Below are 144,179 nucleotides of genomic sequence, written 5' to 3' on the forward strand. Positions count from 1 at the left end.
TGGAAATAGTAGTAGTGTTTTTGTATCATTGTTGTATACCATTTGGTTGGTGTTATATCACAGCATATGTGTAAGTCTCTGTGGGTATCTGTGTTTTCATGTTCTGTCTTGGCGACATCATATCGATGGTGACATTTGCGTTTTCCTCCTACTCACCACCACATGGGGAGCAAGCAAACAAATGCATGCAGAAGTGTGAAAGTGATATCTGCAGTTACACATACGGTAAACTAACTAAACAGGCAGAAAAAAAAAAAAAAAAAAAACTGAGCATTTTCTACATCAAATAGGATGAGTGGCAAACAAGCTGCTCATGTGATCTCTCCATCTCTTTCTGTAGGGCCTTTGTTGAATTTAAAAGTAGATGTTTCAACAACAATAAATACACCATAGTAAATTAAATTCATATATCGCTACTGCTAAAAGTGGTAAAGTAGGTTTGTTAGGTTTTTTTCCAAAATTAAAGTGGTATGTTGTGCAAAACATGAATTGAAAATGAAAAACTCCAAAAAAAAAAAAAAAAAAAAAATCAATAAAAATACTGGTTAAACAATGCCCAAAGTTATTATCATCAACCTTTGACATGACGAGTTCAATGTAAATCGAAAGTTATACAGTTCTATACAGTTATTTTAATAAAAATGTTTAATTTCTCAGTTTTTACCACTTTGCATCTCTTACATTCCTGTAAATCATAAAATTAAACCAGGTTTTTAATTGAGAATTACACTTTAATTGTACAGTCCAGGATACACAGGCAGAAATGATTGACAGACAGTAGCTCAGCTCACTAGCAAGATGGAAAGCAAGATTCAAAAAGCACCTACGCCACAGACCGATCTTTGAGGTGAAAGACTTCTCCCCTTCTGAATCTCCTCAGCTATACATGAACAAGGTAGTCCTGAACCATATCAGTCTGAACCGTTAGCGCTGTCACGCTGACCTGTCAGCAGCTCCAGCAGCTCTGGAAAACTGTGGAGACTCACAGCAGGTTGTGGCAGCTGCAGGAAGTGCTGCTGGAAGTTGCTGCTGCTATGATTTGAGCTGCTGTTTGTCACCAGATGAGGATCAGCAGGTAAAGAAGAAAGTCCATTGTTACTTTTACATCCCTCAAAAGCACAAATCTGTTCCAACTGCCGGAATATTTAATCAGAAACTGTGAGAAAATAGAAGTCTGAGACTAGCAAATCTACACCATATAAGTTCACATCATTATGCGTTGGTGGGTGTGGTTTTCTATGCCTGCAAGGTGAAGACCTGCCTATTTGCATCTGGAGGGAGGGACTGTGTGGGTTTTAAAATTTTCTCATGATGTAGAGAAGCACCAAGTGTGGTCCTATATCACAAAAATCAAAACCTGGTTTTACCCTGTAGGGAGTGTTATGAGTAATTTCTTTTTACCCACAAAATTCTGTTCTTTAAAAAAATGAAAAAAAAAATGCCAATTTTATTAACAGTATATGTGGTTTTCATCACAAGTAAGTAAGACTGTGTTGTTTACAGCTCAAAAACCACATTTTTGGGTGCACTACCCCTTTAATGATTTCAGTGGAAGTATGATTGTTTTGGTGCTTTTCCAGGGACATGATCTTACATGACAGGGGGATTATAAATTAGATGGTTGGTGTTTGGAGAGCCCAGAATTGAGGGACAGTTACACACTTACATACATTCACTCACTGTGGCATATGCAGCATCCTGTGTGAGTTGTTCACAAGGATTATGAATGTAGTGACGATGCTCCCATGGCTACAGCACCTTAAAATTCATTGCTTAAGTCCCAAGACTGAATCATACTTAGATCATTTAGCATTTATTCATGAGGCTGAACAGAGAACCTTAGGTTTTATTTTGAATTGCAGGAATGTGTTAACATCCTTTTGAATCCTAAGCCTCTCTGAAAGATGGAGTAACAAACCAGTACAATGTGTCCACAGTAAAGTAATTAAAGCTCAAGCAAAGTGGTGGTGAGTGCAATTAAAAACAACCAGGCTCAATCACATCCCTAGGTGGTTCCTGTCAGGAAAAAAAAAAACAACAATAAACTCCCTCAGCCTCTAGCTACCATCAGGATTTTAAACAGAATGATGCAGAGGCTGCTTCACGTTCTCTGTAGGTTTCCATCAGCTCTGTTCACTGACAGCTTGTGCTTAGAAGATCACTGGGCTTCTTATCCTTGGCCTGACTGTGTGCTCTGATTCCACAACAACAGTGTCAGAAATCAATGGCATGGCTTATACTCTGCATGCAAAGGTGTGTTCAACTCAAAAGCTAGAAGCTTTGTGCATGTAGATCATGGTGTAGAATGTTGTTGTATTAAAATCCTCAGCAAAAGTGTTAATTAAACCAAACCTAAAGTTAACATTGGATTTAAAGACCCTCACATACCAGACTGATGTCAAGAATCAGTGATGTCATGAGACATGACAGAAAACAATTCCCCTGTGCTTAAACACAGGACAAAGACCTCATTCAACTGCCAGCCACAGCTTTGCATGCACAAGAGGAACTTTTTAGCTCAGAATGGCTTGGTACACTATACACTTTATTCAATAAAGAAAACCTGAAAATCACAAAGATAAAAAGTGTAAACAAATCTGTTTTCTTGTTATCACACTTTTGTCACTCACTCACCACAGAAGCTTGTGAGTAAATCAACAACATGGCTGCTGATAACCTGGTTGCTGCATTGCCTTGACATCTTTTAGTCTATTGGTTATGAAAGAAGAAAAGAAAACCAGATACAAAAAAATGTCTTGTACAGTTTATAAGGTTCACTGTGGCTTTTAAAAAGAAAAAACATCTCATTTATTGTCCACCATTGTAATTTACATTGCATTGTCATCATGTAAGATAGTAAGCAACTCCAGTCAGTGCATATTACCAGTGACTACCAGTAACAGTCTGGTTGACAACCAAGTACAGACTGGTGACAGCTGGAGACAGCAGACAGCTCGGAAAAAACAGCACTGAGGCAGTGAGGGTTGGCATCCCAAGCTAAATCTTCTGAGAGGAAGAAACCCATAACAAACTACAGATCAACCTTTGGGAGCTATACCCCTGGGGATTCCTGAGATTGGGGGTGGAAGAGAATCCCACCAAACAAATCAAAGAATGACGACACATGGAAATGGAAATTCAATGATGACTATTGAATGCATATGTGGCAAGATATGCAAGAACCAACATGGCCTGCAGATCCACTGGGCCAAGATGAAGAGTGCACAGAAGGTTCTAGAGTCACAGCATGCAGGAACTATGCCTGGTGAGACACAGGAGGAACCTGGCCCGGAGTCACCCCACAGTGCCTGGAGCCTCCAGGTGACAGCACCAGATGCACACAGGACATCACAACACCGTTAGGTGTTAATAAGGGGAAGGAGTGGCTCCAGTTTGATGAAGATGCCAATAGCATTCTGGAACCAACCACCAACGGGGAAGCTGATCACTGCCTCAAGACGATGACCATGATTATCATCAGCCTAGCTGCAGAGAGGTTTGGGTTGGAGGAGACGGGTACAATAAAGCCACCCTACACCAAAAACAACAGAGCTAGTAAAATTCATCAGCTCCAATAGGAGCTGAAGAGCTTGAGGCAGCAGTTCAAGGTGGGGAGTGAAGAGGAAAGGGGACCTCTGGCAGAGCTATGCACCATAATCCGCCAGAGGCTGATGATCCCGAGGAGGGTTGAGTGGCACAGGAGGAGGAGGAAGGAGAGGTCCAGGAAGCAGGCTGCCTTCCTAGCAAATTCATTTGGGTTCACAAAACAGCTGCTAGGACAGAAGCACAGTGGTCAGCTCACCTGCTCCAAAGCTGAGGTCAATCAGCACCTCAGAAAGACCTACAGCAGCAAACATAGAGAGCAAGAACTGGGCCCCTGTCTGCAGCAGCGAATATAGAGAGCAAGAACTGGGCCCCTGTAGGTCCATGATTGATCTACCTGCACCAATGCTGGATTTCGACGCAAAGGAGCCCTGTTGGAGAGAGCTCCAGGAGGTAGTCAAGAGGGCAAGAGCAAGCTCCGCTCCTGGGCCTAGTGGAGTACCTTACAAGGTATATAAGAACTGCCCCAGGCTACTTCATAGGCTTTTGAAAATTCTGAAGGCGATCTGGAGAAGGGGCAAGGTAGCAGACCCGTGGAGACAGGCAGAGGGTGTGTGGATCCCAACAGAGGAAAGGTCTCAGAACATCAGTCAGTTCCAAACCATCTCATTGCTGAGTGTTGAAGGCAAGATCTTCTTCAGCATTGTCACCAGGCCACTGACAGACTACCTCTTGAAAAACTCCTACATCGAGACCTCGGCCCAGAAAGGAGAGATTCTAAAGGTCTCTGGCTGTTTGGAGTACACAGGCGTGGTCACTCAGCTTATCAGGGAAGCCAGGGAGAACAAAGGTGACCTGGCTGGGCTGTGGTTGGACCTTGCCAACACCTATGGATCCATGCCCCACAAGCTGGTCGAAGAGGCACTGAACTGACATCACATCCCAAAGAAGTTCAGAGACCTCATCCTGGACTACTATGCCAAGAGCCTGAGAGTCTCTTCTGGATCAACAACTTCCGACCTGCACAAACTTTGCAAAAGGAATTTTCACCGGATGTACAATCTCGATCATCCTCTTTGCAATCGTCATGAACATGCTGGTGAAGTCTGCAGAAGTCCAGTGCAGGGGAGCCCTCACCAAGTCTGGAGTCTGACAGCCACCCATTCGAGCCTTCATGGAGGGCCTAACAGTGACAACCACATCTGATCTGGGCTGCAGGTGGATCCTAAGTGGACTCTAGGAGTTGATTTCCTGGGTTCATATGAGGTACAAACCAGGTAAATCGAGGTCTCTTACACTGAAGAAAGGGAAGGTGACAGGTAAGTTCTGTTTCTCACTCGGCACCACCAAGACACCATCACTCACAGGGGAACTGGTGAAGAGCCTTGGAAAGGTGTTTAACTGCAGCCTGAGAGATGCAGCCTCCACACAAGCAACCAACCAAGAGCTGGAGACTTGGCTAGCTGTGGTGGACAAGTATAGCCTCCTTGGCAAGTTCAAAACTTGGATTTACCAGCACAGTTTCCTTCCTCAGATCCTTTGGCCCCTCTTGGTCTACAAAGTCCCTGTTTCAACAGTGAAAGTTTTCAACATGAGGGTCAGCAAGTTTCTCCGCAGATGGCTGGGGCTGCCACGAAGCCTGAGCAGCATCGCCCTGTACATGTAGACCAACAAGCTAAAATTCCCTATCAGCAGCCTGAGCGAGGAGTTCATGGTTGAGGGTGCTGCTTCAACACCTGGAGTCCAGTGATCCAAAGATCACCCAGGCTGGGATCGAGGTTAGGACGGGACGTAAGTGGAGAGCTGCAGAGGCTGTGGGTGTTGCAGAGTCAAGGCTATGGCAGAGGGTGCTGGTGGGCACAGTGGAACAGGGAAGAGCTGGTTTGGGTAGCAGTAGAACACCTCGCTATGGTAGGGTACAGGCGAAAGATAGGAGGTCACTGATCCTTGAGGAGGTGAGAACTGGAGTAGAGGAGAAGCGGGACAGCCAGATGGTACGAATGAGGCAGCAGGAGGTCTGGACAAGATGGGAGCAAGCTGTGGAGTGCAAGGTCACATGGACCGAGCTGTGGAAAGCTGAACCCTATTGCAAAAAATTCTTGATCCAGGCAGTCTACGACGGGCTGCCTAGTCCTAGTTCATCTAACCTCTTTACCTGGGGGAGGGTGGAGACACCAGCTTCCCCCTCTGCCAGAAAAGAGGAACCCTGGAGCACATCCTCAGCTGCTGTCCGAGAGCCCTGGGTGAAGGGCGCTACTGGTGAAGACCATAGCAGATGCTATTTGCAGTGGAATCAGCCACAGCAAGAGCCTTCACCCAGTTAGGAACACCATCACTTTCATCAGAGCTGGGGAGAAGCCTGCAGCGGCTCCCCGAAATACCTCTCCTGGCCTGTTGGAAACGGCGTGTGATTGGGAGCTGAAAGTTGACCTGGGGAGCAGCTGAAGTTCCCAGAAGTGGTCGCCAAGACAACATCAGGGCCAGACATTGTCCACCCCTCAGCAGCAACCAAGCAGATGATTCTCCTGGAGCTCACTATGCCGTGGGAGGACCAGGTAGAGGAGGCCCATGAGAGAAAGAGGGCAAAGTACTCTGGGCTAGTGGAGGAGTGCCGGAACAATGGTTGGTAGGCACAATGCCAACTTATCAAAGTGGGATGCCGAGGATTTGTGGGTCAATCTTTCTGCAGGGCCCACAGATGCTGGGCATCACAGGAGCCAGTCAGCAAAGGGCTGTTAAGTTGCAGCAGAAGTGGCGTCACGGTGGTTGTGGATCAGGAGGGGAGAGGTGGGAGGGGGAGGGGGTCTGATTACTGAAAGACCTGAAACCTGAAATCCCAGGTTACATCACTGATGATGTGTACAGGGGCACCATAAGGTGTATCTAAGAACCTGAATAAATAGAGATAGCTCAGAGAGGGCTTTCTTGTTTCCAGTCTTATACTGGGCATGGATTTAATGGTAAATGGACTTGTACTTATATAGCGCGTTTCCAGTCAGTTTGACCACTCAAAGCACTTTACACTGCTTATCACATTCACCCATTCACACACACATTCACACCCCGATAGGTACATCGGGTGGCAATGTGGGGTTAAGTGTCTTGCCCAAAGACAGTGGAAGCCTGGAATCGATCCACATACCTTCCAGTCGAAAGAGGACTGCTCTTCCTCCTGAGCTACAGCCACCACCAGTCAGTGAAAAGAAGGACAACATCCATTGGATATGGAACAAAAAATGTTTGCTAATGTTGTGTTCAGTTTTTCTCGTTTTGTAAGTTTCAAGTGTTTCTATCCATACAGTGACACCAAGACATTATACCAAGAAAGTTTAGCTACAGGTCGTCATTTAATTGCCTTTGACATACATTTGTCTGTCTGCCTGTCTGTCAGCAACATAACTCAAAAAGGTATGGATGGATTTTGATTAAAGTTCAGGAAATCTTCTAGGGCCAATTGTTCAAACATAATCCCATTGAATTTTGGTTATCGGATAGGATAAAATCTTGAAAATGGGTTGTTCAAAAGGGAAATCTGGATTCTGAAATCAGCTTGGATCACATAATCCAATTCTGGTTGTTATCCAGATAAAACCCTTTGTTTGGGTTGTTCAAAACTTTGGAGTAGAATCCAGATAACTTTGATCCAAAAAAACAGGATTATCTTGATCCCAACAGAGGGTAGATTTGCAAGGTAGATTTCAGGAAGAAACTGCGGTACAACCTAACATCAAATAATATAACTTTTTATTGTAGAACCATGCATTTAGTGCAGCCATGTCCAAAACATTATAAAAATGTTATAAGGCACCGCAACAGGCTATCTTCTAGTTGCAGCTAGAGATAAAAACTGCCTCAACGTCTTGTCAAGGATGTCTACTTCTAACTTGGTCCTATTGTAGTAAGAGGGGCTGATCATTTCTCCCAAAAAATACAAGCAGAGGGGTAGCATCCAATATAAGTAGTTTAGTTGAACAGAAATCTGTTTTTAATCCTGAGAAAACATTAACTAGCCCTGGAAGCTCTGCTCACACTCATCGGTTCAGCCGTCCCCCAAAAGCTGTTGTCAACGGCCTTGAGCTTTCTGTGCCTCTGCCACCAGCCGGTGCGGTGGAGCTGCCATTTTGGCAAACCCATCCACAAAACATCTATAGTAGCTGGCAAAGCCTAGGAAGAACTGCAACTCAGAGACATTGTTTGGACATGGCCAGTTAGCCACAGCAGATATTTTCTCTGGGTCAGTGGCTACCTGTAGCATAGCCAAAGCTTATTCTGCATTCATTCTTCTTCTGTTCATCTTTTTTTTTTTTTTTTTTAATGTTTTTGGCAGGGTGGGTCTGCCTGTCGGTCTTCTAGCAACATATATCAAAAAGTTATGGATGGATTTTAAAAAAAATTTCAGGAAATGCCAGAAATGTAATAAATTTATTTTGTTTAATTTTATTTATTTATTTATTTTATTATTTGGAGTTTTTCTCAGATGAGTGACCCTTTTGCTTGGTGGGGGTCTGCGCTCTCTGAGTGCTTCTAGTAAAGTATGAGATTTACCAAAAAAAACTGCTTTACTTAATAAACATAAACCTGTGCCTCAATCGCTCATTGATACTTTTAAGCAACTATAAGTTTTGAAGATTTGGATCCTTAGTGTTGTATGTTCTTTTTCAGTTACTGTTTCACAGGATGTCAAAGCTGTTGATGGGCTTATGACAGGCTTTCATTTCATTTCATCACTGTCTGAACATTAAAGATCAATAAGACAGAAACAGCAGTAAGGTGCTATTTTCCAACCACACCCAAATCCTGAGCTGCAACACTGCATTGCCTTTTGATGTGGAAATTAAACTGCTAATTTGGATGTACAATTTACTCCTGAGAAATTACAGGCAACCATCCAATGGTCATGTCAAACACATGAATTATTTAGAAAACATTGACATTTCTGCCATCCAGCCCTTTGATCTCTTTTGAAATGCCAAAGGCAAGACTGAAAGGATGCTCTTTTTATTACTAGTATTTGTGTAAACTATATTTGGACGTTAGTGACGTAGGAGGACTTGATCCTTGTCTTGCACTTATAAATGAGAGAAAGTATCTAAAATAAAAATAAACAAACTGACTTTGTGATGAGTCAAGAGGTATCCAACAAAGTCCTGCTACAAAGAGAAATGAGTCACTTCTGACCTTGTGCCTACAGTGATACAGTTTTACACTCTTCTTTTACGCTCAGCATCCTCATTGTGACATTAATTAGAGAGTTTCCATTTATGGGTAGTAGGTATTTGCAGTTTGTTTGCTTATTTTGGGTCAACAGAATATTGAGGCAACATAAAAGCATTTTCAAATTTCCTGTTTGTAATAAAAGCATCTGTGCACCATGTGTTGTTTGTCTTTGTGTCTATAAAAACTCAATGAAAGTAGTTTGCTTATTTGGTCAGCTAGATGAGCATACAAGTTTTATCAGTGGTGGCAGTAAGTACATTTGCTCATATGTAGAACTTAAAGCAACTCCATATTGTATTTTGATGTTATAACAGAGTTTAAGTGGTTCATTTCTTGTTTTATTGTACTTTTTATTTATTCATTCATTTATATTTAGCACTTTTCATTTAATTTTTGCAGTTTAAGTCTCACTTTTTGCATCCAGTTCTTAGACAATTAATTCTCATCAATTCAACAAAAATATGAAGATGCTACTAGCTTGTCAATATTCTGTAAATGAAGAGTTGGACATTTCTTATAAGTTTCAGCCAAATCAGATCAAATGAAAGAGTAAAAGCTGGACTTGATTAACTTGGACCTAATTGTTACCTGAACAATTTTACTGAATAAATTGATCTCCAGTTTTTAAAGTGCCAGTCCTGGTATAGGAGCTTTTGAAGGAGGATGAGATGGACCTGAATCCAGATGAGTTGAAGAGAAAACCTCTAAGTTGTAGGCCAGGAACATGATGGAGAGGAAAGAGAGGAAAGAAGTTTGAACCATTTCTTCTTGATCATCGTAGCAAACAGGAAATCAAAATTAGTACTTTTTGATATGTTTAATCCTGGACATGTTGCTGGAAAGGAGTAGTAATACACCCCAGATATTGAACCATAAGATGTGAGTTTTTGTCCATCAGTTTATTTAGTTTTTAATTAAAGTTCACCAATCTATCACTATCACTGATGCTGAATATGACAAGAGTTGCTCAGTTGCTTCCACCCTACAAACACAACACCCCCATTAATTCATAGGGATCTCAACCACACCACTCTCTGCTAAACTTTAACAACAGCTTAACATATATTTTTTATTCTTTTTTTCTACCAATTTAATTATCTCACCTAGATACGTCTGTAAATAAATATTTTCCCTTCAAAGATGAATAAACAATCATTCAGTAGACATATTAATAGAATATTAAATATTAAATCTTTGCATTTCAGGCCCCTGATTTTTTTTTACAATGGTTAATCCAGTGATTCCCAACACTGGTCCTCAAGGCCCACTATTCTGCAGGTTGTAGATGTTGCCCTGCTGCAACACACCCGATTCAAATTAATGGCTCATTAGCAGACTTATGCAGAACTTGTCAGAGAACCATTTAATTTGAATCGGATGTGTTGCAGCAAGTAAAACCTGCAGTATAGCGTGCCTTGGGGCCCAGGGTTGGGAATCACTGGATTAATAACATAAAACACAACAATTAAATCATAGCATGCTACTTTTTGACATTTTGTTTCTAAAGTGTTAATAACGTTAAATTACTTAAACTTCCCTACAACACAAGATATTAGAGTTTGTAGCTCAGGATAATAGGAAGTTCATCCCATCATGGCAAAGCTAACAGTTGGATACTCAAATGACAGGAAGTAACAAGGTGATGGACCCTAATTGCTTTATTAATTAACAAAAATAAGGGCAGCATCAAAACAATTTGACAAGAAACTAAGCCCTTAACAAACAAGAAACCAGCCAAGGAGAAAAAAAAATAGGCTGACTGACAAGAAAGGAGACCACAACAGTAAACCAAGATAGCAATGATGAGGATCTGGCACTGAACAAAGGAAATCAGGGAGCATTTAAACAGAGGGAGCTAATGACTAGCATGTGATAGGAGGTGTCAGGGCATACTGGGGAATCAGAAAACAAGACTAAAACAATTCAAAGATCAAACTGAAGTAATACAAAACACAACATAAAACCCAAATGCAAACCTAAAATTCAACATGTAAAACTAAATCATCCACTTTGAATCAGGTTGCTAAAGACACTATCATTTTGAGTTTGTTGAAATGTTATAGGATATAACACTGTTAGATAACTGAAACACTGTTGTTGATTTACTGGGGTTTGATGGTGCCTTTTGTTCACTACACAGAGTGCCGAGCCTGTTGCATGTTACTAAGATTAACGCTGTTCATGTTTGGCTTGGCTGACAGACAATTTTGTTGGTTGATTGCACTCTATTGGTGAACTCATCCCACTGACTCACAGCAAACAATTCTACCATTTATTGTAAGTGTGGATCGGTTTTTATTTATGCTACTAAAAAAATAGACTATTCTAATTATTGTTCCACCCAGTCAGGGAGAGCAGGTAAATGCTGCTTAGAAAGATATCAGTAATGATACTACAACTATCCAGTCTTCATAATAAATACTTTCCTCTTACTTGAGTCAATACATTATTTAAAAATCTCATTCTACTAGTTTACATTGTGGTGCTAATGGCTCTGAATATGTCTCCCAGTAGACGGTTGTTTGGCTGCATAAGAAATGTGATGACTGTAAATAATCAATGAATTTGCCTTTATGCTGTCTTTTTCTAACCACTGTGGTTGGATTGTGGTCACTGCACCAATCTGCTTATGGACTTGTGAATGTCATTAGTTGTGTGAGTGCTCCCTCACTGCACGCAATGAGCTAATCCATTATTTATTTATTTATTTATTATAGGTAAAAAAAAAGAGGCTTATTCTGAGCCTATCTGCAATATCAAATAGGCTACTCAGGGACCATTGTTTTTTCCAATTAGCCAAGCTGTAGGTGTTGGATGAGGCTGATAACTGGGTGAATATGTGACCACTGCGCTGTCATGCCCCACAACTATACAGCTGTCTATGTCTCTCTCAGGGATTAAGAGTATTAGTATTAAGAGTAAAGAGTAGAGCCATAAATGTCTATTGTTATTTCCCAAATATTGTTGAGATATATTTTAATATTTCTTAATTTTGCATATATATATATATATATGTAACCCAAACCTAAAGTTGGAGATTACAATTTAATTTAGATTTTTGAAAGGCGATGCTAAGAACAACAATGTCCTTGTCAAGCTTATATGTTAATGCAAGGTTCTTAAGTTGTTTTGGGTTGTGAGAGTCTCATTTGCTTTTGTTTAAACAAGCATTTAATCTCCGTATCGTATCGTATGCAGGGTGGAGCACGTAATTCTGGGTGACAGCTGAAGCGGACAGAGTGGTGTCGGTGACTTTGACGTGGGGAAATATCGTGCCTCCGCTGAGATTAAACAGCAGCTGAATCAATAGGGAGCTTGCCTTATGAATCATGTATAAGGGGCGTTCTCCAGACAACTTTCTTCAAAGCCTTCAAAGACGAGGCACAAACAAAATATAAAATACTTGGTGGAGGGTCAGTTTTTTGGCCTTTGGTCATGGGAAACAGAGGAAGTAATCAGAACAGGGATTTGTATGAGAGCATTAAGATTTGCATGCTGGAGCAGAGCATGAAGGCACCCAGCTTTACTCTTTAAGTATTGTATTTTGGAATAAATAAGAAAAAGCAGAGGCCCTTTACACAACTGGCATCTAAAAAATGACTGCGGAAACAATTAAACTGCTGTTAAAGGGGACAGGAAAGGAACAAAAAGCCTACTTCATGGAAGTGAAAGAAAATTTCCACAGCTTTTGATTTAATCTGTAAATGGTCCATATTTATATAGCCCTTTACTGTGTCTTGCCTAAAGGCACCTCAACAAGAACTAGAGTTGGCCGAGGATCAAACTGGCAACTCTCGGGTTACAAGATGACCGCTCTACCTTGCTGAGCCATGCCGCCCCTGTAGACAGTCAGGTTCATCCCCTGACAACAGCCAACAGTCACCTAAATTCAGCAATCGATGAAGTAAACCTACCTCAAATTTTAGTTATATTGTACTTTAATACTGTTTTACAATATTAGCAGTTTGGGTTCTGTTAAACATTAGATTATTATTTTCTACCTTTCCATCATTTTTTTCCCTTTTTCAGTAATATTTGACCAAGTAACTACAGATCTGCTTGGTTCTGCCTTGACTAGGTTTGTCAGAAAAAAAAAAAAAAAGAAAAAAGATTGCTAGAAATTAGTCAAAACTAAAATTTTGGTCTAATGAGATATTCTTTTACAGCTGCATCAATGCTAATATCACCATCATTGCAGAGGTCATGTGGTTGGCACACAGGGTCTGTGTACTGTAAGGCTGTTGGAGACAAACAAAATCAAAAAATGAAAAAAAAAATGTTGTTTTTCTAATTTTTCTTTCCTAAACCAAATTGAAAAATCCAGTATTTCCTAAAAATTTATGTAGGTTACATGTGGAAACAAAGAACATCTATATCACACTAAAATTATTTATCATTTTCATCATTCACACGTGAAACAAAATAAGTATATAATGGATTCTGTATCTATTCAACATGATGATGAAATAGTTCGAATCAGCTTGAATCAATGTGGATAAGTTGTGGAATTAGCAGATAATTACCAACATCAGAGATCGCTTCCCTACATGGTATGGTCATGCAGTTTATCAGGTCAATATGTTGAAAAGAGATAAATGGTGTGTATTCTATGTAGGAGAAAACTTGTTTGGTGACTACAACAACAATCTTTATAAATGAGACACTGGCACAGTGCTGATGGACAGCAGCTGGTTTGTCTGGTGCATTTTAAAAGGCGGGAATCAACTCATGAGTATGAAGAAGCCACTAAAATGGCAGTAAGATTTATTACATCCAATGCTGTTGTAAAGACCTCTCTGCCATCCACTGCATTCAATTTTAATCAGCCGAAAAACAGTTAAAGTGAAAATTGACTGTCAGACAGTATGAATTCAGCTCACTGGAAGTGACACTGGTGTGTCAACAAAGAACCTCAGTAAACAAATCAACTCAACTCATTAATGTCAATTTTATATTATTATCACCATTGATAAGTTTTACTAATGAAAAGACAAAAGTACTAAACTACTGGTTTAATTTTAAAGGAAAGCATCAATATTAAATGTCTTATTTGTTTGTTCTCTTTGTTTATATTTTTTTTCTACACTGCTTTACACTGGCATATTTTATTTAAAATAGAACAGGAATTTCAATATCCATGCAAAAATATTAAAATGTGAAAGATTTATGTGGTATTCCTAAATTTAAATCTAATCTGAATTAGTGTAGAGTGGTGTTAATTAAAAGTATATTGTGCCTCCCAAAATTAAACTTTTTTTTCCACTGTAAAATCAAAAATATTATTGACAACTGTGTTTGAAAGCACCACAGCAGCAAAACATTTATTTTTTGTCAGCTCTAGTCTTATAACTTTAATGGCTTCTGTCGTAGTGTATTGTTTGGCAAATAAATCATTTGACAAACTCAACATACATTTACATCAGAAAGATGTGTTTTGTCACACACACACAAAAAGAACTTGATTTCATTAAATGTGTATGTCATAAGTTGTTATGTCCAGTGTGAAGCTGTAACAGCCGCACCAGGCTCTGCCACAGACACACCTACTCCTTCCCTGCATTCCCACATTCAGTCCTCTGAGTATTGATTATCATCAGCTGTGATCATTTAACCCAATCAGCCATATATTCACCAGCTCCACAGTCATTCCTTGTCAGACCTCGTTCTAGCACAGACAAACTCTCCTTCTCTCCCCTTTCCGGTCCCGACTCACCTGATTGCAGCAAAAACTCCAGAGCTTCTGTCTTCAATCCGTAAGAAGTTTTGTGTGAGATCTATTCATTATTAAAACTCGTAAGTCCAATCTATTTGTGTGTGGTTCTTCATAACAGTAGCCTTTTTTGATGTCATAGTCTTAAAAGGCTTTTAAATGCATGACTTTCATCCAGCAGATGAGGGTTATGTCACATGTAGTGGCTGTTACTTTATGACTTTTGTTTGTTCCTTAGACACCACTTCACTTTGGGCTACGAAAGTGCTCTATAAGATTTAGGAAACAAAATCATGAAAATCCATAGGAAGGTTAAATCACCATGGTGTCGCTCTGTGATTTATGATGTGGCATTTTAAATCCTCAGCATTTGGCTGCCACCATTTTTTTAATTTATGTTTTTTGACACAGCAAGTAGCCATGTTTGAACAATAAGTTACATCTGGAGAATTTTTTGTTTGTTTGTTTTGCTTTTTTTTTTTTTTTTTTTTTTTTTTGTTTTGTTTTTAGCCAGTCCTCAGTATCTAACGGTTGGATTGTACTTCCTTATTGCATCTATGTTGAAAGTAAAATGGTACATCCATCTTTTATATGGAGTCAGTGATTAAAATAAACCCCTCCACAATGATAAACATAAGAAAAGCCTCTGGGCAAATTTAAGATGAGATTCCCTGGATAATCTGATATTCAGATTATTATAATGGATAAACACTCTCTGGCTTAGTAGATGGTAAATGTGAAATAATAATAATAGGAGTGATGATAACTGATATTCAGAATGGTTTCAAAGTCAGTGATAGTTATAGATTCATCCAGGCAATACACACTTTTTTTTTAAATTTTTTTTTTAGAAATTACCACCTAGAAGCTTTAGACCATTGCTTGCCAAACTTTTTCTGCAGGACCCCCTTTTAATCTACAACAATAGTGTCAGTTATTATTAATTTTTGATTGTTGAAATTTTCCATTGTTTGCACATTGGTACTTTCACATGTTTTGCTAGCAGTGCAAAAACTATACGTCTTATTTATCCTAGCTCACTCACAAACTGCATCTTGTTCATCTAGAATAACATCACTGCCTTTGATCTCTTGGCCTGATGATACCACGGAGGTATTCATCTGTGGTGCAGGAGGCATCAAAGCCTACAGAGCGCAGCAGTACTTTAGAGAGTCACCTGTGCATGTCTAAGGTCGTTTCTTACTGCAGGGACACCTGCTCAGTAAAACCTGCTTGTATAATTCATTCCTTCTTTCAACTGTTGGGAGCCGCACTTCTGAATACTGAGGTATATATACGTAAATAGACATTTTCTTTTCATCAACAAAAGGCTAACCTTGATCTGCTGTTGTTTTGCTCTGAATCCTGTTCAGTTTGTTCTATGTGATTTCCATACAGTTCTGTTTGATGCTTCCTTTTGATAATGATATTGGTATTAAACATACATGTCATTATCAGTGTTTACTCTGTTCTAAATATGTCTGGAGTGTTGTATTGCATGTTCAAGGTGATTTTTAGTTGTTTGTATTTTCACTCTTTTCATTTAGGCTAATTATAAGAACTCTCCCACAGCAAAATAAACCTGGCAGGTAGATGCGCTCTTCTGTTGATCAGATTCCAGCGCCATCAAATTTGAGAAACAAGATAGCACGGGGATTCACTGCAGCTCTGGGCCTTGATCAGTGAGCTCAGCTGATCCTTCTAATAACTGTCAAAAACACCTGAGGTCCAATACAGTGATGTTCCAGGTTCACTGAACAGGTTTGTTTCTAATCACCTCCCTCCCGCCTGCTCACAGTAATTACATCCAAAAGTGTGTCTACATTATTTGTTTTCCTGCATGGGATTTCAAGTCGAGAATCAACCAAATATAAATCATCTTTAGCATTTTATTGAGTTTGTGTTGTTAATTTATGTCTATCAGCATGTCACATTCAGTGTCTTTATGGAAAGTGTCCTTGAAAAATAGATGCTAGTTTGCACATCCAAGAGGGGTACTGGTGCACAATAGTTACATACATAATAGTTTTTAGTTACATAACAAAGTTTTGTTTAGAAAGGGTAATGGGTCTTTTTTTTTTCATTCCAAATCATGATGTTAAGCTAAAGAGAAATGTGGGACTCCTGTGCTTGTGACCACCCTCTCAGGTCCTTATTGTTTCCATGCAAAACCCCAAATTTTTCCCTTTGCGTTTTTTGAGCTGTTTTGTTAGACAACAGCAGATTGAAAACTACCTCCAGCCACACTGGACATGCAAATATGACTGGAAATAATGTAGTGTGCATTCTAGGCTAGTAGTGGGTGGTGAAACTTTGCAACAACACACCCCACATGTACACTACATCCTCATCAGACCTAAAGACATAAAAACCTATTTTTATAAAGGTGTATAGATTATTTCCATCCATCCATTCTCTATACCCCTTATTCCCTATCCCAGTAATTCACAGGTGAGAGGCAGTGTACACCCTGAACAGGTCACAAGTCCAGCGCAGGTATTGGATATGTAGCATATATAATCTATGTGTTTTTTTCTGACAGCATAAATGTTACACTAAAAAGCAGGTTTTGCTTTAAGAGGCCAAAATAGCATTATAAGATTCAGCAGCACAAACAGAACACAGAGGTCCACCATTGTTGTTGTTGCCATGCTGTTTGTGGGTGTAAACAGGGTCTGAGTGTGCAAAGATGACATGACAAATGTTATCATTGCCAAAATATTTCAGTTCATGTTTACACAGACAGGATTTGCTTTGCATTTTAAGAAAATTTCCCTCTGCAGCCTACTCTCAAACCTTTACAGTTTTGTCAGGTGGCTGTGGAGGCATCCACTCCTATTATCTGGAGCTTCTTGTTGGGTGAAATGTGTAAAACACAGTAAGGAGGAACATGATCACCACAGTGCTTTCTGCTTTACCCAAATGGGAGTGGGTTCACTGAAGCAGCTGGATAATGACACCGTCAACCCCTGCCCTGGGATAATAATGACATCGCAATAGATCATGAGAACTGCTTCTTTTTTTCTTTTTCTTTTTTTTTTTTTTTTTGCTTACTTAAGTGGGCCACTAATAAATGGATCTTCATGATGTGTGATGTTAGGGCAATTGGTCTTAAGGCAGGTTGTCTTCCACTGCATTCGGACTGATTTAGGAAGAGATGTTGGATTTAAGTCCATATCTATGGATTTGTTTATTAGACATTCTGAGAAATTTAGTTAAAATCATAACTGTATTATAGTGCTGAATTCTCAATAAAGATGTTGTCATTCGCATGTTTTTCTGGACATCTTTAAGCATAAAAACAACTGTGAGTGAAAAAGAGCAAACTCACACCTCATGTAAATTTATGGTACCTTAAGTATTTTAGACTGTAACAAAAAAATCAGGATTTTATTAAGGCTGGCTAACTACAGCGTTATCTGACAACGTTACATTCAAGGAACTTGAAGGCAATGTCTGTGCAGTGAATTTAGCTGTTTAACTTAAGATTATCTCCCACTAAGAAATTTCGAAGCATGCTGTAGGTGCATGGAGTATGGGCTGTATAGCTGGGAGTTAACAGCCTGATAAGCTATTTACCTTTATTAATTTTCACTCAGTTTTCTCAGTATTTATTTCTTTCTGCAGTTTATAACTGCAATACATCGTTTTGGCAGAGATGAATGGAAGTGAATAGGAGCATTGTGATGCACAACATTCTTTAGTGGTCAGATCAATAGAGAGTGTTGGGCCTTGACTGAATGGATAGGCGTGTGTGGGTTTAGTGGATTGATGCTGTTATTACATCAGTGAATGCATGTGAATCGACTGTGCTGCATCTTCTTTTCTTTTAAAGCCTTGATGAAATGATTGCTGTCTAGTCCTTAACTGGATGCTTCTAATGTTTTCTTTGAGAGGCATAAATTCTTCAGACCACTGGTTGAGTCTGACAAAAAATAAAAGATTAGCCTGGAAGAAGACAGGTGTAGTAATATTGGTTCTTTAGTATGTATGCAAGAAGATCTTACCTTCAAACTCTAGAGAGTTGTACTTTAAAAGAAAAATATATAATTTTGCCTAAATAATCTGAGATACCAAACAGCTGCACTGTATGGGTTATTACCATATGTCACACTGCAGGTTTAAAATGGAAAGGATGAACCTATATGCTACTTGGTATTCAGATGTAAGCAACAACATCTCCTCTGCAGAGCCCAACTGGTCACCTATTTTCCCGTGAGGCTATCATGTTACACTTACTGCAAGGCTAAGTAGCTGCCTGAAGTAAAAAGCTGCTAATGAGCTGAAAAAATGTGGCAGGTGGACACAGCTTAATGAAACTAAATACATGGCCAAGAAAGCATTAACAACCACAAGAGAACTACTTCTGATACACTGTAATGAAACTGATTAGAAAAATCTTTCTTTTTATATGCTCCTTCAGAAGTCTTTTGTATGACCTCCATCTTTGTCCTTAATAAAAAAAAAAACTCACCAGTTATAAAAAGTGATTTACTAAATGAAATTTTCTTGGCCAGATGGTGATCTATAAGCATGTACACGATAAAGTCCATGCTGATTTTGATGTCGTGAGAACAAATGAATTTTTGGCTACATTTTCTAAAAAGAATAATAGAGATACATATTCCATAGTAGAAGTATATTTACTCTATATTAGAAGCATTATTCATCCTTTATGTTACTTAAAATGTTATGGTTATCATTAACCTATGGCATTTATTTGTTTATCTGCAGGAGTCCAAAAGGTTTACCAGATTAGGTTTTCCAGGAAGTTCTACAGCAGCGTGATTTGAATTTATTTCCAGGGTTTTAGTGCCACTATCCAAATAACAAGATCCATTAATTAAAGATAGTGACATTTGAACTTTTGAGAGAACAGACTGACATCCAGTCTAACTTCTATCGCCCTCTTCATACATAATGAGGCACAATGCCTCTTCCAGCACATCCTTTTTAAACCTCAGTGAAACATATTGGTCACTATGGAACGTTATGAATTATCAAGATAAATAACAGCATCATAAGATGCTGTTATAAGGGCATTTTTTACTGAAGAATGAAAATGAACTGAAACTACATCAGGTGTTTTGTCAGCAAAAAGAAAAGCAAAAGATGGCTGTCCATGTCATCATCTTCATAAATAAGTTCCTACTTTACTTAACAACCTTTTCTGATAGAGATTGAATTTGAAGCAAAAAAATGTTTTATGAAAAGCCTAAAAGATGTTTTACAAAGTTACATCATCAGTAGAGCTATTGGCAATCTCTGTGATGGAATAAAGCAACATTAGAGAAAATAGTGAGTGGAGGGTATTAGGGTTTGCAGTGTGATAAGATTTTAAGACTTTTGAGTCAATACTTTTTGCTAAGTTAACTCAGTTTTTCAAGCCATGGGCAGGAAAAACAAGCACTTCCCCATTTTTTCATGCAAACAGTAGATTAAAAACATTATTTCTTTGTGAACATAAGGTGTTACAGGCTACACATTATGTGCATATTGCACTCTGTGCTGAAATCTATTTAGAAGAGTAAATAATTTTGTTTTGCTATAATATCCCCAGCTGCCACTAGCAGTCTGAGCAGAAGATAATTTAGAGTTAGATCTCAGAGTTTTAAGAATGTGTGATACTACCTATTTTCATCATTTGATATGAATCAGATAGTTTGCCCCTACACAACTTTAAGATTGATACCTGGTCTTTGCCTCTGTGTGCTGCCTGGAGTTACCATGCTTTTAATGATCCCACTCACACTGAGCTGATTGAAGTTGACAGGCTCTGTGGAAACTGGTGACAACGAGAGAAACTACAGTCCACACATACACACATGACTCAGTGAGATCCTTGTTGCCCAGTAGGAGGGCTGCAGGGAGAGCTGATCTGCTCCACTCTGCCTCCAGAAATGCCAGCAGGTCAAAGCCAAACAGCTCTGAAATCCCATGAGCGCTATGTGTGCTGTGAAAGAATGTGCTCTATTTACAACCTTTGCCTCTGCTGCTTTATGTAGTGACTGTATTTTTATGTTATTTTATTTTTTAAGGCTATTGCTGATTTTGCTTTCAGCATGTGTTTAGTTAGGTTTGAACAAAAATGTCTTTCTTAGGTTTAGACACTCAAATGTATTTGGTTAGACTTAGAAATACATGTGGATTGGGAAGCCCACCTGGAAAATAATGAGACAACTCTATTTCTGCTTTCTTCTGAGTTCCTGTGCCCCATAGTAAATGCGACAACCTTATTGTTTTCCACTTTCTCAGCACATACTTTCAACACAAGGTGTTAAGAATTGACTTTTTCAGTCCCATCATATCACACACTGATGCTAGTTCAGAAGCTTGTTGCATCTGTGTTGAGCATGGGGGGTCCCAGCATAGTCTCATGTTTGAAAGTGCAGGGTTTTCCAAGCTGGTATTGTAACAATTGTGAGATGTGGTACCATTTCAAAAGTGGAAAAATGTTAGCAAAGTTTTCAACAGTTAAATTCTATGTTTTTATCTTGTTTTTTTCCCCCATATTTGTCTATTGTGTTTTTTTTTTATCATTTATTTATTTTTATCTAGATCTAATTTTTTATTTATTGTTATCTTTTTACTTATCCTTGCTGCTGCTCTATTGGTTAATGGTGAAACACTAAGCACTTCTTTGTTCTTTTGTTTTTGTCTTGTCACTCAAATGAAATACCTGTCTGTTAGGTTTAATGTGTGTTTTGTTATGGAATACCAAATGCTATCATTGTTTCTGCAAAACAAATCTAACCACAGATATTAAAATGTAACCTTGAACCTTAAATTAGTTTACTGCATATTCCAACACCTAATGATGATGTTTTTCTAACCTCAAACAAGTATTTTTAATGAGTAATGTACTAAAACTTTTAAAAGATTGAAGGAAACCAGAATAAATGCTGAAGACAAAACAAAAATAATAAAAAAGTAAATAAAAAAAAAAAAACATTTCACGGTTTTATATCTATTCTGCTCAGACCTTCTTACATTAATTGTGTAACTTGACAAACACTAATAAATTATGTTTTTTATTTCCCCATTTGCTGTTGTTGCAGGTTATGCATCATAGAGCTGTAGCAGAATAACCCCACTGATCCACCAATGTGCAAGCGCCACGGAAGAGTTGTAGAAGCATCAAGGCAAATTTCCACCGGGTGCATGTGTACCACAGCCTCCGGAGCAATGGTTTGGTTCACACTGGGCATGTGTGTGTCAGAAGCAACCCAGAAGCTTCATGACACTCCACTTCGCTAAAAATAATTGCAGCTAATCTATTTTTGCCTCTTTAAAACCATGTCAATCTAGAGCAGAGTGGATTGTTCAGACAGGAAGTCAGACAAAGAAAAGCAAAATGGATCCTGTCGATTGTAAAAAAAAAACATTATGTACAAAGTTTGGTCGTGTTTTACTCTGAAACATCAACATTACATCATAACTGGAGGCACGGACAACAGGTCGTCAGGTGAGAGAGGGACTCGCGTGATACTTGACAACATAGACAACGAGACGTTTATCTTGGAGGTGGAAAATCACAACCTTTTATTTACAGCATCACACATCCCTATTATAACAAATTAAAGAACAAGCACGTGAGACCCAGTTGGTCTGGCCAAATACCCTTTTGATGGTTTATTGTTCTCTTTAAATGCCCTTATGCTGCAGTCCCCACCTGATTGAACGAACTGGAAAATCCACCTGGGAACAAAACGTTCTGTTCTGAAATGCTCTGTGTGACAGGGTGCCAGGCAGAAATCTCAGGGTAGCCGTAAGCAGCCCTTCTGCAATGCTTCCACATTTGGTGGTAAGAGTAAGCAGCTTTATTGCAGTTCCACATGATGGTCATGGCAGTGCAAGGCAACATCTTCAACAGTTTTGAAAAAAGGGGGTGATAGTTTTTCAATAAACAGTGCTGACCTCAGCGGAGGCCCTTGCAAATAGGGCATAGCAACTTTCCTGATTAGATTTTTCAAGCATGCTGTAAGGAAAAATATTATTAGTGTATAAATGCAGACTAAAAGTCCTAGACCAAGAATGTTAAACTAAGAAAGGGAATGATAATCTACTAAATAAAATAAAGAGAAAAAGATTTTGTATTACAAGTCTATCAACCTTTGGGAGGATTGTGAGGTACTCTAGTTTTTCAGTAAAATTTTACAAAAATCTATTTTATCAAGAGAAGAAAAAATATTGAAGAAAGTAAGGTTTTAAAGAGAAGATGCAATTTAAAAAGGTCATATAATGTGTTTGTTCTCATATAATGCACTGGTAGGAAACTATAAAATAATCCTATCCTCATGCTGTCCTGTTTTCTATATGCAAAGCTACACGTCAAAACACATGGGGATGTGTATCTGTTTGCTTCAACTGACAATGTGCTAAATGCCAAAGACCAATTAGCCTCCTGTGGCCACCACTGCTGGGTCCTCCAGCAGAGCCTTAATTCCAATCAAGCTCTCTGTCTGACATCCTGCTTGGATTCAAGGCCATCAGAAACAAGGAGCACAATTGCATCGAGTGTGTGGGGTGTGGGAAATGTTGAAAAGCATGTGGTTGATCAATTATTTATTGTATATTCTTGTTTTCAAAGAAGGCAATGCCTTGACATTGGTCAAAGCCACTGGAGACACTGGTGTTCATATAATTGCTTGTTACTAGCTGTGCAAATGTTGATATTCTTTCACTCAAGTTGTGTTTCTGTTACTTTCTGTCAAGACTGGGACATGCAAACAGCAAATAAGTTCAAGAAAATCTTCCCCATAGGGACAATAAAGTACAACTGGGCATATCATATTGTACGTCTACCCAACCGTGATCACTCATCCCTGTAGGTTTTGCACATGATTAAGAGGTTACCTCTTATCTGTTTTCTGCAAGGCACTCAGCAAAACTGTGAGTTCTTTAATATTCTAAAAGTGTCCATCAAACAGTAGGAAGGCAATGAAATTAATCTTTTTTTTTATATAACATCCTTGTTGCCTTATTTGGTGGATTTCCTGCTAAAGAGGTGTGATGGGGACAATTATAACACCACAAATGTATTAAACAAAAGTGTAAATCAGTTAGGCAGAGGAAGTTACATTTTATGTTAGATGGCTTTAATTCCTTCAATGTGGAGCTTTTCAACCAATATAAGTTCCTCAGATGCCTTATTGTTAGCATTTTTCTTTTTAATGTCCATTATTTGGTCATATGGGCGCTCTCTGATTCATGAACGAAAATCTGATTGGAGGAGGGTGAGTAATTATCCGTCTGATCATTGCCATGACTGACAGAGTAAATCAGACAGTGGGCACAAGTCTGCCCCTCAAACTTTAATGAAGGTAATGAATGAACATGAGCAAATTACCCTGCCCCTCTTGCTGTCATGGCCCTCCTCTTTCTTCATCAGGGAAAATTCACTGTTGTCTGAGCAGCCGATCCATAAGTCACAGCAAGGCGTCGCCTGGGGATACAATGAACACATCATGTACAGATATCCTGCAAATTAAAACTGATTTTCAGTACACAATAGACCTACTTCTTACAATTACTTTATCATGTAACTTATACTTTAATGACAAAAAAATTGAATAAAAAGCTTTTGACTTGTTACAGTTTCCAGGCTAAGGAGGACAACAACAATGAAGCTGGATCTTTGCCCAATCAGTTGCATTTGCAATTAAGACTCTTGAAAATCAGAAGAAGACTTCTTTAACACAATTTAGGTTAATTACACCTTTACAATAGTGAGAACAACACTGCATCGTAATTTGATGTCACCTTTTAAAAGTAGAAAATCTCCTGTTTTCCTGTTCTTTGACTTCAGATTCAACCATTTTTAAGAGCCTTTGAACATTTAACCACTAGAGCCAAACTAATGAGCTGAAATTAGTGTTTTCTCTGGAAACTGAATGTGTGTCACGGCAAGTGCCGGCTGCCTGTGGTTAGGTTAGCAAAAACAACTTTCACAGCACAAAACTGATAATCACAGCCATGAAATGAGCTCTACATGCATGCAGTCAGGAAGTCTCTGACATGGCAGGAATGCTTTGTTTTTGTTTGCAAGAGGAATTATGTTAAACTCTATAAATTTAACAGAACACAAGGTGATAACACAAAGTGATACAGCATCCAACACTACTTTATAGTTCCAAACAAGAGTAATAACATATACATTTCTAAAAATCACAACCCCAAGTCCTTACCCTTTGTGAAACTGAAATGCTGCAAGGTCATATCATGAGTGAATTTCACTGAGAGGAGCCTGCAAAATCATTATACACATAGAAGGGCGAATGTCATCGGAATAGGGTTCAATCATTTATGACATTTTTATTCAAATCCTACGGCTGAGCTAAAAATTTGTGAGGCATGTATAACCAGGACACTGCTAGCAGACAGTGAAGGACTCTGATCTCAGCCAAGGCCATCAATTTACCATAAGGGCTGTTTCTTTTGTGGCCTGCAGCCAGGTAGGCTACAGATTTCTGTCCTTCTTAAGGTGGCAATACAAGGGCTAACAATAGGTTATTTATTTTTTTTTTTTTTTGTGTCAAGTTACCCCTTAAATGTATGTTCTGCTTCTCTTTCAGCAAACTGCATTTTGAAAAGGTCTGAATAGTGTTAACTGTTGAGCCATAAACAAAATAAGTTAATATAAATAGACTAATTTTTGTTTTATATATCTGTGTACACAAACAAAAGACAAAATAAATTCTTTACAACGAACATTAAAAATATGGCATGCTGATGTTTCTGGACAGCTATCAACTTTTTTTTTTTTTTTTTTTTACCCTGTCCAGCATCCTAACATACAGCTATCAACTTTTTTTTTTTTTTTTTTTTTACCCTGTCCAGCATCCTAACATACAGCTATCTACGTTTAAAATGCATGCTCTTCATAGCAAAACAGAATTCCTACAAACTGGACTGCAGGATTTTTCCTGAAGTTAACATATGGAAAAACCCTGCAGCCAAGAGTTCACCAGAAGCTTGGATGTGAATTTGAGGAGATTTTGGGATAATTTTTTATGCTAGCTTTTTTTAAGATTATGTATTTTTGTAGTTTTATAAATTTTAACTTTTTTTTTCTAATTATGTTGTCAAAAATTGATTAATTAATTAGTCAGTTGGCTATTTCTTCCCCCTGGTTAGATTCAGCCAGGAAAAAACTGTCTCTGGCAAAAAAACAAAACAATATACTTGTTTAAATCTGAGAACACAGATACAGCTCACAGGGGGGGATCACTAGTGGCTCGACCACACACTTATTTATTACTTATAAATCACAATTATCACTTATTTTTTTTAAAGGAGAAATTCCATCCTGCAATATATCAGTCAAATGCACGTCATAAGTCAATAACCAAGAACAGACACATGAACAAAAGACACAGGTGTGGAGCAACAGAGCATAGACCCTAAAAAATATTAACATAAAATGTCAGTTCCTTCTATTTTCAGTCTTTTTGCTGAGCTGTGAAATTATTTTATAGAGGGAATAAATACAACTTTATTTATTTAAACCTGCCCTACAGCTGATAATAATTATAGGCAGGTTTAAATTAATCAAAATTGTATTTATTCACTCTATAAAGTTTTTCTTTTCTGAGCAACTTTGAAAATACTCAAAAAGCAAGAAACTTGGGAACCTCACAACAAGGAAAAACCCCAGGGAAACAGGGTGGAAGAAGTGACAAAGGACAACTGCAACCAAGGAGTATAAATACACAGAGGACCTGACTAAAAAACAGGTGAGGAGAATGAACAATCAGACCAGGTGAACTAACGAGTAGAAACCAAGCGCAACACAGAACTAAACATGACCATGAACACAAAGGCAAACCAACAACATAAACCAGAAACGTGACACAAACCATGATCATGACAGCTGATGGTAAAATAAAGGTGAATGGATTTATTCCAGGCTTCTAAGAGCATGTTATTAAAATCTTATGTAGTGATAATATTTTGTACTTTCTAATTAAAAAGATGAGAAATCCTTTTCTCAAAGATCTTAATTTTGTTTTCAGATATAAACTTCTGTAATAAACTCTTACGGTGATTAATGATAACCTCCCGGATAAGAAGAACTTCACCCAGGACTTCAGCAAATATTAAACTTTCCACTTTAATACAAATGGCAAGCCTCACATCAGCTCATCAATATACTGTGAGCTTATTCAAGCAGGCTCTCTGGGGGGAAAGCGATGCAGTTCCATAATATTAAAATGTCTGCACACCTGTCTTATGCATAGTGCTACAAGCTTGTCTCTTGAACTCATTGTGTGGCTGTTTTAATGAGACTGGCAAATAATTCCCTTGTCACTGTTTATCATCAAGAGGCTGTGTTGTGATTTAAAAGTTGGCTTTATGAAGATAATCTTGCCAGGAGTTAACTTTTGAATCTGGGTTTTTGTAGAGATAATATCATGACAGAATGCCTTCAAGCAAGCAGCAAAACCTCACGACATCAAATATTTACAGTTTCTCTGCATTCTCATATGCTTGCAAGAATTCCCATCCAATTTGTGAATTTTCCAAAATGATATTTAGCTTTAAACAAGACACAACCACAAATTGGAATAAATGAGAGTTCGAGCCCTGTGGATTGAAGATCATTGTCCCCTTAGCTGCATGAGCTCTACACTTACGTGGCCCATAACAGTGGAAAGCCAGACAGGAGCAATTATTCACCATAAAGCAATGTGGCGCTGGCTGGGAGTAAATTACTGAAAAAGCCTCTGCCAATTACTTCTCTTAATGGTGAGACAAATCTCATTTGACACTAAAACACCCTGTATTGAAAGGATCAATAATGAACAAAGTCTTCATTCATACAAGAAAGAAGAAGGAAACACATCATTGGCAATGCATCCTCTCAATTAAACACTGCACGAGTAAAAGTTTTTGACATAATTCAACTAAATTCACTGCTATTTTTCCATTACTTTTGATTAACCATTGTGGTGAAGCGTAATTCCCACTACAGGTCAGTTTGACAGCCGTTGGTAAAATGTTAGCCAATAGACTCTTTTGTCCCCACCAGGCAGATTTTTATTTGACCGAATACCCTTGGGGTATATGAGCTGATGAAATGCAGGGTGAGTTCAGGCCTCCATGCCCCCTGGCTGTCATTAGAGAAGCACCACTGTGCACAAATGAAAATGTCTCCCCAAGAACACACAAGCTCTAATGAGCACTATTAACACATCCACCTCTCGGTTCATGAGACCTGGGGGTCACATTCTGGTATTAACTTTAACTTGAAGTATGAAAATTACAACACAGCTGCAGCTGAAGTTGGACTATATATAATTGCTGTGCTTACTGCTGTCACTTAACCTTCCCCTTTTTAAGAACAGTGTCATTTTTCACAGTTTTCTAGGTGTCATAGAAAGAAATACACTTCTCCTGACTGTGTCTTAGATTTGGCAGATTTGTCTTTTTTGCTTCTCGGTATCGTTGAATTTAAATAATACATTTAAAAAGTTGTTGCAGACTATAAACTATTTATTTTTTAATACATTTCAATCAGCAACTAGGTAGGAAGTGCTAAGTGATGAACACTAATCATTATTCTAGAATTGCACCTGACCACAGGTCTTGCAGGATGTTCCCAGTTTGGAATGATTACTACCTATCCATCTGTACAAGTTATGTTGTTTCACAAAGCAATAGAAAGCAGTGTTACAATACAACATTCATTCATTTATTTTACCAGAAAGTACTGCTATTACTATAGGTGACTACCTAAGCCAAAAATTTGTACATCATATATTTTACTGTATTGTTAATATTTTATGAAAGAAATATTGGTAACCATGTTGAAAGCCTGAACTCTTGGTTTCACTCTTGGAGTTGCTCTAATCAATTTGAAGTGCTACACAAATAAAGCTGATTTGACATGAAAGTCATGAAATAAACAAAAAAAATCTGTTTTCTGAATTAAAAAATGTTACCAATGTATTTTTTTTCAGTAGAGCTAATACTGTATATGTGACTAATGTGAAATGTGGGTAGACATGGACTATGACGGTAGTGGTGTTTGAAGGTTGTTAAAAACAGAGCCACATTTCAACCAGTAGATTCCAGCCGCTATAAAACAAGGATTGTTTCACTTTAACTGGTTGATCACTAGTTTTTCTGTGTTTACACTGGAATATACGACAACACAAGTTTGTGTGATAAAGCACTTTGTGTTTGTGATACCAATTAGTTTATGTTTTTTCTTTAAAGTTCCTATCTCATACTGTATAATATTCCTTAGTAATCCAGTAACATTCAGTTTTGCGATATTTAAAATATTTTTGAAGCCATTAGAAATTATATAAATAATCCTGTAAACAGAGTTTTGTTGTTGACAAAGGAAAGGGCTCAAAGCTGTTATTTCATTTCCAGATACCAAAGAACCCTTGTTTTTCACACATTGATTCTAACCAAAGTTAGCAATGATCCTGATGGTTATTGAAGTTATTGATTGGCCACCCCACACGTATGAGTTATTTTGGTCATCCCATAAAAACTTCCTGGATACGCCACTAGTCATGAGGGCAAAAGAGAAATGTAATTGAAATTTTAAGACTAAATATACTAGAGGAATGTTCCTAATCAGTATGGCTATGTGAAGACAGAGGCTGCTGGCAGATTTGGCTTGTTTACCTATATATCATAAAAGGCAAAAAAATATTTTTCATTTTAATTTGGGTTGAATTATATAAAAAAAATGTACTGTAGCACCCATTTCTCCTTAGTTGTTAGTGGAAATCTAAATGAAACTATGTCACTGAAATTTCCTGAGGGCTTTTCCACAATGTGAATAAAAGCAATGAGCACATTCAGGTAATTGATAGTTAAATATATCTGAAGAGTAAAGCACCTTTCACCAAAGCGCACGTTTGCAATAGTGCTCACAACAGGCTGTAAAATAAGCATGCTACATGTGTTGGTTTGCAAAGGACATACACCAGTTTTTACATTTCAAACAAAGTCAATTAGGATTTCATTCACCATTTCATTCAGATGATTCTGAGGAAACCACAGCTCCTGCATGGACAAGTCGTCGTGCATTAGAAGGTAAAAAATCAGCAACTGTTAAACATGTTATTTCATGAAAACTTGGAGGAAGTTCTTACACTTTCTATTGCTTTCTTAGTGACAACAAAAAGGAACTTAAGCTCAGGCTTATAGTCAGAAAATTGGTTTTAAATTTAACATTTAAGACATTTTATTTATAATAGTCTTTATGATGAATTATTCAGCAATTAGTTATTAATCGTTAATGAGAGAATTTTTTTCTTCCATTTTTTTTTATTTATTTACTTATTTTTTATTTGCCTTCTTAATTTAGTAGTTTTGTGGTTCCAAACTATATAGGTAGGGAAATGACAGCTGATGGAAAAATAAAGGTGAATGGATTAATTTTTTTTTTTACAATGTAAAATAAAATAAATATAGTTATTACTGATATGTCCTGAGACGAGCCTGTAGCCCAGTGGGTGTTTACTTTTATATTGTAGAAGGAAAGATCATCATTTTTTTAAGTAACAGTGTGGTTAGGCCTAAAAGAAGCACTACTCAACTTTGGCAGATTTTCACAGCGGGGCACCCCGTAAAAAGGATAATTCAACATCCATCTTGCATGCTACTTGTTCTCCAAGCTCTCTCCAGGAAGTACGTTTTTCACTCCTGTCTGATCTCTTATTCTGTCCTTTTCTGCTTTTCTTTTTCCCCTTCCTTCTACAATATCTTCTTGCATTTCTTTAACAAATCCACCACAGTGTGTGTTGCGGGTAAAGCGAAACTCATGTAACTCTCTAGAAGCAAAAGTCGGGAAATGTGGTTTCTCGGCCTCGGGATGTTGCTGAGAAGAAATGTACATAATGCATGTCGCAGTGGCATCAAAACAAATCAGAAACACAGGTGTTTACAGTCAGAAAGTTACATAGTGCTACTTTAAGGTCCAGAGAAACTTTTGCTTTTGGCTTCTCACAGTTCCACAGGTTGTGTTTTTGTGTTTTGCTGCCATTTTGAAGCAGTAATCAGAAATATATGGAAGAATTCGAGTCTTAGACTGCTTCTGGTGATGTTGGTGCTTAAGCTTTGTTCTGCCATAGAAAATATAATGAACTGAACTAAAATCCACTTGGAGTCAAACAAAGTGTTACGTAATTAAGACTGTCTGATTGTCTGAGCTTTTGATCTGTGTTGACATCTCCTGGCTGGAGACTTTCAGCAGCATTAAGTATTCCACCAACATATAGTGTTAGTCCCTGAGGGCTATATGTGGTTAGATTTCTGAAGTACTGCATGTTTATCTACATTGATAAAATGGCTGTCTGAAGGGCTTATTAGCAAAACAGACAGGTTCTTTGTGGAGTTATAAATAGCACTTTTGGAATCAGCCACAAACACCAACAAAAAATATCATGACTCTCCTCTACATAGAGCCTGAAGGGAAACTATGGCTGCCCTTCTGCAAAAAACACACATAAAAAAACCTTCTCCCATGAAACCCAAACTTGTGCGATGTATCACAAAAAATGGGGATGAATTTAGTCTACTACCACAATACAATGACTTTTATTTAGTGTTTTCAAACAATGCCGGAGTGGTAAATATTAAGAGGTTTGGGAGGATTCCCGGTGGGCCGCATAACTGTTGGGCTGGTGTACCCCTGTCATTTCAACATACTTATCAGAGTAGCATACATTGCGTTGATGCACATGTGTTAATATGCGCATTGTAAAATAATTCCACCATGTGAATAAATGTTGTCAGTTCAGCAGACTACAAACCATGTTTATTTTAAGGTAAGAAAATAGTTGTTTTTGGTAGTAAGTGCAGGGCTTTGCAGTGCATTTACACAGTTTGTCCAAGGTGGACTGAATGTTCTACACACTGCTGGAGTCTTCAAATGCAAGAATTGTCTCCTAAATTCAGTTTTATAGGTAGTCAAATGTATAGTCTGAATTCTCAGCTGCTTTAAATGATGTTAATAAGTTAACTTAGGTTTGGGAGCAGGGCCACCCCTCAGCCACACATCTAATCACCGCAATCCTTCTTATACTTCCTCAACTGTTTGTCTTGTTCACTCGACCCACCCTTTCCTGTTCCCCTTTCTCATCGTCTTCCAGTCTGCCTTCACTATCGCTTCCATTTGCTGTCTTGTAGTCCAGCCGTTCATTCTCCCACTGGCCTCTCTCTTTATCTCTCCATTCTTCCTCACCGTCCCTTCCCCCACTTTCCTCTTTCTATCTACCTTTGCCCCCCTTTCTTCTCTATTTCTCCTCTTTCTTTCTTTCCTCTGCTGCCTCCATACCTCTCCCATTCATCTCGGACTCGGTCCTACCCTTTCTCCCACTTGTTTTTATTCTTTTCCCTCTCTTGTCTCTTTCAGGTACCATCTAGAAGGGTTCTCTGCAACGGTCCATAGAAGATCCAAGGCTGAAGGCATGGATGGAGCCCCACTCTGAGTCTTCCTCAACAGTTTACCACATCACAACCCCAGGTGTCCTCTTTCCACATCCTCCTTTCACCAACGTCATTTTAATCACTTAAGCCTATATTGATGTGGTTCGGTCTTTGCTCATGAAGTTGAGGTTAAAAACTCTTTTTGTTTTGTTTTTTTTTTGCCGCTGCCATTTATCAAAGCAGCTTTTCATTCCTCACACTATAACTTTCATGTCTTGCATTTTATCTTTTTTTACTTTAGCTTTTTGTCTTTATTTCATTTCATTTATTTCTTTTTAAAGTTTGTCTGCTCCTACTTTAATGCTTTTAATGTTTTATGTAAAGCATTTTAAATGGTCTTGTACATGAAATGTGCTATACAAACAAACTTGCATTGCCGTTTATGTTCTTTTATGTCAACTATGTATTGTGTTTTTAAAGGCAGTTTTGCAATAAAGGCTGTTATTTGTGACTAGGTTAATTTTCAGATTTTGGGTTTGATTTTCCTGATGCATGAGCTCTCTAAGGGGAATACCACTTGGACGATGGTGTGAAATTAATTTTTGAAATATATGAAAGGCTGCAAGAAATTTTGATGCTGCACACAAAAATCTTTGTAAATTCACAAGGCTGTTCTAGAGCTGATATAAATAGTGTATGTTGATCTGGCTTGTAAACTGACAAACCAGGCTGTTACACAGCTGATAGAAAGTAGGTGTGTGCAAATCTGACAGTTAAATTCACAAGTAAGGGGGTTATACAGTTAATAAAACAAAGTGTATACCGATCTGATTACGTATGCTGACTCATCAGAACACCCGGTAAAAAAAGAAATGAATAAGTGGATAAGTAAAAGGAACCACGCTTTGATCTAAATGGTTATCTTAGATGATTAATTATTAGTAAAGTGTGGATCAGTACTGAAATATCTATTCCTACTTTATACCAACATTTATATCACTAAGCTTTCAGGATGGGTAGGAACTACTACCTCCTCCTATCATAGGCATATATGAAACAAGCATTGCAGCCTCGCATCGCAGCCTCGCATCGCAGCCTCGCATCACAGCCTCGCATCACAGCATCATGGTTTTAAATATAAAACTCCTGGGCTTAAAATTGGTTCCACTCTGGCCCTGTTTTTTAAACGTGTTGCCATGAGACCAGATTATTCTCACACAACTCTCAGTTCTATCCATTAGACCCAGGTTTCTCTGCAGTTATGGATAACTTTTTTAGGACTCATCTAGTTTTGTTTTGACACTTTATTCCACCCCCTCATGCTTTTCGGTGAGGTTTATGTTACTTGGTTAGGCATAGGAAAACACTGCACTCATAACATCGACCACAAATTATACGGCTTGCTTTTCAAGGTTATAAGGGTTGTGACTGAAAAAAGGTGCCTACAGGAAGGCAAAATTGTTATGCAATCCAAGTGTTTCAAAAAAATAATTTCACTGCTACATGACAAAAAGTGATTGCAGATATCTTCTCTTCTTAATGTTTTGTAAATCTCAAAGTCCAAACATCTTTTTAACAAACAGCTACTTCGGGAGTTACTGTTTCCAATTATTATAATTCCAATTGCTTTTTGGAGAAATAATCTGTTCAAAGGGAGCACCAGGAAACAAGAAAAGAGCTAAACTTACACTGGATGACATCCAGGAGCTTTGCCCCTCAACATGTTCCCAAACACCATGAAAAAGGCTTGCCAAATGATTCTGTGCTGTCAGCAGATACAGCATGCTCAGTCTTTTTTAATGAGCTCTGAGTTTAACTGTATGGTTCACTGTTAGACAGGAATGACGTTACCTCTGACAAATGGAAGTCTTTGCTGCCCAGCACAGATTTTTCACTTTTTTCAAGAGACAATAAACAAGCAACATCATGTCAGGACTTTAAATTTGTAGCAAATCAAGGCTTTTATTTAAATATCACATTTTTGTCTCCTACGCACATTGTAAATGTTCCAGTAGCTGTGTTTAGTTTATCATGTTTGTCTGCCCATGTTAGATACTACTTTAGAAGTATTTATCAACTACAAAACTATGATGTCACTGCTATTTACCTGCTAAAAATGTTTGTCATATGCTGCCTGCTGCTTCGTCAACACTTTTACAAGAATCTGAGAAGACAGAGACTTTTTTCAGAAGCAATCACTGTCTGCTAAGATGAACTGTGAACAGCTAAAGATAGAGACTCTATTTTAGTCCCTGGCTGGAGATATTAAAGATACATATGAAACGGGCAGCAGAGAAGAGAAGAATGATATCACACTCATTCAGATAGTGACTATGAATCAACTTTAATTAAACATCCAGATGTTATATCAGTGTCATTATCCATGTTTTTTGACAAAGGTTACTGAGTTCCTGATTAGTGACCAGGTGCAAATTTGTTCAACATGTGTATTTGGTTGTTAACACGCCGACATATTGTGTAAATGCATAAAAGATTTATACACGACATGAAACCTTACATCCATGCTAGTAGCAGCTATATCATCTCTATTATTGAGTGGTATTGCTAAGTGCATGACTAAACTGCAAAGGAATGTTAATGATGTGTAAAATCCCAAAGAGGGATAAGTGACTCATTTGCTTAACCATGACCAGGATAACATTCAGAACATGCTGTCTAATCATGGATGACAGGAAATTAATTTCTTCCACAAAGCAGATTGTAATGGTCATGCAGTCATTGCTCAGCTAATTGAGAAATATGTTTTGGCTTGAGTCAAATCTAATTACCTGCTCTATTCATCAGCAGTTTATGTGTCACTGTGATGGTGGCCACTTAAGGGGGTTAAAAGAATCCATGAAATGTTATTAAGCTGCCACTCACTCTGCCAAACAGGAAGAGTGATGGAGGAAATCTCCAATAATGATGAGTAACAGCAGCTTATAGAAATGCCATCCCAGAGTGTTTGCTGCACTGACTCTGAGGGGAATAAATGAATGGATCATATAAAAAAATATTTTTTTTACTACCAAATGTCATTTTAGAAAATACATAGCATGTTCTAGATTTTTTTAAATCAATAAATTGCCAGTAGATGTTAAAAATTGTAGCTTTAATAATGGTGCCAGGCTGATCTCATACAAAGGGTGTTACAAATTTAGTGATTTTAAGTTTAGTGATCTTTCAGTGACACTGGCATGGTTTGCTTTGAGGACTACAGATGGACATCCATCATTGTTTTAATGCAATGTTTTAGGTTTTACTGTCAAAAATAATTATGGCAAAAAAAATGTACACTATCCAGTTGTTTTTTGCAGTTTAAAATAAAAGAAGTGGTACATACAGATTGATAGAAACACCTAATGCCAATCAATTACAATTCCCTAAACATGTAATTTGCCCTGCTGATCATTTGTTCAGTTGTTAACTTTAACCTCATCTGTGAAAATGCTACTCAGTAAAGATGATGCCAATTAGCCTGCAAGTATTTTCTAAGAAAATACCTTTCTCCTTACAATTTCTTGAAATTCAATTTACTGCAGGTAGAATCCCAGCCAGGACACAGGAAGCAAATGCTGCCTTATTAATAGACAACTAAATCAACTTTTGCTGCCTTTTAGTGGCAAGGCTTTTTAATAAAAGAAGCATGAAGTCATCTTTTGGCTTTGATCATTGTTGTTTAGTTAAACACCTCATGGCTCATGTGTGTTGTGAGCACCATGATAAACCACTTTTTTGTCTTCCACTACACCAATGGTTTAATTCAGCATCAGTACTTCTTAACATAATGGAAATAAATTGAACAAGCTCATAATTAGTTAAAATTACTTCCATTAATACCACAAAAACTGATGAGGAACTCCTCCACTGGTTACCAGGGCAACAAGTCAGGCTATGGTGAGGGCACCATCTCCTCTGTGAAAAGGCTGGTTAATGATTTAGTCAGAGGAAAGTAGAAAATGTGTTTGCTGTCATTTTCTTAAGAATGTTAGACAGCCTAGGTTATATATTTTCCTAAACTTAACCAAGCCTTTTTTCATAAACATAACAAAATAGACTTAGAGTGAAACAAAAAACTATGAGCCAAAACCCAACCAAGTAGTGATTGCAAAACAAAATAAAAATACATTAATTGCTGCAATGCAGCTGTTACACAGTTTTGTTGTTGTTGTTTTTGTGTGTGTGTGTGTGTGTGTGTGTGTGTGTGTGTGTGTGTGTGTGTGTGTGTGTGTGTGTGTGTGTGTGTGTGTGTGTGTGTGTGTGTGTGTGTGTGTGTTTTTTTTATTCTCCCTCACACAGTTTATTTCACACTGGGATTGGCCAGATGCCAGTTTGAAATACAGACTACCACAGGCTTTCAAAGAGAAGTTCCAGGCAAAAAACTGCTAGGTGAACTTTTTTGTTTTTCATTTATTTTTCTTTTGTTTTCTTTTTGAATTGTATTTTTGTCTGCCAAAGAAAAGAACTGTATAAGGCAGACCAAAAAATGACAATATGCCAGATGCATTCTTTTGTCTCTGCTTGATGCTTCATTAAATATTATTGTTGATTATTTAGTTTTACATAAAATTAATTTCAGTGTAATGAACCATAAACCAAGCTAGAAAAGTGTGTGCGTAACAATTTGGTGCTGTTTCTTAAGAGTTTACTCTATTCTTGCAGTAAATGATTTATGTCTTCTTGCTGTGTACCTCCTGCAGCAACAGAAGACAGGCGCATCCACGTCAGCACAAGTTAGATAAATTAGCTCAACTTCTAGGTTTAGCAGGATTTAGATCAAACAGCTGAACTGATTTATTGCTACCATCTCGTTGGTGTCAGGTGAATGATGGGCATCTAGATCTGAAAACTTCTACAACACAACACTTTATAGTATTGTTTTGTCCATGGATGTCCTACACTGCATGTGCAGGAGCAAACTGTGATGTGCAGAAAAAAGTGTTATTTTTACTGTGTGCATATCTGCCAAACCTCCCAAAGTGTCTGTGACCTTCTTTGTCCCATATGCTTGCAAAGTTACAACCACTGTCCTTCTCATTGATGATTTCATGTGGTAATAGGGTCTGCTAATGGACAGATCGATAGTGTGACGACAGTAGATGCATATTAATGGCCCTGATGTGAGGGTTATGAGCCCAGTTAGGTTTTGAGAACTATAGCATCTCGAAGGATGTGGTAAGAAATTACATCAGGGGTCACCTGACAAGCTCAGTAATGAGTACAGCATTCAGTCCAAATCCAGGAACATGCTCCCTGACCTCTGGCCTCTCAACCCAGACTGCCATGACGTCTGTCGCTGGAGAATGTTAATTGGGCTCTGATGTACAGCACATGTCCACAGAGGGAAAAACACCATGGAAAGGTGGAGGAGAAACTTGATAAATGAGGCTGTGTGTGAAATGCATCAGGTTCAAAAAGAATATGGATGTAGAATATTGTGAATTCATGATTTAGAGATGGATCTTTGATCTGCTGGGTTTTCAGGGCAGTTAATAACGACAACACCAAAAGAACTACATGCCTTCAGCTCTTAATGCTTTAAATACAAAGGTGGGATGAAAGCAGATATTCCAACTACTTAACAAGATGTGCAATGACATGGTCTCTGTACTCCTTATACTCAACAGCAAAACACACACACACATACAAAAAATACTTTATGCAGATATGCATGCACCGGGTAACTGAGACTCCTTACTTAAATCAGTTGTAGATGCTGTTTTGTAAGAAGACTGAGGTTATAGATTTGATAGTCGGAAGATAATAATCATTATGTAAAGTGAATACAAGCAATGTAGTGTGAATCAACCCCTTAGAAGATGTGAAAACATAGAGGCAAGATGATTTTGAGATAGGTGAGGACAGACTAAGTTTAACAATGGTATGGCTGTTTCAGGATGTGAGTCTCTGATAATTAATGCACGAATGCACAAATTACTATATGAATCTTATACGTAATTCGATCGGATTTTGTTTATTGGGCAGGATCAAATCTTGAAAATGGGTTGTTCAAAGGGGAAATTCGGATTTTGAAATCAGTTTGAAATCAGCTTTATCACATAATCTAATCCTGGTTGTTATCCGAAAGAAACCCTCAGTTTGGGTTGTTCAAAACTTTTGAGTAGGATCCGGATAACAGAGGGTAGGATTACAGGAAGATTTCAGGAAGAACATACAGTACAACTTAACAGTTGATGATCAAATAACAGAATTTTTTATTCAGTGCATTATACATATATTTGTATTTTGTGCCTGACTTGTTTAACTGTTTCAGTGGTAAAGTGGTTAAAATGGGCACAGGCTACCTATTAAGCCTTTCAGCAAAGTAAAGCAAGAATAAAACATAACATCATCATTTCCCCATGGAAATAAACCCCCAAACAAATTCTATAACAAACACACATACAATAATCAATCTTCCTGTCAGTCATCACTGCATAATCAGAAAAGAACCTGCCAAAAATAGTGTCTAACGACTGCATCCCTCACTACACATCCCATTCATCCCTCATTCTGACAGAATGCCAGAGGTTGGTCCAGTACCTCAACACAGGGCTCAGTTGCATCAGTAACATTGTCACAGAGAAGGACATTGCCCTTTTTTTATTTAAGACGTTCCTGAAATATCCACAATATAGCTGTTAACACATTAGTTTTCTATTTGTTGTGGCTCCAGTAAGAAGTCATAAAATTATACATAGAAGTAGATGTTCATGGTTTTCCATGTGTTGCTGCAAAAGGAAAATGACCCTATACAGTCACTTCTACCTATTGTTGTTCAGCTAGCCGGAAGTCCGCATTAATTTACATGCTGGAAATCCGGATTTGGTGATCCTGAAAAACAGAATCCTGGATGAGGGTGATCCAATTCAGTATAATGCATATGCAGCAGCAAGCTGTTTTCACCTTCGCCAAGAACACGACACTTAAAAAGCAGAGTGACCAGACGATACAGAAAAGGAGGATCAACATCAGTCTAGCCTTCCCCACGTGAAAGGAGCTCAAGAAGGAAAAAAATTTTAAAAGGGATGCTGAAGTTGTCAGCTTTCTCCTCCACAAGTAAGTTAACGGTACTGCCTAAATTAGCTTAAAGCTAACTTTTTTTCATTTGTTTTTTTAAGACAGTGTTAACCATTACCATAGGAAGTATAACAGTAGCTTCTGCTAAAATTCACCAGCCTCATTGGTACAGAAGTGTATATATGTTGTTTCAGTGCTTTCAGTAAATACTGGCTTTCAGTTGCAGTAAAGCCGGACTAAATGCAGGTGGGAAGGCTTTATAAGTTGGCTTTTACTGTCACAAAAAGCCGATTCTGTGTCGAGGCCGGTTATCCGGATCAAGATGAGTCCCACTATATCTAGCTGGAACCTCTCGACCTCACACACCTGCTCAGGTTTTTCCCCACCAGAGAGGTGACTTTCTATATAGTTCTATAGTTTCTGCAGCTGAGAATCGATGCTCCAACATGCCCAATTCAAGTTACATGGATCTTCTCCACAGCCTGTCCTCATGGTCTGCACAAGCCTGTTAATGGCCCTGTAATTTGAAACAGGTGAGTATAAATTAAAAAAAACCGTAGTGGCCCCTAAAATCCATGTTCAAGAACCATGTTTTAAGGACAAAAGCACACTTATTTATCCCTCTGACCTTTTTTACATCTCTAAATATTTCTTTTAAATTATTATTATCTTTTTAGATTTCTTTTTTTTTTTTTTATTGTGGCATTCGCATACTGTACTTTTTCTGCAAACACTACTTAATAAAGGAGTAAATGTGTGTCAAAACATGTCTACTGTAAAAGAGTGACTTGCTCTTAATAATCAACAAGTCATCCAAAAGTTTTGTGAAGTCAGTAACACAGCAAATCCTTTTTTTTTTTAACTGGTAATATTTGAATAATAGGTTGAGTTGATTAGGAGAACATTGCTTTGGAAATTTGCTTTCTTGCTGTTTAGATATTTTCAGATACGTTTGTTTCTATTGGCTTTTTTATCAATTTGCAGTAATCTCAGATTTTCTTTTTTTGTTGTGCCTGTCCAATTTTTTATTTTTAATGGCTACTTCAGTGTTTAGTGTTGAAATGTCTTGTCCTGTCTTCACCGCGGGACAGTGGGAAACGTAATCTCAATTTCTTTGTATGTCTTGTACATGTGAAAAAATTGACAATAAAGCTGACTTTGACTTTGACTTTGAAGTCAATTTGCTGCTGATTCAACTGAAGCCTCTGTGTATTGAATAGACCAAGGTTCCCTTTTGTTGCTGAAAAATCTAATTTGCAAAAGGAGAAATGTTTTTCTGTTTTTTGAATGAAGTGTTACATTGAAGAAACCCAGAAAAAAATCTCTGCTTGTTTGGTCTGAAGGCTGTGTCAGATGCTTTCTCACTTACATCACAAATTAATATGATGTTGTTGATAGAGACAAATGGAAGAAAATGGAAGATTTCAGCAAATGGTGGTGCCTGGAACTAAAAATAAGATAAGGAATAAGATTAGTCAAATGATTTGTGGCCTAAGGTCACCTTTATGTTTTCTTATATTCTGTAAGTTATTTTGTAAAGAAATGATAAGACTGATATTTCACAGTATCGGTAGAGTCACGAAACAGGTCAAACTCAAGGATGATTTTTTTGGATAATCTCTCCAAATACATAAAAACAAACAAAGAAAAAACTGCATGCATCTATAAAGATAACAGATTAAAAACTCAAAGTCCAATTCTCTCCACTTACATACACAATACACATGATCATATTTCATCAATGTAAGCACAACAGTATAGTTCCATAGTGGCTGAACTTTTCCATGGTGATGCAGTCACACAGGAGGATTCTCTTTGTAGAAAACTTTCACTCACCAGCCCAAAGATGCCTCCTCTCCACTACCTGAGGGTCAGGAAGAAGGTGTCCTGATGCTTGGATGTGGTAGGAGCTGAACATTTGGGAGAAACAGTCTTAGTATTTCAGACTCAAGTTTGCCAACAGCCAACTTTAATCTGATCTGAATATGGTGGATTGTGCAATAGAAATAAAAAAATTCTCTTGATAAAAAAAAGTTGATCTTGAACCAGGGGTGCAACCTTCCCAAAGACGTTAATCTGTTGATTGCACAGACCTCATCAGTTGAAGTAGTTTTCTAATGAGTTTAATGACGTGCACATGTTGGTCAATCAACAAATTTGAACTATTTCAACAACAGTTGGACAAGGGTGTACATGTTAACGTCAGGCTGATTGCATGCTGTGAGGTAAACTATTTTTATAATAAACTATATGTTATCTTAATTGCAAATATATGATAATCAACATACATCTGCATTAGTTCTGAGTCAAAAAATGAAAACGTCATACAGCAAAGCAGCCACAAAGGCTGACAGACTTTTCTTCTCATTTGATAACAAGTATGAGTAATTACTGATAATTATTATTCATCATTTCTTTGTAAATATAAAGGGATAAAAATTTAAAATAGTCAAGTTAAAATCAATTTAATCTAATCTAAATAACTATTTTGTATTGTGTTAACCCTTAACTTTCCTCGCCTGCTTACTTCTGTTAATTCCTCACTGGAACTTTATTTTGTGCTTTTTATCTATTTTATTTAGGTCTTTTTTCTTTTTTTCTGATTTTATTTTATTTATTTTATTTATTTAAAAGTCTGTTTTTATTGCACTTGTTATTGCTTCTTGCACCCCGCTGTAATGCTTTTAAAATTTTATATAAAGCACTTTGAATTGCCTTGTCTTGCCTTGTCTTGCCTTGGATGACTGACATGCAGGGGTTTCCTCAAATGATTAATCATTCTTATAGACATTTTAGAAACTAATTTTGCTGGGGGTTTTTTTTTTTTTATATTATTTTGTTTTGTTTTTGTCTACATGTTTTTCTATGTGATTCATTTGTGAAAGCATTAGTTATGCTGTGTGTGCCTGTCTGTGAATCACACTACATTACTCAACCTCTTTTTTGTCCTGTATGAGATCCTGTTTTTTCGTCCCTCTCTGCAACTTGCCATTCAGCCTGTGGAATACAACACAGCTGAGACTGAAGCCATTTGAGTGAAATATGTCCACTGTGATCTTTTGGTACTTGCGAAGGCCACTGGCACCCCACCCACTCCCAACGCATCCTCTTGGGACGGGTTGCTTGGCAACACTGGCTGATTGGGTTAGCAGGGTTAAGAAAGGGTCTGGCACGGGCCGAAGGAATCAGATCACTCCCATTGATCATTCTCTGCTCGCTCTGCTGAGAGCTCAGGCCGCAGCCACAAAATCAAAGCTCTGCCTTCATGTCTGAGAGGGGGTTATTACGCACACTGGGGAGAAAGAGAGAGGCTTTGTGTGGTTGCACAGCCAAACATCCCATAACACACATTGTGGCATGCTGCAGCAACTACTCAGCTGCACGTGATGTGATTGAAATGGGAGCCCTTAAAGAGATTTGAGAAAACATAGAAAGCGGGTGGGGACAGGCAAGCTATTAATTTTCTACTAAAGGTCCTGCTATCTGTTGACCTGTCATCAGATAATATAAAACATTAATGTCTGTAATTAAGAATGACACAACAATGTAAAAAGGTAGTGAAAGAGAAGCAGGTGGAGGACCACAGAATGGGTGGTGATACTCTAAATGTCACCTGCTGCTCCCACAGAGTGGGCGTCTCAACATGAGGCAGACACACACACACACAGGTAGAAATTTTAGTTCTATGTTGAGCAGAACAATAGACAAAGCAAATGTTGAGTGGACCCTGCTGCAGTGTCATTGTTATCCTGTCCCTTCTGCTATCAAAGTCTCAGGCTTTCTCTATGAGACCTTCACCCCACTCACCAAATTTAAATAATGTGTCTCCAACTTGGAATATATTTGAAGTGTTTTCTATACTCTGAGCTCATTAACACACTATTCAGAAGTGCTACTCTCTCTTTTAAAGTGAATGGGATCTATAGTTCATAACTGATAAAAGTTCGCCCATCAAATGATTTCATTTTATAATCCCTTTTCTGGGATTGTTTCTCTGAGCCCAGCTCTACCCTGTGTTGCTTTCTCGTAATAACACCATTTATAGAAAACATTTCGATCAGCTTGTTGCTTTATAATGAAGATTTATCAGATTCTCTTTAATTTGAATAAGAACATTCAACTTATTTGGCATTTTTACACTGAACAAAATGGTCAGATATTTTTCTTTTCTCTGCTATTTCAGACAGACAAATACTCATTAAATTTCTTTTATTTTTAAGTCATTGTGTAAAAGCCTAAAACAAAATATATTAACTTGAAGTTTGCCATCTCTGCTTTAGAATTTATATGAAAATACAGAAATAATATGTGATTAGAGCAAAGAAACTGCTTACATCTTGAATATCTGTTTAGATTATATAAATAGTCTGTCAGAGAATAATTAGAATTGTCTACAAAAGACAAAATTTTTCATATGTATAACTTGTGCGTTCATCCTCCTCATCAAATTTGTAAATGACATGACTGTGGTGGGTCTTATCAGCCATGACAAGGAGACAGACTACAGGAGCGAGGTGAACCACCTGGCCTTGTGATGAGAATTCAACAATCTCTCTCTCTCTGTATGTGGAGAAGATGAAGGAGATTTTTTGTGGACTTCAGGAGAACGAATGCATCTCTGACCATCAATGATGCTATGGTAGAGGGTTTGAGCATCACCAAATTCCTGGGTGTTCATGTCATAGAGGACCTCTCCTGGATAGTCAACACCGCATCACTGGCCAAGAAAGCCATCTAGCACCTCTACTTCCTACACAAACTGAGGTAGGTAGAGCCCCGGCCCCCATCATGTGCACCTTCTACAGAGGCACCATTGATAGCGTCATGACCAGCAGCATCACTGTGTGGTATGGCACCTGCTCCGTGTCCTGCAGGAAGACCATCCAATGCATCGGGAGAGCAGCTGAGAAGATCGTTGGTGCCTCTTTCCCCTCTCTGAAAAACATCTTCACCTCTCGCCTCACCCAAGAAGCCCTCTGCATCATGAGAGACCCCACCCACCTGTCACACACCTTCTTCAGCCTTCAGGAAGGAGACTGCAGAGTCTGCAGGCCGGGACCAGCAGACTGAGGGACAGCTTCGTCCACCAGGGTGTCAGGATGCTGAACTCTATCCCTGCACTGCCCCCCTTCCACACATACACATCCTGGACTCTGACACCCCCATCACACTTGAACTTTTTACACCCTCAGGCTGACAACCTTAGGAAAAAGCACACAGCCTCTTTGATCACTTTAACCAGACGATAAGCTAACTTAATCTTCTTTTTTTTGTTGCATAAGGTGTGTTTATAACCATAAACATATATTGCACTGATTGTAATTTGCCTTGTCTGTTATCGTGTTATATTTACTTAGTGATATTACTTGTTTTGTTTATTGACTTACATTCTTGTATTTCATCACACCAAGGTTTGAGAGAACCGTAATTTAAATTCTCTGTTTGTCCTGTACATGCTGCAGAATTGACAATAAAGCTGACTTAAGCCCACTACATGCGGAGACTGATGTGTGGCCTAAGCTGCTTTAATGAATCAAAGGGGAGTGGATCATTCTCTAAGGACACGTTCAATAAATTAACCTAATATGCATGTTTTTGAAAGGTGGGAGTAAGCAAAATACCTGAGAGAAACTGGGACAGGAAGAAATGTAAGCCCTACACAAGGCCTAAGGCAAGATGCAAACCAGGAACCCTCCTCCTGTGAGTTAAAAATGTCAACCACTACATTAACTTGCAACTCCTTTCTTTTAATATACAGACATTAATGCAGTTCAGTTCAGTTTATTCGTGTAGCATTAGTTCACAAAAAAGTAATCTCAGAGATGTTTTTAGAGAACATAAACAACTTTAGCTCAAGTCCATTTAAAACCAGTCTCATTCAACCCAGTTGTAGTTATAATTCTGTCCAATTCAATTCAGTAATGTCCATGTTAGTTCATCAGGCCACTTTAAAAGCTTCCTATGAATCCAGTCGATTCCATGAAATCTTAAAATTATTTTGAACCTTTAAATAAACTTGTATTTTTATTTATTTTTATGAAGCTAGGGAAAACAAACACAGAAATGCAAGTCTGTGTTCAGTAGCTCAAAGAGTGTTTTAATATAGCTACTATTGCTGCTTATCTTCCAGCACCCCGCAGGACAATATGCACCAAATTGACCTCAACCGTTAACCTCAACCATCCAAAACTTTCTGGTAATAGAATAAATTCTGGTGATATGTATATAGAGGTTATAGCTTCTAACTTTACAATGTGGAATGGTGATACTGAATCATGCTGTTTTGCTTTTGTTTGTAAATAGATTAAGCATATCAGTCATGTTGATGAGTTGGAAAGTTTTATTTTCTTCAAGCTTGCAACTATTCTGTGCATGTATATGGGTCTCAAAACTGAAAACAATTTATTTGTCTCTAACTGTCCTTTTGTGCAAACCCACTCCTTTGCTTCACATTGTTGTGTTTCCACAAAATGCATGTACCAGCATTGAGCCCAGCCAACTGTTCCACCAACCCTCACAGACTCTTGGTGGCGACTGTTGAAGTCGTGGTAAGGCGTAAAGTGCAGCGAGGCAGTGTGTGGTGCAGGCTGGGTGATCCCTCCCACGTCTCTTTACTCATGCTGTCCCGAGGGGAGGCAGACACCCAACCAACTGGTGTCACTGTTTCTCTGCCAAACCCACTGAATCACTGTGAAGACGGGGCATAGACTTTTAGTCTCCTTTTACTCCCAGCTTTCCTTTGTTTGTTTGGCTCACTGATTTATTTTGCAGCATTTTGAACTTACTGACCATCCAAACAACACATAACACCCACAATGAGGAGGGAAAAAAGGGATGAACACTTGTTATTTTTCCAATATGAGCCATGTTTGTCTGCTTCTGACAATGATTTGTAATATATTGTTCTGAGTGCAGTTTATTTGATACTTTACTGTCTTTTTTCTGATGTGTTAAAGCCAATGTTGATCTGCCCTGCCTTCCGTACTGTAGCATCTTGCTAAAGCTTTCAAGGATGGGTCTGTAGTAGTTCAGTTGTCATGAGTCTGTTTCATCCTCTTCCTTTTAAATGTATTTAAGGCTTATGGTGATACTGCTTTCAAAGATTAGACGAAATATTTGTTGTTTACAAAAATTTATTCATACAAATCTTACAACACCTTTTTTTTTAGACATTTATTGACTTGACCCTTGCAGATTGCCATTAGAAGTAATAATCTAATATTCACTTTCCACACAGTATATATATATATATTATATATATATATATATATATTTAAAGATTATTTCAGTTTTGTAAGGCTATTGGCGCTTTCATTATAATACATATGATCTTTCATGGAGAAGCTAGCGCTTTCCTCTGTTTCCATGAACAAATCTAATGCTCTAAAACAAGATGCAAAGGAAAAGCAGTGAAAGCAAAAACGCTTGACGTCTAAGTTGGATGGCGCCTAGGATCCTATCAAACATTGGTGCAACACAAAGACAACAACAGAAAAGGGTGAAATGTTAAGCTGATGATGTGCAGCATAGTAGGGCCACTAAATAGCCATCTGTGATTCATGGCGATTTTAAAGTCGATGCAAGGCACCACAGCCGCAAACTGCTCCCTGCGTCACAAAGCCTGGAGGGGAATGCAAAATTAAAGAAAGATTGATACAGTAAATACAAACTGAATAACTTTACCCTGTTATTTGTTTCACTGGCCTGGTCTCGTGTATTTCGTAAGAAATGTATAAACTCTGAGTCTGGTTGGATAGATTTTGTCTGATTTTCTTACTTTCCCAAACCCAGCCTGTTTATGATCAGTTGGTTCAACCTTGGTATCTTCTTAACTGTGTTTCTGCTTATAATGTTCTTTAAATGTGATCAGCTGGGGCTGCTTGTGTGATAATTTGCAGCTATATATGATAAAACTAATCCCTGTATTTGTTCACATATTTTTTCCCTTATAAACAATTTCAAATTAGGTTACAAAACTTTCCAGAAATTATAAAGCATGACATTAGAGTTTGAAATTCTTGCCAGCAGTAAAGTACATTCAGTGATTATTCAATAGAGGACAAGGTTCAACATACAGCTAGTGTTGAAATGTAAGTGAGGAAAATGAAACATAAAATAACATCCAGCAATGACAGGTAGGTATGTATGTTTGTAGTAGTCAGAAAGCAAGCAAAACCATCTAGTTGTCTGCACAGATGCGGTGGCTAGTGCAATTACTTTAATCATGCAGTCTATTGTAGTTTGTACATTGGTTCACATGACAGAAAAGGGAAGCACAATAGATCCAGAGGGTTCAAACACAAGAGTTCAAACTGCCTCATATGTCTCTCACAAAGAACAAACTGATGGATAAGTCACCATATAACAAGTATCATTTATTTTCTCTACTTTTTTTTTTTTTTTTTTTTTTTTTTTTTGCCTGATGGTGCTTGGGATGAGAGTGATACTTATTATATGGGCAGAGAGACATGAGAAAACCTTTAGCAGATTAAGAGGTTTCCAAACACATGAAGTCCAGAAAAACACAGGATTGGCACTTTACATGAGTCAAAGAAGTAAGCTCAATTTATAAACAATGTGGAAGAAAAACAGGGCGAGAAAAACCTCAAAAGTACTCTGGTTCTCATCTCAGATTTGGGATCTTTCTTTTGGAAAAATTTTCCAACTTAAAAACAAGCATTATTAAAGCCACTTATTTTCTTGAAATCAATCTGTGATATGTATAGTATATTGGCCCAAGCAAAGCCTTTCCATTTCAAGCCTATATGCTTGTTTTTTTACAGGTGGAATGAAAATCTGTGAGACAGGAGCACAAATGAGGTGGAAGAAGAGTTGGGTTCGAGTGTTTGAAGCAAGATCACAAAGTGAGAAGAAGAAAAAAAGGGGAGGGGCCATGAGAGGCCCCCAGTGATAAAATGGCCTCAGGAAAGAGCGGAAAACTCACCGCAAATTCGGGAAAGAACTGTTTCAACCAGTTCTTCAAAAAAGCTCCAAACTCATCCCCGTCCGGGAGGACATCAAAGTCTATCTCTTGTAGGATATGATGAAAATCTATGTCTTCAAGGCTGTTGTGAATAAAGACAACTAAACTCTTAATTACACTTTACAAAAAGCAGCATTTTAATGCATTGATTGTCTTTTAAACTATTTATTTCCTCTCATTTTTATCTCTTCACTAAATGTTTAAAAGACAGGGCTGTTGGAGCAGATCATGTTAAACAGTTGTGACCTCTCAATAAAGCCTTGAAATTAAATTAAACCAATAGAGAACATAAATAGAGATGAAATATATTTTTAAATAAACAAATGTTGGTCCACAAAGGAGATATGTGCATCCTGAAGTGCTTTAAGTACAAAATAAAAAACAATATTATTATCAAAATATTCATTTAATGGCTTGCTTCATACATAAATACATGTTTAATAACACAAAAGTGATCCACTGATTGGTCAGATCTTAAAATGACTTCATCTGGGGCTGCACACACAAGTTTTTTTTCCTTTTTTTTTTTTTTTTTCTTTTTTGATTCAGGTGGAGGAGAGGAGGATGCTACAAATATGCCAGCCGCCGTCCTTTGTTTCTAATTCTCTGTCTATACCTTTTCCCTAGGACCGCTGCCAGGTATTTCTTGACTGCCATTTGCTTTCTGTAGCGGCTGTAGCTGTCTGTGAAGATCCCATCTGAGTGTCGCTTGGAGAGGGACTCTGAGCTGTCATCCAACGTTTTCCCACCACTGTGAGGGAAGAAGAGACACAGGTCTCTGTCATCACAATGATATTGTAACAAGTGCAATCATATTACCCCCACCCCTCTTTGTTTGTACAGCCTGTGGTGCTGAGGTGCAGAGCCTGGGCTCTTGAACTGTGCCACCATTTAAAAGGGAAAATATGATCAGTTTCCCCATTTTGTTCAATGCAGTCTGGAGTGCTGTGCACAGATCCTTCTTTTGGAGCATTTTAGGGACCACGCTGTATGGAAGTGCAGTACAATTTTAGGGGAATTTTCATGAAAAAGCTTTGCTAAATGAGCCCTTTAATTGGGAAAACGTATTCATATTCTCTCTCCTTCACTTTAACCCTCCCCAAAAGAATTTCAGCATCTATTTTTCCCTAAGATGTGATAGACCTGCTCATAACTGCCGCTCCCTCTCTCCACCGGAAACCATGGGATTTGGTCCCATACATTATTCATATGGAAATAAATTTAAAGGTGCGCGGGATTATTCTTCACTCAGCAGCCAGCTAAGAAACTGACACTTCCCAAATCAATTAAGTGGCCGTTTGCGCCTTCCCTGACGATTTTGTAGCATTAATAAAGACGGATTCAGTAGGCGAGGGCGCCAGATTTCACAAGATGTTGAGGTATAATGGGACCACAGACATAAACGGTACGTGTAACAGCGTGAATTATGAGCTTTTAAAGGACCAGTCAACATTTAAAAAGGCCACAAAGGACAGAAAACATCAGAAACATACAAACAAAGGCGACAAACAAAAAGATGTTCTTACCCTACACGTTTTGCCATCAGAGAATGAAGGTATTTCCTTGCTGATAACTGACCCAGCGCTTTCCTGTAGGCTTTATTAAACATGCCGTCTGCATGCCTTTCCGTTCTGGGATGATAAATAGCCACACAGTGAAAAACACCACAAACCCAGCGCAAGAGGCAACAAATATCAAGTCGCTTCCATGCAAAAAGAATCTATCATGCGTGGAAACTTGAGTCCCAAAGTAATCTCGTTTTTTGTTTTTTTGTTTGTTTTTTTTTTTTTTTTTGTCTTCTTCTTCTTAATTTAAATTACTTTTTTTCGAAATTTTCAAAAAAAAAAAATATTCGTTATGTAATTATTGTTATTTTATTGTAATTATTTTAATGGCTATCTTTTGAAGAGATTTTTTAGCCGGGAATTCTTAGTAGAAGAATAGCAACAAAACTCTGTGTTTGAAGTTAGAATATGTAGACGACACGCTGAGCCACATAAAACATAGACAAGACAGAAATGTAACAACGAGGTGTTTTAACATGGATGTCTCCATGGTTGATGTGAATATAAAAAGTTTTTTTAAGGCGCTAATGATGATGATAGTCACCTTTTCTCCGGAGGGTAGAAGAAACTGAAAACGTCGTCAGCGACTGATGAAGGGCTTCTCACCTCTATCTGGTCTCCATCATAATCCAGAGACGGTAAAGAATTACCATCCTCATCATAAACTCCACTGTGAAGTCAGAATAAAGAAAAAACGGCAGCTTTTTTTAGTGTTACTATATGAATATTTTTAAACAAAATTCAGGTGGATAAAGGATCAAAGTGCGTAATGATGGAACAGAAACGGCCTTGAGTCTGTTAAATTGGATATGTTACATGGCACCAGCTCTTTTAATTGTTGCTCTAAAAATCTGAGCTTTCTTTTTGCACTAAATTGATTTCTATTCATTGTCCAATCACATAAATTCGTCGATTAATGGCTTCGGGTTAGAACGAGACTGTACTTCACCGCCACAGCAGCCTAAATTACGTTACTGCCGCTCCCTGGTGAATGTGTCTCAGTTTTATGGATCGGCTGTCAGATGATGTTATCCAGTAGCCCAACAGGCTATTATCCTCACAGACAACTTACTGAAGAGCAGATATAGTCTTTAGTCTGTGCCCTGCCGCTGCTGCTGCTCAGAAGTCATGCAACACTGCTTTCTAAAGCACAAAAAGTGACTCTTGAAAGAGGGTACATACCTAACACTTGGAAAGCTAAGCCCCACAGGTGAGCAGGTGACGCTGTAATGCATTATGATTCCATAGATGAGTAATGCTAAAGTCGCTTTACTAGACATTGTCCTGCTGCAAAAGACAAAACGGACAGCATGAGTTAACAGGTGTGTAATCAGTTCAATCTGCTGATAAGTACATTTCTTTTAAGAACAGAGGTTTGCTTGTTTTGTTTTTTTCTCGTGATATTTAGTTTCAAATCAAACATTTGAGTTTCTACAATCAAACATACAACCACGCCTGACTTTGTCCAATATCTCCCTACTTTTACGCAGCGTAAAACAACCCGAAAAGGGTTTCTTCTTACCAGTTGCGAGATGCACGATCCGTTGAAGACCTCAACTGCGAGAGTGAGATAGGAACTCTATCTCAATCTCTCTCACACACTCTCTCTCGCTCTCCCTTCCTCTGCTTTTCCTCTGTTCCCCTCAGTGAAGCGCTTCTTTAGTGTCCTTGCGCTCGTTCCGAGTGTGCAGCCCACTGTGCGCCCGCGGCTCAGTTTTCGGGATTTTCTACGTATATTCGCATGGACGGAACAAAGAGCGCACAAACATCTGTGGGGAAACTTTCCTGTGTCCTGTGAAGTTAACCCCCTTTGGTTTTTTATCATGAATCAGAAAGACATGCCTTTATCACTTGTCACGGAGGAGAGGATGGGAGGGTGGGAGTGGGGGTGGGGGGCAGTGGGCGGCTGCGTCATCGTCCCACCGTCCCATTGGAGTGCAGCCAGTCTTTCGCGTCAATGAAAGACGCCGAGCCAAGGCATAAAAAAGGAAAAGATCTTGAATTCAAACATCATCATTAATTAAACTGTTTTAATGTCAACATTTGACGTCATGCCCTAAAAAGGATCACGTGACAGGCCTTCTTTGGAGCCGGGTAGAAAAAATGGGAGCTGTCTGGTGCTGAAAGAGATGAAGAGAGAGAGAGAAATTACCTGTATGTATTCGTTTTATTCCCGATTCAGACTTATCCACCTCTGCTAAAGTCAAGAACAGTTACACAAGCAAACATGGATGATTGTTCAGTTGAATCAAAGCAGTTTGAGTGATCTAGCACTCAGACACTCCGACTCTTTTTAACCTTAAAGCTAAATGACTTTTTGAAGCAATATAGTTGTCATATTACCATATGTTTTATATATAGATATAAACTACCTTGAGTTTTATGGAGTGGTCTTTCTTATGAGGCCCCATATTCATGGGGCAGCTGGCTTAATTCAACTCTTGGTTTAAATTTGAAAACATCTTTCACAATTAGAATTATAGTCTGATTATAAGATGTAATTAAAAAAAAATAATAATTACTAAATGACCCTCCAGGAAAAAAAGTTTCTGTATATGCTTGGATTAAAAATATTTTAATGAAAGTTTAGGTATTAGAGTAAATATTTTACTTACCAGCTCTACTGGTGTTAGTGGCTCCTTCTCACTTCATGAAACCAGATACTGGTTTATAGTGGACAGAACATGAAGTTACTTTTTTAAATTCTCTTTTATCTTTGGGCTCTCCTCTATTGAAGTGAAAAAAACATTAATTTTATTTCATTTAATATGAAGAAAAAAATAAGACAGCACAATAAGACATCCTACAAATGTCAATAATCATATTGGGGGGAAAAAAAAACACAAAAGCCCTTCTCTGACTGCCTTTTTTCTCCTTTTAAATTGTATGGATTTAGGATGATAAAGAAGGAAAAAAGAAAAAAAAGTTATGCTGCAAACTTTTGCTGGACTTTATGCAGTTGTTGCTGTTTGACAAATATATGCTATTTCTATCTTTAAGCCTTCAGACTACTTGTTGAAATTAAACAAAGAATCTAAATGTAACATATGTTTTTTTGTTTGTTTGTTTTTTCCATAACTGTGAAGGTGTATATGATCAAAACAAAGATTTATCCAGTATATGGGGCTTAAATGAGAAATAAATCTGGACTTCATCAGAATCTATGATGTAATAGTGAAATGATTAAGAAATTATTATTGGACAGTCTGGGACTTTTAATCAGTTGTTTCATTTTTAGAGTAGAAGTTTAAAACCTTTTATGGTAATATTTTAATCATAAAATTAACATCACAATCAATTTAATGGATTGAAATTGATCATTTTTCCTCTAAGATAAGTGAACCTGGAGCGTAAAGTTGTATAAGATTTATATTCTGAATATAGCTCTTGTCAATCACTGTTTGCTGCTTGACTTTGTTGTCTGCTTTGTCATCCTACTCATTAGGAGTTTGACATGTCTTCCCTCCATGCCGGCATCGGGACCATGAGTGGAATCTTTAGTTGGTGATTCAGACCATTCGGGCCTCTTCATTCTCTGACGTCACGTGACAGTTTGCTTAGTGCAAAGGAATATTTCACTTTGAATTTTTAAGAGCTGGAAGAAAAGTATTTTACTGCCTTCACCAAGTGAGCCCTCTTTTTTGCTCTTTGTAAGCACTGCGCTCCAGTGGTTGTGAGAAGAAAGTGCACATAAATATGTCAGGGATCCCTGGGTTTTTAATGTAATTTAAAGCAGGATGACAAATCAAAGACAAAGTCCAATTAATTGTATAAGATCAGGAAGTTTTGATTGCTGTCCACACTTAAAACCGAAATATTACTCAATGAAATTCATCCTTTAACTGTCTTCATTTGTCATTATTTGGGAAAAGGATTGGATTTGAAATGTCTATGCTTTTAAAATGGGTCAAGTGCCTCTTGTACCCTTAACTATGTCATTAAGACTAATACAGTTAATGAAATTATAGCGGCTCCATGACTGTCTTATACTGAACAGAATCAGAGTAATTGTTGTAAAGTGGTGATTATTCATTCAGCTTCAATCATCTCTTAATAAGCTCTTCTTCTGATGTTAGCAGGCTATCTAAATCCAATTACTGAAAGCATAAAGTGGATATGAACATTTATCTTTAATCATTCATTGTGGCTTTTAAATGCCTTCCTGTAAAAAGATATGACAAATATTATTAAAGCTGTCAACCTGAGTGACCATTCAGTCAGGGTCATTCCAGATATAAGATAGCATCAGGATTACCGGTATCTGTAACATAAAGCTGTAAGCTTCATGGGTGGCACATAACAGTGACTCAGCAATAAAACTGACCAAATATAATAAAAATTAAGAATTTGAGCTTTTGTTTGTTCGGATGCGTTTGCAAACAGGAGCTTCCTTTAACTCACGGTTTCATATCTTTTGCTCGGAAGCTGAACATTGAGTACACCACATGCAGCATGACTGAGCTTCATCCTGCCAAACAAGACAGGAGAGAAAACATATGACTCATTCTAATTTTAGTCAAGTTAGCTTTTTATAGCACCTGCCGGCACTGACTGTTGTGTTTGAAGATTTTTATTGATGTTACCGTCTTAACAGTGCAGATGTTGACAGAACGTGGCTTTTGTTAATCTAATTTGAAAGGCGTGTGTGTGTGTGTGTGTAAACTTGCATTACTTGTATTGTGAGAACATAAAACTGTTTACTTTAAATTTTGGGACTTGACTTCCTTATGAGGACATAAAAAGTCCTCATAATGTAAGTCATTACATGTTAGAGTGTTGCTTTGAGGTTAGTGAATATTTCCAGGAAATAAAAATGAGTCAGAGTTGTCCTCGTAATTGATGAAAACACAATTTTGTAAACAAGAAAATACAGTTAATGTGAACATGCTTTCCTGGAGACAATGGTAGCTGTTTATGACTGATTCATGTAACTGGAAACAGTTATTTTTCTTTATATTAAATTAAAATTAAATCAGAAAATTTAGAGTAAATAAATTCTGATAACTTAAGTGTGTATTAAATTAAATGTTTAAATTTACACTTTCATTCGCACATTATGCAGAAATTCAGGATTTAAGGTTGTATTTAAGTTAAATACATGAGAGAAAAAACTAACATTGTTACTGTCATTATAACATGGTACAAAATGTTGTTTCATCTACTGCAAATCCCTGTTATTAAAAATCTGGTCAATTTTCTTACCTTTATAATAAATCTGTTTACTAATCTGGCAACAGACCATATTTTCACTGTCTTTCTGTCCGTTTGAGATGAGCTTGTATAGAGACATTTTAGAAAAGTGAATATTTAGTATGACTTCCTCTTTTTATCACACAGTACCAGATTACATTACAATTTTCACATCTGAATGCTCAATAGTTACATAAACTTGCACCGCATCCACTACAAAATCCTGCTGTTCACCTACAAGGCCATCTATAACCTCGCTCCTCCCTGCCTTTCTGATCTCCTCCATGTCTCCATACCAGTCCGTTCCCTCAGATCCTCCTCCTCCATCCACCTCATCGTCCCCCCAGCCCACCTTGTTACCATGGGGAGCAGAGCTTTCAGCTGCTCTGCTCCTCATCTCTGGAACTCCCTCCCCACAGACCTCCGTAACTCTGATTCAATACAACTGTTCAAATCCAAACTCAAAACACATCTGTTTAAACTGGCATACTCACTGTAATATTTCACACTGCTTTTATTATTGTTTTATGTATCCATTAATTTATGAATGTATTTATTGATTTGTTTTACTCTTGTGTTTTATCCTGTAAGGTGACCTTGAGTGTCAAGAAAGGCGCCAACAAATAAAATGTATTATTATTATTATTATAAATCCATCATATTTCCAGTCTTCAACGAAAGCAATAATCTGCTTGGTGACAGTGCAATGATTAATAACCCCCCGACCCCCGATAAATTTATGCTGTCTCTAAGTACACCATAGCGATTCCAGTGCATATCCTACTTTTTGGTCTCCAACATGAGAAATTAGCAAAATTGGGCATTTGGACATGTTAACACCAAGCTGAAATCAAATAGAAATAAGCTGCATCTGCAATAACGTTGGGAATGTGTTTCCATGTAGAAATTCCCATATATCCATCCCTCCTCCAGTTACATACAGTATGTCTCGTCAGTGTGCCATGACATGATTTTCTTTATTTCTGATAGACAGTATGGGAGTGTGGGACAATATGAGATCACTGGCACTGCAGAGTCTTTAATCCAGGACACTTCCAGTGTCAGAAAATGGATAGCTCACATCACTGCTGACCCACTACACCCCAAAACACAACATGTTCACGCTTCTCCCCTCTGGTAGACACTACAGAACACTGTATGCTAGCAATACTAAACACAAGAACAGTTTCTTCCCTCAGGCCATCACTCTAATGAACACCTGAATCTGTCATACATTGTCAAGAACCATCTGACACGATGTCACCCACTTCTTGTCGTTGAAATATCATGTCACATCCTTTTTACTGTACATATAATACATCCATCTTACCCTAAATTATTTTTATATGTATATAATGTATCTATATTTGTGTTACGTGTATGTTTTAGTTTTGTATTATTGCACAGTTGTTGACTGTGTTTTGTACGTCATTTCCGTAAATGGTAAAAAAAATTAACTCAAAGCATCAAATTTCTTGGATGTAGGACATATTTGACAAATAAAATATGAATCTCAGAGATGAAGAAAGACAGTAAACAAAACTGCAGAGGGGGTAGTCTATATATAAAATATAAAATGTTTATAAACTCATTGCTGGAAGTACTGGGGCAATCCAGGAATATGATAAATATAAATATAAATATAATAAATATAATTAAAACATGCATGTCCCCTGTTGTGAATACTTGTAATTTTAACTTTTGTTAAAAATAATTTTCATTGCTATCTCATTTTGATTTAAAAAAAATTCAATTCTCTTTTTGAATAGTCATTTATAATGAATGACTTTCACTAATTTGTCAATTATTAGTATAAATGTAGTCATTAAATAAATGTATGTTATATATAATGTGTCTTTTTAACATTAAAAACTAATAGTTCTCACAATAAAATTTAAAAACATTTTCAGTGACTTTAATTTAAACTGTTTTTACCTAATAAATTAATTTAAGTGGATGTAAAATTATTGTTCTGGGCTGCAGTAAAGCTAAACCACCAGCAGGGGTCGCCACAGACTCGTATTTGTGTATTAAAAACCGTACAAACTGAGTGCTCATTTCTGCACATAAAACCATCTTCTGCCGGCCGTTTAGTTTCTTTTCTCCTCTCAGTTTCTCTCCTCTTAATTCTTCTTATTTATAATTAATGTCCCACCGGTTCTCCCTCTGTAATCGCCTGACGCTCCGGCTTTTGTCAAACCAGCTGCACCAGACGGATTTGTGTCTGTATCTCCAGCTGTGTGGCTCCAGTCCCGTAGTCTGGGTCGGCCATGTTGTTGTGCGGTGCTTGATGGAAGTTTAGCAGAAAAGGAGTGGATGCTCCGCAGCTCTCCGGGATACTTCAAGACCTCACTTTCTCTTCTTTTGCGTGTAATCATTGTCATGTTGCTGCACGAATCATCCTCCCTGACTTCCCCGCTCCGACAACGATGACTGTCTCCTCCACCGCCTCCGCCAGCCTCCAAGACTGCAACACTTCAGTCGCTTTGGTTGAACTTAAATCAGAGCTCAGCCGCTCCGCTGGATGGATGAAGTGATGATGAGGGCGGCTCGGTCCAGGTTGGAATAACTCGGATTTACTTTGTCCAGATCGGATTCATTAGGAAGTCGGAGGAAATCAAAGAAAAGAAGGAGAAAAGACACAAAAAGGACCTGCGTTTGAGAAGGTAAATGCACAAACAAGAGAAATTAGTCTTTTGTCAGAGCAGCAGGATCAGATCAACATGGGCCGAATCGCAGCTGCTGAGCAGTCTGACCTGTCATCAACAAAGGAATTAAACCATTTAATACAAACACATAGTACCTGCTTCTAGTTTGTTTTTTCAGTTTCCCTTCAAAGCAGGCACTATATATCTAAAAGGAGAAAGGCACATCAGAGAAAAGACACTATGTGCTTTAAATCCCAGAGGAACAAGATCATATCAAATAGCAAGAAAAAAATCTTTAAAGTAGGACAAGCTCAGTAGGCTAAGCTGCTATCATCAGTTTACACGAGGTTTAACTAATTAAGGAATTATAGAAGTAAAAAGAACTCTTAAACTCTTGATTTTATTGTAAACTCTAATTAAAACTTTCTAATTTATTTTGACCCATGTTTTTGCTTTATCATTTCAAATATCTCACCATATCTATAGCTTGAACATCATGAAGTTACAGATAAGGTGGAGGAGGAGGAAGGTGATGCTGTTATCTTGCACCTTTTGACTTTAAACTCCCAGATTAGTCACAGCTGGAGTTGTTGCATCACGTCTCCTGTTGTCAGGCTTTTCCATATCTGTTACCCCATGTACTTGCTCAGATTCTTTGAGGCCCAGTAAACTGTCAGGCTTAAGGTGACTAAGTAACACATCACATCCTGAACACAAATGTACTCTAACTGATTCATAGGTGGCTTGAAAGCTTGAGTAGTTCAGGAGTTAAAGGGGAATTCCACTATTTCTAAATGATATGAAAATGTGTCACCAGTACAGATCTGAACACTGACTTTGTTGACCTATATTAAGTTTTTTTCTTCACCTCATGCAAGTTTCATATTAGCATCACTTACCAATGTGAGCTGGAGGTTTTGAAATAATTTAAAAAGCTGTAGCAAGTAGTTGTAAAACTGTTATGTTTCAACACAAAGCCACCAACTGTAGATGAGGGGAGGGCTTTTCTTCCTTAGAAAACATATTTATTAGATTGGTTGGCATAGACTGATTGAAAATTGATTGTACAATACATAGAAAAAATAAAAAAGAGTTCTGAGAAATGTCTTCACACATGGGGCAAACCAACACCGATTGGCTGTGATGATCAGACCCTCAGGCAGCACCGCAATAAAAACAGATATGATTTTGTAACAGGAATCTTTGTATGAGTTCAGTAACACTTTTGAAACCACTGTTAGAGAACAAAAGTCATCACTGCTGCCACAAATGCAGATTGAAGCACTTCTATGAAAAGAGAAATGCATAGAAATAAGATCCAGACACTCTTTATACTCTCTGTGGGAGTGAGTTTATTCAAAACGAACTGGTTAAATTAAATTAAAAAAAAATCCTGATGTTCCTGTGTGGAAAACAGAAGTTATCAGTTAAATTTGAAAGCCAAAAAGAATAATGGTATAGTTCTGCATTATTACATGTAGGATTTCAGGGAAAGCTTTGCAAGACAAAGCAGAACCAGTCTGCATCTTTTACAAAAGAGTAACTCTGTAGTTACACAGTTCAGCTGCTAAACTGGCCCACCTGCACTTCAGGCTTTTCAAACTCTAAAAATATTCAGCCCAATATAAAATTCCAAAAGCACAGTTAGGGGGCTTGAGGGGATTTTAAATTAGCAGGAGCAAGGCCGAATTTTATTCATTTATTTTTTTCTATCAGCACAATCTAGTTATCGGATGGTGAGTAGTTGTGAATTGCGCTTTGTTTACTAAAATCAGTTATGGTGTCTAAAACTGTGCAGCAAACTTAATTTAGCCATCCAAAGTATGAGCTGGCTTCAGTTCATTCAAGAATAAACTCGTTTGCTTCCTATTTAACTTAAAAGACCCAGTATAGCAGCATTTTAAAAAGTCATAATTTACTAAAACTAAAACTGAAGAAACCCAATTAAACATTTAAATAAACTGCTGCAAATAGTCACAGAGTTTTTACTAGAACTTAGAATTTTGTGCAGCGCCGACCTTGTGCGAGTGACACAGACATGATGTATTCATTGGTGACCTTTTAAATCAGTAGTCCATATAGGACAGTGTGGATAGTGTGTGCTTGAGCAAACTCTCTGTAAACAGCAGATCGTTGCTTGGACTCTTAATGGCCAAAATCTACATTTAAAATCCAGCTGGATTATAGAATATGTTTTGCCAGCAATGAGGGTCTAATCCGGACTATCACATGGGTTTTCCTGTCACTTTATTAGATAATGACACCTCTTATTTGACACTGTCTAATTCCCAAAATAGCCCACATTTTCCCTTTCAGGTATTCCCATAAGATTTGTTATTTTCAGATATGTTTGATGTCTGTTTTCTGGCAGCAGCTCATAACTTGACGTGAATCCAACCATAAGCTGTTCAGTGAGGTCTTGTGTTTTTACACACTTGTCAAATCATGTAAAATGAGTGATGGTACAAATATCATAGACGTTTTAATAATTCTCAAATCTGTCTCAAAGTGTTGTTGTAAGTCTCAGGATTGTCTTACAGCAGCATTCCACACCCATCACAGCGTAGTTCTCATGATGAACCAATTATTGGTGTTTTTCTGGATGCTCTGCGGCTTCACATGCTCATGGTCACATGACTCTCTAAAGACCCAGTTTTAGGCGTTTGGCATCAGAAGAATGTGGTGCATGGTGGAAGGCAGCATCTGCTGCAGATCTGAAGCCCAGTAAAGCTCCACAGACCCTTCCTGTCTGCAGTCACAGCTGTCCAGCAAGATGCACGGCACAATCTCAGTCGGACTGCTGGCTGATGGAAGGAGGAACTCCCCCATCAAACACTCCTTAAGCTCAGCTGCTCAGCTGTTATCCAGCCAAGATATCTACATGATCTAAACCACAGAGGAGTGGAGCCTAGTAGAATCGGAGAGTAGAAATATTTTGGAATTGCACAAGAGCGATTTAACATGTCTCAACAGTTACATTTAAGAGTGTGATCCAATAAAGTATAGTTTTGTTTAGCATCAATGCCATATCTCCTTCCTTTTTCATGCCATTTCAGTTAAACCCTTAAAAAAGTTAAATGCGATAATAAGACTTTACCCAATCAATACAATCAGAACAGAGATATCGATTAGACAAATATAAATAAATGAAAATGTAGGTCAGATGGAGTGATGTTACATTCTCCAATCGACTTTTTTCCTCTTCAGAGAATAAGCACGGCTGGTACTTGCTGAAATTAAATGATTATTTCTCAAGAACTTTTTGGTTTTTGGCCCATATGGTGCAGCCAGTTAGTTTAAATTGTGACTTCTTGGCATTATTTTACTTTATTCTTCTTTAAAGTTCTCATCCATGGTGTTTGCAGTGTTTGAAGAGGGGGAAAGTGAAAACTAAGCTGCCTGCTCTCTTATCAGTATTTTCTGAATCCAGTGTAGAATTATCACCCTGTGCTTGGAGTGGGAGAATGAAACTGTAGGAACGTTGCCGATAAGGCGTATCTGCAGGTTTGAATTATGACTGCAACACAAGAATATGCAAAGAATGATTTCCTAGCTTTAGAGTACATAGAGATGGTTTGAACAGCTACAGTCAGTGTTTTTCTGCCACAGCTGGTGGTGAATGTTGATTCACCGCAGTATGGTTTTGGTTTAGAATGCACAACTCTGTCTGAGCCTGTTTAAAAAGTCAAATACTGGAGCTGTGCATGACTTAAATGTGGATTGTCAGCCAACATAAGTAAATTAAGCTCGTGGAGAAAAGTGTGAGAGAGCGTGAGAGCCTGCTTCTAAAACAGCTGGAAGCACCAACAACTAAAGGTTAAGAGTCACAAACTTTTGAACATCTAGAAACCTCAGATATTCATGGAAGCATTTTGTCCCTTAGGGAAACATCTGGATCTGGCTCAGATGTCTATAAATAAATGTTGTTTTTTGTTTGTTAGAGATTTCCTGTAATACTTGACAATGAAAGTGGGTATTACCAGACAATGGTGCATCTTTTTTGAGAGTCTACGTGCTTTCACTTGCAGGCAGATTTCAGCAAGTGTTGGCCTGTTTTGAAGTGTCCTTGAACAGGAAACTGAATCCCTATCAGCTCACCAGGCAGCCTGACCTTGCTCGAAGAGGAATATTAAACATAGATATTGTCCAGTGTTTGGCATTTAAATCTTGAAAAAGACATTTCCATTGCAGAAACAGAGGGAACTAAGCATCGACAGAAAGGTATCCATGTTTTTATTGCTAATATTTCTCATCTTTTTGAGAATTTACTGAGAAGCAAATACTTTCAGAGGCATTGAATAAGTGTAATATAAAGCCAGGAGAAAACATCTTTGTTTATACCCTAAGTTTGCCTCCAAAATGAAAAAGCCATTGCTTGTAGCAGACCATTTCAGGTAGTCTGCACCTAATTGCTTTGCTTCGATTCAGGCTGAATGAAATGTCAAGCTTACTTACCTTTGATTTCCTGCTTCTGTCAAGCCAGATAGAGCAGCTCTAAGACAATAGAACCTCACCTTTCTAATCAGATAGTGTGGGAGCATCAATATGCATATGCGTGTGCTTGCTGACATGTAAACTTCCCCCTTTAAACACTTCACCTTCCTCTTCTCATTGTGTCTTTGTGATTCTGCAACTGAGTCCTTTCTCGTGTTTGCATGCAGTCTGCAGTTGTAGGTCATGTTATCATCCTGGGGGCAGTGGGATTTTGTCCATAATTACAATAAGTTACTATAATTAGAAACAAAGCAGACTCTTTTTGTGGTTTCATGACAGTATTGTTCAGGATTGATCTTTTGCTACCATGAGTAGATGTTGATACAGAAGTCAGTGAGGATTTTTGTTGTTAAAGATCCCCCACAGGAAAAAGTCTGCTTCATAAATCTCTCCATGGACGTATTTACATACTGGGATGTGATCTCTCCCTTTCATTAGAATTACTTGCCCTCCATGGCCTTTAAATACCACCCAAGGCATATTGTTTTGGTTGCATCACTTTCCATCTCTTTCAGGGTGATTGAATTCTGACTTTGGGGCTGCACTGTGCCATGCATGTGAAAACAGACCTCACTGTTATGCAATGGCCGGCTGATTTAGCCGATTGATGGAGAGTTAACAGAGCTAAGCTCCAGGTAAAGCCAGTACATTCTGTATTATCACAGCTGGGAGTCTGTAAGAACGTCAAACTCAGCAGACTCAGGGGCCTTCACTGGTCAGCCACAGGCCCTGGTGGTCACTTTAATTTTCTCTCTCTTTTTTTTCTTTTTTTTTTTAATTTTTGGTTTTTGTTATTATCCTCTTAGGATAAATCCTCCGTCCTCATAATCCTCCTAGTAGTTCCAGCTGGTATAGCTGGCACTGTGCAGCAACCTGCTGTCTCTCCCCCCATTTTTTCTACTCTACACACAGTCCTTTTAAATCTTTTTCTTTGTGCCTATGCATACACTGAGAGGAGTTTTTATTTGACTCTGCACTGCTGTACTTATCATTCTGGATTTGGAGGGAATTGTGAATTTTGGACGTAGTGGTCTGTGAGCATCAGCTTTCATTTGTATATGACTGACCTCACCTAAGGTTTTCATTTTTCTTTGTCAGCAAGCAAAGTAATATATTTTTACTTTTCCGTACATTTTTCAAAACCATCTTGTTTAGGTGTACATTTGTTCAATAAAAGAAATGATCACTTTCTTAAAAATAGTTTGTTTAAGCCACTTATTTTAAAATGTAAGATGCAACATTATTGGGTTGATTTTAATCCATTTAAATTGATTATATTCTGTTATTCAGAAATTGATCACTGTTACATAATTAAGAGTTACCTAAAGCAGAGACAGCCACATCACACTCCACACTTTACATTTGTATGAGACTGGACAGAACCTGAGTTTTGGATATAATAACAAAGTCCTTATAGAGTCAGAGCTTTCTTGCAGCATCATCATGTCAAGCTGTCATAACAATTGATATTAGCCTTAAGCCTGCTGTGGCTATGTGAAGCATATGGGTGGTTCTCCTCACATATACTAAGCTCCATTGTATCTAAAAGACTTCAAAATGCCATATTATCCCAACAGATCACTTCCCTCTCAGGCTGCAGGCTTCGTTGTGGTTCTTATAGTTTCTAGCAGTAGAATGACAATGAGGCAGTCTTCAAAAGTCAAGCTCCTCTCATGTGGAACCGGTGCCCATTTTGGGTTCAGGAGCCAGACAACCTCTCAACTTTTAAGTTCAGGCCCCCAAACCTTTTGTTAATTTTTACTATATGGTCTGGAGTAAACCTGAACTATTATCATGATTCATATGCTCAGGCTGCTGGGGGACTTCAGGCGGTAAACTGATCATTTGGTAATGTTACTTCATTACCAAAGCTACAAATTCAAAAAGGCAAGAAAAAAACCCACAGAAGTTAAATATCTTCCCACACTTACCTTACTCTTTAATTTATATGAATTACCACTGATTCTGTTCATACCCATTCACAGCAAAAGAATGGAGTTAATTCGGCTTAGCATCTTTGCATTTTATAAATAATGTGGTCCTTTTGGTTTTATAAAGTCGAGTCCTCCAGCTGGGACTGGAGCTGTTTTCAGCTGAGTGTGAAGCAGCCAGGATGGGAATCAGCACCTCCAAGTCTGAGGCCATGGACCTTTGTCATAAAAGGGGGGATGGAGTGGGAGATTGATCAGCGATGCAAGTGTTGTACCAATGAGTCATGTGGAAGAGGGAGCTGAGCCATAAGCTGAGCTGGCAATAAGTACCAATCCTCCGCTGTTGTCATAAGCTGTCGGTGGTGACTGGAACAATGAGGCTGCAAATGGAAGTGGCTGAGATGGGCTTTCGTATAGCAGACCTCACTTTTGGGGATAAGGTTAGAAGCTTTGCCATCCAGCAGAGAAATCACAAAGATGGAAAGGAGCCAGTTAAGGCGGTTCAAGTGTCTGGTCAAAAATGGTGTTTCAGAAGGAGAGGACTGAAGAGTATATTTCTTTTGGCTTGCTTGTTAATGCATCAGTGTCCTACCAGATAGGGGTGCAAAATATATGGATGATCCATGTGCGCACTTAAAAATACTGTTTTTGTATTCTTCAGTTTGTTACACAGTAATGTGTGTAATTGGCAACTCTAGAAAAATATCAGCTTCCATCTCACCAAGATCTCCACTGCTGTCTTTGCTGACCAGGATGTGTGTCCAGAGTCAGAAGGAGCAGAAGCTCTGGCTGCAACTTCAAGCTCCAAATGCTGCCAAACATTTATTTGCATTCCTATTGGCTAAAACTGTGTGGAAAAATAAAGACCAGATACTGCTGTTAGCATGTGTTAAACTGGTTGTCACCTGAGTCTTACAAGTGTACGTTTGTAGTATTTAGACCAACATTGTGACCAGAAACCAAAACCGAAGCTATTAAATATCTAATTTTCTTTGACGACTCTATGTTGATATAAAACAAAAACTTGGTTTGAAGTGGTGGGAAATAAGAGAACGTGAGATGAGAGGGATGGAAATCATATGCAACTAGATATTAACCAGAAGCGTGGCACTCATCAATAACCACTGGCTTCTAGCTGACGGGACAAAAGATTGATTTTACAAATATAAATAGAATTTATATAACAAATGAGGGATTAATCAGTCCTCTAACTGCATCAACATTATTTGGGAAAAACGTTGTACATTGATTTTTCTGCAGACTTCATAATCAGTGTAGTTTTAAAGTAAAGCAAAATAGTTTTTATTAGAATGTTCTTCTGACGTCTGTAGCTCAGTATTTGTGTTTTATTATGATAAATAGTGATGTTCCTTTAGTGGAAGGGTTGGTAAAATGTTCAGTAAAGATTAAATATTATTTGGACGCCAGCCTGTGTTTTACAATGTGGTAAGGTCATCCCTGAGCAGAAGAGCCAGACTTGCATCTGTGCAGTGATGGATTACAGAATCCACCACAGTCTGCCACTGAGGGAAGCTCTCTGCTTTCCATCCTGAAGCTAAAGGAAAGGCTGGCTCAGAAACAGAAAGTCTCTTCTCTGCGCCAACGTTCTCAGTGTCTTGGCTACAGATCTAAGATCTGCGATTAGATTTTATTGGTGTATTCAGTTGAAGCGATTTGTAAGAAATCTGTTTTATTTCTAAACATCTCCAGTGAAGGACCGCTCTTGAAATGGTTTTCTAGAGGAAGACCATCGCTCAGCATTAGTTGCAGCCTGCAATTTAACCACTTCCATGGTTTTATTTATGCAAAGTGCTCAACATCTTTTGAAGGTTTCAGTGGTTTGTCCCCATTTTGTTGATTTTCTTGGCAGTTCAGCTGGAGAACTCTGTGAACTCTTGATTATGTACCTCCCTCCAGGATGAGGAAAAATCCCTCCCACCTCCCAACATCAAGGTCGCTGCTCCAGAATCAGAAAAGGATGCATTACCACTCCACTAGCTCCTCTGTAACTGATGACTATGCTATTGTGACCTTATACTTCAGTGAACTGCTCATCTTATCATTCCTGTCACATTCTAGACATCCATGTTTCTCATATTGCAACTTTCATACTGAACATCTTTGCTGCTCACTATTAAATGTCCAATTTTGCATCAGTCATCTATTGTTTCTCTGCACTGTACTGTGAAAGTGCCAGTTAACCAGGTCTAACTCCTGCAGCCGCTGCTGTTGGAACCGTCCCGATCTCCCCCCTGAGCTCAGACTTCTTTATGACCGTGTCTGATTGTCTCCACATTTTCCAGCCCTTCAGATCACAGAAGAATGCCTCAGTGTGACTCCGTCCAAATTATGTTAGAAAGAGGAATGACAATCACGCAGATGGAGACACTCCAATGTTTTAAATCTCTCAGCGTGGTCAGGCTGAGGTATGGACAGACCATGAAATGATGAATGCCTGGGGCAGAGACATGTCAGTTAATCTGATCTATTCCTGCAGTAATTTTGATGGGTTTGTTTTGCATAGCTTTGAGTCCATTTTGTGTCTCTTTGTTTCCATTTTCTATCTGTTTAAAATGTTTTGTGGTTATTTGTTGTTTTGAGTTGTCCTCTTGTTTTGCTGCATGTGTGATCATTTTTTTTTCTGCGTATGCTTTGCCTCAGCTGTCATTATCCGTCTCTTTATGATTGTATTTACTCTTTTTGTTGTCACATTGTCTCTTTGTGGCAGTTTTATGTATATTTATGGTGTTTCTTGAGTGCTGTTTGCAATTTGTTACTCCTTGTTGTGATTTTGTAGTTGTTTTTTATTTCTTTAGTTGTTTTATGTTGTTTTGTGTCTCTTGGTTATCCCAAATGTCTTGTAGTTATTTTTTGTTTTTCTGGTTTTTTTACTTCTGTTGGTAGGTATGATTTATATTCAGTGGTTATTTTGTGTTTCTTTGAGTCATTGTGTGTATTTTTATTGAGTTATAATTGGGTATAAGTGTTTTTATAAACAGATTTTTCCCTCCTCAGCACTGCATGTAGGGACAAAAACTGAATCAATAAAAAACACCGGTTCCACTGTTAAAGTTGGTGCTCTATATATTCAGAGCTACAGTGGTATATACTTGTTTTCTAGACCATTAGTCTTGTCAATAAAAAGGTGTTCATATTCTGTGTAATGTATCCACAAAATTTCTAAAAACATGGGCCTGTGAGCTCATTACAGTTGTTTTTCTCTCAATGTGAAACGGTGGAAGAATGAGCTCACTCAACTATGAAGTAGAACCTTTTCTCATAATTTTGCAGCAACTTCTTCATTATCAGATTTGTTGAACCGACCAACCAACGATGTTGGTGGCAAGTTCTGTGTTAGTTTATGTTGCAGTGACCTCAGTGGCTCAGAACAGTTTGTCAGTACTTGCATGTGTATTACTGTATGTGCAAACATGTAAAATATCCTGTTAAAAAAGTTGCACTGGCAGAGAGCAACTCGTACTGTTTCATTGTCACTTTTTAATGTGGAAAGCCCAAAGAAATTTGCATGCACTGTCTTCCACCATACATGGACTTTTCCAAAATGTTTATATTCTGTGTAAAATAATGTTGATAGCAGACGAAAATTGTAGAAAAAATACTGCATGTGGACATTTGTAAAAGCACAATTTTTCTGTGGGTCATCCTTGAGTGGTTGAGGATAAAATCCATGCCCAGTGAGACATGTAGGCTCACCACTGTAGTGTTTACCCAAGATTCTAACTCTGATCATCTATCTTTGAACTGGTAATAAACCCTGCTTGTCACTTCAAAAAAGATTAATAGTTTTATAAGTGATCCACTGGCCTGGGGGTCTCTAACCAACTATACATACTCAATAACCATCTGGTGGTCTAAGGCCCCACAGAGGGTTGTTTTTAATTGCAACAAGACAGAAATGGTAACTTGAGAAAGATGTCTAACTTATTTGTAAAATTTAAGGCTCAGTATATAATGCAATCTGCAGGTAGTCTTTTTGTTTGTAGGTTAAAATTTGAGCATATCTCCTGGAACAGTTATGTTCCATATTACATTGCTACATTAAAAATGACATTCACCTATTTATCCTGTTTTGCAAGTCATACAATTCAACATGCACATGCAGTTGAATGTACATGGCCACATTTGAGTGACGACTGATCCAAAGCGGATTTAGTATTTACCCATATGTCCCAGTTACAACATGGCTTATGTTCTTAGTCATGGAAACAACAGCAAAATGATTTACATTATAATATCTGGTCATTACGTTTTAATGTCAGAACATTTGCTCCAGAAACTGCAGACCTTATGTTGCAATCGTTAATCCTACTCCTCCTTTAGCCCTCCATTGTGTGCTGCCCCGTCATCTCTGTTGTGTTTGCATTAAATCAGCCTGTTCTTGTTGTGTCTGACCACCAGGGCGAGACGATGGGCTGCATTAAGAGCAAAGAGGACAAAGGCCCAACGATGAAGTATCAGCCAGAGAATTCTCTGGCATCAGACGCCAATGCTGCCACAAATACGCCTCACGTTGGTCACTATGGCCCAGATCCGACCCAGATGCAACAAAGTCAAATTCCCCCTTCTTCTTCTGGCTCTGGAGCTGTAAATTTCAACCACAACATTACTCCATTTGGAGGCTCCTCTTCTGCCATGACTCCGTTTGGAGGAACATCCACCTCTTTCTCTGGACCTATGTCCAACTCCTTCTCTGGTGCTGTGTCAAGTGAGTAATCTTCTATTTTATTGTGTGTGTGATAGTCTCCTCCCTACTCAATAGATTTCCTTTTTTTTTTTTTTTTTTGTGTGTCATTTAAAGTTACAGACACTTGACTTCGTGCAGTATCACGATTTGTGTTAGCATTAATCGTTAATAAGAGAAAACATGGAGCAACACAGCGTGATGCCTAACTTCATCAGTTCACTGACCTGGTTCCACAGCTAACGCCAGGCATTGTTATTTTAAGTCACTACAGTCAAAACAAGTCCTGCTATCAGCTGTGATCCTGAGAGCAAAGAGCTGAGATTGAACCCTCCTGTTTAGGTGGGATTTAGGTTGTAATCCTCCTTCGTGTTGGATTATCTGCTCAGAGGGGGATGAAGGTGATTCTGCTGTGGTGTTTTGCTTTCTGCAGGTGATAATAGGATTATTGTTGACTGCGTTGTTGTAAGTAGCAACATGAAAGCCATCCATATGGCAGTGTAGCTGCACAGTTGGCACAGTGTTTTACGATATATTAAAATGGGATGGAAAGATGAGCTGATTTATCCAGTAAATAAGGGAACTGTAGCTTTTAATGAATCATTAGATATCACGCTTCAGTAACTTGCAGCCACTAGTCTGATCTGAATTATGACTTTAGTGAGACTATTCTTGTAGGAAATATTACTTCTTTGACTTGTGTTTGAATATTATATTTCTAATGACCTTATACAGACACAATAAAATTACAAGCAAAGGAAATCAATGCAGATGTTGGCAAATCAAATTCATCTACAGCCCCCCTTACAGCCCTCTCCATCAGTTTACCATCAGAATACTCATATCGAAAAACATGCAGGTTATTTATAGATATGTTTTGTTTTTTTCTTTTTAGGTGGTGTTACCTTCTTTGTGGCCTTGTTTGACTATGAAGCCAGAACATCAGATGATCTTACATTTAAAAAGGGAGATCGCTTCCAGATCATCAACAACACGTATGAATCTGTTTATAAATGTTTTCTCAGGAGCAGCGCAGTGATGACAGGATGCATTATTTCACTCTGTGATGCTCAGCTACAGTTGTCAGCATGTGTCTGCCTCCATGAACGAGTTAGATTGCAGCTTTTAAGCTGGAGTCGACTCTTTGCACAGTACTATGTTTTAGCTGTAGCAAAGACTTCACATGAGGTTGTATATAAAGTATGTTATTCTCATTCAGTCTGGTGATCGTGGAATCTAGTCTAGCATGTATTTTAAGACAAATCTTTAGTCAAATCCTTATATGCTGTAGAACAAATAAACCTTGTAAACCTTTTTATAAATCATAAAATATTGATAACAGGAGTGACCTGTAAATTATGAACAAACAGCAACAGTGTGTTCTTTCTGGTATGAGTCATACTACCATACATGCGAGCATTAGTTGTTCTGACAGTGAAATGAACAAACCATCCATCTCATTTTTCTTGTATCACTGTCCTCCTGCAGAGAAGGGGACTGGTGGGAGGCCCGTTCCATCAACACAGGGAAGAAAGGCTACATCCCCAGCAATTATGTGGCCCCTGCTGACTCCATTCAGGCTGAAGAGTAAGACTTTGTTGCTTCTGCTTATAACCGTATTATTCCATCTAATATCAGTAGCATAATCTCGTTTCATGTGGCTCAAAGCTGAGTCCGGGGCAATATGAAAATTTTTATGTTGCATCTTTGATGGTCTGAGGAAGCAAATGTGTCATTTTGAGAGTCATTTGTTTGTTTTATATTATGTAAAAAAAAGCCCTCAGGCCAAATTTCATTGAACTTTTTACAGCGGTATAGCATGGACATTGGGAAAAAAATGTACAGATGCAAAACATAATTGCAGGATTTGCCTGGGGATGCTTTCTAAGAGTCCGTCTGGTTGTTAATGTGTGGTTTCTTCACAGGTGGTACTTTGGTAAAATGGGACGCAAAGATGCTGAGAGGCTACTGCTGAATCCAGGGAATGATCAAGGAACTTTCCTGGTGCGAGAAAGTGAAACGACTAAAGGTGATGAGTTATTTTCAGACATGCAAGTTAGTCTTTTTCATTTCTGAGCAGGTGGAGTACTTTAATCTGTGAGACTTTGAGTAAAAAATTCCAGTTTTCTGTCTGGAGAGGCTGACCCTGGGGATTGAAATCCAAACCTTGCCGTTTGTTTTTAATTGAATTAAATCTCAAAAAGTTGATGGCGTTTTGGATCTTGATGACTAAGCTGTTTGAGTTTAAGACAACTCAAGCAGGTGAGATGATGGGGTGAGATGATGCAGAAATCACAGAAAGTCACTGAAATATGAAGATTTCTTAAAGGACCTGAGCTACACTTTAGAAATAGTAACTTGTTTAATGGTCCAGCAATCAAATTTCCAGTTTATTATTGAGTTTTGAAGCTGCAGCTGTTCCATAATGAGGATTCTGTCAATAGAGGAGATAACATTTAAAATATATCCTAAACAAAAACTCTCATACTTTTATTCAAACTTATATCTACTTACCTCATTTTACGTGATACCTTTAATGCTTTTAAAGTGGACGTAATGATCAGAATGGGCATAGACTGATCTGAGAGCATTTATGTGGGCATGTTACTTGCATATTTCATTTCAAAGGATTAAAATCCTCCAGCTCTCTGTGTAGGAGCATTCCCAGCCTCTTTCTGGCCAGCTTGGAGGGAAAAGCCTCCCAAGTACCTCCACCTGCCAGGCAGTGGCTGGTAGAGTTCTACAAGGGGAATCTAGTTGCTTTGGGGAAATGAACTTGCACGATCTTGTGATTCTCAGGACCAAGTTGTCACGTGCATGCACACACAACCCAGAAAACTTTTGTAGATCAGGGAATACAGACAGACTATCACGCCAGTTATGGAGGGTAAATCTTGTAAAGGAACACGTGATGTTTGGGTTATTTTCTTTAAAGTACAGAGTAGAGATCTGGTGTAGTTTGTCATGTTTTGACAAGAGAGCCCACCACAAATCCTAACAGCTATCTGCAATATTAGATGCCATCATTGCAATGACTCGTGTTTTTGGCTTTTTCCAAAATTAATTCTTCAATTGGAACTTCAGTGGCTTAAGATGGCTGACAAAACCAGTTTCTCCCTCCAGGTGCATTTTCTCTCTCCATACGAGACTGGGATGAAGCCAAAGGAGACAATGTGAAACACTACAAGATCCGCAAGCTTGATAACGGGGGATACTACATCACCACACGAGCACAGTTTGACACATTACAGAAGCTCGTCAAACACTATACAGGTATGTCAACAGCCCGGATTTTTATTCATCACATTTCGAGGAATTATCCTGAAAATGTCTCTGCTGCTCTGTGCCGTGTTACCAAGAGAGATAGTCTTTAATTTTAATCACAATGAATGCAGCAATTATGATTTTGAGCCTCCCACTTCATCTTCATCCAGAAGAGGGTTGAGGTTAAGTCTCTGCGATTCTGCTTCATTTTGGTGTGACTCTAGAGTGCTTTGCTAGAGTGCATTTATTTTTTATCACATAAAGTATGAGTGCATCTCAATCCATCCTCATTAGAAAAAACTAGCTGAGGCATGAAATATTCTGCCATTAAACTGTTTCCTGCTGCTTCAGAGACCTGTATGTGTCTCTGAGTGGCACTTCACGTAGCGTTTCATCTGTTTTTGTTTATCACAGAGCATGCAGACGGACTCTGCCACAGGCTGACCACAGTTTGCCCCACAGTCAAGCCTCAGACCCAGGGACTTGCTAAAGATGCCTGGGAGATTCCTAGGGAGTCGCTGCAATTGGAGCTCAAACTGGGCCAGGGCTGCTTTGGAGAGGTCTGGATGGGTAAGAGAAAGATACACAAGACATGCGCGGAAACCTCAGAAAAAGGCTTTGGGAACTTTTAAATTGTTTAGTGTTTTAGTGTTTAATTATCCAGAAGGGGATGCATTATATAAATCCTGTACTTTAGGAAATATCTATATTTATTGTGTCTGTCCAAGCTGAGGAATTATCCCGTTCCTGTAGTTGCTTACTTTTTATTTCCAGCGACTGCCTATTTGAATTTATTTGCTGGGTTTTTTTTAAGTGTGAGCTTGTATCTGCTCATCCTGGGGATATAACTTAGCAATGAGTACATGCATGACAGCACATGTCTGAGCAATAACAAGACCTAATTAATGATGTTCTCCTACTCCCGAGCCATTAACCACACGATTCCCCCTGCGGCTTTCGGGCTTTTCTCTTCCCGTCTTTGTTTCTGTAGGCACGTGGAACGGCACCACCAAGGTGGCCATAAAGACCCTGAAGCCTGGGACCATGTCGCCTGAGGCATTCCTTCAGGAGGCTCAGATTATGAAGAAGCTCAGGCATGACAAACTGGTGCCTCTTTATGCAGTGGTGTCAGAGGAGCCCATCTACATAGTCACAGAGTACATGTCCAAAGGTAAGTGACAACCCACTGAAGCGCTGTAGAATGGCATATTTGTTTAGCAGTTAAACAGCATCCTAAGATCTTTTATCCCCAGAGAGTAAAAGAACTCTGCTGCTTCCTGTTACATGATCTCAGTAAGGTCTATTTTTACAGAAAAGCAAAACATCAAGTCTGAGATGGAAGGCCTTTCAGACACAAGTTTGATCTCATGGCCTTGATTTGTCAGTGCAGCAGTGGAGTCAGGTTTACACACAGAGATTTCCTTGAAGGAAAAATGTAAATTTTATGGACATTTAAATTAATGCACAGTATGGCTTGAAAATCCTTGGAAGTCCCTTGTGGTTCCCCGGAGCCTGAAACCAGGATGGTTAATTGAAAACTGCAGCAGTTTTGTGGGAGGGTTTTGTAGCTTCAGCTGCAGCGATTTTTTTTTTTTTTCAGAGTTTTATGAGTAATTAGATTTATGTGTGGGTAAATGTTAAGTGTGTGACGTACGCCTCTGTGCGTGTCTGAAAGCCGGCAGTTTGTTGATCCGCTGTGTGTTCTGATTTCATGAAAGCAATAGTTCTAATATTTTCCACAGAGAGACCCTAAAAGAGAAACCTGGTTTAGCCATCACTGTAAATCAACTAATGAATTACAATTAGACTTAATGTATTATACAGTTAGATTAACACTAATCCTGCACCATTATGTCAACATTCAGCTCACTTACATTATGAATGTCCTGCATTTATAGCTTCTCACATTTTCTGTTTTTATAGGCAGCCTGCTTGACTTCCTGAAAGAAGGAGATGGCAAATTCTTAAATCTTGTCATGCTGGTGGACATGGCTGCAAAGGTGAGACAAACGCCTACATTTTCCCCTTGAATTATTTTTTTTTATCAGATTAAGTTTAGAGGTCTATTTTAAGCCTGCAAGATTTATAAAAAGAAGCACAGGTTTTCTTTTGTCCCTTTCCCTTTTTATGTGAGACAGATGTTCAGAGTAAGGAGCTAAAAGTGGTTTCCTGAAGGAAGGGATGATGAAACGCTGTCAAACATTTTGTTTTCAGATTGCTGATGGGATGGCTTTCATTGAGAGGATGAACTACATTCACAGGGACCTGCGTGCGGCTAACATCCTTGTGGGCGACAACTTGGTGTGCAAGATTGCTGACTTCGGTTTGGCCAGGTTGATAGAAGACAACGAGTACACGGCGAGGCAAGGTTGGTACAAAACTAACACAAGCACAAACACACAGACTGAGTCACAGGTGATTGAAGTGTCAGAGCGGAAAGGAAAGGAGTGGAAACCAGATGCTTCCATTTGCTCTGATTAGTTGCGCTCTTCACATGTAAGGAAAATTCACCTTATCTGATGCTTCAAGAATAAGCAACTTAAAACACTTTCTCTGTTTTTTTCCACACCCATGTTAATTTAATTGTATTTGTCCAAGTTGATAACACAATTACAGGCATCTTTTGCACTTCCAGTGAAGATCAAAAACTATGGCATAATTTTAAAGTTTTTACTAGAAGTATTTGTAAAACATTATGGAAATATTTAGTCACTGAACTGTAGATTAATCAGAAAGACATGCACACTCTAAACACGTGGTAGACCAAAGGTTTTGTAAGAAAACACCTATGATGATGCTTAGGCTTAAAAAAATGTCTGTTGATCTTGATTTGCTGCAACATTCGGATGCAGGAATCAGACTGTGAAGCTTGGATCCATTCTGCATTATCATAATAGGGGGTTTCCTTGGCACACTTAAACTTTACGTAAACTTCATTTAAATGCCACAGCCTACATGAGTGTAGCTGCACACCATGTCCACCTTTTAATTGCTACTCCCAGCAGGATAACTTACCATATCACAATTTACTAAACTCACATAGCTTGTAAGATTACCAGGTTTTAATCAGATAAAGCATCTTTGGGGTGTGGAGCAATTAAAATTTTTTCTAACTTGCTATAGAGATTTAAGTAAAGTCAAAAATGAAGCGACACATCCTTTAGAAACAGCTCACCTCTCTCCTCTCCAACACACACTCACAGGAGCCAAATTCCCAATTAAATGGACTGCGCCGGAGGCTGCTCTGTACGGTCGCTTCACCATCAAATCCGACGTCTGGTCCTTTGGCATCCTGCTCACTGAGCTTGTCACCAAAGGCAGGGTGCCCTACCCAGGTAAGCGACGGGTTCAACAGTAACACACACTGTTACACACCTGCTTTGATTTACGACCAGACCCATCAGCCTTTAGTCTGTCAGCTGATGTGAAGCTGCCGTGGTTAATGTCACAGGATGAAATGAAGCTGGATGACATAGTCTGTGCTCGCTGTGTATGCCTCTGCAGGGTGAATACTGACACACATTCACACCGGCAGATTTGAGATTAGATGAGACCATCTGGAGGGGGACGATCAGGAGATTGAACACCACTCTTGTTTATAGCCATCTGCTGTACTGATACTGCCCTGGGGAGCGGTGCCTGAAGTGTTCTGCTCTACCTTCACACACCTCATCTTTATACCTGATGCGGTGCTAAAACAGCCTATAGATTAGCCCCAAAAACAAAGTGATTTTCAGTAGGTGTTTAATCAAAAACACATTTATTTTCTTTAATGAATGCCTTGAAAATGTTAGCATCACTGACTTCAAAAGAATGAACCTTCTGGACTGTATTTACAGATAAAGAATAAAAATAGAAAAAAGAAACTAAGTTACAGGCAAATGAGCTGTTTTATATAAATTAAATGTTTTTTTTTAAATCATCTTAATATTTTGAAATATAACCAAAGAAAGAAATGAATTACATAAAGAGAAATAATACCTACAAACAATTTTGAATGGCGTATAAATGTCTCAGTTAGTTTTTCAGACTTAAAAAAGTAACTAAATAAATAAAGAACACCATTTATTTTAATGACCCTTTGTCAGAATAGTGAAGACATCAGAGATTCAGAGCATCAGAAATAATATTAAAAAGTCATAATTCTTCAACATAGCAAACAAATTAGCACTAAACTTTTTCAGCAAGTTTAGTGCTAATGTTTGGGGGAAAAAAACACCTCAAATTCAAAAAGCTTTAGGCTGATCTGTAGTGGGGACTTTAGCTCTTGTACTGCAGACACTGAACGTATCAAAGAAATTGTTTTTAAAAAGGAAATTATCCGCATATTTCACAGCAAAAACCAGTTGTTAAACCAGTGTCAGAAAACTAATTTATAGATAAAAGTCTTGGGTCTTTTCAGTGGAACAAGGCTTGAAGTACACTTCCATCTGCACAGAAGACTTATTGAAAACGAAAAAGCTGGAATATCCTACTGTTTGCTGCAAACTAATACCTTGAATGATGGCAGAAGACACCATCAAACAGGTGTCAAACAAGAAGCAAGAAGCATTTAGAGGCTGGAAAAACAGCAGATTCTGCCATATTTGTGAAGACTGACAATAAATTAGTATATCAATAATATGCAGTTCTGGACTTCTAGGACAGAAATCATTTTCTGCTTTTCTAGGTAAAAAAATTCAGCCCATATTTCATTATTTTGACACTCAGATTGGATAACTGATTTAAATAATGGCTATATTAAAGATAAGTCACTACAAAACCAAACAACTTGCTGCTATAATCTAATATTTAGTAGAAACCATTTAGAACTAGTCCGTTTCTTTCTAGGTTAATTATTTTAGTGGTGCAGACTGTCCTTGGTGTGGAGTAAGCAGTCTGATGGGATTTCTACCTTCTGTCACATCTCCTCTTCAGGTATGGTTAACCGAGAGGTGCTGGAGCAGGTGGAGCGTGGATACCGCATGCCCTGTCCGCAGGGCTGCCCCGAGTCCCTGCATGAGATGATGAAGCTCTGCTGGAAGAAGGAGCCAGATGAGAGGCCCACGTTTGAGTATCTACAGTCCTTCCTGGAGGACTATTTCACCTCCACAGAGCCACAGTACCAGCCTGGAGAAAACCTATAGCCGGAGGAGGCTTGTTTAAAGACACACAAGGCTATTAAAAGTTGGTGTCATTCACACTTGCCACTCCATGCTCTCCTTTGTTCAAGGCATCCATTCACATATTTTCTTTTGTTGTTGTTGTTGTTAACATGTGGTACTACACAATTTAGCTGTGTGAATTTTAAACTTTTCATGTGGATTTAATCAACATGTACAAAATGAGTGTGGATATGGTCACACAAAGTTATTTTAAAGCTGTGATTTAGACTCCAAAAAGGAAGAAAAAACAAAAAAAAAAACAATTTACAGCAGCCGACCTTTCATGTTTATTGTGGAAAGCTCACACTCATTTGCCTCCAAATCGTAGGCTTTGTGCTATATTAGTGAGATATGCATCAAAGTGTTTAATTATTGAGAAAAATAATATATATTTCACTAACAAAGAAAACTTCTCAGGGGGGTTGATGGTCATTATCCCAGTGCATTTGGGGTGATAATTTAAAAGCAAATCCCACACAGCTTCACTTTACTCACATTTCATCAGAATGCTTTGTGCTTTTTTTGTTTGGGAAAAAAAAGACATATTTTTAAAATATGTTCCTCCAACACTTCATTCTGGTATGAGTTTATTCATATGACATGGACATTGGCTTCCGGCTTTATTTGAGGACTTTCCCTTCTGTCCACCATCATCAAATACTCTTTGATACAGTGTATGTGTGTGTGTTCCTCACTGCCCCTGGTTATTATAAACTTACTGTAATCATTACAGCTAACTGCTCGTGTAATGTGTCACTGGTTTGGTTTACAACAAGGAACCAGTTATCAAACTCCTAGACTTGTAGCCTCCTGCCAAGTCAGCATGACATGATCCAGCCAAGCATGAAGAAGGACTTCACTAACAAAATGACTTTTTTTCTAACAAAGCTATCATATAAGCTGGAAAGAACCTTTTTATCCAATAAAATGTGACTTCTGAACCCTCAGACTCACATGCTCATGTGATCAAAGGCACTGCAAAAGCTGTTTGTACAGCAGTGGATGGCAGATTTTTGCTGCTGTACGGACTTCAGTCGACAGCGCTATAATGACAATTTTTATAAAGGGCTTTGTATATTATACAATTCTCACTTTATATATGAATATTGTTGAATTTGAAACCAAATACGCGAAATGTTTTGGGGGTTTTTTTGGGGGGGGGGTCATGGTGTGTCTGTGGAATTTGTACAATAAAAACATGATTTTACACCGTGTAGATCTTTCTTTTTACAAATTAAATGGTTTGATGTGCCTCTTTAAATGTTGTGTTTGAACCAATGACCGCGTGACGTGGGTGGGATCAACTTCTACAGGTGATCACGGAGAAAGCGACTGAAAACGTGAATTCAACTGTGTGCAGAGATGTCGCACAGAATTATTAATATGACAGTGAGGGATGTGAGATTCCCGACGTCTTTGGAGCAGCACGGCTCGGATGCGATGGTAAGCTTGTACAGATTCACGCGCCGCATTAATAAACGAACCCGTTTGAGGCCTCTCCTCTTTCTGTCCACGCTGCAGCACACTGACCCGGATTATTCAGTCGCATATGTGGTTCTGGATACGGAAAGCGGGCTGAAAGGTTTCGGCTTTACTTTCACTTTAGGGAAAGGCACTGAAATTGGTAAGCGTTACACAACGACTTAAAGCACCGAAACAAATCGCGACGTACTTTCACGAGACTACAACGCCACGAACTTGGTGATGCGTTCATGTGCTTTTAAAAAAAATCTGAATTAAAATAAAATGTAAATTTTGAAAACATGGACAAGATAGCTACTTTGGGGTTTAATGAACAGTCTAGAAAGAGTCCAAACAACGAAAAGGAGTTGAAAGACAAACACAAAGAGACTACATTACAACACAAATGAGCCAGATGCAACACACCACATATAAAACACACAGTTATATCAAACTGGGGCAGTAAAGTGATGTGGAAGAAGTCACATACCTCAGATGTGACTCATACAGACCTACCAACAGATGTAAAAGGACTAAAATTACCACAGTGACCCAGAATGACGTCAGCGTTGTAAAAAAAAAAAGAAAAAGAAACTAAATATGACAGTGACCAAAGACATAGAAAAATAAATACGGTGCTACATGACCATGACTTTTATAACAGCTACAATGAGATGATAGATTACTATAAAGAGACGCATTTACATAATTAGTTCTTGAAACATGTACAGTTTAAACATGTACAGTTTAAAAAACAAACAGCTGCAGTTCATATCTGCCTGGTTTATTGTGTTTTTCATTTTGATTTAGGTTATTAAAAAAAATGATAAATTAAACGTTTAATTACAGAAAACATTAACTGCTTACATCACTTACACAACCAAATCAAAAGCAGCTACAAGTCAAAATGAATCCAACTATATTACTGTATAAGAGCTGTTCAGTAGCAAATATGGTGTCTGAGAAGGTCTAATATTTCAGTTTGTCTCCAAATGATAAATTTCTTTACTCCTTTGTTGGCATACAAACCCTATATCTCCATCTTGTGGTCGGTCTATGGTACTATTCAGTAGTTTTTTTTTTACCATTTGTCATCGTTACAGCAAGCAGTCTGCACACTCAGATGGCAACTAAACTAAATTAGTCTAATATAACAGTCCTGAATGAAATCCTTCACTCAATGTGGTAACATTCAGGCTTTTGTTGCTTTGCCATTTTAGTTTGTTTTGCTGATCATTACTGCTTTATACAGATGGATATTTCTATTATTTGGTCCTATCATATTGCAAAGGACAATCAAACTATTTAGTTTTAATTAATTTATCTGTCTGGCTGTAACCTCCCATCCACTTTAAAGTTTTTTTGTTGTTGTTTCTTGGAAAACTGCAGTGGTGTCTGCTGTCCAGGCCCTTGCAGGACTGGTTGTCGGGAAGTCTTTGGAAGAAATTGTTAGTAACTTCCGTGAATTTTACCGCCTGCTGACCAGCGATGGCCAGATGAGATGGGTAAGAGCAGGTACTCACTATAAAATAAATATTATATAAGCTGGCATGGATAAAACTGAACTATAGATGGCTCACAACAAGAGAAGCAATTAACATTCCGGCTTTGTATCTGATGAATAATTTAATAAAGTACATTTATTTTTGCATTGAAATTAGAAAAGTTTTTACTTGTTCCTTTTTGTCTTCATAAAAACTCAATCTGTTACATAAATGTGCTTTTTTTTATTTCATAAACATGTTTTTGGTGGAAATGTAGGTCTGATATGGATCAGTGTGGTCTTGTAAGAGTCCGTTTGTTTTCTGTTTTCATCTCTTGACTGTACAGCATTTGCCTCCAGAACTTTCTGATACTTACTGGAATCATATGCAGTGATTAATGGACTACTTGCTACCACAAAACTCCCAAAGAGGGAATTTCCATCCTTCTAATTAACAGCTCAGGGTGAAAATGACTGATAAATGGCTTCTTTGTATGTTGTAGATATTTACTTCTTGTTACATTTTGCTATTTTTTTATAGTATTTGCTCGGGGGTCTTCTGTATCTCACTAAAGTCTATTTTAATACACTTTTAAAAATGATTTATGATACTTCCTCAGATTCAGGAATAAAAGCAACTTGAATCCTGTTTGTTCATTGATTTTTCTGCATCTAGAAGAGATTCAAATGAAGAATTATTTAAAAGCTTGCACTGAGGCTTGAGTAGTGTATTTTATTGATATTTAGACCACTAATTCTTCTGCAGTGTTAACAGGGAGTCCTTAAAAACCACTGCTTTGGTTTGTCTCTGCAACCAGTGCTTGTTTAGAGTTTAACTGATGCACACCCAAAACAGCGAGTACACATAGGCAAATAAATGAATGAATGAAAACAAACTATTTTCTTCACTGACAATGTTTTTAATCAATTTTTGATCAAACCAACATGGATTCTTCTGTTTTCCTCTATGAATAGTGCTCTTTTACTTGTGTGCTATGGCAGTAATGCAGCTGTTCTCACTTGCTGCATTAATAGATATAAATGGTTCATTCTGCAGGAAAAGAAAATTGTTTTAACTCTGTGATCTTTTCTGACAGTTGGGCCCAGAGAAAGGAGTGATCCAGCTGGCTACTGCTGCCGTCCTGAATGCTGTGTGGGATCTATGGGCTCGAGCTGAGGACAAGGTGGGACCCATGTTTAAAGCACTGCTGGTAAATTGCAACTTATCTCCCAAGCTTGACACTTCATAACTCACAAGTTGTCGTCACCATTTTCCTGTAGCCGCTGTGGAAGCTGCTTGTCGACATGGTGAGTCACTGATAAACTACCTGATCGATTAATGTCCAGGATGAGATGACGAGGGAATATCTTGTCTTGTGCGTCAATTCAGGATCCTAAGAAGATTGTCTCATGCATTGACTTCAGATATATCACCGATGTGCTCACAGAGGAGGAAGCTCTGGGTGAGACTGGTTCATGATGTACATGATATGTCTGGCACAGTTTCATTTATTGATTCATTAATTTTCTATAATGTTTAGTCTAATTCAGGGGATTCAGGATCTGGAGCCTGTCCCAGCAATTAGCAGGCGAAAGGCAGGGTAGACCCTGGACAGGCTACCGGTCTAAAACAGTTTCAAATTAGAAACAAAGAAGAACAATTAAAGAAAACCAGTTATTACATAATGCCGTTTTGTCAAACCTCTGCTTCTTTTCTTTATTCAGACATACTTGTGAAAGCTCAGGAGGGCAAGCAGCAGAGAGGTAGGCACACTGACGAGACTTTAATTACACCACTGAAATAAAACGTCTCTTTAAAAGCTGACTCGAGTGCTTTTATCAGGCCCTTCTTTTCTCTTCATAAGCTCATTTCTCCTCAAGTGTTTATTGCCCTTGTGAACTGTTTCTCTCTCACCTGCCAGAGAATCAGATGCTGAACGAGGGTTATCCCGCCTACACTACCTCTTGTGCTTGGCTCGGATACACAGACCAGCAGCTCAAACAGGTCTCTGAACTATAAAACACCACATATCCTGTTTCCACTTCGATAAATGCATTTATGACAGCTTGGTGCTCTCTCCAGCTTTGTACAGATGCACTTAAGAGTGGTTGGACTAAGTTTAAGGTGAAGGTCGGCGCAGATCTGCAGGATGACATGCGCAGATGTCGTCTCATCAGGCAAATGATTGGACCCAATAGCACTTTGGTAAGATAGATTTTGCAGATTGCTTCTTGTATTTAAGTTAAAGAATATTACCAAAGTGTTTTTGTACCAGATGATTGATGCCAACCAGAGATGGGATGTAGACGAGGCCATCAGCTGGGTTTCTGCACTGGCTGAAGTAAAACCTCTTTGGATTGAGGAGCCCACCTCTCCAGATGACATCCTGGGTCATGCTGCTATTTCTAAGGTGAGACAGACGTGAGGGTTTTTTTTTTCCAAACAGTTGCTCATGTGTTGAGATAAATTGGATATTTGATTATCCCACGCTCCAGAACCAGAGGAATGGAGAAAGGTGGCAGGAGGCTAAATGAAAAGCTATCTTTTAGAGTTCTTTGTGTTCATTTTTGCCTGTGTTGTGCATCTCTATGCAGGTATGTTGTGTATGTTTCATAACTTTGCGTGTCATTATGGTTAGTTTCCATTTCTTTGTCATGTCTTCTGTTTTTAGTTTCTCAGTTGAATGTTTTGTCTCCGCAGTAGTTTTACATCTCTTTGGGTTTTTATTTCTATTGTTTTGTATTTTTAAACATAATAAGCATCCTTTTGAAGCTGCTTTTGTCTCTTTGTGGTTATTTCTGTATGTTTTTGTGACCGAATAATATCCGTTGCTCTATCTGTAGTTTGCCACTGGTTGTCATTCATGTTATTTTCTCTTTGTTTTTGGAATTTCTTCAGCTTGTCTTTCTAAAGTTCATTTTTAAATTTCCAGCATTAATTATTACATTCACATCAAACACAGTACTTTAAGCCTCTTCAACCAAGGATTAGAAGATGTCTGGATTTCTCGTTGCAGGCTTTGGCTCCACTCGGGATTGGTGTGGCAACGGGGGAGCAGGTCAGAGCTCAAGTTTCTTCCCACACAAACAGCATCACTGATTAAACTAGAAAAGTTTTCTGTGGATCATAGTCAAGTTTTCATTGCAGTGTCACAACAGGGTGATGTTTAAGCAGTTCCTTCAGGCGTCTGCACTCCAGTTTGTCCAAATAGACAGCTGTCGGGTGGGAAGTGTCAACGAGAACCTGGCGGTGCTGCTCATGGCTCACAAGTTCCGAGGTAAAAATCAAATGAAGGAGAACAGAAAGCCTTTTTTAATTTGCCTTCAGGAGGTCATGACAGTGTGATGCCAATGTCAAGAAAGACATTTGGACTTTGTAAGGCTGTGGTGCTTAAATTTTCATCAACTAATAAACAGCCTGTTTGAGTTTCCAATAAATTGCTGACTGTCTTTCTTTTCTCTTGCTCTTTTTTCTTCTTTTTGCATTTTGGGGCTCTACTTGTTTTTAACGCTTGAATTAATTAAAAGGGAGGAAAGAAAAAAAGAAAGAAATCTTTGATTTTCTATGCACTGTAAATGAGTTAAAAAAAAACTCACTTTTATCTCTCATTTCTTTCATCTTGTTTTTCTTAAGCAATTTCTTCATCTTTCTGTTGCTACTCTGCCTTGAACAACTTGGATATGAATAGAAAAAATAGAGAAAAGAGCGAGTTTTAATCAGATTAGCTGGTCAGATATAAAGCATAAGTCTTTATTTGGTTTTTATTTAATCAAACTATTAAATTTCAGTTTTGAGTTATGGTTGAAAGCTGTTGGGTGTGATTATGTTATGTTTTAGTGCCCGTGTGTCCTCACGCTGGAGGAGTCGGTCTGTGTGAGCTCGTCCAGCATCTCATTCTGTTCGACTACATCTGTGTGTCAGCAGATCTCAACAATCGGTAAGAAATGGGTTTATTTTTGTTGCAAGTTTAAGTCATTCAAATATTGAGGTAATACACCAACATGACTCCCCTTTTCAGTATGTGTGAATATGTCGACCACCTTCATGAACACTTTAGAAGTCCTGTTGTGATAAAGAATGCACACTACATGGCCCCCAAGGTAGGAACATTACACCTAAAACATTAACTTTAAATTTCTAAACTGAAATGGTTGAATTACAGTTCGTTTTATGAGCTTTCTGCTTTTAGGATGCAGGATATTCTTGTGAAATGTTCGAGTCATCAGTGGAGACACATCAGTACCCTGAAGGAGGCGTGTGGAAGCTCCACATGAAGAAATGAGGATCTGAAAATATTTCACTACAAGATCCCACTGATCAGTTAAAATGATTTCACTTTAATCTGCAGAACTGAAATCTCATCTAAATTTTTCTACTCAGATTCAATTATACATGTTTTATTTTTATATATTACATAAATTACTATATTAACATTCTCCTTGGGTGGTTGTTTATTTCCCACGTTGGTCTTGATTTTATTGTAAAGGGGGGGGGGGGGGGGGGGGGGTGGGGGGCAATTGAAGTTGAAACTGTAACATTTTTATTTACAGAATAAGATTTGCAGTAACATAACAAAAACATTTTAGAACAAATGAAGATTTTAAAAAAGACTTTACACTCAAATCAGGCATCACAAGACATTACTTTGTGACTGACATTAACTGAACTTAGAAATATGTGCAACTGAAGCAGAAACGACAGCCTACAGAGGAGAATGAGCTGGGATTTATCTTAATCTTGTAATTTGAGGTTTCACACAGCCATCTGCATCTTGATGGAGGGATGTGGGTTATAGTCGTAGATCTCAAAGTCCTCTGCACGGAAGTCATCAATGTTTTCCACTTTTCTGTGGATCTTGAGTTTGGGGAAGGGTCGGATCTCCCTCTGAAGCTGCACATTTAGGATACAAGAACTTGTTTGAGTTTTAAATCACATTGATTATTTAAAAAGAAAAAACTATATGTTAAACCCACCTGCTCTTTTAGCGGTTCAATATGGTTGATGTAGACATGAGCGTCTCCCAAAGTGTGAACAAAGTCACCAGGCTGAAGAACCAAAGCACAGAAAAAAGGAGACATGGGTCATGTGATGTGATGGATAAGTTATCTGGAGAAAACAGATGATAGAAGTGTCCACACCTTCAGTCCTGTAATATGTGCGATCATGTAGGTGAGAAGTGCATAGCTGGCGATGTTGAAAGGCACCCCCAGGCCCATATCAGCCGAGCGTTGGTACAGTTGACAGGACAGCTCGCCGTCGCACACGTAGAACTGACAGAGGGCGTGGCAGGGTGGCAGAGCCATGAGGGGAAGGTCTGCAATAACAGACATTATAATCCTCCCTTAAATCAGAATTCAAGGAATCACTGAGGTGGTTCAAAGGAAATGTTAACTTGACTCACCTTTGGGATTCCAAGCACACATGATGATCCGCCGGTCTTCAGGATTCTTCTTGATGGTGTCAATGACGTTCTGCAGCTGGTCAATACCTTGTCCTGTGTAGTCTGTTCAAAGAATCATGAAATCAGTAACTGTGGAAAAGCCATAACCAGGGGTTCAGCTGCTGCAGGTGCACAATACAAACAGAAGGAATGCAGGAATGACCACCAGGGTTAAAAAAAAATCTGTAAAATATGCAGAATTACTGATCATGTCTATATAAACGCCATGGTTTAACTTAATGGAAGTCATTGTCTTTATGCATTTTGTAAAATTCCAACATTCAGTTAGAAAGAAAAATAAATACTTTGATCTGTGCAATTAACAAAGGTTCGGTCCTAGAAGAGACCTGGGTGAAGCTGATACACACTTTACCTGTATGCATGTTTTTGTAGTCTGCACCAAAGTGCCTCCACTGGAAACCATAAACTGGTCCAAGGTCACCCTCCTCTCTGTCTGTGAAGCCGAGGTTGTCCAGGAAGGTGCGGGACCCATTAGCATCCCAAATCTTCACACCTTTCTCTGACAGCTCTTTAGCATTTGTTGATCCCTGTGATAAAACAGAAATAAAATGAATTGCCTAATTTATGTGCAAAGCTCAACTTCAACTGGAAAAAAAACGTGTTTTTGCAAAAGCCTCACCTTGATGAACCATAGCAGTTCTTCTAGGATCCCTTTCCAGAATACTCTCTTTGTTGTCAGCAAGGGAAACTGGTCTACAAACATAAACAGGTTGCAAACAGGTTATTTGACGTTTCTGTGTCATATAAAAAATGGCAAAGCAAATTAAGTGTTTTCGTGCAAGTTGTTGCTGCAAAGTACAATTTAGCACCATTAAATTACATTTTTTTTAAAGGTGACAATATATGAACACTATTTTCTTCCATGAATCTTTTTTTATCCAAAGTAGGGTTTTATTATTTTTCAAACACACATTGGCTGCAGATTATACCAGATCTCACGTTTAAAAAAGAGAATAGAACGTAGATAAATATTACAGTATACATAACACTATACCCATGTAGATCATTCTTCCATTAATATTCATACTTTTATAGTAACTTTCATTCTGATCTACAAATACATGGAGTAATTTTACATTTTGGCGCTCATACCCTCGTGTGTAAACTCTCAGCTTCCTCCGTACTTGTGTACTTCAGCGTATTACACACAGATAATGTATAGATGAGGCTGCACTCTTTACCTCGCAGACTGTATCTGACTTGGGCACCAAACACAGATTTTACTCCTGTCCCGGTTCGGTCTCCTTTCTTTTGGCCGTTCTGCAAGATGTGCTTGATCAGATTAAGATATCCGCGCTCATTGCACAAAATACCAAACTCATGCTCCGCCACCGCCGACTTTTCTTCCTTCTCGCGGGCTGGATTATTCTGCTGTACTTGGGTGTGTATTTCAGAAGTTGCAGGCATTGTTACGTTCAACCGGTTTCAGCAGATCTCCGCGGCAAAACTCGCAGCTTCGCTTATATCTTCGCGCTTACAAGCCAAACCGGTATCCTCTCTTGGTGTTTATTGGTTGGTCCTCTGCCAACTCATTCTGATTTGTTAGTTCCCCCCATGTCGTTAAGTTAAAGGGGACGTCCTCGTCGAGTTATCCAGCTCAAACAGACGCCGCATTGGTCCCCCGCTTCGTGTGTAAACGGCGCCGCCATATTGGTCCTGGCATAATATCAATTTTAAACAGGACTGAACTGTCACTGGTGCAATTAATTTCTATTAAACCCCAATTATCTGATTTTAAATGTTTTAATATTGAACCGAGTTAACTTTAATGAGCTGTCTTGTAACTCTTGTAGTCAATGCGGTGACCACATGTATGAATAAACGCCGCACACACGGATATTTACTTGGTCGCACGTGCAGGAAATCGACCCTTTTCTTTCGCGGGCTATTTTTGAAAGCTTGGAGGGAACTAGTTCGTAAAACACACACTCAGACACACATGCACAAAAAGTGGGCGATCTTTTGTCATTTATAATCAACAGTGGCGGTTCAAGCACCCTAGGGCACACGAAGAAAAAGAAATCATTTGTAGGATTTACTGTAGTGTTGCAGTTTTTCAGAACATATATTTTCACGTGACATTAGAGGAGACTACGTATGAGGCAAGGATGAGGAAGTAGATGTAAAAAGGCTCAAATGCAGAGGTTGTGTTTGGAAAAACGTAGACTGACAAGGGTGGGGGTTAGATGCATCTCTGGATTTAAGTGATCACTCATGAAGTTTAGTTATATACACGTTGCCACACGTGTCAGTTTTAGACCATTAAACCATGTGAAGTAAAACTGAATACATAATATCACTCTTAGTTTCATTGCAACACAAATGCAGTTCACATTTGTGTTCATGTGCTCAGGAAAAGAGAATTTCCCATGTTACACATGGGTCTGCCCAAATCTAAATAACATCTAATACTACACTGATATTTCATGAGCTAGTATGTGTTGTTCTGTTATCTGTTAAGAGGTGTCTGTTGTGTTGTCCATGCTGAATGTTTAATAGAAGTGTGCATAATAACATTTTATTTGAGTTGGGTAACTGAAGCAGTGTGACTTGCACATTGTGTTTCAGGGCATTTCTGAAATACAGTATTTTGGAGCACCTTCTATCAACAGCCAGAATAAATTGCCATCTGTTATGTGTTGTCAGCCTCACCTGCGTCTCCACTGCCTCCTGGTCATTGTGCAGGACAATTTAAAGCTGACAAAGAAATGATAACAAAAATATGTGAGGTAATCCTAAAAACATTGCTTTTCACAAAGACCACACCACTAAGAAAATTAAAAGTTTAGTATATGGGGAGTAAAGGAAAGGCTTGCAATACTCTGAGAGCTAACTTAGACACAGACTGAAGCCACTGTCTCAATGAAGGGAGTCTTTGGCCCCCCTTGAATTTGTCTGTACTGAGAGAAACAGGAAGAAAAGCATATATAAGCTTGGACAGGAGTGGCTTTGGAAGACGTTTTGTGACGTTTCTTTCAAATCTAAGATAGAGAAAATAATTTTTTGTGATCATGAGCATTTGCGATGGAAGATGTTTAAGAAAGTATCATAATTGTTTGTTTTCTGGTGGTAAATGAATTAGTAGTTTGTGATTTTTTTTCAGTTTCACACATTCTTGGTTAGTTTTTAAGTATGTAATGTTCAGTAAATATTCATAGCAAATAATATTGTGCATTTAACCACAAAAATAATATGTATGTGAGTCTTGTGTGTTGAAAGTAACCACAACTCCCTCTGCAGGCACATTTTGAGGCAGATAAATTTGTCAATGTCAAAAGACAAGACTAGGCTGAGAAAAGATGCGATTTCTAACATCTTTGTGCATCGGCCTGTGTTTATAAAGAAAAGAGCCTCTGCACCACAATATGTCCCTCAGCCTGTAAATATAGATCACATAGCTGATGATCTCAGCTATTGTATTAAAGGTAACATGCACAACACCATGTGCTTTTAATAATTTTAATATTTTTTAAGCCATTATCTTTTAAGTATTTGAAAATGAATAGTACAATTTATTCTACTTACCACAGTTTTAGAAAAGGAAAGAGGATGAAGACTGAGAGAAGGGAGAAAGTGAACGCAGGAACTGTATGACAAAGAGAGATGGAGAGCTGATACTAACCAGTGAGAATGAAGATAGTCAATTTGATTTGTTAATAAAGTTACAAATGCATGGAAAAATAAAAGACTAAAGAATATTTCAATTTTGTCTTCTCAAAAGAAATAATTGAATCATTAAGAAGACTAATCACAAAATGGATTAAATAGGCCCATGACACATAAAAAGCATAAAAAAATTAGGTTTGCAGGCAGCCCAACAGGCCATAAGATTCTGCAGGAATTACTGGGAATCAGCACCCTGCAACAAAGACTTCAATATGTTCATTTGAGCCTGATGTTTGCAGGAGTCTTTGATATGCTGACATTGAAAGTAGGTGGACTGACTTACCTTGAAGGGGATGTTGACTGGATTAAATGGCAATACTGCAAAGTGCTGAGTTGCACATGCTGACAGGCCATTAACAGATGTGACTTCATAAGTCACACATCAGTGCCCACACATGCATGTGATTTTATGTTGGCTGGAAACACCACAAGGTGGAAGCAAGTAGTGGCATATCATTACACTAGAAATTTTACAAATGGAGCAGAGTACAGGCCAATAATTACTGAAATCATACAGAGAGCAGTACCCATAGGGCTACATGTTCCAGTGTCACCACTGGCATGGGTGGCCCTTGTGGAAATCCTTTTGGATTGACCCAAATAAAACATCAATACCACACCCAGCAACACCAAACAGGTAATTATTTTAATGCCTGATCCATTCAGTTACATGAGGTCCCTTATCTGGTAAAAAAAAAAAAAATCTGAAGAATGTTCTTGTCCATGGTCAGATTTCCATAATTCTGAAACATGTTGTCTTGTAGAAATTCTCTTTAAACAAGGTATCAGTGCTCATCATTAAGGATTTACTAACCTTTTAAGACGACTTTAAGCATGTTATTTTTTCAGACCCATCATAATCCATACAGCATCACCTGTAGCATCGGACTGGTGAAGTCATTGATGCTAAAATTACATTAATTAATGTGCAGAATTTGACAACAACCTGTCAGATCTATTTAATTTGAATAGGGTGTGTTGGAGCAGGAAAGGCTCTAAAACCTGCAGGACTTTAATGTTGTGGCCCTTGGGGACTAGAGTCTGAGATCACTACATTATATGATCCCTTTGTCTGTATGTTCCAGGTAACTTTTTTGATGGAGTGCATTGCTGCCAGAATTAAGCCATATTACCCAATGCTTTCTTCCAGAAACACTGCTCAAAGGCACTAGAAGATGAGATTACCCTTGAAGTAATTTTTGGACTCACACAAACATTGATAGAGATTGAGTTTCTCATGTACACACAGTCAAAAGTTCAGAAGCACTTTCTCATTAAACCCAATGGGGAAATGTGTTCAAACTGTTGACTGGTAGTGTGTGTTTTTCTTTTGAAATCTTGCTTTGTGAGCCATTTCTCTTGGAAAATGCTGCTGATGAGCTGCCCCTCGATATAGAAAACCAAATGAATAAATGACTTGAAATAAAATAAAATGGCATATGCAGTGTACATAACTTTATTGCAGAAACTTTTCAAACAAAGAATGAAATGACACAAAGAACAAAAGTTTTGCTTATGAAGGTTTAGAGGTCTACGCAGTGCATTTTCAAGTTTTACAAGCTTATAATTGTGCAAGAACATTGGACTTCATTGAACTGATGAGGAACTTGACTGGATGAGAGGACAGTCACTTCATTCCTGTGTAGAAAAGACCAACAATGAACCTAAAATGGTTTAGGTGAGCAACTGGTTTACCATTAAAAATCCACTTAAGTATGATCATGACAAAAATTTCTGTCTAGTTACAATCTTACTGTCTCATAAACGATCCACTTTGCACAGTAACATTAAATAAACTGTAGTGTTGAGGGGTTTAAAATGAATATTTGGGTTGAATCCTAATGTTAAACTCTGCTAGGTGATGCAGTGGTTCAAATAATGAATAGTGGAATCAATACCTTTTATTTGCTGTTTATAGAGCGTCAATGCTTCCTGAGCAACATACTGAATGAAAGCAGGATCCTCCACTACCAGATCTTTTGGGACCGGTATGGTTATAGGGGCTGAGCCCAATATAGAGACAACCACTCTGTGCTCCTCTATAAGTTTGTGATTCTTCATTTGTTGCTGCAGATTCACCTAAAAATGAGAGAGTCAAATTGTCAGGTCAATGCTGCAGCATAGAATGAGAGTAGAGGCTAAAATGGATAATGATAATGAAAAAAAAAACACTCTTAAAATTAATATGGGTAACATCTGTGTTTATCTTTTAGTAATAACATGATTTAAACGGAATTTAATGTTAGCCTCAAAATATTTTTTGTTGCATTAGCATTCATGAACCCAAAAAAAAGGCAAGGAGAAGTCAAATTCAGCATTAATGCAAACATACTGTGATCACACTGAAGATATTATTTGTGTCCATGGTGATGTTGGCCTGCTGGCTGACCCAGCCATACTTGTCCTGCACATTGCTGAGCCATCTCTGAGTGTCTGCTGTGTGTCTCTGGACCAGCTGCAGTCTCTGGTTGTACTGCTGACTGGAGGCATTGAGCAGCGTGTGCATCTCATCCATCTCGGACTGTAACTGCTGCAGATGGGGACACTCTGTAAACAGAGAGCACGCACCAGATGTGAAGCGTGAGAGCAAGGATGGAAATACTATACAACTACATCGGTTCATTTTTTATTTTAGACTGTTAATTATATAAAACAGGCAATCTGGTAATGTCTACATTTCATTTTGAAAAAAATAATTTAATCTAAACTATAACTTATAAAAATGATAAACTTGTTCTGGAAAAAAAAGAAATTACAGGTTTTTCCCCTTAACCTGTAGTTTAAAACAAACAGGCTTTTACAACTTGTAGTTAAAAAATAGAAAAAAACAACATGGTTTTACCTTTTATTACAAAACCTTTGCATGTCTCACACACATCTTTGAGCTGCCAGCACTCTGATGTTTGTCTGCGGAGGCGTCGGCACAGATATTCGCTCTGAGGCTGTCCATAGGCAGTGAGTGAGCTTGCATCTTTGTACATTAACACAACATAACATTACTCTGATGCACATTAAGTAAGTAAAAACATTTCCTTTAGTGTGCAGCCTAACATATCAGATACCTCTGCTTGATTGTTGAAAATTCTCCTCTGCTTCTTGAGTCTCTCCGAATACATCAGCCACCGTGGAGCTGAATTCCTCCAGCATACCCTTCCCAAAGTCATAAGCTGAATGAAAGATGTGACCAAAACCCAGAGTCTTAAAGAATCCAGCTCTCAATTCACCCTGCATGGCTGAGTGAGAGCTTGGCTGGAGCTCTGATATGAAGGATGGGAGGAAGGAGTGATCATACACTTGTTGCATCCTTCTGACCAGAATGATGCTGTGATTGTACAAGAGGCTGATGTTTGACAGCAGCTGGCTGAACGATGATTCAGCCTGCAGCAGCTCCAGATCTGTGTTATCTTCTGCAACCTGGTTTTCAGCTGAGGTGGTTCTATCTGAATTCTGGTTTTGGCTGAAAACATGCTCCGTGGCATCCAACTGGGCGGCCATTTTCCTGAAAAACTCCTCAACCTGCATTGAGAAAGATTCATAGATCAATGTCTACACCTTAAGTCCTTCTCTCTGAGCTCTGGGATTTTATAAAAATAAAGTCAAACCTTAAATGAGAAAGAGGAAAATCCACGGCGACATGTAGACGTATAGAAGGCCTTACAAGTATCTTCCAGACATGGCCGACACTCTCTTAAGGAAGATCTAGCTAAATCTTGACACTGCTGCTCAGCCTCCTCGAGTTTCTGCTCTGATTCTTTGGTTAGTTGCATCGCCCCCTGAAAGAATCCCAAACAAAAAACTTCGTCTCAGAAACATTTTCTTCTAATGAGCCAGAGCTCTGGCACACAGCCCTGCTTCTCCTTCTGAAATGACCAGAAAATATACAAATCATTTATCCTGACTGTTGTAAAGCAACACCAGCTGTACTCCCATGTTCATGATTCTCTGCTTTGAGGTTTCTCTGTGGTTTGACTTTAATTGGCAGAAAACAATGTGGTTTGTTTCAGAAGAATTCTCAAAGACTGGCATGAAACTTCAATAGTCATGTGGTGTGAAAAGTGTTTAGATACACAGGATATTTTTGATTGTGGGTTTCTTATATTAAAAACAATCACTACAGTTCTGTAGCCAACACCACATTTAAAAAAAAAAACATGATTTACCCTTTTCTTGTCTCTGCTGTGTCTCAAGGCATCCATCAGGTGTTTGTGCTTCTCTTCTCTCTTCTCCATTATTTCCTTCATCTGCTTCACTCCTAGCATGGTCTGTTTTATCTCTTCATCAACATACTGCTCCCCGGCTGCAGACAGATCTGCACACGCCAGTAAAACATGTTATACTCAAGTTATTTTGCAGATTTTGCCAGATGTTGTTTGCTGTTGGTGAACACCTTACTTTTCAGTGTGTCTTCACTCAGAGGAGAGTGAGCAGCACACAGAATAACCCCAGCCATGCACACAATTTGAATTATAAGTTGTCTCATCCTGCCCTCTGAAAAAAGAGTGAAATTTCCTATTTATTTTATATAATGTGCCGTATGAATTCACATTAAAACAGAGAAAGATACAGAGAATTGCCACAAGGTGGAGTCTTTTATCAAACTTTAACCTCTGAGGCCATTCAAACTTTTACAAAAGGAGACTTAATATTTTTTTTAAAAGGTTCATTCATTAGCATCTTTGGATTATCACATGGATATCAAGCTAACAGATCCAAATTGACTAATGTAAAATTTAATTAAATGTTGTAGAATTCAAGTAACATATTACGTACAATTAAAACCTTTTGTAAGGTGTTGCAGCTAAAGTCCAGACCTCACTCATTCTGGGATGTATTTAGTTTTTCATCAACTTTTAACTTAGTAGAAATAGTAGAAAAATGCATCAGCGCTAATAATTTTTTAATAAATTTTCTCCAACTGCACAGAATATAATCCCAAATACATAACACATTTTTTTAAATAAAATTTACCTGAAAATAAATATAGTTATGGATGCTTACTTATGAGAAAAACGTTGATGCTTCCTATAATGGAACTCACGCGAGCCTGCTTTACTTACACACTGACGGCTGTGTAACTGAATGAGTCTACACAAAACAGAAATCAATCGAAGTTTAAAGCAAGAATTTACCTTGAAAATGATGCAAACATCAGACTCTGGAACAAAAGCAGCAGGTTGTTCAGTTGGAGGGATGAGAACAGGAAAATCTGCTTCCTCAAGGGGACTGTTCTATTTTTATGGATCAACTCAGCAGCACTGATCCTATTATTGTATTTGCATTACGGGTTATTGAGCATTATGCCCACAGCATACCTGCAGATCAGCTTAAGGTGCAGTTAACATACCATGCTCAGTTGTTTGCTGGTCTATCTCCCACACTTAACTGTGTCTAACAGAATCCAGAGCCCTCCTCAGGTAAAACTTTATGCTCTAATCTCCACCAGACTGACAGTAAGCCCCAGCCCCCTGCAGGGACCCATCACATTCTCAGTCAACAGCTAAGCTCTGCTTTCCAGGCCACAGCAGGAACACTGTATCCACACGTGTTCTTTCTGGACAAAAACAGATTACCTGTAAAGACAAAATCCAGTTGTTTACAAGATTTTTGCCTTAACCGCAAAACATCTTTATGTACAATTTTTGTCATTTGCATCTGCAGGCAGCTACTGGTTTTAATTTACTCCCATATGATGATAATAATTCACTTACATATGGGGGTTTTATAATCTACCACAGGGCATAAGCTTGATCCATGTTACATTGTACAGAGATCAGCCATAGAATTAAAACCACATGCCTCATATTGTTCAAATCTAATTTCTGCTGAAAAAAACATAACCAAAAAAACAAAACAAAATCTGACATATTAAGACCTCTGAAATCTGTGGTATCAGGTACCATGACTTTAGCAGATGATCCTTTAAATCCTGTCAGTTGAAGGTGATGCTTCTAAGGGTCAAACTTGTTTTTCAAGCACATCCCACAGATGCTCAATTGGATTGAGATCTGGTGAATCTGGAGGTCAGGGCAACAAATAAAAATCTGTCACGCTCCTGAAAATCATTGCTAAACATTTTGACATGCAGCGCATCGTTGTGCTGATACAGCCCACTGCTATCAGGAACTCATATTGGCATGATCATCCTAGTACCATCTCTTTCCCAAGTTAACAAACACTCATTCAGCCTATAGACATTTTGATGTAAAAGACCAAGACCTTGTTCAGCTGCTGCTTGATGCTGATCAGATGCTGATTGTGGGCTTGTTAAGTGGCAGATAGACCTCAGCATGGAAACACTGACCTATTTGCACAGCTTCTGTGGAATAGAATCATACATGCCACCTTTCCTTAACTGGTTGTCCTTTTGCACCGCCACATACTGGTAACACCTCACACCAACTATTTTGCCCATAGCTATCTTCCAAATTTTGTAAATTAAACTTCAGCTACGTTAAACTGCAAACTGGCTTAAAGAATAAAAAGAAAAAATCTCCTTGTTTACTATTTTCCAGCCACCAGCCAGACTCTCGTCTGTCTACCAAATTATGTGCACTGTTGCATCTTGATTTTCTTTATGTGCAGCACTTTGTTCAGCTATGGTTGTTTTAAAGAGCTTTATAAATAAAGTTGGTTGGTTGGTTATGATGTCTTAACATGACAGCAGCATGATAAAGTAGAATTCCTGTGTTTTTTCTAAGCCTTGTGTTAATCCGAATCCACTGCTGAAAGCCTTGACCCGGCAAACGAGGTCTCAACCCCTGAATGAGCACCAGTGGGAGACTGGCTGTAAGATACCCCACCCTCAGCTGCTTTTTATCAGCTCACCTCGATCTCTGAGTCCTAATACTAGCATGCCGCTCCAATTATAGCTGACAGTAAAATAACAATTTTGAAGCCTTTAGGAAAACAAGTAATTAGTCTCTTTATTATCTCAGCGCATCTGGAATCTAATATGTGCCAGACTGAGTAAAAATTTGAGTTATTAGTGGATTAGAATGCTGTGTTATCCAAATGACGGGTAAGGACAGAGCTAAGTTTGATCTCTGTGTGACTGTTTCTTAAAGTGCAGATGATTTCAAAGCTGAAGCAGTTGGTGTTATCTTTATCTTTTCCTGTAAATCTACTGATTTGACCTATTGAGGGTTGAGATTGTATCACGAATCCCAGTGACACCGGCCTGCACTCTGGAGACATGAGAGTCTTCCTGTCAAAGTTCTTTGATGTCTCTTGTTAGTTTGGGGGGATGCAGCTGAGGTTATGCCTTTGATCAGTGATCTGCATCTGCAGGCCAGAGAGATCCTGGACACAGGAAATGTTGGAATTATCACAGCACCTGGAAGAATTAAAGGAAAACGGCCTCTGGTGAACCTCACCGTCCAATTTTGATGAGCTGTAGCTAATGTTGGCTGTTACGGGGATAATTTTGAGTAAAACGTTTGCTAGAACAAAAGTTAACGAATTCAAATATCAATATTTTGTACCTAATTGAGGGTAGGACTGTTAAAAGTGTATATTAAATAAAGCTAATGGCCACTAATTGGTTAGTCCAGTGTGTAACATTAATGGGAATCCATCAGCAGAAATGCAATCCAGTTCTCATAACTTTTAATTAGTGATGAAATGCATGGAAATAAGAAACATTACGTGATGGTTACCTTAGAATAAGCCATTTATAGCTGCAGAAGTGGAGTGTCCTCCTCTATGTGGTTTGCCATATTGACATTTATATAGTATCTCAGAACAGATTAACCAAATACTCGCTCTAGCCCTGGGTTAATTGTCTTGATTGCCACCAGTTTCTCTCATGCTTCTGGAAGCGAAAGATGAAGGTAAGGTGACAGATATTTTGGTTGTAATATTTAAATTCACCTCTAGATGTCACCAAAACACACAGGCTCCTTACCAATAACTTTACTTCCTTACAGTGATGTAATTATTCTGTGATGCAGATTTTGCTGATTTTTTTCCCAATTAAAATAGGAGAGAAATATATTCCAATCCGAATCCTCAGTTTCAAATAATTTTACTGTAGTGGCAATCTTCGTCATCTTTTCTTACTTGTAGGAATGCAGATTTTTGCAGTTTTTTTTTTTTTTTTTTTTTTTAATTTCTTTTTTGAGGTCGACCAGAAAAACATGATGAACGCATGAAAGTGAAATATATCCTTCAAAGTAAAGAGATGCATGTAAAAACAGGAACTGCACATATATGTCACCGTTTCAGTAATTCCTCTCATCCACATTAATTATCTGTAATTGCTTCCAGATTTTAACCCGAGGACACGATCGCCATCAACCTCCTGTAACTTAATCTCATCTCCGGCTGGATTACTGCAGCGCCGCACGACGTCTCGCGGTCTGCGGTGTTGAAAGCAACCCGCACCTCCTCTGTCCCTACAGGAGGAGACCCGGCTGGAGACGACAGGACGGTCACTCGCGTCAAACACATTGCAGTACAGATGTGTTCTCCGAAGTTGGGAGCGTCAATTAGAAAAGCTGGTAAGAAAATGCGGGATCATACCGGAAATTAAGCACCATGGTTGTCAAAATAAAACCTTTCTAATATTTTAATCTCAACGCCCTCAGAACCGAGTCCTAGTTTGCTTCCATTTCCGATTTTTTTCTAGCTATTTGGGGTTAGGAGGAACAAATAAATAGAATTTTCATATTTAAATATATATACTTTTTTTGTTATATATTATACAAATAATATTTAATGTAGATATAAATATAGTTTTAAAGGATTTGGAGAACTAATTCTGCTAGGTCGTTAAAATATTGGTTCAGTTAAAAAGGATCAAAACAAAAACTCAAAAACTTGAAAAGAATCCTTGCACAAAAAGAGTAAATAGCCTGCATATGAATACAAATGTGAGTATGACTTATATGTGTATTAGGCCTACATAAAGAGCTTCTGGTGAAATGTATTCAGGAAATTAAACACAGTCAAGTTGATTTGTGATGACTTGGTGTCGTGGTGCTTTAAAAATCCTTTAAAATGCACTCTGAGAATGCAGATCTCTGCCAAGCTATTGTCTTTTAGTTTTTTTTTTTTTTTTTAATCCAATGATCGTGAGCATTAGCATCATGTATTCTGCATTTGTGTTTGTCTGGTTGTTTGCCCGTCTCAATCTCAGAAAATTATCAGCAATTAATCTCAACTCTTTATGCAGTGTCACTTTTATGTAGCTTCAATTCATAATTCAAACTGCTTTCTAAATGTTTACTGAACAGCTGGGTTTTTTCTTCAAAGCTTGAAAAACAGAAAAACAGATGAGAAAGAGATTTTTAAGCTAGCCCACACTAATTCTAGTTGGCATATTCTGTTATACTCCAATCTAAATTCAACATAGGCCTCAAACTATCTTCTGTTTGAGTAATATATTCTCCTGCTGCATGTCACTTTGTCCTCTTGAATTAATTCAAGACAAAAGAGATGGTTACATATTTTAGAAAGGTACAGAACTGTGGATGGTTAAGGTTAGGCAACAAGAACTGAAAAATCCACAAAATTGAGAGCAACTGGGGACTAGGGTTGGCGCTGAATCTGATCTATTCTGACATCTAAATATGTGACAGTCACACATGACTTACCGGATGTGTGTTTGCATGTGAATGCTGTCAACATGAAAGAGGAATTTTCAATGTTCCAAAGTCAGCTTTAATTTAGCCTAAATTTTCTTTGATTGAAAATGTTTATGTTTAAGAATGAAGCTAATTTGATTGTCTTTATTTAGGCAGGGACTAATTAATATAAGAATCAGTCCTTTCTACACACACATGCACACATCTGGTTTATATTGTACTTGTTTTTTATTGTTATGATGGGGACAAAACCTGACTGTATACCAATGTATGTAAACATGTGTAAACATGGAGCCTGCAATTAAGCCCCCATGGGTAAAAAGTCATTTTTGGGAGCTCAGACTTGGTTTTAGGGTCAGGAGAAGATTAAGGTGAGAGTTAGGTTCAGGGGAACAGGTTTGGGTTAGGAGTTCACTTGGGATGGACATGGTTAGGAAACAGGCTGAAATGCACTGTGTTAATGAAGAATCTATAAGCACAAACATGATTATTTTTCTTCTTCTTCTTCTTCTTTATTCTTCTTTTTTTATGCGTTCTTACAGTGATTTGTGAATTATGTAGTCTCACAGCGTGAGGAAAGAAACCCTCTAAATATCTGTCATGAAGTGGCTGTTCCAGAAAACCTTTTTTCTCTCTTTCTCTCTCAAGTCAATAAAATGTACACATGTTTTTTAAACTGTGGTATTTCCCATGACCGCTAGTTAGTAAACATAATTCAGGATGTTTTTTTTTATTATTATTTTGTCAACTAGAGCTCCCTCTGGTGGCAGCAGTTTGCTATTGCCAGATCGTGGTGATGTTCCTGCTTCTTCTTCTTTTTTTTTTTTTTCTTTTTTTTTATGAAACGTTTGCAGGCAATACTACCAAGATAATTTTGGATCTATTATTCAAAATATACATTTTCGAATATAAATTATTAGTTGAAAAATCTTCATTTATAAGAAAATATAACCCATACAATAAAACGTACGATGTTAGACTCTGAAATTAACACCGGAAGTAGAAGTTGTAGACTTGTTGTAACTTAACTATCGTGGTGAGTTTCAGCTCTGCTCACAAAACTCCAGGATCATCACAGAGCTACTTTAATAACTCATCAGAAAGAGGGCAGAGACGATGGGATTTTGAACTAAAAGGATAACAAACATGATCACAGACGCATAACTTTTCAGCTTTTTAATTACAAGAACGAGCTTATCACTTTGCGCTGGATGCTGAGATGCGCACAAAGTGACGGATCCTCATCGCTTCTACAGTCCACAACGAGTTATTCAACGCCATGAAAGGTATGCACTGTGGGGCCACTTGAAGACATGGTTTAATGCATGTTTTCTTTTAATATAGTTTTTATTTTAGCTTTACAGCCCGTGCACTTAATTTAATCCGCACCCTTTCTTTGTGGTGAACCAAATATTGATGGTATGACGATAATGAAGTGCAGAAGTTGTGAAATTCTGAAGAAATATTTGTATCCCACTAAAAAAAGAAATGGAAAAACCAAATCATGTTTGTAAAATTGGGATGCACATCTGCTTAACTCCTTCTGACACCATGAATTCCACAGAAAACGGATTAGATGCAGGGAAGCATGACAAAAAGAAAGCTTTCTGATGTAGACTGGTGAGCACCACCTGCTGTATTTAAGATTATACTCGAACAAGTAGACAGTTAAAGGGAACATACTATAATTTTGTCATCAGGTGTTTAATTCTAAACATTTGAGAGAAACTTAGCTGCGGTGAATACTCAGGAATGTGGGATCTATTTGGCATCAACCCCCAGATTAGATCAGATCTAACCCCCTTTGACCTCCCACCAACAGAGCAACTCTGCTCATCCCTCCCTGTCTCCCTTATCTCTCTCCCCCTCACCCAAGTCATCCTACCCTTGTTCCCATCTGTCTACCATTACCAGAGATGTTCTCCATGCTCTGCTCTAGTCTTCAGTTTGGTGTAGCAGAGTGTAATTAAGGTTTACTGTCAACAACCCAGAGAAACCACAGCCTGTTGCTTTTACAGTTCCCTGGACCTTATCTCTCTCTCTCTCACACACACACACACACACACACACTCACACATGCTAGAAATTAATTTCTACTATCCCTGGGCTGTGCTTACCTACACACAAGTAATTTTTATTTAGGGACAACATTATGCAATCTTGGTTTCTTGCAACTGTGCTTTATTGTTTCTGTCTGTTTAGATTTTATTAATGGACTCCTACCAGCTGTTTTTAACACAGTATACCCCATGTAGTGTACATATGAGCCAATAATGTGTCATATGTTTCTGTTTATGTCACACAGACGACTTTGCAGACGAGGAGGAAGTACAGTCTTTTGGATACAAGAGGTTTGGTGAGTGAAAAGGGAACCTTTTTACTTTTTCTAAAAGTTGGATGCAAGAGAAGCCAACATACTCAGAGTTCTTATCATAAAACTTTTATTGTTTTGCCATGAATAAAAGGCACTAAGTGTGTGGGCTTTACTCTCTGTTTCCTTTTCTACAGTTGTTTACCTAGAATTCTTTTTCACATCAGGAGAGACAGCTTGTCTGCTTGGACCTCATCCTTCCTGATATTTGGCACTAATTGTTTTGTCTCTGATGGCAGAATTTAGGTTGAGCATAAATGTGGCTGACAGCCTGTGAGGTCTAGCTCACCGCAGGGCCATAGGCTGCTGACAGAGCTCACCAGATCAAAAAGTTTCAGAAACTCTCCCCTCTCTTTCATGCACTTAAACTAAGTCACTTAAACGTGGTGACTCACATAAACATGCAGAGTCTCTCAAAAATGTGGTTACTCAAACAAAAACTGTAGTCATGGAGCACAAATATGTATGTTGTGGCCAACACAAGTAAAGTGTACCCATGTACATGGAGAATGGTTTTGTGGCTTAAATGACACAGCTGTTTTTTTCAGCAGACATGAGTTCTTGTTGTGAACCATTCCAGAGCATTTGTAGACATTTTTTTTATAAGATGGATGCAGCCCTGTAGGCTCATCCTGTTTAACCTGTGCCTCATCATTTCTCCACTTCTACATCTCCTCCATCCTCTTGCCTGTTCATTGCCAATTATGTTGAAGTATGCTTAAATGGACCCAGAGGAGAGAGGATGGAGGAGGGAGGATGTTTGCCAGAGAAGCTTTAAATGAGGATACACCAGTAAATCCTTAACGGAAATCTTTTTGGCGTCTGCAATGTCTGAAAGGGATGCGAAATATTATAAACTTAATAACAAAAAAATATATCAGTGATGTGAATAACATTTATTCTTAGCTGGCAGACATAATGAATAACAGTAGCATGCTGCAGCTAAATGATGGTTTGATGATGCAGTTTTTTCACTTCATGTTTAACCGATTTCAACTTAAAATGACTGCTCAAAAGCAAAGACGTCTCATTTTAATTAGACGCCTCGTCTCCTCTGCCTGCATCTCTTGTAGGAGAGGAGTGAAAAGGAAGTATCAAGTGTGTGCAAATTGGAAAATGAGATGAGAAAAGGATGTGACATCAGAAAATACTTTGTAAACTATCATTTTAAGCTTTAAATTGGGCAATTTAACCTCCCTGAGGACCCTGAGGCTTTGAATATTAGAGCCATTGTGAATAATGTCCACAAATTGTCCCTATTTAAAAGAAATTAAGTAAGGCTGTATGTTGTTGATTTAACTTTTGCTTTATCAAAGGACAGGACTCAGCCAGAATACAGTATTTATAGTGAGGATCTCACTTTTGAAAGCCCACAACCAGCACGGTTTAAGTACAAGGTAGAGCAGGGGGTCCTCGGCATTTTAGTATATGCGTAAAAGGGTTCCACGAGGAAAAAAGGTTGGGAACCACTGATCTATCCCACCCTAAAAAGCAATTATTTTACATAGTGAACATCATGCTGTATTAAAGCAAGCAAAAAATAATGGTCATAGATTTCTAAACAGTCAGAAACCAGCAAGGTTTCTCTTTACAACACAATAAACAGTCTGAATGCACTGATTCCAGTTTTCAGTTCTTGTAATTAATTTTCTTAATTGTTTGTTACAGCTCAGTCTCACTGTCAGTAATGAACCCTGGGTTGTCATGTCATGCAGCATTCGTGTGACATGACTGGAATGATCCACAAATATGAAAATGTGCAAGCAGTAATGATGATGTTTCTATTTAACCATTTATCCATCCATCTATTTTCTGAACCGATTAATCCAATTCAGAATCGCAGGGAAGCAGAAACCTGTCCCAGCAATTAGCAGGTGAGAGGCAGGGTACACCCTGGACAGGTCGCCAGTCCATCACAGGGCCAACACAGAGAAACAAACAACCACTCATGCTCACACTCCTGCAGAGAATTCAGAGTGACCAATTAACCAAACATGCATCTCTTCAGACTGTGGGAGGAAGCCAAAGTACCCAAAGAGAACCCATGCATACAGGCTCTATCTAACCATATATTCTAAAAAATGTATCCTCAACCCTTTGACCCTTAACCATATACTAATAACACTTATTCCTAACAATCTGCAAATGAAAGCAAAATATAAAAGTAAGGAATTGTAAGTGGTGAGCGATTTCTAACCATCAGTCTCTGGACCAAAGATTAGGTCCTTGGATTAGCACCTCCTACCATCCCATTCTTATGCCTATGCAGCCATATAAACATTTGCGAGATGTGAAAAGGGACATAATCGTGTATAGGCACGCATGACATCAATGTATTGAAAAACATTGTTGATGTACTGTTAAATGACAACTGGAGCTTTGTTTATGTAGAGAACTGAGTCATGACGATTTTGTAGTTGTACAGTTTTTGAGCTTTCATTGCAGAACAATGTAGATATTTCATTTGGTCCTGAAATTGGATTGTTTGATATGAGAAACCATCTGGAGCTGCTGCTGGAAAGTGTTTAGGAATGATCAGCTTCAAAAATTACTTGGCAGGTGATTCAGTGTACCATCTGTCTATCACCATCTATCACAGACTAACTTCAACAGACATCAACAAAGCAGAGCCAGATGATTCAATCCAGCCCCTCCTTGTAGGGGAAAACATCTTTTTATCCACTCAGAAAATCCTTCAGCATTTATTCTTCCTTCAATAAGAAAAAAAATCCCAGTTCTGATAAAGCTGATGAACTCTTTTGGAGTGGTGTCACTTACTTGCCAGTGGAGGACTTGAATTTTTCTGAAACAACACTGCCACAAATTAAAAAAATTGGGCTTGCAAAGTGGATGCTGATCTCATGAATCTCATAATTCCGTTGCATCACAGGATCACAGCCTGAGCGGATCTTTTTTAGTTTATTTCCTTACTTTATCCCCGCACATTTAGTCTTGATTGTCGTTTCATTACAAAAGGAAAAGTTTTTCATAAAATAACAATATACACAAGTTCTCTGGAGCTCTTTATTACCAGCAAAACTCATGATCTTTACTACCTGTGGTACTGAAAATATACTACTATCAAGATGTTTTGCTTACCGATACAGTGTGTAAAGTGGAATCTCTTTCCTGATTTCTACGTCTGATATGACAGCTACCTGTGAAGCTGCTGTTAAAAGTTCTTTCAGACAACAAGTTTGACATCCAGTGCTTGCATTAGTGTTGTTGGATAAAGATTTTAGAGAGTGACGCCAAAGGGCAAACTCTCTTTCACACACATGCTCAATCACTTCTTTGTTGATTCAAGATTTATTTAGGATCCGGAGCGTTTGTGTTTTAGTATGGAGGGTGTTCCTGCAGGATGACTAATTCACACACACACACAGAGCTCGGCCAAGGTCCGGTAGTGGAGATGTGAGGCAGCAGTACATGCCGTTTAACTCGGCACCAGCAGAGATGAATTCAAACTGTGTTAAAACACAATCTCTTTCATCCAAGTCACCCGAGTACAGGCATCCTGTTTGTCTTTCTCTGTGAGCGCGTGCGAGTCCTGCGCATGGATTAGATTAGAGAGCTGTGGGGAGAGGAACCCAAATCCAGCTCACTTTTAACTTTATTCAGATGAACTCTTGACATTTAGAGGAGGAGGACAGACTTGTTGAACTCTTTAGCCGAGCATCCTCTTAAGGACTCAGCATCTGTTTGGAAGAACCGGCTCCAAGGGTCTGCTGCACCCTCTTCAGAGGCTTTGTTGTGCAATAGCACAGCATGCATGCAAACCATCACAACTCCTCATTCCTCCACTGTTAGTGCTGTAATGTCATTTCTCAGGGGGAAACAAACAGTTAGTTCCTCTCTTCATGTTTTGCTTTAATTCATCACAATCTCCCAGGAGACTGATGGTGTTTAAATTGTTGAGACATGTCAAAGCTGTGAATGTCTGTGTCCAGTGTATAAAGTCATTCTTCAGCACTGCAAGATAAAACATTTAATCCTGCTGGGTTTGTGAAGTGAACGCTAGCAGGCTTTTGTCTTTTTTAGCCCTATTTATAGATATTTTCGGCAGATCATTTTTAAAGAACTCGTACAGTTTCCCAGGGAACAATTCTTTAGGAATAACATGTTTTCTTTTGGAAGTTTCACATCAACACTCAAATATAACAAAAAGCACTAACACAAAAAATTTTGTTCCTTTTAGTGGTCACACATGAGCTATACCACTCAACACTGCCCTCATGATTTCCGGTGGTGCTGCTTTGTTTGCTACGTTTGGGTTCACATCCACAAGCTCTGTTAAAACGTACAGAAATGCACATAAAATTAAGAAAGAAGACAGTCGTAATGTTCGGTCCATATGCAAATTTAACATGTAGCATGAATAAGCCCTAACACACCAAGATAATGCATGCGATTATTCCTGCATGTCAATGTTCAGTTGGACTCAGCCTGTTCTGTCCATGCTCCCCAGTTTCCACCCAAGGTTTTAACACAGAGGTAATGAAAGAAAAGTAGAAGGCAAAGAACAGCAAATAACAATGTGCTTCTCATTTAATAAAAAGAAAAAGGAAAAATTAAATTTTACAGCATAAATAAACAGAGGTGGGTGCCCAGTGCACCCATCAAGATGGTACCAATTTGTACCATTTTAACTGATGGTGTAAGCCACTAGCACTATAGCCACCATATATTAGACATTAGAGAAACAGCATTTTGTCTCACCACCTTGGACGGCGGTTATTCAGAGCTATTCATTCAACCTCGTGAGCAAATGACAACTTTCCATTTCATTCTTTCTCGCCTTAACCACACCCACCTCAAATGTCTGGCCAATCACAAAATACTTCTTGGAGCCACACATGAAGAAAGTTCTGCTCGACTGATGCATCGAGAACAAGCTGCAAGTTTTCCTCAACCACATCAGTGAGAACAAAATGACGTAATTTTGTTTGTGTGGCCCCGTAAACAAGAACAATTTCCCTCTTTTTGAAGGGTATGTAACAAGCTTAGTTGTAACAACAAAAAAAAAAATAAGCTAGAAGCGCTCATTTATTCATTCATTCATTCCCATGATTCTGGACATTCTCTGTTGAGTTAGAAGCTGCAATGACAAAATTATCCATTCATAACTTTTTGACTTATAACAAACCAATGCTGCTGAATTCAAGAGCATGACCACAAGGTAAAACAAATAGAAAAAGATTAAAGAAGTGAAACACAAAAAAGTTGGATTTTACATGATGATCATCCATGAAATTTTCCTTCATTCCTCTAAATTCTAAGATTTGATCTCGTGTCAGGTTTGTGATAAAAATGCAGCTGTAAGGAAAACATCTTTTATTCAGTTTGATCAAATTCATACACCTCAACAAAGTCTGGCATGTGTCCCATCCGTGAGGGTCCTGGGGGTTTGGATGAAAAGAATGCACATCATATAATGTCAGCACACATTTTCAAGTAACGCGAACTGACCAGGTGTTGAAATGTCTTTAGAAGGGCTTTTGGAGCTGTTTTCACTTTTACTGATATGCAGAGGGACAAGTCAGATTACCAAAGGTCTAAAAGAATGCAGTGGTCGGGTCCAGATGCACACAAACTTTAACACACTGACCTGTTTCTGATTCTCTTTCATACTAAATTTTCATCCTGAAGGCATTCATATATCATGTATTTTTATATAAAAACACATATATACATATAGACAGATATTTTCCACTAAGCTGCATACAAGTGGACATGCACACCAAACACAGACACACATGCCTGTGCATATACTAAGCAAATTCATATGGTTATCCCATTGTCCTTCCTGCCAAGTTGGAACCAGGCTTGAATCGCTTCCGCAGTGCTCAGGGTCAAAAGATATTTATTTTTCAGCAGGGTTCTGACATAAGAAGGGCATCTGAGTAAAACCAAAATCTGCCTGAGTGTTGGCTGAACTCTTCCTGTCCCTATTAGGGCTGGTATAATAATTGGCCAGTACAAGTGAGTAGCTGTTCTCATCCTGATATACTCCAGTGTCAATAAAAACAGAAAGAAGAAAATTGAAACATCAAGAACAAGTAATCACCAAATTTCCATCAACACCTGTTAAACCCAATGTAATTTAGCTGTGGTTTATTTTACCTTTTCAGGCCTGATAGTATCTCAATAAATATTAACTGGTCAGAGGAAGATAATTAAGGGCCTTTGCAGCAAATGTCCATTGTATTTCTTTCAAACCTTCATTAATAACAACTACATCAAAAATTCTTCAAGTATTGTAGTCCTTGAATTCATCTGCATCTTTTCTAAATTGATCTTCTGGTTAAAAAAAGAATGAATAGACATAAACGAACTATTGCAAGTGATCATCTGCATCCTTGTAGAAACAGCTGATGCTTTTTTTTCAAACAGTATATAATGCAGACACTCTCTCTCTTTAGATACCAAAAAATGGCATCAGGGTTCTTGAATCAAACAACATTAGATGATCTTCTTGGACAAACTGGAGGACAGTTTGGAAAAATGTATTGTAACATGTATTTAGGTATAAGAATGAAGTTATATCTTGTTTACCTATATTCGTTTTAAAGAAATCATAAGTGTTGGATCCACACATTGCTGGCCCTGAGGAATGCCTCAGCTGTGATGAGCTAAGTGAACTTCTAGCTAAATGGATTGAGGTCGGTGTTTTCCCAGAGACACTTCAACATACATTCTGATGAAGCCAGGTTTCATACCACCAACCCTCTTATTAGCTACAGACCCTCTTCCTGAGTTACAGAAAAAGCTGTAGCTGAAGAATCGTAGCTGACTCAGAAAATGTTTTCAGGAGGACGAATATCAATGAGTTTTGGGGTATAAAAGTTGCACCTGCACTGGCCAAAGACACATTTTGAGGTCATTCTTCTAGTTAACACCTATCAAACACTTCAGAACCTTGTAACAATAAAAACAAATCCAGAAAAAAGAAATTCTAAATATTGCAAAGGACGTCTCAGCCATGAGGATGTGCAATCTTAAGATGGTGATTAGTTTTGAAAGAGAGTGATTTTCCAGGGAAGTGGTGCCAACAATTTCAGGGATTATTCATTCAGTGTGAATGGGTTCAAGTGGTTGGGCTTCCAGGAAAAAAAAAGTTTGGGATGCACTGAGCTAGAGTCTTAGTTGCCTCATAATCTTTTAATAACTGTATAGATTTTAAAGCCCAATTTACCTTTTGTAAAAACACTTTTCACCAAAATGCCTTAATTATAACAAATCATATGAGGTATACCTGAAATTATACATTCACATTTGAAAATTTACTTAGGGAAAGTCCACAGATCACCCAGTACAGTGTTTTTCCACCCCAGTTCACAGGTCTGTCTGACATACTGTATATGGATGTGTTCCTGCTTTAACACACCTCGCTCTAATGGATCAGTGATTATTAGGCTTCTGTAGAGTTTGATGAAGAGCTGGCGTTCTGAGTACTTCATTTCAAGCAGGTGTGTTGGATCAGGGAAATGTGAAAAATGCAGGACAGGGTGGTCCAAGGGCCAGGATAATGAAACACTGACCTTTTTCTTACATCATTAATGGGTTTCACAAATGTGAAAAGTTTATACAACCTGAGTGGCAGCACTTATTTGCACATTCTTACCACAGACCAGGGTCATGACTCAGTTAATACATAGATTTTTATAACAGTTTATTAAAGTGGGGAAAAAAGGTCAGGACCTTTCACCAGTGCTGTCAGTGACATTTACTGGATACAAAATACCACTTGTTTTGAATTGTGTTGTATTATATCAGTATGATTAGTTTGACTGTGAGAATCACTTTCTTCCTGAAATACCACATGTCACAACCTCTCTTATTTCATCAAGTTGTTGACCAGAATTCTCAAAAATAATATATTTAACATATTTTAACCTTTTAAAGTCCCCATTAAACATTGTAAGTAGTGTCATTTATTCCAGAATTTGAATATTTTCTGTTAAAAACAAGTTATGGGATCTCTCCCCCTTCCCCAACAGTCCACCCTGCTGTGATTGGTCAGGCCCAGTGGTCTGATCCAGCACTGACAACTATTCCACATCAGCTCTGCTGAAATTTAGGGATCATTGGACACAAAATTAGTACATGTCCCAAAAAAAAAATCATTTTTTAATAGTTTTCTAAGTAATTACAAACTGAGGTATCTTTACGAATACCTTTAAAGGAACTTTTTTTTTATCATTGATGGGGAAATGATGAGACACAGAGAACATAAAGTGCAACATCAATAGATGTTGAAAATGCTTTGTGCTGTGTGATTTTATTGCTTCGCTTTTTGAGGTCTGTGGTAAGCCATGTATCCACAGTGGGATGCAAAAGAGCGGGATTCAAACAGGGTCCCCTATTGGCTAAGTTCAAAAAACATATAGCAATTAGTCTGTGTAGGGCTTTATCATTGCTGCTTGCAGTTATATGTTCAGCTCTAAAGGATTTGAATTGCAAAAAATGTTTTAGTGAGCACTGATCACTGGAAGTTAGTGGAATCAGATCTTAGAACCAGCTTGCAATGCTTTGATGTGTATAGTTAAACAAAACGCTATCTATATTAAAAGAGAAACGTCTCTTAGAAAATGATTATTTAATGTGATTAAAGTAGAGATCTACCTTTCTTGTAAGGGCTCTCAATGAAAAATAAAAAGTTAGTGGAAGACAATTTGGCAAAGTAAATACACTAAAAGATAAACTGCAGGATGTTGTGTCAAATTAAAGATGCAATGCTCTGGGTGTCACAGGTTGAGGATAAATAATGTCAGCTTGTCCTTCTGGGACGTACATTGATGTCTGGATGGGGGTCTTACTCCGTCCGATGCCTTGCCTCCTGTTCCCACACATATGGGTTTGGAGAGGCTGGGCTCAGGAGGGTTGTGGCTGGTGTGGAACCCAGAGTGCACTTATCTATTTCCTGCACTTGTTATGGTTTCTCCAGCAAGACTTTGGAACATTCCAGCAGCAGAGCGCGGTGTCGGTGTGTCTGTGCCTGGAACCAGCTGTGTCAGCATAGACAGGGCTCGGTTCGGTCCTGTGGGTCTTTGTGGGCAAAGAGCAATCCCTGGTTTCATAAAGACACCTCACCCGCCACCTCATCCATCCTGGTTATAACACGGATTCAAACCTGGTTAACATGGCTTGCCATTCAGTGACACATTTAATACATGCTGTCAAGTGATACTTTGCAGGGCGTTTGTCAGAATGCCTGATGAGGATTTTTCTGCACTTTGCTGTGGTTTGTTCTTTTCCAGTGTTGCATTGTGGGATTCTCAGACTCTCCTTAGTAGTTCTGTCTTAAAACTACATGGCAGCTTTTGATCACTTAATACTTTTGTGAAGTGTACAATCCCATTTTGCACAATCTGCCATACCACATTCAGAACTTTTCTTTGGCCTCAAAACTTCACAGTCAGCATGGCATTGCAAACACTTATTCATATGGGAAAGAACGTGTTTTAGATTTTCCTTTGATTGCACTTCTCTTTTTAGTTGTAATTTCTCTAGTTTCTTTCATACAGTATGAGTCATTGACACCCATTTTTTATAAGAGGATCAAATTACTGAGCTGTTCTTTTGGGCTTTGCAGACCTGACAGTGACAATATTTCTAGTTCCAGTTGGCAAGTGTGAGTCACAGTTTTCCATTATGTGATGCTGAAATTGGGTCTGAAGATGTACAAATGCGTAAATTTATTGTGGATCTCCATATGAACAGTAATGCTGCTCCCTATGACTAGAGATGGACCGATATGAAAATTTTGGCCGGTAACCGATATCCGATATTAATATTGTTATGACCGATAACCAATATTTACCGATTGTTTCAAAAGGTTTAAGATGATCAAATTCTGTACAAAGTAAAAGTGATGTAAACATTATAGGCTTTAGCTTCCCGCCATTGTTTCTGAGCTTTGGGATGGTAGTTTTTCAGATGACAAATTTCTGGTGTTGAATGATTTCACACAGCATCCTCCTCGCATCATTTTGACTTTGCAAATATTGCATAGTGATTTTCAAGTATCTTATTTTGACACCATGAAAAATTACTACACAGCTGACATTGCTTCTAGCTTAAGTTACATCCCACAATGTAGCGCCTCATCGCTGTCACTTATCCAAACATTGCCGCATGGCCAAACCGCCCTCCTCCTCCTGACACACATAGACGAAAATAAATATCTGCTGATAATATTGGCCCAATTTTGCTCATCAGACCGATACCGATATGTTAAAAAATTATTAACATCGGCCGATACCAATATTAATGCCAATATATCGTGCATCCCTACCTATGACTTAAAATGAGTATATTGAGGCTTTATATTCTTCTGCTGTGGCCTAAAATAATATAGAGCAGGTTAAAGTTAAGCACCTCACAATTACTTTTTCTAGTGACTCCAGATACAGAAGTGAAAACCTGATCCAAGCATTCATCAGGGAAACACCTGTTGTAGAGTGGAGACAGGGATGGGAAATCACTTACTAAAGTCGCCTGTTAGAATGAGGCATGCTAGGCAATAAAACGCAGGGTTTCTTTCAAGGACTTCACTTGTAAAAATCAGGAAGTCAAGGCTGGTATATTTTAAGGCATGCTCAGACATCACAGAGCTGCTCCTCACCTGCTGCTCGTTGTGTGCTTATGCATCATTCAGAGTAAACTGGGCATTTGTTGTTGTTGTTCTTTATTCTATATAGATATGCGTGCAAGGGATTTTATTCTATTCTTTTTTCCTTTTTTTTATCTCCACATCAGTTATTAAACAATTCAGGGTTTTGTTCTGAAATGCTTATACCCACAAGTTTTAAAAATTATTACTAAAACCCTCAGAGCGCCTTGAAAACTTCTCAAAGGTCATAAAAAAGAAATGGAAAATTAAAGTTGTGACAAGAAGACAAAGACAAAGATTAAGTGTGCGTGTTTTTGAGTGAAAACAAGAAAACATAGGCAGACATTTTTCCCAAGTTGAAAACCAAGAACAATGTAGACTATGGTGACTGGAAAAATTAAAGTCAGATGTCTGCTAGTGGCTTTACATCTCAGTTTCACTTGTCAGACTGGGTATATTTTTTTCTGCAATCTACAACCTGAGGATGTAAACAAAAAGATGATGAACAGACCAAGGATGAGCGATTTCCTCAAATCTGGTTTAGGGAGAATTTCACACAACTGGAAGCAAGATAACATACATCCAAAATAAATAATAAGGGAAGGGGGCACCGGGCAAGGTGGTATTTTATCACAGTAGATGGGAAAGGAGGGGAAGGAAGTGGGAGAAGGTGGAAGAGATGCAGCTGGTTGAAAGTGAGGAGCAGGAAGTAGATGGATGGGTTTGGAGGAGTGTGACAGGAGCCCTTTGTGAGTTGATAAGGGTTTAACTGTGTGATGGTAGTGCATGATAGAGATGAAGAAGAAGAAGATTGTGTAAGATCCAGCTGGAAGTGTTTATATGAAGCACAAACTACACACCTTTATGATTAAGAAAATGTACACAGTGAAAAAAAATCATTAGTTTTCTGGCTGCAACTTTTCTGTCTTCACTCTTAAATTTGCAGTGTCTTATCTCTGATATAATTCAGCCCTTTCAGCCTGGAATTCACTGATCCATGTGAATGTGAACACTGGCAGTCAAAAGGACAAATGACTGCCCAGCACGGAAATAATTTTATGATCAGAATTTTTTTCTTTTGCCACAAGTTTTCAATAATATTTTATCCAGACATTAGCAGTGAGTCAATTTACACATGTACTGGATGGAATAGATAAAGTAGCTAAAGTAAACTGTAAGCTTCTCTGTACTTCACTAGCATAATTTTATATTTTTCAGCTGTAGTTACATTTAGTTTAAAATTTTATTTGCTAAACATGCGGCCATTAATAAATGGCATATTCATTCTACAGCAGTTTTCCTCTCTTCCTCCGATAATGTCCTCTTTGGTTTATTTGCTGAATCAGCCACTGTGCACATTCAAAATGGCCAGTATCTGTTGTGGGCGTGATATAGTGTGTAAAACTGTAACGTCACATGGTGTCCGGGAAGCAAAAGATGTGAAATGTGGTCTCTCAGCCTCAGGATGCCCCAGACATGTACATAATAAATGTCACTATGCCATCTAGACAAGTCAGGAATGTAGTTTTAAGGACGAAAAGTTACATTGTACTACTTAGATTCACTTCATCACAAAGCAGATCTTTGTCCACTTTGAAGTCTGTGTTTTCTACTGGATAGCAAAGCTAAATGATCAACATTACTAAGATGGCCTAAAGTATTTCACACTTTCACATATATTTTAGAGTTCCCCCAAGAGACAACGAAATGCTATAGCATGCTTTTACAAAGCCCCAATGAAGAAAGCATGGTAACATTACACTATGTAGCTTTCTGACCTTAAAATTCTGCGTTTCTGACTCGTTTGATGGCACAGTGACATTTGCATTTCTGTAACTGCCACTGCCCAGAAGCATCCGAAGGTTTGGAAAGTGAACTTCACAAGTTTTGCTTCCAGGATGCAACATGTGAAGTTCACACAGCATCACATGCTAGCAAGTGGATTTAAACATAGCTGGCATGTTGAACGTTCACAGTGGCTGATTCAGCAAAGGAAGAGAGGAAAAGAAAATCAGAGAAAGAGACAGAGACAAGAGTCAACATAGGTCTGGAGAGAGCTTAGAGTTCAGGGAGGATGCAAGATGGATGTCGAATTAACCGTCGTTAGGTGGCGTCTCGTAGAGAAAATATGCAAAAGTTCCATAGTGCTTCTTTAAAGTAAGTCCGAAGCTTAGTAATCTCTGTCTGCCTTAATGCTGAACAGTTCGTACTTTGAGTGTACAGTACCATAGCAGTACACACAAGGGTTTCTGCTCCTAGACTTTACAATCCCTACTAATCACATCTTTTCTCAGCTATTTTTAATGTCCATTGAACATCTGTAAGAGCGTGAAAAGCTGGTCCACCATCCACCTCCTGCATTTGATCCATGACTGATGGCTGTAGCCTACTCTGTAATAACTAAACTGCTCCAATAAATGTTTTTTTTTTTTTTTTTATCAACCTGGGATTACCTATTGTAGATGTTGTCTATAGTGATAATCTCTTAAGTACATCAAATGGAAAAATGTGAGGTTCCTCAAGTGTTCATAAGTTACTATTGGCTAACAGCCATACACATTATTCATGAATTTTTGGTTTAATTAAATCTACAAGACTTTTACCGATGGTAGGCATCCATATTTGTTCATCAGCTTGCCTGTCTGGTGAATGCTTTAGCCTTTCAAACTTGATAGCTGAAGTTTGTGAGGAATATATAGGAGGCTTGGCAATGCTTCACAAGGTTTAAACACTAATTTCACAGTTTGGATTTTACTCTTCGTGGTTATTTGATCAACTTTGACACGTAAAATTTGTGTAGTGCTACTTCAAATAGTCTAAAGATGTCTTAAACAGAGAGTAGAGAACAAAGATGGTTTTAACATCAATTTCAGTTACAAGAGACCCTGTAAACCTTTGTCCAAACTTTCCAACTCTTCCTGTTCCCATTATATCTTCATTGAGTTGAATAAAACAGCAGTAACACGACCCCAGGCACCAAATGTGAAGAGCAGGCGTCGACCACTGCTGTTTTTGCCAGATGAGCACATGTGCTCATAATTATCTGCTATTTTAAATCTTGTTTGTGATCCTCAGAGTGTCAGCGACTTTTCTGACTCACCTTTAAAAAGTGAGTAAAAGCAGCCAATCCAGCCATGTTCCTCCTGCTCTCATAATAACCTCAGTGTCCTTGATGTGACCCACATGCAGATGTCAGGGGAGGGTTTCTGGAGTTCAGTAGGGCCTCTGCTGAGTGCTTTTCAAGCAGGGTGTTTGAGTCATTGATTTTATAATTAAATATAAGAATACCACAGCAACGAGAAGGCTTTCCAAGACGCCTGCGTACCTTTAAAACCTCCTATTAGAACATGTTTTGGCAAGCTGCACTTCTTTGTTCTTTGGGAAACACGCTTATACATTAGATGTTATGTTTGTATTCCCTCTTGTGTTCATGTTTCTCTGTGCATGTATGACTTCAGTAAAAAAAAAAAAAAACACATCTCACTTTTGCTGTATAAACCAAAACTGTGCAAGTCTCTTGTCTCCACCTACACTATGATTTCTCCAACACCTCAAGCAGCAGAACACACAGGCACACTTTTACAGTGATTTGGGGCATTCTGCTTTTTCCTCTTTTAATATAAGCAATAAATCCTAAATCTGGTATTCACAGTCCACAATGTTAATGAAAGGAAGAAAAAAAAAATCTGAGGGTTGCCAAGATCAACCCACAGTTTCCTGGTTTGCAAAAGGGAGTTGAAGCGGAGAGGAACAGCAATCAGCTCCAAAACCCTGTCAGCTGTATAATGGCTATCACATTTTCCATGTGCCTGAGACTGCAGACAGATGGAATGCACTTAATCCATTTTCTGGCACTTTTCCACACTTGTTATCATGCATTGAAGTTAATTCTGACATTATGGATGTATAATACATACTACATTCTACAGTAGATTTTTGTTATTGCACAGATCACATACCTGATACCACTGTGTACAATTTGAGGTAAAACGTTTTCTAATATTGTGTTAACAGTAGTCTGTATTCCATGACTCCATATGTTCACTGCTTCCAACTTTCCATTTACAGTAGCACATTTTACAGTGAGACTTTCACAACTATTGCTGCTAATGTGGTGGTAAGTAATCAGAGGTTCAACTCTTTTCAAAGATTTGGATTTTGGCTCGGGTCCTGTAGAAGAACTGGCGTTTACAGCAAGCAAATGGCTTTGGAGCCCTCTGTTTAAGCCTAATTTAGCAATTGTTAATAATTTGTTTTCATAGAAGCCTAATTGTTGCAGATGTTTTATTTGTTACAAAAAGCTCCACAGTTTTTATTCTTTAAAGGTCCCATATTATGCAAAATTCACTTTCTAATGGTTTTCTAACAGTCATTTGTGTCCTCATAGCCTGTGTATGAGGCCCAAAAATGAACAACTTCTGTCACCTCTCTCACTTGCTTGCTCCATTTTTTAGAAAATGTGTGCTCAAATGGGAGAATCTGACATTTTTGCCTTTGTGACCTCACGAAGGGGAATGATTACTCCCCCCAGTAGTGGATACTGCCACTCACCTGCCCCACGGCTAGCTGAGCCTGCCCTCTAAAATACCAGAGTGAGCATCAATGAAAGCCAGCTCCTCTCTCAGAGAGGGGCGTAGACAGGTACCACTCATAAACATTTAAAGGTTCAGACACAGAAACAGCCTGTTCTCACTAGAGCTACTTTTGGAATGGTTGAAATGAAGGACCAAGGCTGAATTTGGGGTTATACACTTTGAAATCAATGTTGACACCCACGTGTTTAAAAATATATTGTTTAAAAAAAGTATAATATAGGACCTTTAATAATTTTATCAAATCTTTAAATGAACAACTGAACACAGAACCAGAGTAAGCTATTAAAACCAATGGTGCCATAAATCACAATTACAGTATTCAGCTGGGAAAGCTTGAGCCCTGATGTTCATGTGGATGCTATTTTGACATTAAACATTACTGACCAGCACATTCCTGTCATAGCTGCTTTAGTCTGGTCTTGGGTAGGATATTGATAACAAGACAAATGGTTTAACCTCATTTTGTCAAGTGTTCATATCTAACAACTTACAGGGTTGTTTTGTTCACATTACATGTTTTTTATGTTTGGAAGATTAAGGTCTAGTGTATTCATACTCCACAGAGGATATGCAGCAAGTCATAGAGTAAAGACTCATTCATATGTCTGATCTCCATCAAGCAGTTACAGATCATGACATTAACATTATCAATGCTGTCTCATGGTTAATGTTGAGCCATGTTTCATCTTGTCTTTTCACAAAAATGAGGACCCTTGTGGTTTCATATATTTGTTAAAAACCTAAAACTGTGTTATCTTCTTTGTCTGAAGTGTTGGTCGGTGTTGTGATATGAATGAAATGATGTTTTACCTGAAAATGAACAATTTATCTAAAATTATTAATGATTAATGGCCTCTAATTTCTTGTTGGTGCTATGAAATTATTCACTAAATGAAATTCTGTCATTTTCTGTCATAACAAATACTAAATTTAGCTTTGATTTAGATTATATTGGTTTAGAAATATTTTCGTTAAAGCACACATTTCAGCGCTATAAGTAAAAACTGATCAGTAGTTTATTGGTAACCAAATCTTGCTGTTTGGAACAATATAATAATTAGTTTGGTCTTAGAAGATGCCTAAGAATTACACATCAAATTCTTCGTTCCTTCAGAGAGAACTTTCTCTTCAGCACTTTTAATTACTCTAAACAAACAGTTGTTTAAAGTAATTTAGGTCATTTTCTAGTGTTGATTAATGCCTTCAGTAAGTGGTGTCACCACTCTGTGATCCACAAACCAGATGTCAGACAGTTCCTTCTACTTTGTGATGCTCAGAGGCAGAGGAGCATGCCACCCTCACGTCTGGAGTGCGTCTGTCTAAACTGGTTCTTCTTCATGAGCAGGATGTGTTGTTGTTTTTCTTTTCACGCCGACATGTCACACACACACACCCGACTACTGATGAAGTGGGCCACCCAGAATAAACTGAAAAACCCATGATGCAGCATTAACAGATGGTATTTCCATCGATTTCCCACCTCACAGAGGGTCCCGACAGCCTGTAGACCTGCCCTTCTTTGTATCTGACTTGTTGGTTTTGGTTGTTTGTCAGCATTTGAAGTTAGATTGTATAGTTTTTACAAATTGACTTTCTGGATTTGTTTTGCTCTTAAAAAAATGTATATAAAGTTTATAACAGATATTATTAAATACAGAATTACTTGCAAGTTGAGAGCAGTCTTCTGACCCACGAAGAGTCAGGAGAGGACTCTCCCGATTCATCAGAGAAAAACAGTTTTATTCAGCCCATCTCCAGCTAAAGGTCAATAACAAAACTGATAAATCAAGTGAAAGGAGACTGAATGGTGCCACTCTCCTTTGGTTCTCAGAGCAGATTCACGCACCCAAGGACCGAAAACAAGCTGTTATTCTAAACAGCTATTGCTAACTAGCAGGTGCGTCAACCAGTCGTAACTTTCCCACATTAAAGGTCTGGAAGAGAGTGACCAGTCTGACCTCACACGAGCATGCACAATAAACCTGCAGAAAAACAGTAACTTCAATATTCTGGAAAATGAGAACACACAATATGAAAATGTAATAGTGAATGGATTAACAATAATAAATTAATAAAGAAAACTGAATATACGTGTAATTATTATATGAGTATATCATATTAATTATCATATTAAGTACTATTTTCCAAATTTGCTTAAAAGTCAAAGTGCACCAAGTTTATATGCAGTAAGTCCAAGCTCTGTGAAGGCTCAAACCACCTGACAACATACAGACCACAGTCGTATTTTACAGTCCTCCACGTTCTCTTAAACCCGCCGTTAAATGATGGAGCCTTCTATTACATCAAACCCCAAAATCACAGAGTGGTTTATTCCAGTTAACCGCAAATGACACTGGAGGTAGTGAGCAGAGAACATTGAAGTACAATAGAAACCAGCAGTCCACACAGGTTGGTTGGTAAGAAAACATGTTCTTTTATTGGGTTTTGGATGAAGACCAGTCCTTCGTCCAGATGGCAGAGTCTGTGGTGGATGTGGCCAACGTGGTGATGAGTTTGGCTGATGGGAGCATAGGCTGTAAAAGAACTGTCCCACAGATTTTTCCAACTCAATTCCTCATGTTTCCCAGATATCCACATGACTCTTTCACTCCTTTAAATTTTCACCTGGCAGCAGCAGAAACGGAAGTGTAGTTCAGTCTATCTGCATCGTATTTGCTTTTTTTTTCTTTTCATGCTTATTTGATTTATTTATGGAAACATCAAAGGGATGAGTAGGTTTTGTCAAGATATTTTTGGGGGTTATATTTGAATTAATATCCATATCTTCAATGATTAAATTTCACCGTTATTTTTGGCATATAGGGCTCTTTTCAGTCTTTTCCTTTTTCTGCTTGTTCCCATCACAAATGTGGTATTTTAAATATTTCACCTTCAGTTTAGTTGGTTCATTGAGGTCAATTAGATTGGAATATTTTGGTAGCTCACTTGTGGCTTCAGCTTCTTCAGTGATGAGAGCTGAATAACAAGCTGATTGGAGTGAATATCATAAACTCTGCTTCTACTTCTACCCTACTGTATCTTAATTTGACCATCATGTGGTCACTAGAGGAACTAGATCTAAAGATCTAGTGGTTAAAGGTGTCCATTTACTGTTTTGTCTCTGAAAGATTTATTCAGTTTTTCTCCAAGAAAAAAAGTTATCAGTATCTGTCATGAAATATTTGCAAAGCTGTTGGTGCCATATTCTTTATATCAATGCAGAGTGTGTGCTCCCTTTGTGTGTTTAAATACACAGTATTTCTTTGAAATGTGAACAACAACTGTGAAGTTACACCACATTCTGTTTTTGGTTTAAATAGGAGGATTAAACTCTTTTAGCCTCTGGATTAGCCCCTTTCTAATGCATGGCTACAATAATGGTCAGAAATGAAAAAAAAAGGAAACTGAAGAAACATAGAGGCTTTGTGAAGAGACAGGCTTTAAAAGATCATTTAAACTCCTTTCAATTTTTAAGAGTTCAAACTAAAGCCACACATATAAAGAAAAGGCATCCCATAAATGCAATTTTGTGGTTTATTATCCCAGCTGCTCATCAGAGAGAGATAGAATGTCGTGTTATTTATTTTATTTCTGGTTTTCTCTGACTGGTGGCATTTAGCTGTTTGTTTTTCTTTGAAGTGCTCGCCAGTGCTTCATCGGTACTGGGGGTCTTTGTAGTGGGTTTTACATTTTGACTGGCACTTGAGGCGACCAGCAGGAGGCCTAGCCAGGGATGGATAGCATCAATTGGACGAGTTTTACAGGAAGAAATTCAATTTCAGGTCTTTGCAGATGACACGAAACATCTTAAAAACTAAAAATGCTGACTGAAAGTAAATTACATAGACGAAGAGCCCAAAGTTAAGCAAGTGCTTAACTTTGTGGATGTTTCCTGCAGTTGACTGAGGAATAACAGCCTTTTGAGTCTTGTTTTTTTAGGGATAAAATGTTTCTTTTGTTTTTCTTCTGCTCGTCTGGAATTACTTTCACCTCACTTTACTCTTTATTAAAGGTGTAGTATTTCTTTTAGGATTTAGCATGGGCAGCCCATCCAGTTTGGGATGCTAATGTGATGATCATTACCCAGTGGGCCACACACACACTTACTAGAGAGCTGCAACATTTGGAGTGCCTAAGTTTGGATGTTTTGCTTTGTAACTAAAACCTAAGTCACTCTGTGGGCCCCAAATCCCTAAGCTGAGTAAGACCATTCCACATCCCCACTCCTTTGTTGATGAAGTTTCTGGAAAGATGACCTGTTTGTGTAACTGCAGCAAGAGTTGAGTCTATGCAGGGCTAAGTGGAGGACTTCAGATGTGTGGGAAGGGGGAAGCAATGGGGGCAGAAAAAGCCAAGGGTGCTGCTGCAGTCTGTGTGACTGCAACTCATATGAGAATAATTTAGAAAGTTTTTATTTCTCTAGCTGTCTTTACTATCAGACATCACTATGTTGGGATGAGGGCTAATGAACGGACTTTGGCCTTATCTTTGTTTTCTTTGTTTTGTTGTAGCAATGTTGTTTTTGGATTGCCATTGAATATATTTGAAATGCCAAACTTGTGGCCTTTGTTTAGTTCTGCTCAGCATTTTGGCATCTTGAACTTGTTATTTTGGATTCCTGTCAATGAATCAACCAGAAATTCCACTGTAGCCCACTATACACTGTATACCCAGTATTAAATAAGAATCAGATAGAATTAGTAACCTGTTGATGAAGGTGGTTGTGCATGTGGGAAGTTCAGAGCCTAATATTTCTCTCAGGGGTTGAAAAGTATGGGCCAAAAACTAAAGCTTAAAGATCTTTATAATAACAATCTGTAGGAATGCGGCCTTATGTCTGTTTTTCTTTGTGTGTAAAAAAGTTACTTTTTGCCAACACTTTCACCATTACAGTTTAATATGGGGGAACATATGTTAACTATTTTCAACAGTCCCCAAGGGGCCAATAAATTAATTAATTCAGCTGGACTGTGTTGATGCTCTGTGCTGACACATTTAACAAAGTCAAACTTCTAGAAAGTCATTTCATACTAAGACATCAAGACAAATATGTTCCAAAATGAAAATCTGTCTTAACAAAGTGCTTCATACTATTTTCATCTTTAGTATATCTCTAATATGCAGTTATGTAAAAGAAAAGTATACTTTCTATTCTAAGGTTTTACATAGTAGAATGTAATAAAAAAAAATATAAGTCTAGTAGGGGAATACGATCTTGAATGAATAACACAATATTTTGCACTTATAGATCAGAAATTAAGGGAAAATGCAGCACTTCTGCAGCAGTGACCTTTCAGTGTGGAGTTGGCATGTTCTCCCCATGCATGGGTTCTTTCCAGGTTCTCCAACTTCCTTTCCACTGTTCAAAAACATGCATGTGATGGTGGGTCTTAATTGACCCCTAGGAATGGCAGCATGAGAGTTTTTTTTTTTGTCTTATTTGTCTCTGTGTTGACCTTGTAGTGGAGTGGCGACCTGTCCAGGGCATTCCCTGCCTCTCACCTAATAGCAGCAAATAGGCTCCAAACCATCTGTGACCTTGGAGTGGATAGAAAATGTATGGATTGACCTCATTTAATAGCTTGTACAACCACTTCAGCAGCAATAACTTAACAAAATCATCACCCCTCCACCTGGTGTTTGTGCTGACATGCTGTGTTTTGTTTTGTCAAATATTATTTGGTCCTTTATGAGTGAACATCTATTTGGTCTCATTTGTCTAAAGCAGGCATGTCAAACTGGTCCAGCAAAGGGCCGTGTGGCTGCAGGTTTTTGTTCCAACCAAGCAGCAGCACACCAGATTTGACTGATTCAATCAACTGATCTCAGTCTTCAGACAGCTGATTGGTCAAACTGTGTGCTCTTGGCTGGCTGGAACAAAAACCTGCAGCCACACGGCCCTTTGCTGGACCAGTTTGACATGCCTGGTCTAAAGGGTATTGTTCCAGAAGTCTTGTGGTTTCTTTAGATGGGACTTTAACAAACCTAAACTGTGATTTCCCTTGGCAACCCTTCCAAACAAGCCAAACTTGTTCAGTCTTTTTCTAATTGTACTATTAAGAACATTAAAATTCAACATGCAAACTGAGGCCTGTAGAATCTGGTAAGGCTCATTTTCTCTGCGCATTGTGTGATCTGACCTTGGGTTGAGCTTGGTACATCTACTTCTGGGAACATTGAAAGCTGTACAATCTCACTGTACAATGATGGACTCCAGAAATTTTGGCTTTATAAACCTTCCCATATTGATGAACAGCAAGAGTTTCTCATCAGTCTTTGCTGATACTTTCCTCCTTGCCATTGTGTTAACACACACACGAAGGCTCCAGGGCAGCAAACAGACAAAGTTCTCTTTTTATAGAGGTTCTCAGAACTGCTGATGATCAGTTACTTAAATACATTTTATTACTGCTACTTGTCATTTTCGTTGCTATGGAAACAGTATGAATGGATTTATTTCACACTGCTTCTATATTTTTATTGAGTTTTTGTTAAATAATGACCCTGTGCTTTTGGTTATCTGAGATTGTATTTACGTCATTTTAAGACCTGTTGGCGATTAAATTATGTTTATTTAATTTTTTTGTTCTTCTATGTATGTCCTGATATTTTAAAACCTTAAAATTTACCTTTTCACTTAATTGTATATCTAAAGAAATCTGTCTTTAGTTTAGAGAAGGCCAACAAGTACAACTTTAGAGGAAAAACTGGAAAGAAAAGTTCTCCCTCTCACCCGTACAACAACCTGACAGAGAGCTGCTGGATGCTGTAATCTTCGTTGCCTCATAATTTCATGTGGACATTCTGGCTCATGTCACATATCCTGAGAGATTATTGGCTTGTGCTGGGTCAATATAAAAGGAGGCTGGCTTTTACGATTCATCTATTTTTTTCCTCTCCACCTCTAGAATTTGTAGGTGATTTTTCTTCTTTTCTTTTTTGTTTTTATTTTTTCACGTCACATTTTCTCCTAATTCATCTTTTTGTGACTGAACTTGGCCTTATTGTTGTAACTCCTCCTCTTTTCCCCTCATTTACTGACACGCATTATGCCTGACTGTCTCATGTGATGGAGGCGTATGGTTTCCATCACTAAATGGAATAAAAGAGACACAGACTGAATTGGACCACACATGAAGCTGAGATGGTGTTGGTTACCTGCAAGGCCCCACAGCCATCCCATGAACTTGAACCCCTTTGGCCTCAATTCTGCACTTCCACTGATTGCGTCATTGGCAGGCACGGCCTCGAAGTGGACATGTTGAGGGACGTAATACATTCTTTGTGTTGTTAAAAAAAATATAAAGGGGGGAGTATCCACACAGCCAGGACCTCCCCTGTGAAAGGGATTTGTGCATCAGCTGTAGATGGTGTTCATAATGGATGCACCATGTTTCTCTTTGCATGTTCCTTTAACCAAAATCTTGCCAAAGGGACTGTTACATGAGCGATTATGTAATATTAAGACATGAAACTAACATTTTCTTTGCTGGAAAATCTTTTTGTATGTCCAACTATGTTATAAAGCTGATACTAAAGTAAAGTCAATACAAAGGAAACTTTGCAGAGGAAAATCATTTACTGAGCAATTAGCTACACTGAGGGAGTCATTTAAAACCTTATGAACATTGTGATTGAATGTACCAAAGCCAGAGAGAGAAGAGCCAAAGTAAGGATTACTCTTTAAAATTAAATCTTCACCTACAAAATGACTGATTTATGACCACAAACAGTGAAAGTCATGGACCACTTGTTCACACATACACACACAGTGAAGCAATGATTCAGTGCAGGTTGCCTCACCGTCCCGCTGAGAAAGCTGAGCTGTGTATGACTCATACGTTGGGCCGTCATTTCCCTTCTGACTGTAAAACAACTTGGCCTAAATTACAGTGTATCGGAGATCTTGTAAAACATCTTATTTCTGTTGGAGTAATGAAGTACAGATGGTTTGAAAGATTACAGCTATTTAAGAAATACAAAACAACAGGAAACAAACGAACAGTTTTGTGTATAATAAAATCTATGTATTACACAATTTCAGCTGATTCATTGCTGGATTGGATGTGTCAGGACCATTAAACGTGTCTTTTTGAGGGAGGGTGATGTTATATATTTAAGTACTATCATTAAAAGCTCAGATTTTTATAGTCACAATTAATTTAGGTTACCCATTCATTAGAGTTAAGTGTTACCATTTTACTTTTCTCAGCCATGGATACTAATAATCTTGATGTTTTTTAGCTCAAAGATCCTAGTGTTGCTTTACGGACACTTGGTACGGAGCCCATTTTATCAGATTTAAATGCAGAGGATAATTGCAAAGTTTCACTTTTCAATGTTCTGGATTTTCCAAAATGGTATTAACAGTCACTATAATGGCATTGGGGAACTGTGTCCTAAACTTTACCAAATACTTGTAATTAGAGCCTGACCAATATGATGTCAATTCCGATAACCGATTAATCCCCCGATTAATTGAAAAACACAGAAAATAACTTCTATTTTATTTATTTGATTTTTAATTTGCATTGTTAATTTTTCTTTTATAAATCATCTATAACTACTAGTTGTACTGATGAATTTATCTTTACATTTAGACCATAGGTGTATGCTATATATAAGCAACATAATGAGTGAAGTTACTGGCATTATTTATGCAGCCCTCTGATGCCCTTTAATGTTAAATCATATTTTCACTACTCCATTATTTTCCTGGTCATGAAATCATGATCAAAATAAAAACCTTTCTCAGATGTCAAATCGTGTAGAAAGAGTTGCATTTTACACATAAAATGGTCACAAGTAGTCTAGCGCTTATGTTACTCCACAAAAACACACAGTAAGTTACTGTCACAGAATGAGTCACGTTCTAGTATTTTTTGACAAAGTAAAACTAAGAGTGACATGACAGTTGCTGAAGACAGAAAGTAATGTTCATCATTTTAACTTTTCCCATCCTCTCTGCGTTCACATCACTTCTCTTTAAATGCGTCTCAACATAAAGCTGATGATGTAATGAATGCTTGTTCTGTACTCTCAAATATTTTGTACACTTTCCGCTGTTACTTTCTGGCTTTTAAGCTGCTAGCTAATGCTATGATAGGTTGGCACAGCCACAGTGATGTTATTGCTAACATAAATGGACAGGGAGTAACTTAAGCAAGGTTAGCAGAGCTTTAATAAAGCGTAAATGAAAATCATGACTGACACAACAAAGCACAGGTCACTGTCATGACACATGGCAAACAGAGTTAAACTGAAATTGATATGTTGAGTCATTCTTCATTTCTCAAGGTCGTTATACTTATTTTTTTTTACTTTTTTCCTGTGGCCAGTGCATCCCTTACTGCCACAGGATAAACAGCTATATGTACTGTAGCTGTAGAGTAGCTCCATGATGGTTAAAAACTGGCACAATGGGCTCAATGTGTTTGGCAGTAATGTGATGAGTTGGGAATGAGAATATGCCATGACCCTTTGTCAGGAATATGCAGGAATTTGTTTAGAAAATCTTTTCCAAACTGTAACCAAAGAGTTTGTATGCCATGATCAAACAAATCATAGAGTACTGTATTGAAACAAAACTAAATACAATAACTAGGGTTACCATGGTGAAACAACATTAAAATATAATTGTCTCAGTCTGGAATCAAACCACAGACTGTAGCTGATACCTGCCCCCAAAAACCTCCATAATAAATCAGTCATAGGACACACTTGAATATGTTGTTTTCTGTGGTCACTAATAGCAAGTTTTTATTAATGCAGTAGTGCATCAGTGATTGAACTTGTCATTACAGAAATATTGCAGAGCTTCTTCTTCTGTCCTGAAACATTTGGCAAAGCTGTGCAAGTGCATGTAGAAGAAACCGATGTGTCATGTGCTTTGTATTCTATATAAAATCCAACAAATTAATTTATTGTCATAATTGTCATTTAGTGAATTTGAGTAGACGGATATACTGTATATCCATTAAAATGTCAAAAACCAGATCAGATGCTTAAAATGCAAACAAGCACAGTTTGGTTCATTTTTTCTGTCCTTGATTTATTTGAAATTTAACAATAACAGCTGTATAATCATACAGGAGTGTTACATCCCTCTGTTTTTTTTTTTTTTTTTTACCTGCACTCCTGTCAAGGCTTTGAGTTCGTAAGCATTTGTGTTGAACTCCTCTGTCCACTTGGTGCCAGGTATAGTTCACTGAATGCCCTCTTGGATTAGATCTGCACTGTGGTTTCTGGAAAGTGTGTTTGGCAAAGCTTTGATCCAAATCACAGTTTGTGTTCTCATCTGTTACTATAGCGTGTCTGCTGCTATTTACCATAAATAAACACAGCGTTTGAATTAACTTGGCCCATGTATCACTGAGGCCTCCCCAAGATGTTATTTAGGCTTTTCAGGGGCCCAAGTTGAGATGAAAAAAAAGATGTCTGAGTAATCTTTTGTTTTAGGAAATGAGGCTGATGACAAACGCAGGCTTGGAGACCATTAATTATCACCAAGGTATTGTGTGTATCTACTGTCTGGATGTACTTTGAATGTAGAGGTTTTACAGAAACAATGGCAGACTTTGTTGAGCCAAAGCTCAAAATGACAAAGGGAATCCAGAAACTTCTAAAAAAAACAAAAGCCACTGCTTTGAGCTGTTCTTGTTTTGGAAATTCCCCTGTGTTTGGAGCATCGTTTTAGTTTTGTTGTTAGCAGTAAAAGTGTTGCCTTCAGTCTGTGGTCTAAATTTCCTGGATGGCTTTGTTTTTGTGGTTGCAGTCAGTGTGATCAGAGTCAGCCTGTGCAGGCGAAAGATGATGAATCAGTGTCCACTTCAGTGATGAGTTGCAAAACTACAGGAAACTCTCTCATGTTTTCAGTCTCCTGTAAGTTGTCTTCTTCATATTCTGAGTATTCATTGCCTTTCTTACCGCCCTGGATCTATATTACATGACTCCACTAGTAGCTGCTAACATCAGGAAATCATATCCTAGTCTTTGGATTTAAGTGTGTTTCCTTTGTTAGTGTAACAGGTTGTGCTAACATAGAGCTCTTTTTTTACCTGGTCAACATGCAAACAGCAATACTTTTTAACAGGGCTCCTCAAACAGTCTCACAGGCCTCAAAACACTAAACAAATATACTTTGTCACCCAATTTAGGGTGACGTTTTTGCAGCAAAAACGCGAAAGTATTTCAGCAAACCACCATTTCATCCCCACGAAGCCAGGGATTAGCCTCCATGAACTCCAGGATTTGACGTCAATGTGATGAACATGTGCCGATTCCCAATCCACCCTTCCTCATGTTTTTTACGCTTTGTAGTCAAGCATTTTTTTAAGAAGAAGCTCAACTTCTTTATTAATCCAAAGAAATGTTTCTCTTTTGCTTCGCAGCGAATCCTCGGCTATATTGTCTTCTCTGCTTCCGATGTGAACTTCCTGCAACACACTTTATCTGCGCAGACACTGTTTTGTTCTAACTTTGGAGTGTTACTGTTTAGCACCCCCCGCAGCCTTGTAGTATGTACTACAGCGGTGTCGTGGGGATGTTGAAGCCTTTCTACTAGTTTTCGCCACCGTTTTCACACCTGAACCGGCTTCGGTGCCATGTGGACATAGCCACAGTCAAGAAGCAACTCAGGTCAAGGAAATCATAAAATGCAACTGGAGCATTATTGAAAGTTATCCTGCTCTCTCTGAAGTGTTTTCAGAGCCCCCAGCCTTCTCCTACAGACGAGCACCTACCCTCAAGAATAAATTGGTGCACAGTCACCTGACTTCCCTAACCAAGCCTTGCTGGTTCCCCAGACCCACAGGCAACCATCCATGTGGGAACTGCAACTTTTGTCATCACATTGTGAAAAGCAATACATTTAAAGACACGAATGTAACACTACATATGTCATTTACAGGTTGGACTGTGAATGAGGTTGTTTTTATGTGGGTTGCACCAGAAGTAGACTGAGTGTCTGAACATGTTTATGCCATCAGGACTTCAAACGACAAGTATCCCATGGCTAAACATTACAGACAGGCTGGGCAAGGCAGCCCTAAAACACTTAAGGTCATGGGCATTGAAGCAGTCTCTACTTCTCAGAGGGGGTGGTGACCGTCTCAAGTGTCTTCTACAACAGGAAACATTTTGGATTGTCCAACTGAAGGCCCTGATACATCCTGGCTCATTTTAGAACACAAACTGTCCACTCATCCTGGTAACACCAAAAAACCTAACTATAATAAATGTGAAAGTACAGTTACTGAAGTCACTTCTCATATCATTCCTTTGGGAATTTGCAGGTTAGAAAAGACAGGTGTCCAAGTTTAAACTGTGGTTAGATAGCTCAAATAGACACTGGGACCTCTTTCACACGTAGCTAAAATGTCCAATTTTACCTTAGCAGACACATGTTAATAAAAAGGAAAAAAAAGTACAGAAAGTCTAAGGTAAATTCGACCAAACCAACATCCCCTGATGATCCGCATGTCTAGACACATGGGTATCTTAAAGGAGCATTGTAAAAAGAGACAGGAAACACTGGAAAACCACTTTTTAAAGACCCCAGTATTATCCACAAGCCTCACTCACAAGTCCAGTTCAGTATCTGTCCTGTTCATGCAGGAAGTGAACAGCATGCAGGTCATGACCCGTGACGGAGCAGGACAACCAACCAGTGTTGTCTAAGCTCAGGTCCAAACAACCACATCTCCTCCATCTGATGTCTGTTTTCTCAGTACTTACATAAAAATAAATAAATAAAAAATATTTCCGATGAAGCTGTGAAGTCAGCCTCATGTTGCGATTTACATGCGTTTGAAAATCTTCCACCTATCCACTCAGCTTCTGAAGGTCATTACTGTGGGCGGTGAGCTGCAATGGTTTATGCCCTTAAAAAATGTTTCTGTATCTTTTCACTGAAGCAGATTTGTAAACGCCGTCAGCTTGTTTGCACTGAAACATCAACTTTGGACAGATTACTGTGATTACTGCAGGCTGAATAACAGATTTGTACATTTTGTTGTTGAAGCGTGCATGAGCTGACATATCAAAATTGTTGAGTTATGGACGACTGAGAAATGCAATCATTTGCTGTGGCTGTTTTCTCAAAATACACTTCTCTGCTTCCTGTCAAACCAGAGTGAGTTGTGTTAACTACTTTGTGCTGAATGCTGCAGAAGCCCTCGACACAAATGCTGCCTTAGGAATTGGTAGAGACAGGAAAAAAAAAACTGAGGTACAGTATTGACAGGTCTCCAATCCACTACTATCACAAAACTAGAAAACTAAATTAGATTAATACGAGAAGTACTTTATGTTAATATATGAAAGACAACACAAAGTTATTCTTAAAGAGGGCCACTGTTCTAAAGGTTTGGCATTCTCTGCTACAGCACACCTGATTTGACATTCACAAGCCTGCTATTGGCATTCATGGGTCAATAACAGGCTTAACAACAAGCTGTTGGGGAGATCCATTTCACTTGAGTCAGACGTGATGAAGCAGAGGAACATCTAAAACCTGCAGGGCAGTGGCCCTCAAGAACCAGAATTTGACATCCCTGATGTAGCAGAACAACACTTGCAGATGAGCACATTCCTTCTTTTTTTAAAACATCACCATTAGCTGTTTTTGCAGCTGTTTAACTGTTGGTGCTTTTCATTATTTCAGAATGCTGTCCTCACATCCTCTCTCCCACCATGTCATAATCTGTCAACAATATGCTGCAGTGTATACAGCACAGAAATCAGTCTTTTGACTGAGAAAAAACCCCCAAAAAATAAAATTCCTTGAAAGTACTTGGTTGTTTTATTAGATCAAGAATCCCCCGTGCCATGCTGTGGCTATCTGCCCCATGCTGGCCAGAAGAGATCACTTCCTTTACATTTGCCTTAATATTATGAAGGATGTATTTAAGATGTTTTATACAGCCCCAAGCTGGAAACACCAAAGTTTTCTCCCAGGGTTCCTCTAAAGAACTTGAATAGAATATGGAGCCTATTGTTTCTTAGTGACTTAGTCTTATAGTGACTAAAGAGTCAGATGGTTAGGTACCTTTTGATTTGTAAATTGTAAATACAGAAGATGAGGAAGCTGGGGTCCCCTTCTTTTGTTCATGTCAAGTATTCACTGATGCTAAATTAAAAATATAGAGAAAAGAGAGAAAAGAAAAGAAAGATACATCATTTAGTTTGCAAGCTGCTGTCAGCTTATCTTTTCAACTGGCATAATAAGAATATGAATTCTAACTGACAGATGAAAATATGTGCTCCAGATGTTTCTAAATTACCTCAAACCTGGACTGCACTGCATTGTAATTTAGTAGCCAACAAATCTGGCTAAAGTTTGGGTCTGCCTCTGCTGAGTATGTCAGGGTTTGAATACAGGGTTTGATTCGGCGTCTTCTCCGCTGTTATTTTTCACCAGATGAAGTAGAGCTGATATTTGGCCTGTTAGGCTGTGTGGTCATTTGTGGAATAATTATGCTTAAAATCCTTTTCAGTGTCTTACAGGTCTTGCCCACTCTCTTTACCGTAAACGTCACGCCTCACATCCCTTCCAGCTGGACTTGGTGCTTAAATCTCAGTGATCATTAACCGTCTCTGCACACCCAAGTTATATAGTGAACTTTGGCATCTAAACTCCCAGTAGGACCCAATCAGCAACACAGTTTAATCTATTTAAGCATTTCTTCAACATATAAAATGCATTTGAGGTGAAGTCTTTGGCACTAACTTTGTGCATTTAACAGGTTGATGTATGTAGGTTACTGCCTGGCTCCTGTCAATATGAATATGTTTTAGATAGTGTTAGCATGTTTAATGATTATATTAACTTTAGACAATATTTAAGAATGTAAAAGAAGTCTTGTTCCAGGTGCCTTAAAAAAACCAAACACATGCCCCTACACACACTGCACTCCCAACCTCTCCACTCACATAGACGCACACTTCCTGGATTGAAAATGAAAGCCAGCTGTATTCCCGTTAGCACTGTGGGTTTCGCCATTATGAAAAATATCCTCATGAAGGAATATTCCATGAGTGTCCTGACAAGCTGAGGATCTGAGCTGAACTCTGCAGCTGTGGCGCTGCTGAAAGCTGAAGATGCACAAAAGTAGACTAGGATGTCCACAGTGACTAAAGAAAAAGAGTTTGCTGAGTGAAGAGTGGGTTCAGGAAAACAAGCCTTTCACTGAGTGTAAACAAGTCAGCAGGGGGGATTGTTTTTGTGTCCCCTGCCCCTTCACCACCCAGGCCCTGAGGGAACTGCTGGTTTCTCTAATGTAGACTCCAGGGCTGTTTGTCCAGATGTGGGACTCCTGGAGACCCTAGCTAACTCCAGACTCCATCAGCATGTTTGTTTTAAACATGTATTCTCCTATACACTGTAGAACAAAATTTAATAATCATGGGGTATTCTTTATTGTTTTCACACAGGGATCCAGGAGGGCACCCAGTGCACAAAGTGTAAAAATGAATGGGCGCTGAAGACCTCCATAGCTCTGCTCTATGTGCTGTGTACTCTCCTTACCATCGCTGTTGCTGTACTTGGCTATAAAGGTAAAATAAGGTTCATTTTCTTTGAACTCTTAGCTGCTGTCTTGTCTCTACTTTAAATCTCACCTGACATTTACAACTAGAAAACTATGCCCTTTGTTTCCTACATTGTTCAAATGATTGCACTGATTTGTGTTGAAATAGATCATCAAAATCTATCATTACGTTTCTCTTTGTGCTGCCAAGTCTTAAGTACACTGAGACCTCCCATGTTTGTGTGAAACTTCATGCTCTTCATCTCTGAAGTGGCCTTCAGCGTGGCCAAGTATGACATGGATGTTCTATTGCACTACTTCTTTAAACACAATAAATCGAGAATGGAAAATATGACAACAGGCCTGCCACATAAATAAATTATATCAGTACATTAACTCTTACACAATTATATATAAATATATATATAAATATATATGCATGGGAAAAGACTGAAGGAAAGACATTGTTATTGCAAATCTAACTTTGTCACCCTTAAAAATAAAGCTTAAAGATTATGTTTAGAGTACACGAGACAAATATAAACCAGAAGTAAATTTGACATGAATGATTCAAAAAAGAAAAAAGTAGACTTCAGCTGTTTCTTTTTAAATGAACCATCTAAAAGTTTTGTTTTATTACTTCATAGACAGGATGTTTGATCTACCAGAGATTATTGTGTTACGAGTTAGCTTCTGAAACAAAGCTTTCTCTGTGAATTTTTTTTAAAGACAATATGACATCAGTGACTAACATAAGACCATTCAGTTTGTACAATGTGCTGCCCAAGTTCTTTTTAAAAACGAGGCTTCCCACTGCTAAATTAGAGGTCTAATAGACCAAGTTAACAATTAGCTGCTATGCACATCTGGAACATCCGTTTCTCTTGTATTTTTCGTCTTTTTTTTAGACCAGTTCAACTGTGTGTTTGTTGGTTAGTATCCAATCTGATTGTTTGTTGGACAAAGGAAAGGTGTACAAGAGAAGGCAGGTGTTAGCGGTAGCATAAACCCAACAGCTAAATCTTTCCTTAGAATTTCTTCTGTTTTGTCATCTTCATTTCTCCAAAACAAGCAACACATTTTTAGAAACTACAGAGCAATAGATAGTCATAATTCAACAGAGACCAGGTCCAAGATATAAGTGGGCTGAAGTTTCATGCATGCTGAAAATGCAGCTCGAGTGATGAATTTGACATTATCTTGAAGTTTTCTGTGTTTATATTAATCTAGAGAGGCTGGAGGAAAAATGAGAGACTTGAATAAAATAACATGAAGAAACCAAGTTTCTGATGCAATCTGTATTCACCTTCTCAAGCATCCTGCTGCATTCTTGCCTAAGCTTTTGGTGTGTCCAGTATTAGTGGCTTACCACTAATTTCTTTCTCCCAAGACTGAAAATATTCCAGACTATATGTCTAAGCTTTTAAACAAAGACATTGTGTTAAGACACTTGAATCCAAGCTGACAAGACTGACTATATACAGCAAAGAAATAGTCCAAAACATGCTGTAAAATTAGGTGTTTACATGTCAATGATCTTGTGCAGTTTCCCCTTGTTTCCAGTGTTTGTAGTAAGATAACAAACAGCTGGCTGTTGCTTTCTATTCATTATGTAAACATTAAAGTGGTTCAGTTTTTGCTAAAGTATGACATGTATTTGTGAGTTGTCTAGATTGCTCAAAGTTTTGCAAACTTTCCTCATGACTTTCTTCTTAACTTTATTTATAGTGTCTTCACACAGAAGGAATTGGGTTGATTAAAGCCCTCCCCACCAATTCAATTCAGTTTCAGTCACCTTTCCAGTATTGGGTGGAGACAGATTTTTAATCTCAACACATTAGTGAAATCTGTTTGTGTTGCTGCAAACCACTGGAAAGGAGTGATTCCTTGTCACTTGAGTGAACAGACCCTTTAAATATCGATATTGTGTGAATGTCTCCCCTTTTGCTGTGTTTCAGTCCCTTTGTCTCCACCCTACAACCTTCTCTCAGTATTTTTCCATCACCCCCCCAAACCTCACACCTCCATAGAACCTCTTAGGCTTTGCTGAGCGGAACTTCCTGGTTCTCATTTTTTCCAGTTTGGAAACCAGTTTTGCCATCTTCTGCGGGATTGAACTCAGACTGTCCCTGCCATAGTTGTGTTAAACATTCCCACATGTGTCTGCATTATGTCCCCTCATTATTTTCAATTGGTGAAAATGGTGATGTTAACATGTTTAAAGGGTTATCGGTGTGTTCTGCCTGTACAATGATGTCCTCGCGTTCTGAGCCCAGTATGTCGTTCTTGTTCCACGCTGCATGTTTTCATGCCGACCTAATTGATCCCAGATGAGCATCGAGTGAACTCGGAGCAACTCCAGCAGAACCCACTGAAATTGGGTTTTTACTGGCACTGAAGCGCTGCGCTGTCAAGGGAACCACAGTTCAAACACACTCCCAGCTCCAGATGGTTATGTAGTGAGACCCAGTGTGCTCTATGCACTTAGCATGTGTGTTTCTCTCTCTCCAACACTAACCCTCACAAACAGCTACGGTAAGGCTGCTTTGTTTTGATGCAGTCTAACATCAGACACTCACAGCTAGGGTCAGTTTAGGATCACCAGTTAACCTAACATTGATGTTTTTTTAAATGTGGGAGGGAGTCAGAGAGAATCCACAAATGCACTGAGAACATGCAAACTGCACACAAAAGGCCCAGCTGAGGTTTGAACCAGGTTAACTTGCTGACACTGCTAACCAAATGACTTTACACTTCACTCCTCTCACTTAGACATGGAATTAGGACGTTGGATTTTTACAAGAAAACTAGGACATACAGTTCAGAAACCACTCACTAAAAATCTGGAAAGAGCTCCAAATGGGTACAAAACAGCCAATTTCTACAACATTTGGACCCATAAGCTATATTAATGCCTTCCTTTGCAGCAATGTCAACATTTTGCACATGTGTTTTATGGACAGTTTTACCACAGTGTGATGTAATAATCATCTCTTGAGGCAAATACATGAACAGAATGTTTGAAAAAGGCACAAAAATAGAATATGTGTGTTAGTAGATTAAACAATATGCTATAGGTGTATTGTACAGTTGGTCTTCAGAGCTTATGTTCTCTGTGGTGCTGGACTGGACTGTGTCAGGAACATGTCTCACTTAGTTTTCTGTGGAACTAAATGACCCATTTAGTTTTCTGTTTTTCCTATCCAAATAGCCGTTTTCCCTTGAAACTAAAATTGTGGTTTTAAATCTGTTTACTTGTCCAATGACACAACTTTGTCTGAGTCTTAAGGACGATCAAGACGGTGAAGAAAAGAAACAAAAACTCAAACTTCTTCCCATCATTAAAAACATTGTATCAAATTCAACTTTTTTTTCTGATATTACATTTACTGAATGTCTCGGCAACAGTTATCTTGGAGGTTTTGCAGGCACATAGGTATAGTTTCTATGCAAAACTAGCAGTTGTTGCATCATATAAAGCTATGTTTCTGAGTTTGAAAGCTTAGCTTATCATAAAGACAGCTACCCCAAGCCTCAAAATCAGTCTATCACCTCCTCTACATCTTATTAATTAACATGTGTGTTTAATTTGTATGGATAATCTAAACTTATAGTATTGGTTAGCTCGGCATCTCTATGTTAAGCTGTTAAAGCTAAAAGCTAGTTAGTTTTATGCTTAGCAAATTAATTACTGGCTGAAGCTTAAAATTGTATTTAAAAGTGATACATTTTGAAGATGAAAGTATTTTGAGTCATTTAAAAACAGCCTAAACTGATGTACTTCATGCCAACTTTGGTGCTTATGGGCCCACAAATAAAATTGGAGGGTTGAATATTTTTTACTGGTGAGTAGTGAAAGCCTATTTTGGACTTTACTGTTGTCTTAGCTGCTGGAGCAAACAGCTTCCCAGCAGAGGAGTCCATGCCGTCCCAAGTTGGAGGAAGTGTCCCCCTGGCGAGGCTGCTGGTAGAAGTGGGCTGTTGGCCTGGAATCCCAGACACATTCCAGAGGAAATGAACGCTGGTGTCGCCTGTGGGGGCGTGAAGCCTCCCTGCAACAGTGTCTGTCTCCAGTGGGTCGTCTTTGATCCGTCTGTTTACTAAAGACCCCCCAGGTCACTTCCTGTTCCTCAGGGCTTTGGCCGTTGTCCTTCCATGCACCCCCAGTCTTTGTCACTGACCACCCAGTCCATCTTTGCTGAATCACTTTCTTCATCTGTCCCTTTCTTCATGAATTTTCGATTTTTTGTGCAGCACAACTCCAAGAATTTGTTTTTCTACATTCCTTTACTTATGTCACAGACTAAATCTATTCTAATCCAAAAGATTGCGTTAATCAAGTCCTCTATTATTCTATGCCTACAAGACATGTAAACGCATCTGTTGCCGTATTTTTTGGAGACTTTGATTCCCTCTCTGATCCCTTTTATATACAATGTCTGTGGTTGCAGGCAGTTCTGTCATGCCTGCTTGGTCTGTTTATGAATGACTGTGATGAGCCTGTGACACTAACCTTTGTTGTACATGTTTTGTTGTCTTTGCAGTGGTGCAAAGAGTCGACAGTGTTTCTGAAGGTATTGCAAACTATGGAGGAAAGATAATTGCATTTGAAAGTGCTTTAAAAAATCTAGGTATGTATCTTCGATTATGTAAAAGGACAAGTTGCAGTGCAATTCTGAAATAATTGTATAATTTATTGTGCCAAAATTGATTTTCAGGTGATCAAACAGGGGAAAAGTCAGAAAATACCTCCACAGAGATACAGGTTTTTAAAAGTAACATCTGGACACTCCAGAGGCAGCTGTCTGCTGTGGAGGAACGCATCCATAACGATCAAGTCAAGCTGAATCAGCTGCAGAGCTTTGGCTCAGAAATACAAAACAGCCAAAGCTCAATTCAGGGACTGCTCAACAGCAATACAGCCACTTTACGCTCTGTAAATGGCACCCTGCAGTCTTATGGCAGTATCATTGAGAGTCTGCAAGAGGACACAGCCAGGCTGCAGAGGGAGTTCCAGCAACATGTGAAAATGCAAAATCAGGCACTGCTCAGCATCAGCAACCTCAATCTCACCCAGGCTCAGCAGAGAGGGCTCATTGCAGCTTTGCAGCGCTCAGTAGACGGTACAAGCCAGGCTATCCAGAAAATGCGCAATGACTTTCAGAGTCTGGAGCAAACAGCCCGACAGACACAAGCTGATGCTGAGTGGCTTCGCAGCAAAATGGAAAACCTGCAGGTAATGGCTAACAATGCCTCAACTCTAGCCAGGGCCAACAACGACAGCCTGGAGGATGTGGGGGCTCAACTTGCTTTCATGGCGAGCCAGCTCCAGAACACCAGCGGCCTGGCAGATGCTCATGACCAGACCTTGAAGGAGATCATGGACCAGCAGAGGGATTTCAACAACTTCACGTCCACAAAGTTTGACAGGCTAGAAGTGCGGCTGGATGAGTCCGAACAGAGTATGGACCGTGTAACTGGCAACATTAGCTTCACCACACAGCTGCTGGGTGCCATCAATCTCAATTTGAATGACTTGCGAACCTGTTCTGAGACAGTTGGACATCACTCTGACTTGCTGCAGAACCTCAACAGCAGCGTGTCAGATATGAGCACTGATGCAGCCAGACTGAAGTCACAACAGGAAGAGCTGGCAGCGCGTTTGGACAAGGAGGTCACCAGTCTCTCAATTGTTATGGAGGAGATGAAGCTGGTGGATACTAAACACTCTCAACTAATTACCAACTTCACTATTTTACAGGGTGAGTGATAATGGCTGCCATGTGAGTTTTACTAATAAAATGCCTGTTTTAAAGTGTAATGCCACTCCCCTTTTTAATGAAGCTCCAGCCAGGACAATGTGTGCCAGAAAGCTAAGTTAAGCTAACCATAGTCTGGCTGTATCACAAAGAAAACAAATAAGGTTATGTGTGTGTCTCTTCTTAAGAAATACAAATCTACAAATCTAACTTTTTTTTGTTTGTTTGTCTGTTAGGCCCTCCTGGTCCCAGAGGACCTAGAGGGGATAAAGGATCTCAAGGACCTCCTGGTCAGACAGGTCAAAAGGGAGAAAAGGGAGAAAAAGGAGCTCCAGGGATAAGAGGACCCAGAGGAGAGCAGGGTGCTCCAGGACCTCCAGGTCTTCCAGGCTTAAGGGGGCTGCTTGGTGTACCTGGTAGCCCTGGGCCCAAGGGTTCCCGTGGTTCAGGAGGCAGGGCTGGACCTCCTGGAGCTAAAGGAGAGCCAGGATCTGCTGGTTTGCCTGGAAGAGATGGTCAACCTGGTTTTCAGGGGCCACAGGGTCCACCAGGCATCCGTGGCCCAATTGGACCAGCTGGGGAGCAAGGACCAAGGGGTCTGCCAGGACCTGTGGGACCTCCAGGGCCAGTTGGACCACCTGGGACACCAGGAATCTCTATTCATGCAGTTCCACTGCAGGATGAGGTAATGGTTCCTGCACTGAGGGCCCCAGGTATGACTCAACTCATTCAGTCATTAATTACAGTGCTGTTTTATTTGTTAGATTTTTCTAGATGTGTGCATAAATTTTGTTCTAAATTAAATCGGATTTTTATCCAAGTCCTAAAAAGAAACAATCAGAAGCCTATTAAAAAAATACAAAATAATTTACCTATCATGAGTTAACTGAAGATTATTAAAACTTGTTTATGATTGTTGTCTTGCTGCATGACCTACTCTGTGTTGAGATTCAGTTCTCATTTACATTATTTGAAATTTTTATTTAGAATTTATTGCTATATTTCAGAATGCATTGCTCCATCAGTGATGACACGTTTTCCTAATAAATATGCCATAAAACCTTGCAAAACCATGATGCTACCACCACTGTGTTTCACTTATTAGATGAGTTCTTATGCATGATGGAGACTAAATTCTTTAGTGATGATTTTGTAATATTTTTCAGTCGGACAAGATTCATATTAATTGGCAGTCCTAGAGGTTTACATACTTCTACAGCTTTTCTTCATTTGAGATTTAAAAACTGTTCCTGCTTAAGGAAATAGTTATATCTAAGTTATGAAGTGCATCTAAAGATTATTAAATGTTCCTGGTTGAACTTTATATAAAAAAGAAGAATACAGCATGCAGTTGCTCTGGTGTTTTAAGTATCATGCTAGACCATTTTAGCTGAAGAGCAAACTGAAAAACTGCCATCTGTTACCTTTCACTAAATAATTTGATTTGTTGCAGGGTGCCCTAGCAATGAGTGGGTTAACCACGGAGACAAGTGCTACTATTTCTCCAAAGACCAGCACAGTTTTGATGATGCAAAAGCAACCTGTGAAACGAAATCTGCAACATTACTGATCATCAGTGACATGGAGGAACAGGTGACGTGTAAATCTACACAGTTTCTGTAAATCACTGTTGTGTTATGAGTCTTAAGTTTTAATAGGGCACTCCTTGTGTTCACACTCAGAAATGGCTGAAGAAGGAAACAGTTGGAAAAGGTTACTTCTGGATGGGGCTGACAGACAAGGAGACGGAGAATGTGTGGCGCTGGCTGGACGGGAATGAACCAACTTTCACGTCAGTATTAAACCACTTATGGGAATGTTTTCTGTCCCATTGAAGAAAAATTTTTGGTGGGAAAGTTCAGCAGGTGAAGCTGTGGGTGTTTAGTTACTTTAAACAACACTAAACAATCTTAATTTTCGTTTAATTCCTATAAAAAAACCACAATTTTTAGTAGTTACTGAATGCAAATAGCTCATGCTGTCCTTTCAAGCAGCAAAAATACTTTTATTTTTATTTCTACATGACTATTCAGTGCTTGTCTTTTTAGACAAACATAAAAACTAACAAGACTGGAAATAAGTGAGAGGAAACCAGCATTAATTGAGTTAAATATAGCAACATAAAGGCTTAATTAACCTAATAGATGTGCAGTCAGAACTTTGCATTTTATATAAGCAGTTTTTGAATGGAAAATTCCTTCTGCTGTTTCTTTTATTCTCTTTTCCACCTGCCTCTCACACTGTAAATGTGATGTGTGATCGCCCCCTGTTGTCTGCCTGCAGAAACTGGAAGCCTGGACAGCCTGACAACTGGGGCCACAGCCATGAAACAGGAGAAGACTGTGCTGGCCTTATCCGTGAGGGGCAATGGAACGATTTCTTCTGTGAAGATCTCATAAACTACATCTGTGAGAAAGATAAGGAGACCTGTAAGTTTGCTTCTCTGTCTGCTCTTGCCTGGCAGTTTTTACAGCTCTGTAATGAATCTAAAGAGTGTTTTTTTTTTCTTGTGTTTTTTATTGCTTTTAATTGCAGCAAGATCTACTGGATCATAGCGATATGCTGAACAGGAGTGCACAGTGAGCAGCTAGACTTCACCCATGTGGTGCCGGTCATGGAAACATGGACAGTCTCCATAGAGAGAGCAAATGGGACAATTCTATTTCTTTCTCCTCCAAATTGAAGCCAGTCCATCATTACCAGCAAGTGCAATACAACAAAGAGGGAGGAGAACCTGTTAGTTATTTTTATAAATTACCAAATCATCAATTGATTTATATAAATATATATTTTTTATGGTTATGTCAAATGCATTTTTTTAAACTGTACTCAATGTACAACTAAATATCTGAATGTATATTTCATTATGCAAGTTTTGTAGGTAAGTATAAATGCTATGAAGCCAAGTGGACTTACTGTAATGCTTATGTATGTTACTATGAAAGAAAAGGTGCAAAATGATGCGCAAAGAACAGGTCGCTGATATGCTATCCTCAAGGAAACACTTATCTAACTAACCTCAAGTCTATATAGCATTCTCATTTATGCATAAGTAGGAATAATTTACACATATTCTTAAGAAAATATCACAATTAACTTTGTTTTGGTCAGCAAGTTTATACTTTAATACTCTGTTATTTTATAATACTTGGTTAAATTACGTTTAAAAGTAGACATTTCTCAAGACTTTCTGCAGTAAAAATAGAAAATTTTCTGCACTCAGGTTTAAATTTTAAAAATGAAGGAAAAACAAATAAATCTAAGAAACTGAGAGTGTGTGCATTCATTGTTTGATTTTCTACAACCACAAAAAAAAGAAAAGAAAAACATTTCATTTAAAGGTTTTACATAAAAGGTCATATAAAAAATTATCTGGTCCTTATCAGGTCTTAAAATTAGATAAATACAAACTCAGACAAACAACAGCACATGGCATATTAGTGTTGACTTAAAAAGAGAGAGAGAGAGAGAGAAAAGCTAAGAGAAAAATAGAGACGCAGGGTGTAAAAACAAAAGTCCAGCCTCACTGCTTGCATAGAAAATTAAGTAGCAGCCAGGCCATCTCTCTCACATAGAAAGTTTGGCTAAAACTGGGTCATGCAACCGGAAAATGATCCCAAACATTAAATCTACAGCGAACAACTGAAAAAGAAAACAATTAAAAGTGTTGCAGTGATTCAAAGTCAAGACTTCAATCTGATTGAGAAGCTGTGGCGGGGCCATTAGAAAGCTGTGCGTAAATGAATGTTTTCAAACCTCAATGAACTGAAGCAAGGTTTAAACGAAGACTAGACCACAGGAGCAGATGATACTTTATGTCCTGATATGTAAAACCATAGAATTAAAAAAAATGCATTTTCTTTTTGACTTGAGTGTAATATAAAGAATACGTGGAGTTAGTGTGAAGTTGAGCAAAAAACTCTCCTTAGTGCTGTAGAATTGAGTTTATTCATTTTGCACAAAAAAGGTTTTCACATTTTTATTATTTTTTTTCCTTGAAAAACATTTTTCATTGAATTTAACATTAAATTTCCTCAAATTATATGCAAACTGTTGATTCTCCTAGATAACCATGGGCTATGTAGTTCATCAACTAACATCCCTTTTCAGTCATTTCACATCCTGCTTTCCTGCTTCAGGTCAACTCCAATCACAGTCACTCCTTCAGCTGCACAGAAGATTGAAATGACCTTACGATAGCACCTTTAGTAGGAGGGAGTGGAACTACCTTTCTATCATGGACACCAGGTTATTTACGTTAAAAAACAGACAAGACACTGACTGAAGACTGCGAGTGCTCATACTACAGTGACCTACAGAAAACGTTTCCGCTTCTGTAAAGATGAACGATCTTAAGATGCACTCTTGTAAATGAACTTGACACAGTAAACATTGAAAACATAAAAAAAATCAGGAGCTGTGCCAAGCAGACTGTGTTAAGTTTGAGCTATGTTTGCTCTTAGTCATACAGTATGTGAATAAATTAAGAAATATGCTTCTTATTAACTGCTCAGTTCACATTGTGTCATGTACACATCAGGTAAAACAAACATACACAAAAGCAGCAGCACATTGTCGAAATGCAGATTTATTGTTGAGGTATGATAAAATTGAATATCCTCTCTTTTGAAACCTTTTTTATGCAGCCACATGGCTGTATGTGTAAAACATAAATAAAAGCCAATTGGCTGAGCAGGGGGACTCGGAGCGAACAACTTAAAAGCTTCTTTCCATATTTCTTTTCACATTTCTCCATCAGGGTGCAGTTGTGCGACTCAGTGCTTGTTTCTCTTCAGTGCAACCAGAATTAAAGCTGGTGGGTGAATAAAGGACTCAAGAACTCTCAGCGCTGAGACATGAGGCCAGGCTTTCGCTTCAAGCTCCAGCAACAGCCTGTAAACATCTTGCCAGATTACCATTCAAATAGGAATTGATCCTGCTCTCAGAATCAGGTGTAATTTACTCTGATGAAGTCAGAGTTGGAGCTGAAGTTGGAGCTCTCGTCAGCCGGGTCGGCAGCTGCTCTTCGGGTCCCGTGCAGTGAAGAATGTTAACCGAAAGGTGAGAAGGAGCGGAGGTGAGGGTGATGTGGAGGCAGGCTGGCTCAAACAAAGGTGTAAGGTGGTGCTCGTCTAGTCGTCCTTCTCCACTATGACTTCCCCGTGAAGCACCCTCCTCCTCTGCCGCAGCATGTGGAAGTAGAGCTGAGGAAACACTGCGAGGAACACATACATCAGTAAGAAATTCCAACTTTTTTCAGAGTTGCAATAAGGGCAGAAAACATTAAACAGAACAGAGAGATTATCAGTGGTACCCAATCAGCAAAGACCTGCTGCAACATGAAGAAATGAGAGTTTATAAATGGCATGTGGGTCCATCCATCACACAGAACAGGGGTCTACAACCTTTACAATCCAAAGAGCCTTTTTTTCCTCAATCCAACTATACAAAACTCCAAATGTTAACAGACCTTTTGAAAAAAGACAACTTATAATTTTTGATAAATGTCTACTATAGGAAATTTGTCATTTTTTAATAACCACATTTTTATTTTATTTTTAGGTTTTAAAATAAAATAAAAACATAAAACTTTTTCAAAAAGAGGATAGACCAACTTTCTTCTATGGGATGTAGATATTTGTGGAAAATTATGTTTAAATAAAAAAATAAAAAGCCCATAGTTTCCAACCCTAATGACAAGAAAAATAGATTTTAAAAAACAGTGCAATTATTTCATGAAAAGAACAGAAAAAATGCTTAAAAAAAACTGCATTTGTTATTATAACTTTATTTAAAAACATTAATTTCTTTAGCATATTTAGCCATGTATTGAGAAGGATTGTAAAAAGGTCCAGAGAGCCACTTGTGGCTCCTGAGCCACAGGTTTTAGACCCCTGGTTTAGAACCCTGTTATTTTCTGACTGCGAACAGCAGATCACAAGCCACTTCTAAATCATTCAACATGTCCTTTCAAATTCTGCACCACATGCCACAGTGCAATATTTTTTTCTATAAAAGGTTGGGATGCTGTTAAATGCAACACTATGCAAATAATCTAACCCACAAGGAAAATAATAGTGCAAAGGCTAGATATCAAAATGCTAAAAAAAAAAAAAAAAAAAAAAAACGCTTTTGTCCAAAACACGTTTAAAAAAACTTACTCATATTAACCACTTTGACTTCACTCATGCTTTTGAACAACATAACTCCTTTGTCATATTTGTCTTTGCTGTGGCTCAGCAAACAGAGAAAAAGCACCAAAATCATTTCAATCCCAGTCTTCCCTTGACCACCTTGGATAAATTTTTAACCCCATATTTTCATATACTTATGTCAACTAATCAGCGTGACACTCATCTCTAAGTTGCTTTGCATAAAACAGAAATGTAAACATAAAAAATGAACAAATATAAATATAGTTTTCTCTTAATAATACATCAAATGCTTTTGGTGGATGACAGGTTTGGACTCCAGGCAGATCAGTTCAGCACCTGGATGTTTACCCTGTAGCCATACTGTTGAAAACCTGCAGAATACCTGATAAAATAAGATTGAACTGATGTGTTGCAATATAAACAAACGCATATTTAATATTAAGCATTAATGGTTCCTTCATGGATACGAAAATATGGCCTTAAGTTCTCTTATCTGATGGCTGTATTGGCACCTTTTTATTTGAATCATCAGGATGTTGTACTAAAGGTGTTGGCTGGTGATCGGCTGAGACGCTAATAGTGCTTAAGTCGCCTCCTTAACAAAACTGTACCGAGCTGTAACCACCATTTCAAAGAGTTGTATAACTGTTTGGGATAATGCCGTGGGCTCACCACCTGCAGGAAGGGCCATAGGGG

The 144,179-nt window shown here is 38.4% G+C and overlaps 7 protein-coding genes and 1 pseudogene across 13 annotated transcripts in view; 4 read left to right on the forward strand and 4 right to left on the reverse strand.

Annotated features, from left to right (window-relative positions):
* The first annotated feature begins 3,458 nt into the window (after positions 1 to 3,458).
* On the forward strand, positions 3,459 to 43,622 carry LOC121629213 (annotated as a pseudogene).
* Positions 43,623 to 45,999: 2,377 nt separating this feature from the next.
* Positions 46,000 to 51,280, reverse strand: adcyap1a (adenylate cyclase activating polypeptide 1a). Of its 3 annotated transcripts, XM_041969066.1 has the most exons (7): positions 50,955 to 51,280; positions 50,615 to 50,719; positions 49,977 to 50,102; positions 49,394 to 49,498; positions 48,484 to 48,618; positions 47,829 to 47,949; positions 46,000 to 46,505 (listed from the first exon to the last, which is right to left on the reverse strand). In XM_041969066.1, the coding sequence occupies exons 2-7, from the start codon at positions 50,710 to 50,712 to the stop codon at positions 46,497 to 46,499; spliced, it is 594 nt and encodes a 197-aa protein (XP_041825000.1). In that variant the 5' UTR covers positions 50,713 to 50,719; positions 50,955 to 51,280; the 3' UTR covers positions 46,000 to 46,496. The 3 variants fall into 3 exon arrangements, with proteins under 3 accessions (XP_041825000.1, XP_041824999.1, XP_041825001.1); XM_041969065.1 differs by having other exon boundaries at positions 46,000 to 47,949; positions 50,955 to 51,279; XM_041969067.1 differs by lacking the exon at positions 49,394 to 49,498 and having other exon boundaries at positions 46,000 to 47,949; positions 50,955 to 51,279.
* Positions 51,281 to 56,687: 5,407 nt separating this feature from the next.
* LOC121629130 (tyrosine-protein kinase yes-like) lies at positions 56,688 to 77,335 on the forward strand. 2 transcript variants are annotated; one of them, XM_041968701.1, is made up of 12 exons: positions 56,688 to 57,288; positions 68,115 to 68,421; positions 69,293 to 69,392; positions 69,886 to 69,984; positions 70,323 to 70,426; positions 71,521 to 71,670; positions 72,076 to 72,231; positions 72,623 to 72,832; positions 73,585 to 73,661; positions 73,876 to 74,029; positions 74,865 to 74,996; positions 76,579 to 77,335. In XM_041968701.1, the coding sequence occupies exons 2-12, from the start codon at positions 68,124 to 68,126 to the stop codon at positions 76,785 to 76,787; spliced, it is 1,689 nt and encodes a 562-aa protein (XP_041824635.1). In that variant the 5' UTR covers positions 56,688 to 57,288; positions 68,115 to 68,123; the 3' UTR covers positions 76,788 to 77,335. The 2 variants fall into 2 exon arrangements, with proteins under 2 accessions (XP_041824635.1, XP_041824636.1); XM_041968702.1 differs by having other exon boundaries at positions 56,690 to 57,288; positions 72,653 to 72,832.
* A 753-nt stretch (positions 77,336 to 78,088) lies between these two features.
* enosf1 (enolase superfamily member 1) lies at positions 78,089 to 84,186 on the forward strand. 4 transcript variants are annotated; one of them, XM_041968758.1, is made up of 15 exons: positions 78,089 to 78,248; positions 78,327 to 78,429; positions 79,656 to 79,771; positions 80,847 to 80,933; positions 81,031 to 81,057; positions 81,140 to 81,212; positions 81,475 to 81,513; positions 81,672 to 81,754; positions 81,833 to 81,955; positions 82,026 to 82,160; positions 82,767 to 82,808; positions 82,898 to 83,027; positions 83,588 to 83,687; positions 83,769 to 83,850; positions 83,940 to 84,186. In XM_041968758.1, exons 1-15 carry the CDS (start codon positions 78,168 to 78,170, stop codon positions 84,030 to 84,032), a joined length of 1,314 nt encoding a protein of 437 aa, XP_041824692.1. In that variant the 5' UTR covers positions 78,089 to 78,167; the 3' UTR covers positions 84,033 to 84,186. The 4 variants fall into 4 exon arrangements, with proteins under 4 accessions (XP_041824692.1, XP_041824691.1, XP_041824693.1 ...); XM_041968757.1 differs by having other exon boundaries at positions 78,090 to 78,429; XM_041968760.1 differs by lacking the exon at positions 78,327 to 78,429 and having other exon boundaries at positions 78,108 to 78,248.
* A 69-nt stretch (positions 84,187 to 84,255) lies between these two features.
* On the reverse strand, positions 84,256 to 86,798 carry tyms (thymidylate synthetase). The gene is made up of 7 exons (XM_041968762.1): positions 86,393 to 86,798; positions 85,831 to 85,904; positions 85,564 to 85,738; positions 85,152 to 85,253; positions 84,889 to 85,064; positions 84,724 to 84,795; positions 84,256 to 84,640 (listed from the first exon to the last, which is right to left on the reverse strand). The coding sequence occupies exons 1-7, from the start codon at positions 86,616 to 86,618 to the stop codon at positions 84,503 to 84,505; spliced, it is 963 nt and encodes a 320-aa protein (XP_041824696.1). The 5' UTR covers positions 86,619 to 86,798; the 3' UTR covers positions 84,256 to 84,502.
* A 3,600-nt stretch (positions 86,799 to 90,398) lies between these two features.
* On the reverse strand, positions 90,399 to 93,357 carry LOC121629099 (clusterin-like protein 1). Its single transcript, XM_041968622.1, has 8 exons — positions 93,270 to 93,357; positions 93,038 to 93,186; positions 92,480 to 92,650; positions 91,940 to 92,393; positions 91,720 to 91,848; positions 91,210 to 91,424; positions 90,776 to 90,956; positions 90,399 to 90,515 (listed from the first exon to the last, which is right to left on the reverse strand). Exons 1-8 carry the CDS (start codon positions 93,355 to 93,357, stop codon positions 90,505 to 90,507), a joined length of 1,398 nt encoding a protein of 465 aa, XP_041824556.1. The 3' UTR covers positions 90,399 to 90,504.
* A 6,133-nt stretch (positions 93,358 to 99,490) lies between these two features.
* On the forward strand, positions 99,491 to 140,652 carry LOC121629084 (collectin-12-like). The gene is given in 11 exon segments (XM_041968595.1): positions 99,491 to 99,700; positions 99,703 to 99,747; positions 100,767 to 100,817; positions 131,475 to 131,597; positions 136,114 to 136,200; positions 136,288 to 137,331; positions 137,565 to 138,041; positions 138,782 to 138,921; positions 139,011 to 139,120; positions 139,612 to 139,757; positions 139,864 to 140,652. Coding segments are annotated over 11 exon segments (2,271 nt in total). The 5' UTR covers positions 99,491 to 99,672; the 3' UTR covers positions 139,884 to 140,652.
* A 605-nt stretch (positions 140,653 to 141,257) lies between these two features.
* Positions 141,258 to 144,179, reverse strand: part of hacd1 (3-hydroxyacyl-CoA dehydratase 1) — a 15,431-nt gene continuing 12,509 nt past the window's right edge. The window contains exon 7 of the mRNA XM_041968597.1: positions 141,258 to 142,543. Coding sequence (XP_041824531.1) covers positions 142,461 to 142,543 — 83 coding nt within the window. The 3' untranslated portion in view covers positions 141,258 to 142,460. The remainder of the gene's footprint in view (positions 142,544 to 144,179) is intronic.

The sequence above is a fragment of the Melanotaenia boesemani genome, chromosome 18 (assembly GCF_017639745.1).
Source record: "Melanotaenia boesemani isolate fMelBoe1 chromosome 18, fMelBoe1.pri, whole genome shotgun sequence".
NCBI lineage: Eukaryota > Metazoa > Chordata > Actinopteri > Atheriniformes > Melanotaeniidae > Melanotaenia > Melanotaenia boesemani.

What these genes read in the sequence shown, in the direction of transcription:
- adcyap1a (XM_041969065.1), bottom strand. Translation starts at nt 50,712, where the DNA reads ATGTCTAGTAAAGCGACTTTAGCATTACTCATCTATGGAATCATAATG. An exon ending in CTGATGGCAAAACGTGTAGG is followed by an intron (nt 48,619 to 49,393) that starts GTAAGAACATCT and finishes CTTCCCTCACAG; the next exon opens with TGGTGGGAAAACGTTGGATG. An exon ending in GCAGCGGTCCTAGGGAAAAG is followed by an intron (nt 47,950 to 48,483) that starts GTATAGACAGAG and finishes TATTCACAACAG; the next exon opens with CCTTGAAGACATAGATTTTC.
- LOC121629130 (XM_041968701.1), top strand. Translation starts at nt 68,124, where the DNA reads ATGGGCTGCATTAAGAGCAAAGAGGACAAAGGCCCAACGATGAAGTAT. An exon ending in TTCCAGATCATCAACAACAC is followed by an intron (nt 69,393 to 69,885) that starts GTATGAATCTGT and finishes GTCCTCCTGCAG; the next exon opens with AGAAGGGGACTGGTGGGAGG. An exon ending in AGGCAGGGTGCCCTACCCAG is followed by an intron (nt 74,997 to 76,578) that starts GTAAGCGACGGG and finishes TCTCCTCTTCAG; the next exon opens with GTATGGTTAACCGAGAGGTG.
- enosf1 (XM_041968757.1), top strand. Translation starts at nt 78,168, where the DNA reads ATGTCGCACAGAATTATTAATATGACAGTGAGGGATGTGAGATTCCCG. An exon ending in GGGCTCGAGCTGAGGACAAG is followed by an intron (nt 80,934 to 81,030) that starts GTGGGACCCATG and finishes ATTTTCCTGTAG; the next exon opens with CCGCTGTGGAAGCTGCTTGT. An exon ending in TTGGACCCAATAGCACTTTG is followed by an intron (nt 81,956 to 82,025) that starts GTAAGATAGATT and finishes TTTTTGTACCAG; the next exon opens with ATGATTGATGCCAACCAGAG.
- tyms (XM_041968762.1), bottom strand. Translation starts at nt 86,618, where the DNA reads ATGCCTGCAACTTCTGAAATACACACCCAAGTACAGCAGAATAATCCA. An exon ending in AACTGCTATGGTTCATCAAG is followed by an intron (nt 85,739 to 85,830) that starts GTGAGGCTTTTG and finishes GTTTTATCACAG; the next exon opens with GGATCAACAAATGCTAAAGA. An exon ending in GTGTGCTTGGAATCCCAAAG is followed by an intron (nt 85,065 to 85,151) that starts GTGAGTCAAGTT and finishes CTGTTATTGCAG; the next exon opens with ACCTTCCCCTCATGGCTCTG.
- LOC121629099 (XM_041968622.1), bottom strand. Translation starts at nt 93,357, where the DNA reads ATGAGACAACTTATAATTCAAATTGTGTGCATGGCTGGGGTTATTCTG. An exon ending in TTTTCAACAATCAAGCAGAG is followed by an intron (nt 91,849 to 91,939) that starts GTATCTGATATG and finishes TAATGTACAAAG; the next exon opens with ATGCAAGCTCACTCACTGCC. An exon ending in CAAAGGTTTTGTAATAAAAG is followed by an intron (nt 91,425 to 91,719) that starts GTAAAACCATGT and finishes CTCTGTTTACAG; the next exon opens with AGTGTCCCCATCTGCAGCAG.